The sequence below is a fragment of the Melozone crissalis genome, unplaced genomic scaffold, assembly GCF_028551555.1.
Source record: "Melozone crissalis strain CALT ecotype California unplaced genomic scaffold, PUWL_Pcris_2 ptg000016l_1, whole genome shotgun sequence".
Lineage (NCBI taxonomy): Eukaryota > Metazoa > Chordata > Aves > Passeriformes > Passerellidae > Melozone > Melozone crissalis.
Genome location: NW_026535794.1, coordinates 33,616 through 155,282, shown reverse-complemented (window position 1 = coordinate 155,282; position 121,667 = coordinate 33,616). Strand labels below are relative to the sequence as shown.

Sequence of the window (121,667 nt, the reverse complement as noted above, 5' to 3'; positions counted from 1 at the left end):
TATCAGTTACATTCCATTTTAGCATGCCAAATGTAATTCAGCTAACCAGCATTCACCACAATGTGAGCACGTAATGGTTATATAACTTGTTTTTCTATCTCCAATTCAGATGAGTCACTTTCCCATAGTCCTCTTCTACTTAGCCAAAGTAGTAGGCCTGAGCCATGATTTTACAAGGTTATCAAGGCCCTTATTTTATAAAGCTTTACCTATATGCAACATGTAAGCACACATTCACAGAATGAGGACAAGGGCAATTTTCTGGGAAACCTTTTATTAATATAAGGGTTGTTCTGGATGAGGAGGTCCTGATCCATTATTATCCAAGTAGGAAAGGGACTTGGGCTCTGTAGGGTGCTATTTAAAATATAATGTGTTAGAGCAAACACGAAAGAATAGTGTACATTATCTCACATGCTGTAGATGTGGGAATCCCCAAGTGGGCCTCTGATCCACACCCAGCATGCCCTGCAGACCCCACCTGCAGAGCTGGTTCTCTCTTTTTTGCAATTAGAGCCATTACAAGAGTGCAAGAAAACAACTCCTCCTCATTCCTGCTGTCACACAGAAAGGATGTATGAATGAGAATTTCTTGCCTCACTGTTAGACAAAAGCCAGGCCATGTGAGTGGCAGAATGGCTGGGGAAGACCAAGAGCTGCCCACGGGCGTTTCTGTATGATGAGCTGGCTGAGACTGTCTTGTGGGCAAGGGGTTTGTGCAGCAAAGCCAGGTCTGACTGTTGCCCTGTGAGCAGCACGGGCCTGTGTGTGCTCAGGTTAATGTTCTCCATGGGATGCAACGACTGCCAGGTGGGATCATGTGCCACGGCACAGATGGACAGAGTGGAAACTCCAGTGCTGCTCACCTTGGGGATGGTGTGCTCATCTTGAATGCAAAAGAGATTCTGGTGCATGAAAAATAACTTCCCAGTGTCACAAGGATACAGAGCTTGTAATTGCAGGTTTCAGTGCAGTGTAATATTCAAGAATTCCTTGGATCATTGTTCTACATAACACATCTGGAAGCACTGGCAGAGGACACGGTGCTGTAAGAAACTAAGCAAGCAGCAGATCTTCTGCACCAGGATGCAGCTGGTGCCATGTCACCAAGCTGAGCACTAACCTGGGAGAGATGCAGGAACTGGCTGTCAGGAATTGCTGACTGAGAGCTGTAGGGGATGTCTGGGATGTAAAACAAGCTGCTAAAGGAAAGGATTTAAAATGACATGGGGCAAGCAAGAATCGTTAGTGAGTCCTCATTAGAGAAGAAACAGAATCATGGAAAACAGGATAGTGAGATTTGATGGATGTAACCCAAAAGCCAGGAATGTTGTTGCCAACTTGTTGGCAAGTCCCTACCTGTGTTCAGGGTATATCAGATGATGGTGCAATGCTACACAGAACTTAAAATTCTTAAGAGCATCTTGTATCTTGGGAGAAAGCTGAGGGAAGCTGGAAGCTGATTTTTCTATTTTTTACAGTCCAGCTCTGTGGGAAAGGAAAGAAAGGAAATACTGCCAGAAAACTGCCCAATCTATAAGCTGGGGATTCTGGTTTTTATCTGCGGGACAGTTCTCCAGCCAGTTGTTTGACACTTAATTGATTATTTGGAAACAAATGTACGATCTCTACAAATAAAATCAGCAGATATGTAAAAATATGCAAAGAAGTAATGAAGAGAGGATAACAGTGAAAAGAGTGTCTAGCAGAGTAAGGCCCTTCATATTGACTTTTATCTTAGAACAGTCAAATGCAAACTTATGCGTTTGGGGAAGATGGTGTATCACTCTTCCAGAGAGACTCCATGTTAAAAAAAGGTAAGTCTGTAAAGAAATTGACTGTATTAAAGTGTATATTAAGTGTATATTATTTTTCTTGGACCCTCTGTTTCAGACACTAATACCCAGGCTCTGTCCCAGCCCTATAAAGTGTAGATTTAAGACCTAACAGGTCTTTACAGGTAGACAATCTGGGGGAAACAGATGCTGTTGATGTGAGACAGCAAGAAGGGCCCTGGTGGCATAGTACACAGCCTATTTTTAGGGCTTCTAGGGAACAAAGAAGAATGTTTGAGGTTCACAAAACATACTTCAAGATTGTAAGAAGTATTTTACAATGTGAGATGCAGAACTCTTTAAAGACAAGGGGTAATGACTTTAAACTAGGTTTAATTTTAAAATTTTAAATTAATTTTAAAATAAAAGAGGGTGGATGCAGACTAGATAAGAGACCATTTTTAAAATGAGGCTGGAAAGCGCTGGCGTAGATTGCCCAAAGAACCTCATCCATGGAGGTCTCCGAGGCTGGGTTGGACAGGACTTGGAGTGACCTTATTATGAGTTGGAAATGTCCCTGTCCATGGCCGGGTCCCTAGAGGGCCCTTGAAAGTCCTTCCCAACCCAAAGCTTCCTATGAGTCTGTGGACTCTTAGAAGGTTTGTGAGTGATCTGATCAGGGTGTGTGAGTACGTGTACAAAGAGAAAACACTGAATACTAAAGCAGTTTTTAGTTGTCCAGGGATAAGGCATGACTGCAGCAGATTGAATTCCAAAGGAAAACAGGCACATGCTTCCAGTGCTGAAAGTGAGTAGCTAGTGGAATTACAGTGGTAACTTTTCCCATGTGCTGCAGTTTACTTGGTCTGTGTCACAGAGATCACTGGAGGCTAGTGTGAAATTACTTGTCAAATATAAGTGGGTAGAGTAAGTCCTTCATGGCCGTAAATTTCATGACTGTCACTATACAGTGGATGAAATTTGCAAAAGAGAAATCTATCAAAGGCTGTTAAAACCCAAAGCCAAAGCCTCTGGCACAGCAGGTCTCTGAATTACAAATCTGTAAGCATTAGGGGAGCTGCCAGGAAGGGAGCACTTCGTCTACCCTATTTTAGTGAATTTTTTCCAAGCAGACAGTGTCAGGGAGAGGGCAAATCAGTCAGGTGTGCTTATGATTTGACTCTGTGCCACCATTTTTTCTCTTGTGCTACAAAAGACTAGATTTTTTTAAAGGATGCACTTTATTTCAGCCAGAAATTATGCCCTATGTGGGGATCATGATACTGAGACTGTGTACTGCAGTGGGGTCGTGTACTGGCCAGGAAGATAAATTACCATGATGGTCAGGTTTGATTCTGCAGCCCTGAAGAAATGCGCACCCTTATGTGATGTCTGCTTTCCCCAACATGCACTGCGTGTATTTACTTTTGTGTATACTTCATTTTCTTTGGGGTCCACAGCAATGGATATTTTTCTTCCTTGTCTTCAGTTGTGAAGATAATTTCATCCACTGCATGTTTTAGACTGGCTGACATATCCTGTTGGAATAATGTGTTGATCCTACAGAAGGATGTGTAGTATATGTAACGAACAAAGACGCTTCGGTCCCAGCTGCATTTTTAACCTCAAGAAACAGGTAAAAATAGATTCTCCACCTTTTCATCTGTGACAGAGCTGCTACTCTATCCCAAATTAATATGTTAAAAAAAAAACCAAAAAAAAAAACCCACAAACCAAAATGAAACAAACAAAAAAACCCAAAAACAAACACCCAAACCCAGATGCTGTGAACTCTGATATTGTATCTAATCAGAGTGTTCATCAGTCTTCTCCAAGACCAGAATATAAATGCTGTGCCTCTGCCATGTGACCTGGACAAGCAGTCCGTCTCCCTCGGGGGCTGTGCCCAGGGTGGCCTCCCCTCTGCTCACACCTGAGCAGCAGGTCAGGTCTGTGTGGGCAGGTCCTCCACTCAGGCACAGCTCACAAGCTGCTTCACCCTAAAGTGCTGCAGAGACAATTCCCAGCACACTGGAGAGCGCAACCCAGGTCTTGCAGATGGTCTAAAGTGCTTCACAGAAGTTCTGGAATTGCTGTTGGTCAGATGAGCAGCGAGAGGACAAGATGCTCTCATTAACACGTTTCCCCAGCTACAGTAAGGTATTCTTGCCCATACTCCTCCATTCTCCAGCACAAAGAGTTCCTTTCATAGGAGCTCGCTGTCTTCTGTTTGGCTCGGAGCATTGCCTTGTCACACATGCCTTGTGAAATATTCTGTACAGCACAGCAGAGCATGTGCAGGTGCCAGCTGCCAGCTTCGTCTCAAGCCAGGGGTCGTGGCCTGAACCCCACGATCCCAGATGCTTTCATGCCCCCCTGTCCCCTGCATGTACTTGGCACTTACCTTATCTCCCCAGCATGCATGCTGAACCATTGCTCATGGAGTCTCAAAGGGGGCAATTTTCTGGTGACAGGTACTACAGAAGCTCATTTTGCATTTGCAACAGTGTTTTGCTGGTACATATAACCATAGGAAAAAGCTTGAAAATATGACACAGAAAATGTAGTGGAAAAGCCAAATGCATGTGTACAGTCCCTCCTTAAAAACACCCACTAAGACTTAATTCCACCTTGTGATCTTTAAAATATTTTACTTCATCTTTTAGACTTGCACTGTTTTTGAGCATGTGAAGCTGTCAGGTTTGCTTGGCTCCTTGCAGGTGGAGCTCAGCCCTTTCACCGCTTCCTCACAGCTCCTTGGAGCATTACTCCAAAGCATTCGTTGTCAGTGCTCATTCTGTCCGAACTTCCCTCATCCCCATGGGCTGCAGGGCTTTGGCAAGTTACACTGAAGATTCCTTCTAATCGCTCTGTCAAAGTGCACGTCGCTTTGGTTTTGGTCGCTGGGGGTTTAAGAAGCAATTTTCCTTTTCCTGTTAAAATTGACACCGTACCTCAGACCCGTAGCCCGCCAGGCCCAGGACGCTCATCTCCACCTTCCCGGGAGCCACCAGCTCCTGACTGCAAGGGAAAGCGTGCGGATGGCGGACCGCAGCTCTGGGCCGGTTCTGAGTTTGAAGGACTGGACGTGCCTCGGAGCTCCCCTGGCCTGTTTGCTTTCTCATCCTGCTGCTCCCGTCCCCATCGCCACTGGAATTTTCATTGCCTCCCGGTGAACCCCGGCCCGGTCGCTGTGGGCGCGAGCCCCGCTCGGAAGCGGTCGGAAGCGCTCCGGGCCGTGCTGGGCCAGGCCGTGCTGGGCCGGGCGGGGCGGGGGCGCTGCGTCGGGCCCCGCGGCCCGGGGTGATGCGGAGCGCGGCCGGCAGGCGGCGCTGGGGAGCGCGCGGAGGCTGCGGCGGCGGCCGGAGCGCTGCGAGAGCGCCGGGGCTGCGGCGGCGGGGGCGGCAGGGGGCGGCGGTGAGTGCGGGGCGCGGGGCGCGGGGCTGGGGGCGCCCACGGTCAGGGGGCTCCGGCGCTGCTGGGCAGAGAAGGGGGTGCCTGTGGCGGCGGAAGCAGGGGCGGCGGGGCTGGGCACCCTGCCGGCGGCGGCGGCGCACCTAAAGCGGCTCCGTCCCTCTCTCGAGCTCTGTCGAGGCGGCAGAGTCGGAGCGGCCCGCGGGGCTGGGAGGGCGTGGGCGCCGCACCCACCTGTCCCCGGGAGGAGCTCCGTGCCGCGCCGCCCCCGCGGGGCTGGGAGCGGGGCAGGGGCCGCGGCTGCGCCGCCCTCCCGCCGCAGCGGCGCGGCCGGCGCCGGGCTCCCGGTGCAGGACCCTCAGCCCCGGCGCGGCGGGCGAGATGCACTTTACCGACGGTCCCTGGCCGCTCTCCGCAGCGCCGCGCAGGCGCTCCGCACGCGGACGGCCGCGGCGGGAGCGGAGCATGGACGGGACGGTGAGCGCCCCTCGGGCCCCTGCCCCCTGCAGCCGCGGGGCGCCCCCGCCTCCGGTGCCCCAGGGCCGGGCACGGCCCCCGGGCAGCGCCGCTGCTGCTCCCGCCCGGGCTCTGCCCGCAGGGCTCGCCCGCTCGGAGCCTGGTGAGTCCGGGCGGACCCTGCGCCGCCGGTGCCGCCCTCCGGTGCCGCCTTCCTCCGCCGCCGCTCGCTCGTGGAGCCGCGGCCGGAGCAGCCTGGCCCTGCCGCGCTCTCTGACCTCGCCCGCGGACTCGGCTTTGGGCGGTGCGGCCCCGCCGGCCCCTGCCGAGCCCCGGGTTCGCTGCCTGGCAGGAGCTCGGCTCGCTCGGAGGGCAGGCAGGAAGGGGGAGCCCGGTGCTCGTTCACCGCTCCCGAACGTGGGCTGCAGGTCCCCTCGGGAGGGTCTCCTTTAGCAGGGACTGACTTTACCGAGGGAGACACCATCACTCTTCTGGATTTGTCCATCCTGCCCTGACATGGTCCATCCATCCTCTGGAGAGAAGGGTCCTCTTCTTAACACCCTGTCCCTGGTGACAGCCCAGCGCTGCCCTGCATCTAACTGACTGCTGTCTCTGGTGCTCCAGCAACAACCAGCCTTCACACAGGAGATGGCAGCTTTTGAGAGAGAGTATTTGATTTGCTGCCTCTAAGATGCCTCTCAGTTCTTTCTTCAGAGGGAGATACATGGTCCAAGATACTCGCTCAGGACTAACACATTTGTGTCTGTGGGAGACTGATGCTCTGCGTGGCCTTCTGGAATATCTCCTGACTTCCCACACATGCAAACCATCTCACTTTGGCATTAAGAGTTTGCTGCTGGAGATTGCTGCTCCTTCCCTCCCTCCTGTTCCCTGAAGCCTGAACTCTTCTCTGTTCCCTCCAACACCATGGCCTGTGGAAGATCCCTGTGTGCAAGTTGCTGCAGGGAGAAACTGAGGTAGAATTTAAATGGGGGACTGAGGAGCAAGCAACGTCATTCGCCAGTTAGCATGATCTGGGAGAGTGTGCACTAACTGTCCTTGCCTGGTGCCGTCAGCACTGCCCTTCTTGGAGACTTCACCCTACCACCCATCCAAGGAAGTCCTGCAGCTTCTGAAGATAACCAGTTCCTTGGTGTTGTCTCAGAAGCAATGAACAATCTGCTGTTTTCCACGGGGACACCACCAACCAAACGAGCTGAGCTCTCTGTGAGGAGGAACTTGCAGCTTGGCCTTGCCCCTAAGGCAGGGTGAGGACACTCAGCCTTCGCTCTTCTCCTTCTCCTCAGCGCTGCTGTAACGTTCCTCTCTGTACCTCCTGCACTCTCCCCTCTACTTGCACTGCAGTGTTTGCCTCAGCCCCTGCCTGCCTCGGCTCTGTCCTTCCTTGACTACAGCTCTGTTTCAGCAGAATTCACCATTATCTTCTTTTTGCCCTTTGTTCTTCCCTTTTCTTGACCCCGGTAGATCCAGAGCCCTGGTCCTGTCCCTGGTGGAGTTCTCCACTCTGCTCATGCTGCCTGGCACTGCCCAGGCTGGCACTGCAATGCCCATACTTCCCTTTCTTGCCTACCCCTTCTTTGAGCAGTGGTTTCTATTTGCATGTCTAGGTGTGAGCTTATGCTTGAGAATGCTTTGTGCGCTGGTGCTCAGACCTGTTCTGCTGCTAATGCTGCTTTTCTTCATCAGCTACAGTACAGACCTGCCAGGAGCTGCTGTGCAGGGCTTTGTATGTGCAGGTGCAGCTGCCTCAGCTCTTCCCATGGAACAGGTCCCTGTTCCTTCTTAGCCTGGTTTGTCTTCTTTGGGAGCTATCATAGCATGCAGACACTGAAGCTGCCTGACTATGCCCTAAATCTGTAGGATCATTAATTATTCCAGTCTGCCACACTCTTCTTAACCTACTCGGGCAGCTAATGGTGCCTGATAAAATGCTGGAGTGTTCTGGTAGGAGTGGATTTTTAGTTCTTTAGGGAATTGTTTTTTTTTAAGGATGAAAGCAAACTGACTTGGTTAATATTCTTAGACTGGCCTGCTTTCCCAAGGTTGAGAACCTCTGTGTGGGACAATACCCTTGCTTCTTGGGACAGGCAAATTCCAGGGGTCCACTCCAATCCTACCCACCCCGTGGTTCTTACCAGAGCCTGCTCAATAGGTTGACGGGTTATAGGCAAGCTGTAACCTTTCTGTTCTTTCCAGACTCCACAAATACAAGGTGAGTCCTGTGGGGAAACTGAAGAGCCTACGTGGATGGGCCAGTGCCTGGGCAGAACTGTTGTCCTGGCAGCCTGGCCATGCGCCTATGTGCACAGTCTCCAGACAAGTCCCAAACTGCTATGTCAGTCTCATCCTCTCCTTCTTGCTCTTCTCCCCCCTCTCTTTTTCCGCAAGTTCTGCTGCTTATGAAGTGTCACATGGGTTTATGCTGTTCTAGGGAATGTTATTTTTATTGTATGTTATTTCCCTCTCACACAGTATGTACTTTCTCTTTTCAGAGCTGGATCCAAATGCATCCTCAGCCTGCTGTCTTAGAGCTGTTCCTGCTTAAGGTCAATGAGAACATCTCCTGCTAATTCATCATGACATAATATCTGGTCTCCTGCTTCATCCACAGGATAAGTTTCTTGATTCCTCTTGGTGTACACAGATGTGACTCCAGGTGTTGAGCTGCCCTGTCCGACACAGGTAGGTTTTAGCTCTTTGAAAAGTGGCCTGTTTTAGTCAGGAAGGACATGTCTGTGCTTTGGACTGGGGATGGAAAATGTTTGCCTTTGGGCATATGGGAAATAGTGTGTTGTGAAATAAATGCTAAGACGCCAGCTTGCTGCTGCTGCCATAAACTGGTCATTTGAATAGCGAATTACTCGTGTGATAGTTTGTGCTGGTGTTGGCAGGAAGATGCTGGTCTGGCAGAGTGGACTGGCTCAGAGGAAGTGACATTGGAGGATGCAGTTGCTATGAGTCCGAGGGGGAGGAGTAGCAGGAATTCTTTGTGGTAATTCATTACTCCATTTGCCACAAGTAAACATGATTAGTTCTTGTCAGGTGGTTATTGATCTGTGGGGTTCCCATGCTTCTCAGTGCAGGTTTAAATTAGCTCTTCCCAGCTAGGAGGACTTCTTCAGTACCTGCTGTTGCTGGATGGGCACTGGTCATCTCCATGATAAGGTGCCCAAATCTGCCACTCACATCCTCATTTTCTACCATTAATTACATTCTTCTTGTTGCTCCCACTGTGAATATCCACCTGTAGCTACCTGTCTGTTTTCCCAGCCAGTGCACAGCAAGGCTGCAGGAGACTTTTGTTTTTGCCACTCCTGCATTGGTGACTTCTCACCTTTCACAGCCTACACAGGTCACCTCACTGGTAGTGGAAATGGTGTGGTAGAAGAAATGCATACTATTTTGCTTTGGAAATAAACAGCCTAGGGTATAACAATTCTCACTGGAATTGGAAGGGCTTATGTATGAAAACTCCTTCCGTTTTTTGATTAAGATGTTAATGTTAACATTCTGTTCTCTTTATCACCCAGCACCATCTCCTTGCCCAGTGCAGTGCTGCCACTGTGGTTTCCAAGCAGAGTGCTTGGGCTAACACCTAGAATTTGGTGGTCTCTCCTTGGATTGAACAGCATTCCAAAAGTTTATGTTTTCTGGAAAGATGCAGCTGGAGGAATTGAATGGTTCTTAATTTAAACTGTAAAGGAATAGGAGTTCGGGTGTTATACCAGGGGAGTTATCCAGGCTTTGCATTTATATAGAAATGTCCTGGATACATGGAACCAAGCAGGTATCTACAATTTATGTGCCTTTACATCTAGCTCACAAGGTTGCACTGTGCACACTCTCCACAGTGTTTTCATAATGCAAACACTGGCTAACATTCTGGAATGTTCCTTGAGGTTGTCAAGTGAGGTGTGAATTGACAGCCTGAGATGCCCTTGTCAGTTGTTTCCAATATTCACTGAGTAGATGTGGAAGTGACAATGACACTGTCATTTCTGTACTGGCAATTTTGTGGACAAGAACCTCATGAATTTTATAGAAAGCTGTTTTAGTCTTCCTTTAATTTTTTAAAAAAGCTCTGCATTCACAGGTTTCAGAGTTTGAGAGACAAACTTCCTATCCTTTCCCTTCTGGCCTCTTAGAGTCCTGCAGCCTTCTCTGTTTTCTGTACTGGTTGGAACAATGCCCAAAGCAAGGGATAAAAGCATTTCTCCCTGAACAGAACTAGCCTTAGCTAGCTTGAAGGCCTTAGCTAGACTGAAGAATTTGCCTGCTCCAAGAATGTCAATGTAAGATTCTATTCAACATAGTATTTTTTACCTTTTTTACCCCCAAATTTGGCACACTTACTCTCTGCCTGTGAATAAATTTCTTAAAATTACTTGTTTAAAGGTAGTTCAGCTCCTTTCAAGATCCTAAATGCAGAGAAGAAAACACAATTTACCAGTTATATATTTTTATATTTACAGGTGCAATATGCACAGCTATTGCATTGAAGTGGGAAATCATGTAAACTTACCTTTTCAGCATGTGGCCTTTGATTTGCAAGTATGCTTTTGATGAGCTGCTCCCCTCTGGAGACAGGCTCCCTTTCTCCCCTGTGGAGAAAGCTGGGGCTGTTCAGTCTGGAGAAGGAAGGTTGTGTGGAAGGGTCTGCAGGGGCTGCAGGGGAGCTGGAGAGGGATCTTTGTCAGTGACTGCAGTAACAGGAAAAGGAGTAATGGGGACAGACTGAAAGAGGGGAAATTCAGGTTAGATATTGGGAGGAAATGTTTCCTGTGAAGGCGGTTGGACACTGGGGGCTGTGGGTGCCCCTGGCAGGGCTCAGAGCCAGCTGGGTCAGACCAGGGGAGCTGTCCCTGCCCAGGGCACAGGGCTTGGGACTGGATCATCTGCTAGCCCACTCCAACCCCTTAATGTTCTATGAGTCTATGATGTGAAAGAAATTTGACTTCGCTTGGTGAAATTGCAAGGCTCAACAAAGTATGACATTGAAAATTTATAAATGTATTAATTTTAAAGAATTAAACAAGTCATTTTCCCCTGGCAAATACTATGATTCATGGCAATGGCAGAATTTCCAGTTAAAAGGTGGTGTCTACATGGAACAGAAGAGCTGTGTTTGCAGCTGTGAGACCAGTGAGGAATGATTTTAAAATGTTAATTGCAGATTTTTAAGCTTTCCATTTTCATGATAGAGAGAGGACACAGTGGAAGGTTACTTGAGAGGTTTTATTCTTGTTTGTTCCTTGAGATCATAGGGGTAACCACACAGTAACTGAATGGGCTGGCAGTTTGATCACTCAATGTGGACAGGAGCCAATCTTAGCAGTTGCAGGAGAAAGTGCAAAGCTCATTCACTGTGGGATAGAATGGTATGGGTTGGAAGGGACCTGCACAGATCACCTAGCTGTGTTCCAGCATTTACCTCCCTCATTGTAAAAGATGTCTTCCTTAGGTCTAATCTAAAATTGCCCTCTTTAAAACAGCAGTTTTAAAGTGTTGTCCCTTGTCCTGTCTTACAGGCCTTGGTAAAAGGTAAAAGGTCTCTCTCTGTCTTTCTACAAGCCTCCTTTAAGTACTGGAAGGCCGCAAGAAAATCTCCCTGGAGCCTTTTCTTCTCTCTTGTCTCTCTCAGCCCATCTCCAGAGCAGAGGGGCTTCAGCCCTCAGAGCATCCCTGTGGCCTCCTCTGGGCTTGCTGCAACAGGTCCATGTTTGTCTTGTACTGTGGGCCGCAGGTGAGGTCTGACAAGTGCAAACAGGAATAATGCCCCCATGCCTGCTGTCTGTGCCCCTCTGCTCGTTCTCTTAATACTTTACATTCTTGTATGAACCAAAGTCTCTAGTCCAACGGTATCTGTATGTGGTTTGTAAGTAATTCTTGTGCCACTTTCATGCTTGGTAGTCCAGACCTATCTTAGTAAGGAAGTGAACCAGTGTGGGCTGCTAAGAGCAGCACAGATCTAGATCTATGCCTAGATCTGCCTGGGATGTGCACAGACCAGCCAGGGCACCTGAGAAGAATCTGCTGTCATAGCTTTGCTCTGGACTGTCTGGTGCTTTCAGTCTCCACCATCCTCTGCAGTAAATGGTGGCGTGTGTCTTATGGACATTTGGCACATACAGGCTTTGCCAAGTGGTTTACAAACTTGAGAAAACTGGATGCTTCTTATCTACTTACTGCTTTTTGCATCTTCAGTGTCTCTTGGCAAGTCCTACGTCAGTTAGTGCCCCAGGCTGCCTATCTTACATGAAAAACATTTAATTCATTTTGAACTTAGTCCTCCATTTTTGTTGGTGATCCTCAAGTTCTTTTGTTACAAGATAATGTGTTCCTTTCATCACAGTGACAATTTTTATTCTTTATATTTTCCCCCTCCTCTGCAATATAAACAGGCACTCTGCCTCAGCTCCTCTCCATAAGAGGATTACTTTGTATGGAGTCTTTCTATATCTGCATGGTTATAATTCTGCTGGATGCTTTTAGAGATGTGGCCAGCACTGGCTGCAGTGTGATCAAAAGCCAGTACTGACTGATACTGTGTTCTGTAATGTCTTCTGTCCAGCTCTTCATAACTCCGTCAAATTTTATTTTCTGACTGAATGCTTCTGTCAAGTGCTGCAGCCATCCTCACCTGTTAATATCTGTAACAATGTAAATTGCACACAAAGTTATAATTAGTGGAGTCCTGTTTTTTGTTTGAAGACTTGATGTGTAAGTGTGGCACTGCCACACCGTGTGTTCTGTAGAGACAAACACATGTGCCCCATGGGTCTGTTATGTTCTTATTCTGTTCTCCATTGTGTCCCTGTTTTATTAGGATTAGAATTCTTTTATAGGTCATGTGAATAAAAGTGGGCTGGTCAGCATATTGCATTTCAGTGTTTTGAAAATGGCTCCCAGCCAGGTTTCCAAAGAATATAAAAGCTAACAAGGGAAATAGATAGTCAATAAAGAAAACTCCTTGCAAGCAGTAAGAAAAAGCAGTGACTCATACAATGGTTGAGGTTGGAAGGGCTCTCTGGAGGTCATCAAGCAGAACTGGTTGCCCAGGACCGTGTCCAGACAGCCTTTCAATATCTCCAAGCTGGGAGACTCTGCAACCTGTCTGGGCAACCTGTCAGCCCCACCGTAAAACACTATTTGTTGGTGTGCCAAGGGAACCTCTCGTGCTTCAGTTTGTGCCTGTGGCATCAGATCCTGTCACTGGGCACACTGAAAGGAGCCTGGATCCATCCCCTTTGCACGGTTCCATCAGGAATTTATATCCATTAACGAGCCTTCTCCAGACTGAGCAGTACCAGCACTCGTGGCCTTTCCTCACAGTCCCTTTGTCAGGTTCAGGGCTGCTCTGTGGCCTCCCCAGTGTGTCCGTGTCTCTGTGGCTGGGCACAGCACTCGGCTGTGGTGCTGCAGTGAGGGGCAGGATCCCCTCCTGGCGCTGTGGCCAGGGCAGCCCAGGTGCCCTGCGCGTTCCACCGGGGTCTTTGTCTGACAAACTGCTCTGGGCACGTCCTGCTGCCTGGGGCTGTCCTTCCCCAGGGCAGCCACCCACGCTTCTGCTGGGTTTTGCCAGGAATGTAAGGGTGCTGCAAGGTGAGGGTTGGGTGAGGGATAACTCACCCAACCATTTGTCCTCAAAAAAGGACACAAATGAGCCCCAACACCTCTTCCTCTTTAAGTTCAGGCAGTCAAGGAGGTTCTCCATTCAAAGGGGATAATAAGTAAATGGGAAAGTGCTACGGAAAAAGAGAGACCCTGTTAGGCTGTTAGTCGAGGGATAATGGCGACAAAGCCCAAGAGCAGAGTTGCACTGACTGATGAGCCTTTAGGAAACTGCAGGCATGGCTTCCAAGAGATCTCAGATGGATGAGAGCAATCCCTGGGACACCAGGAGCTGCTGATGGTAGTGGCTGAAGAAGGATGAATAAATGTTGTGTTTCTGTGCTTTTTTGGTTCCCCATTGGTGCTCAGTGTATGATGAATGATTTCCAAAGTCTAAGTAATGAAGCAACAAAATTAGATGATAATGCAACATTATTTGGTGCAGCAAAACCTAAATCTGTCTCTTAAGATTAGGGAAGAGCGTTTCAAATTGGATGATTATATGGCAGAATAAATTTAAATGTAAAGTGCATAAAGAAAATAAACCTGCTAATGTAGCCACATCATTGCTAAAATGATCTCTTTCAGCTCAGGAAAGAAATCTTAGCATCTTTATAGAGAGTTCTCTGTAAACCCGAGCTTAACAGTAGTGATTAAAATGGAAACTTTGATGTTAGATATTACAGGAAATGAATTAACAAAGCTGAAGTTACTGTTGTAATATTGTATAAATCTGTGGCTCTCCTGTGTTGTGAAGAGAGAATGGAGTTTCGCATCCCTTAAGATGCAGTGACTAGTAGAACAAGAGGAATTCTAGAAAAAGTGATTAGGATCACCAATCACTGAGAGGTGGAGAGATTTCCATCAGAGGAGGCATGTGAGAATTCTTTAGAGAAGTGAAATATGAAGGTACAAGTGCTATAGATCATCAGCCACAACTGAGGGAAGGTAAAGCACAAATGGACTTAGAATTTATAGAAGATACAGGCATGTGATGAAATTATGAAGCAACAGGCGTAAAACTAGCACAAAGTATTCTGGGTGTTGGGGTTTTTTTCAGTTGAAGGCAAGCCCGGATGGCCCCAGGTGGGCAGGAGCCAATGGCACCTGGCTTGTACCTGCACGGTGTGGGCACAGCCCCAGGGCAGGGCTGCTGCCTGTGCTGGCCCTGCTGAGCCCCCTCCAGCGCTGGGGACAGCTCTGGGCCCGCGAGACAAGGACATGGAGGGGCTGGAGCGTGGCCAGGGAGCGGGGCTGGGATGGGAATGGAGCCCCAGGAGGGCTGAGGGAGCTGGGATGGGGCTCAGCCTGGAGAATGGGTTCAAGTTGTTAGGAAATACTTATTTAATGAAAGGGTTCTGAAGCCCAACACAGGCTTCTCAAGGAAGTATCGGGGTTGCCGTTCCTGGAGGGAAGATAAAAGACATGTAGACATGACACTTGTGGACATGGCTTAGTGGTGGACTTGGCAGTGCTGGAGTGTGTTGTATTTGATGATCTTGAAGGTCTTTTCCAACCTAAATGGTTCTGTACTTGTACTGTGTGATTAGTGAGTGGAGCATGTTCCCCTTTGCTCTCGGGGCACTGTAGTGCATTCAGTCAGTAAACTGAGGCATAGGGGTGGAGAAGGGGTCCCTCTGCTGCCAGGAACGCCAAGCCACCGGACTTCCCCATTATGAGGGAAGCTGACCACTGATCCTTGAGCTCAGACCCCAGCAGGGTCTCCTTCCCCACATCAGGGAGCAGGAGGCCCCTGTTTCGGCTGACACTCCTCCTCAAGTCGCAAATCTTAACTATCAGTGCAGTCTTTTCAGAAGGATGGGGAAAAGGCTTGGGTGAGGGAGGAGAGAGAATGTGAAACGGGATTGGGTGGCACCAGCAGCGCATCCTGCAGCCCAGGGAACTGCCTTGCTCCTCCTGCATGGCTGCAATGCAGTGCCACCTCCACGCAGGTCCCGTGCTGCAGGAGCTCCCCCCGGTGAGCTGGCCAAGGCGGCCGCAGCGGGGCAGTGCGGACCTGCCAGGACCGTGTCCGAGCTGAGCCGGGCTGAGCCGGGCTGAGCCGGGCTGTACGGACCTGCCAGGACCGTGTCCGTGCTGAGCCTGGCTCCAGGGCAGTGCAGACCTGCCAGGACCGTGGCCGAGCTGAGCCGAGCTGAGCCGGGCTGAGCCGAGCTGTACGGACCTGCCAGGACCGTGTCCGAGCTGAGCCGGGCTGAGCCGGGCAGTGCGGACCTGCCAGGACCGTGTCCGAGCTGAGCCGGGCTGAGCCGGGCAGTGCGGACCTGCCAGGACCGTGTCCGAGCTGAGCCTGCGGCGGGCGCTGCTCCCGCCCCGGCTGGCAGCCTCTGCCCTGTGCTGCCGCTGCTGCTGCCGCTGCTGCTGCCGCTGCTGCTGCCGCTGCTGCTGCTGGTGCTGCTGCTGGTGCTGCTGCTGCTGCTGGTGCTGCTGCTGCTGCCGCTGCTGCTGCTGGTGCCGCTGCTGGTGCCGCCGCTGCTGGTGCCGCCGCTGCTGGTGCCGCTGCTGCTGGTGCCGCTGCTGGTGCCGCTGCTGCTGGTGCTGCTGGTGCTGGTGCTGCTCTGCCGCTGCTGCCGGGGGTCCCCGGCGCACAGAGCCGGCTGATTTTACAGACGTGTGCTGGCTAAAACTGGTGGCAAAGACAGAGCAGAGATGCACACTGCCATTGGCCAGGCAGCTTTCCTGGAAGTGCAGTTCTAGACCACAGGAAGCCTATGGAGAGGAAGGGATCCGTTTTATTGCACATTAGATCAGTGAGAGTGAATTGAAAGAGCAGCAGGACAGCAGGAGAAAAGACAGGCATGCAGAGGTGTGTAGGTTGACAATGTCATTTCAAGTGTTGATATCAAAACCAGATATTAGGGATAATCTGACATATTATAGCAAAACGCTTAAAACATATTCTGAAAACAGGAATGGAAGAATGATTGATGTGCTTAACTGGGGGAGGTGATTATGACTGTGTAAAACTCTTTATGATCTTAAAGATGCTGGAATGCTTTGGGCACAGTCTCCAAGAGCAGTGGCTGTCTCCTTGGCAACAGGAAGGCATCCATCTGTTGCCATGGCAACGGACGGAGGGGTGCTCGGGAGGGCTGTGCAGAGTCCTCAGCGCAGGCGCCCAGCTCGTGTTGCTCCTCCCTGGAGCAGAGGCTGTGGGCACATTCAGGTGCTCTGATCTTGCAGCTGACCGGGAGGAGTGAACTGGAAGCGTTCCTGCTCCCTGTGTAAAACTGATGAATTGCGCAGTGCTGTTTCATCTGGGGAGTTCCTTGCTAATTGCCAGCATTAAAGAGCTCTTTGCAGCTCCCCATAAGGAAAGTAGGATTTTTGCTATCTAGAGAGGCATCAGAGAGTGTTTGATGTCGATTCTTTCAAAGCCGTGGACAGACAGATCTGAAAAAACAGAAAACAACGTATATGCAAAGAGTCTGCATCTCAGCAGCCCTTTCTGGTGTCTGAAAGTAGAATTGTGCAGAGACACTGACAGGCCTATCTGCACTGGATCCACCACATAAGAACTGCTAATAAAGTAAGCAAATTATGTATAACAGGCACCACTTCTTCTAAACCCACTGCAATTCTTTTCTAAGGGAGCCAACTCATATTTGGCACCAGAAGTAGGATTGAAGCATGGTTTGATGTTTTCATCTTTTTTAAATATGAGGCATAGAAGCACTAATGGAACAGTGATAATTTCAAAGTGACCAACTGAGAAAACTATTTTAGAAGCAGCATTTTGAATGCATTTCTATGTGTTGTGTGTAGGTATTACTAAGCAGTGTTTAGTTTTTTTCATCAACAGCCTGCTTTTCATTCCAGTAGCTTCCTTCTAGTCCTGCATTAAAGGACAGCAAAACAGAAATGCATTACTTACCTTCATTAGCGTACTGTTTTGCTCCCTAATACGTACCTTTTAAGGCAAAAGCCACTTTCAATCGCTGCTGCTGGACTAGCATATATGCTTGCAGGTAAAGGCACTCCAGGTGTTTTGTCCTTGCCTTGTTTCAGCTCCAGTCTCCAGGCTGTGGTTCCTCGTACAAATTCACCACATGTTGATTGGCCAAGTTGATTGAGTTGCTTGTCATGCTTAAGTCTTTCCTGAGTAGAATCATAAAATCACAGAATGGTTGAAGTTTAAAAGGACCTCTTGAGATTGTGTGCTCCAACCTCCCATCTCAGAGCTGGGTCAGCTTGAGCAATTTGCTGACTACCAAGTTCAGTGATCTTCTGAATATCTACAGTGATGGAGCGAACTTGGCTCTTTGGGCAATCTTTTCTAAGTAAAAACCTGTTCACCTGTTGTGTATGTCCACCTGGTTCAAACATTCCCTAATCTTGTCTTCCTTCATTGACATCAAGTCTTCCTTGCTCCTGGTCTTAGGAGCCTGGAATTCCTGACAGCCAATCTTGCCAATAAAGAAAGATGCAAAGAGGGCATTCAGTACTTCAACTTATTCTGTGTTCATTCTCAGCAAATCCCCTCCCACGAAAGGCTACATTCTCACATATCTGTCTTTGACTGCTGAAATATTTGTAAAAACCTTTCTGTCCTCCCTTCATGTTCCTCCCTAGATTCAACTCCAGGTGGGCTTTTGTTATCTTGATGGCATCCCTTCGTGCTTGGACACTGTCTCTGTATTCCTCCTGGGTCACCTGTCCCTGCCTCTGCCTCTTGCAATGCTTCAGCTCAGTCAGGAGCTCCTTGTTCATGCATGCAGGCTTCCTGCTGATTTTGATTCATTTCCTGCCTGTGGGATGAACCAGTCTTGAATTTTGAGGATCTTTGAAAATCAACCCCATCTCCTGGAACTCTCTTCTTTCCAATTCATTGATTTCTTTCTACCCTGGTCCATCCTCTCATGTTCCTGAAATACCATCTCATGGTCTAGCCAAGGCTGCTCTGACCTTCACATTCCCGACCAGTTCTTCCATGCCTAGCAGAAGACCTCTCTGTTTCTGCTCCTCACTTGCCCATGTTAGGAGTTTACGGCCAGTGTGACCCAGAAGCCTCATGGGTTGATTGTGCCATGCTCTGCTATGCCCTCAGCAGACACTGGGGTGGTTGAAGCCTTCCATGAAGACCAGAGGCTGTGGACATGGGGATTTTTCCTGCTGTCTGTGGTCTCACTATTTCTCCCTCAGTAGGTGGTGTGCAGCAGACACCTACCATGGCACCACATGCTGGTCCCCCTGAGAACTCTGATCCTAACTCTGGTCTGCAGGCTCTCAGCTCGTGCTCTGTCCATCCCCAGAGGGAGCTCTGTGTGCTCCAGCCACACTCTGAGGGGCTGAAGGGCTGAAGGGCAGCTCTTCCTCCTCACCCCCAGCCTGCCCTTGCTGAAGGGCCCGAAAGGCTGCAGCCATCACAGCACTCCCGTCCTGTTTGGTGTCAGCTACCCTGAATCCAGTGCATGGTCAGGGGGAAAAGGGACCAGAGAGAGCATCTCCAACACGCGGGTGTTCAGAAGCTTTCTGGAGGAGGCAGAGGAGGCTGTCAGCCTGGGAGCAGATACGGCACCATTGCTGCAGGAATCAGGAGAATGTGTCACAGCTTCATCAGTCTGAAGACAGGGACTGAGGGCCCTGTGCCCTCCAGCCACAGGCAAATGGCAGAGAAAGCATTTCACATGTTCCTGCTCCCTCAGATGCTTTGCTACGGGGAGACTGCAACAGGATCAGGAACTGAAATATTAGTTATTGGAGTTGTATGTCGTCCATTCTTCACCAGCTGCTCGACAGAACAGTAATTTTCTGGGGGTGTTCTTCAGGGCTTTGTCTGGTTTGAAATGTCAGAGACCTTTTGTTTCTGCAGGCAGGCAAGAGGTTTTTTTCTTTTTGATAGACAAATGGAGTTGAAGTGTAAGTGAAGATCATAAGCCTTACAATAAAACCATAACAGGAGAGAGATGCATGTCTGGAACTGATTTTGATTAAATAATTTCTTACAAGGAGCTGTTGACTCCTTGCAGCACTGTGGAAGAGAAAAGGCATCCTGGGGTTGCATGGCAAAGTGGATGCAGGGCAGGGTAAAATCAGCAAATGCATAAGGCTGATGGGATGCAGAGGGGTGCAGAATTGGGCCCTGATCTATATGCAGTATCTCTACTGCATATAGACAATTTCAGAGCAAATTTTTGCCTGTGGCATTCCAAGAGGATTTAATCAGAGTGAAAAAAAATATTTGCAAAGTTCAGAAGAGACAGAATTGCAGTTTTGTGATGTGCAACAGCAGGAGCTTGCTGGGGAGAGGAAGGTTTGACTCGAATAGAAGGAGGTGGAGAAACAGAAGATAAGAAAAAATTAGTAACTGTTAAAATAAAATCAGCCAAGTAGAAGAGTTGCTAAAGATCAAATGTAGCAGAAAAGGAGTAAGTTATGTGATAGACAGAAAAAAGAGTAGCAGAAAAGGAGTAAGTTATGTGATAGACAGACTTTTCTGAAGAACAGAAATACAAGCTTTTTTGTGTTGGAATATTTCTCAGCTCCCTGTAATTCTTATTATTGCAATATTAGTGATTAACTTTCCATTACATAAACTTTTCACTAATTTTTTAGGTTTGTTTCGTTCTTGTTTAGATTAGGTGAATACCCTACTGGAGATTAATGTCCAAGATCTGAACTAAAAGTATTTAAAGAAATACTGTTTTAATTTTCATGGTATCTCAGACTTACAATAACAATTTAGAAAGCCTTTCTCTCTATAACCTTAGCAGATATTTATGTATTATTATTTGGCATACTATGTATAGCTAGCATTTGGTGTTGCTGTATCACATGTATATATACCAGCCGGGCTGTGTATTCTGATCTATGTATCAGAACACTGGGGAATCTTTTTGAAGAAGGAAGCATAGTTGCTGCCCAAGAGACAATAAGGTAGTCGAAATCTCCCCCAAATGTGTTATTTTTATGGTTTCAAGTTGCAGTCAGAGTATAAATTGATCTGAAAGCAGGTGTTGAGGATGGGTGCAGAGGGTAGGAATTCGGTGGCTGTTCCAAACAAGGGTAGCCAGACAGCTGGCATGCCTGTCGGGATGACTGGTGTTCTCCATTCCACTGTGCTCCTTCTATTTCCATCTGCTGGCTTCATCTGCAGACTGTCAAGGTCAGAGACGACATTGTTCTTAACTGAACCTCCTTGCACTCTCAGGCACCAGAAACTAGGGAGCCCAAGAATGGGAAGGACTGTGGCGTGTGACAGAGAATGTGACACAAAGTACAACACTCAGCTCTTCTCCCTCTGACAGTTCATGGCCCTGCACAAACACATCCCTCTCCTGGAAGTTCTCCAAAGTAAACTCTGTTTTGAAAAGCACTGAATGCCAGAATGATTCAACTTAGCCTCTTGTGCACGTTTTGAAGCTGATTTAACAAGTAGCTTGTGGCAGCACTCGTGTGCCTGGTGGCTCAGAGGTGCTTTCTGCGGGGACGGCTGCGATGCGCTGGGTGACCATGGCCAAAGGCAGCTTGTGCCTCTGAGCTGGAATTTGGGAGCTGCCAGCCTGCCGTGCCCAAAGGCAGCTTGGAGCTGGGAGCTGGGAGCTGCCAGCCTGCCGTGCCCAAAGGCAGCTTGGAGCTGGGAGCTGGGAGCTGGGAGCTGCCAGCCTGCTGTGCCCAAAGGCAGCCTGTGCCTTGGAGCTGGGAGCTGCCAGCCTGCTGCACCCGTGCTCTGCTGGCAGACAGGAGCACACAAACCACTGAGCTGTGCTGCAGCCAGGCTGTTTCCACTCCTGCAATGCTCAGTTGCTCAGATGAGCCTTAGCCAAAGCCCATTGTCCAGCTGGAGCCCAAGGGCTGTAATTGTGTCACTGTGCCACGAGCTGCTGTGCTCAGGGTCTTGTGATTCCATACACGGATTTATGTTCTGGGTGAGTCGGCGCTGAAAGGATTAGCAAACCATCCTACCTGCCCTAAACACACAGCACAGTTCTTCCACCTCAGGATTTATCTTCCACCAGCTTGATCTTTTCCAGCTTAAATCTCCTGTCTAACATTTTAAGCCGAGTTGAGGTTTTTATCCTTTCTCCTGATTGGCTGTGAAACTTTTCCAAAATCTTCTTGTGTGAGGATTTAATCTACAAATATTTTGCTTCTCTCTTTTAGATCTTTGAAGGAGGTAAAAAAATCTGTGTGTAAAACCCACCTTGGAGTCCATGGTAGTAATTTTCCTTCCACTTGTTTTTATTACTTGTTTTTAACTTTTCAGTTATGTTACATACAAATTACATACAAATTATGTTTCTATTAAGAATTTCAGGCATATAATGTTTTACTGCATTGCCTCTAAGTCACATTTGCCATTTCCCGCTGGCTGCCATGTTTTTTTTTCCCAAGCCATTGTTTGCTGTAATGATGTACTGTTTGAGATTAACTCTGACTTTTTGGAGTAATCTGTAACTGCTGTAATTATTCTGCCAAATAAAATAATTTTAAAAGACATTTTGCCGTGTCTGGCAATGCAGTTTTTGTTATGATCACCACTATTGCTTGCTCTCAGTTCCATCATGTTCTAAGGCTGACATGATTGTATTCCCCTGTTAATTGTCCTTCCAGTTCAGCTGAAGGGGGACCTGGATTTATGAGACAGTCCATGCCAAGACTACTCTGTTTTCCTTCTTTGGTTCTGTCCTTTCTCCAGCCTCCTAGTGCTCAATTCTTAAGCAGCTTTGCCTATGAATACAGCCTTCAGTCCTTATTTACTTACTATTGATTTGCTTAAACTATAGACACTTTTCAAATGACTTTCAGTGAGAATAGGGCATAATTCTTAGCATTGCTAGTATTAATCAAAATGAACTCTAATAGACTCCTGACAAACAAATAGGAAATCCTGTAGGTTTTCTGACAGTGCAGAAAGGCGAGAGTACTCTAGGCAGATGCATTACCTTCATCCTAAGTCCATGCAAGGCTCAAGAATTATTTTTGAAAGATAAAATAACTGAGCATGAGAAGGGTATGTGTGGTACGAAAAAGCAGCCTAAGTTTACTAGCCTACTCTTTCTCAGATAAGTAGATTGATTCCTCACAAAGGAATCAGTGTCCAGACTTGAGTGAAGCCTTTGATACAGTGTGATCTGAACATTTGGCTGGAACTCAGAAGACAGGTAAAAGCAGAACTGCAGAGTAGGGAAGGAGCTCAGTAAAGAAGACACAAAAGACATTGCAGTTTCTTCAGGATTTCTCTAGGGACTAGTGCCATTTAATATTTTCACTAATGTTCATGGCACAAAAATAGGCAATGTAATAATGAAATTTGCCTCTGATGCAATTGGGTATTGTTGAAGCAGAAAAGAACAGGTTATGTGGGAAGAACTGCTTGACTGTGAACTACACAAACAGAACCAGCTGGTATCTGGTGACAATTCAGTGCACAGCCATGCACCTGAGGCCTTGTCACTTTGTAGGCACTTTGTGCCAGAAGTGATCCAATGACAGTGCTTAAGGAGAAACACCCTGGTACTTCAGAGAACATGGAGAGAACATGGAGCTGTCACTTTCAGGATGTTGTGGAAGGCAGCCATGAGCCTGGCGAGGTTTGACAGATTTCTGCTTGTGAGAAAAGTCTTGATGGCACACGAGCATGTGGCCTGGGCACTGGAGGTACAGTTCTGTCTGCCCTCGTTCCAGCCAGGTTAACTGGGACTGACAGGTCTATGGGGATACAGTATGGGTTAATAAAGGTGGTGTAGAATGTAATCTTATCCCCTAAAAGAGTTGCAGCTGCACCAGTTACTAAAGGTTAGGAGCAGGCTGGGTGATAACAGGCCACACCTGTGGCAAATAAGAACAGTGTTGTAAAAGAGTGGATTGGGGGCAGGCACAGCTTCTCTGGACAGCCTGTGCCAGGGCCTCACCACCTTCATTGGGAAGAACCAGTGGTTCCCTCAGCTCTGTTCTGTCAGTGAGTGACAGCAGATGGATATTCTAGATGCTCTTACCAAACACACCCGAAAGCCATCATTCTGACCACCAAATATCATGAAGATACACTTTCTGAACTAGGGGGCAGTTGGTTTGAGGGTAGTTGTTGATAGGTCTTTTTCTCTGCTCCCTCAGGATTACCCACCAAGAATTCCTCTATTTCATTCACTTCTGAAAAATTCAAATCTATTCCCAACTCTTCTCCTTTGAGGACCAAAGTATTACTACTAACCTCTCACACTCTGCAGTTCTGCTCTGGCCCTGGGTTAGAGGATGAGGATTGTGGCTGCTGCTTGCAGTGCTTTGGTTATTTGCTCAGATGCTTGATGTTTGTGCACAGCTATTGCTGCACACAGCGTAGAGAGGGATGGTGATGATGGAAAAGTGGAGATAAAGGCGTGGTAGAACTAGACAGCTTACCATGAGGTTAAACAGAATTGACTAAAATATTAGTATGGTTGATGATAATTCTGATGACTCATTATTTTGTATCCTATAATATTACATATATATTTGATACATTTCTCTGTCTTTTAGCATCCCTGCTGTTGCCTTTGATTACTTTTAAAATAATAATGAAATAAGATTCTCTCTCTACCTCTTCACAATGATGTTTGGAACTTTCAGAGGCAAACACTTCTCTTTGTCTTATTTCCTTCCTGCCTGCCTCCCTGACAGATTTTAGAAACAAGTACTGGGAAGGCCTAACAGAGAAAGGAACCTCTGTGTTATTTCAGTTTTTGTATGGAAATAAGGCAAAAGGAATCTCTGGCAATCAGCTGGTGCTGTGTCCTGTCTGCAGTCAGAATCCACACCAAGTCACAATCCACACCACCTACATCACTCTGGATAGATGCTTCTCTAGCACCTGTTCTTGAAAGACCTTTGGCCATGAGGAGTCCCATCCTTGCTGGACAAGCTCTCTCAGAACATCTGCTGTCACTGCTGTGCTTCTCCTTAATATCGAACATAATCCTCCTGGGAGAAATTCAAGCTGTTATTTCCTGTACTCTGTGTATGAGGAGCAGCTCTTCCCTGTATTTGCAGCAGCCTTTTGGACACCTGATGACTGTTGTTTTTCTCTTTATCTTATTTGGACCCCACAGTTCTTGTCACACTTTCTGACCTTCCTTAACCTTCCTGGTTTCCTGGTTTCTCCCACATTTCCTCTGATGCACAGAGCCCCTGACAGCAAAGGTTGGTCTGGATGAGACACTGACAGTTCATACCACGACAGAATTGCTTTGGAAGAGTTCCTCGGCAATTCTGGCAACATTTAATTTTTCAACCTTAAGGAAATGTTGAGCTGGAATAGCTTGTGGTCTGGAGAGCTGAGGGGATGGGGAGAAGGAGGAGAGATGGAATGAGGAAAAATGAAGAATCTAGAGTACTGTTGTCAGTGCCTGTGCTGCCACCAAGGGGATGAGAGCAGTGGGGCAGCATTCCTGCAGTCTCCTGATCTCCTGGGATTTATCTGTTTATTTTGTGACAGGGTAGTGCTGTTAACTCACATTCAGCTCACGATCTATCATATCCCCAGATGTTTTTTCTGAAAAAAAAAAGTCTCTTCAGCCAGTTCTCCATCTCCTGTTTAGATAATTGCTGATTTACATCCTTATGTGGAACCCTGCACTGTTTCTGATTGAATTGTGGTTTGAAAAAAACAGGACATATCTCCAGGTCCTCAGGACTTTAAATCTGATAATCTCTTGTAGCAAACTTGTAACCTCTCCAAACTGTATGTTTCTAGGAAATTGAATAAGCTTGTTCTCTAAGTACATTATCCATATTGTTAATGAGACTACTGAATAATTCTGGACTCAGGAACAAGTGGGCATTTCTTTAGATTACCAGAGCCTCTGTCTTGGGGTATTTTTCGGTTCCAGCATGTCTTCTACGCCACATTGCATCAATTCCAAAACTGTTGCAAATATTGAAAGTTTAATTGAAAACAGTGATGCTGACTTAAGTGAAACTTGGGTGAGGGAAAGCACACCTGCTTAAGGCAATCAGCACCTTCATTACTTCTATGATTACCATCAGACCAAAAAATGGCAAGTGGCAGCAAACACATCTCCCTAAAACAACTTGGTTCATCTCTTTTCTAATCGGACCATCTTAGTTTAACAGCCTGAAAAGCCCTGAATAGCAGAAGTTAAACCAAAACCACACACACCAAGTGGGCTCCCAGTGCCCCAGGAAATACCAGGCAAGGAGATCAGCCTTTCTCTGAAATGAAGTGGTCTGGGAATAGGACATGAAGCGAGCTGAAAGTGAGTATGAATGAGGCCCCAGCGTGTGCTCAGCCTTCAAGAATGAGTGGAGGAACACGAGCCTTGCCCAGAGCCCCGCGGCACAGAGATGTTCCAGGTCAGAGATGGCTGGAAGCTGCCAGGATACCTGCAGCAGTTGGGGATCACTTGGGTTAAATCGGTCACTTTTTAAAAGAACATTGACAACTATTTTCTACACTTTTATGGGGAAAAAAAAAGTTGGAAAAATAGAAAACTAAACAATTTAAAATAAAGTTATATGCTGTTTCTCTTAATATGGGAAATTACATTCTGGCATGGTAACCTTCACCCTTTTGTGCAAATGCCTCACACAGTAGTTTTCCTGGACACTATTGTGAAGGGTTGAAGAATCACAGGAAATGGGTTTCATTCTCAGCTAGGTAATGTTGGGCAAGTCACTTCCATTAATTTGTACCTATTTTCCATTTGCAGAACATAAAAGCTGCATGTACTGATTTTTCTAAAGTGCTTGGAGAACTACCATCATGCTAAGAGCTGAGTTTTTATTATTACAAGATTTTTAAATATTTTTTTTTACATTTACTCAATCAACGGCTGAAGCGAGGCTGCCATTCCTTAATTTTCAAGTGGCTGGCCTTGGAATTTGATGTTCAAGGAAACCTGGTTTTGGATGCCTGTTAAGAACATCCAGATAGATTACAATATATATGGTATGGTTTTCAGCTTAAATTACTAGCACTTCATAGCAAATGTCCTCCTGCTCCAGAAGGGACTCGGTGGCTTTGGATGGAGCGCGGGGCGGCTGCGGTTCCATGCCGTATCTGCAGCTAAGGGGAAAAACAGGAAACCCCTGGCCTGCGCAGCGGAGCGCATGCTCCGGCCGGGGGACAAAGGGCCGGTGCCGCTCGGTGCCGCTCGTCGGGCCGCGGGCGGTGCCGGTGCGGGCGCGGCACGGCGCGGGAGGGGTTAAAGCGCCCCCGCCCGCGCGTCCCCGCCGGCCCGCGCTGACCTTCACGGGGCCGCGCCGGGCATGCGCGCGCCGCGCCCGGGGCCGCGCTGCGCCCGAGCTGCGCCCGCCGCGGTTCTGCCCGACCGGCTCGGCCCGGCCCGGCCCCGGGCAGGCGGATTGGCCCGGGCCGGTCCTCGCCCGCCCGTGGCGGGGCCGGGACCGTGGCAGGCGCACGCCCTGCCCGTGCCGGGCGCGCCGTTGCCATTCGGTGCCGATGGTGCTGGCGACGGAGCGCGGGGGGACGCGAGGGGGGACCGCGCGCCGCGCCGCAGCCTGGAGCCGCCGCCGCCCCTGCCCGCGCCGGGCCCGTAAGGGCGGCTGCTGGAGGAACCCTGCCGCCCGGCCTTGGTGCCGTTTCACGCGGCGGGGGCTCGCATGGCTCCCCGCCGGGGGGCAAACAGCCGCACGGGCCGGGGCCGGTGCCCTCCACGGTCGGGACTGCTGAGACCGCCGGCCAGTGCGGCACCCACAGCTAGTGCAGACTGTGAGGGAAGTGCACGGTGACTGCCGGCAGCAGGGAAGGGGCTCACATGATGGGAGCCAGCATTCCTGTGTGAGTCTGAGGTCTAAAACATGGCAGATACCAGCTGCGTGCTGCCTTGCCAGACAAACTGGCATGTAGAATTTAGAGTCGTTTAGGTTGGAAAAGGCCCTCCAGATCAAGTTAACCTGACGTGACCATGTCCACCAGACATGGAGCAGATGGTTCCAGATTATATGTGCCTTTAGTTCAGCTAGAACTTAAGGAATTTTTCCAGCGCAAAACAAGGCAAGGCTGTGTTGATTTGTTTGGCATATTCCTTCTGAGGGGCTGAGAGGGGGAGCTGATAATCACACTCACCCTCCTTGAGTTTCGGTGATTCCTCCGGCTGTTGCCACATGCTAGCACTTAAGATTGGGGTGACCCTAAAAATCAGTGGAGGTCACTGTCGTCACCCTCATGTTCAGAAGGCCATGTGACCTTCATGGCTTGCCCTTCGCTGCTAGTCAATGTAGTGTCTTTTCTGTGCTTGTTTTTATTGTTGGATGAGGGCAGAATAATTTTGTTTCTGATCTGATCCTGTTGTTTGCAGTCCTGCCAGAAAATTCACAGCCCCTAGACAAGAATTTCAAGCAGAGGAATAGAATAAACCCCTCTTGTAACCTGGCAACATCTCGCCTATTGCTGTGTTGAGGGAGAGCAGGGAAGATGGGCCCTGTGAGCTGCGGGAAGCAGATCGCTGCCCCGGGCCCTCGCTGCGGGCTCGGCCATCATGGAGCAGCCGCCTCTGCTCGTGGAATGGCCGCCGTGCTGCCAGCGTCGCCAGAGGCTGGGCTGCTGCTCTCTTCTCCCTTCCCCCTTGGGCTTCGCGTTCCCAGCAGTGTCCTGGGATGTTACACGCTGTCGTGCAGGGCTTTTTGTGACAAGCAGTGAACTGCTGATGTCTTACAGCAGCTGCGGTGTTAATAATTTGTCTGCGTCTGTCAGTCAGCCTGGGGTCTCTGGAGCATCCCGAGCGTGGTCACTGGGGAGAGGTGGCGGGAGTGGGGGTTGGAAACAAGCCGTGGGAGCTGCGCCGCCATGCCGCCCCCCACCCCCTTCTGCTGATCTCACACGCTTGCTTTCCCCTCGCTTCCACATGTTGTCCCTCCCTGTTCCCAGCTCCGGCCTCCCGCTGCTTCTCTCTTGTCCAGAGGGGTTAGCTCTCGTCTCTCATGCTGGAAATGCTGCCAGCGAATGTTTCTGTGTGCTGCCTGCCAGGTCCCTGGGGAAAGGGCCTGGAAATGCAGTGCAGGAGGAGCAGTGGGAGCAAGGGAAAACCACTGCTCGCCTGATGCATTTTCTAATGGGAAAACAGCTCTGCGAGGTGCTGAGCTCTGTGTCGCTGCTGAAGTTGCCCCCTCCCCCTTTCCCCTTGCCCCAGAATTTCCCATCCCTGATGCAGAGGAGGAGAGGCTGCAGCACTACCAGGGAAAACTGAGACGTGTTTTTCAATTTGCCTCCTGCTTATCTCTGCTGTTTGGACAGAGAGGTTTAAAAAGCTGGATTTTCTGTCCCTGCAGAGTAAACAGACAGAGCCCGGCAGCACAAACTATTTCTGGCTTATCACTGGAGGAATGCAGCAGCTGAGGCTGAGCGCGAGTGGGCCGTCAGGAAGGCCCTGAAGGGGCCCCCTCCCCACTCCGTGCTATTAGAAGTGTGAGAGCCCAGCAGGACTCAGAGGGGAGAGTTGGAGAAAAAGGCAGAAAAGGGAAAGAAAGAGGAAGAGAGAGAGTGAGAGAGGCTGAGCAGACCCTGATGGCTACAGATGAAGTTACAGGAGGGGCTCGCAAAGCTACGAAAAGCAAACTTTTTGAGTTTCTGGTCCATGGGGTGGTGAGTCGGGAAAGTTAGTGAGCTGGCTGGCTCTGAATAGAGGGATGAGTGGAAACTGGAGGTTCTGTGCTGGGCTGGATCAGCTCCTGCAGTGTGCTCCTGGGGCGCTGGTAGCTGCCTCACCAGGAGAACACTGGGGTCTGTAGAACCCCCAGCCTCTGCACTGATTCATTGTTAATACAGGCTTGTGTCTGGGGGGATGTGTGCTGTGCTTTTTGCTGTGATTCTCCATGAATGGTGAATAGCATGCTTTTCAGCCTGATCATGGTGCAGAATCTGCACTGGATCTAACCCATATGGGCTTGTAGGACACTTTGTTCTGTAATCAAACTTGTGTTTTGGAAAACAATTCTGATGAGAGCCTGATGAAGCCTTGGGGTGCTGCCTCTGGTTCTTGTCTCCAGTCTTGGCTCGTTTGTATCCTCTGGCTACTTAACAGGTGACTTTCAGGGGCTTGAAGAGATTAGCTCTGCACGTCTGTAACAGTCAATGGAAACTCACCCACGAGAGAATTTCAGGGTGCCATGCTTAATTAAAGCAATCCTTCAGGTCTTTAAAAATGTTCCAGCTTTTGTTTAAGAATCAGGTCTTCGATCTCCATTTAAGGGGAAATGCTCACCCTGTTTTGCTGCCATTGGAAACGTTCTTTAAATGACTCTAGTGTCTGAGAGCAGTCACCATTTATAACATTTGGATTTCTAGCATTGATACACATTGAACAGAAATAAGGCTGTTAAAGAGCCCAAAGGAATGTAATATTATTTGGATGCTGATATTCCCGAGTCCTTCTTTCTTGAGGATCCTGGCATCTCCTGTGACACCTTTTTTAAGACATCAGGTGGGGGCTCTTGTACAGAGGTCATAGAAACCTGTGGGGCTCCAGGCAGGCTATTGAGTTGTCTCCTCGATTCAGGCTTACTCCAGATGTGTAGGCTCTTGTGTGTGTCCCTTGGATCCTGGATGTGGTGGGTGTGGCAGGGCCGGGGACTCTGAGGTGGCCTTGTGCGGTGGTGGGAGCTGTGCAGAGGTGCTGTGGTGCCGTGCCAGTGAGCAGGAGCAGGCTGGGCGGGATCGGCAGCTGCTCTGCTTGGGGTGGCGGAGAGCAGCTGCGCAGGTGGTAGCAGCGGTTTAGTTGTGGGTTTGTCAAGGTGGTCTGGATTGTGATGGCTGGATCTGAGCAGAACCAGGAGCAAGTTGGGAGGGTGGCAGATGGGATGATTTTGCCTTTTCTAAAGTTTCCCTTGGCATTTGCACACCAGTGCTCCTCCTTAGTATCGAGAAGAGTGGCAAAAATAGTTATGGGAATTTGCTCATTCCACATCTAGCTGGCCTTCGTGTGAAAGCGGCATGCAGGGCTCTTAAGCCTGGGAAAATTTTAATTTATACTGGAATGAATATAGCAGAACTCATTTCCATTACTTATTTGGATGCCAGGAACGTCTGTCTTTTCTGCCCTGGGAGTTTTGTTGCTAGTGGCATCTTACTTGAATGTATGCATTAGCCTGGATATCTGTATATCTCTTCCTGCTTCTTGTTGCTGAGGCTGGGGCTTCTTGGCTGTTGTCCTGGTGCCTGCGCCCCTCTTGTATCACCCTCTCCTTTCCTTCATTATTATCTCCTTTAGTTCTGCTTTGATGCCTGGTTTGTTCTTTCCTTTAGTTTTTTCCTCATCTCACATTCAGTTGGGGTAGTCACTCTTCCATTACTTTAAAAAGATGAAAAAAGCTATTTCATTTTATCTCTCCAGGCCCTGTATCCTGCCAAATAAGAGAATGTGCCATGCCAGCCATTACCTTGAGTTTGCCTAGCGCTGGCTCCTCTGTTTTATTACTACCCAAAGTGTGTCAACACCTGAATTAATTCATTGAAAAATCAAGTTGCATAGCAGACTTTAGTGGAATTTCTTGGAGTCAGAATCTGCTCTAATTTCAGGGACCAATCTCTTCTCCAAATGCCTCATTTTTTTATTCTATGATAACATTATTTAATTTGGTTATTGAAAATTATTTTCTCTCCCCCCTCAAAAAATGAGGAGAAGCAAACAGAGGTAGAATGTTGTGAGAAATCTTTTTTTCTTTGTTGACACTTAAATTAACAGAATAATTCTGCAGTATTTCTTATGGGCACTTTGCTGTTGGATTCACTTGATCTTTCTGGAAACATATGTTCCTTGGCTAAGGTCACTTTGCCCTTTGCTCTTGTGCACCTGATTCTGCTTTTGTGCTTTTCCATATTGCCAGCTGAGATGATGACTTCTTCCTCATTTGTGCCAGGCAGAAGGGATCCCCCTGAAAGGTGAATGAATCAAAGGTTAAAAGTCTCAAGTGGGATGCTTCATTCTCTCCTTTGTGAGACTTTGATAGTTTGTTACACCTCTGGCTAGCAGTTGGGCTTTTAGAAAGGTTAAATCTCTTTCAGTTATTTATTTTTAGTATGCTTTTACTCCTGGTCAGGTTCATCAGCGTCTTGCACATCATTTTTGTGGGAAGAATTCCCCCCCCTAAAGGCTTCATGCTGTACTTAGTGCTTTTTTGTTGTTCCTCTGTTTTTCTAGCATTTGTATGGACAAATATGGCTTTAGTTACCACGTTTATGTTTATTATCTTTTTATCAATGCATTCTCTGCTCTCCAGTAATACATTTCAGGCAGTCTTTTTGACATTTCTCTAGCTGTCCAGCTGTTGCCTTACATTTTGTTGAACGAGTTACTAGTCTTGCTGCAGGTCATTACTTTCCTCAGTTTCCTCTATCCTTTAGTCCCTACCGCAGGCCTCATTGCTGGCTGGATCCCTTAAATGGTTCCTGCCTGTGTCTCCCTCCCCTGCTTTTTTATTTGTTTCTTTCTGTTTTGTCTTTTTCTTACTCAAACAGGTATCTGCCTGTTTAGTCTTGAGAAGGTCCGTCGTGCTGGTCTTGTCAAACCTCTTGTCCAGACATCTGTCCTCTTGTGACTGGATTGCAGGAGCCTTTGCTTGGTGCCTTGTGCTGGTGACCTTGGCTGTGTCATCTGCACACAGGAACCTGCTGAGAGGTTCATTTTCTTCTCCCGTTGTTCTGACCTTTTTCATCTGCTGCTGTGTCCTTTTCCTGTTCCCACTTTATCTTCCTTCCAAAGCCAATCTTCTTGCCTTTTATCCACCAGATACCCCTATAAAGGTCTATGTGCCTTTCTTAACTCTGGAGTCATAGCTGTATTTACAATGTACTTGCTGTCAGTTCAAATCACCTTCTTTTTCCCATAGTGATTTTGGTCTTTGTCCTCTCTGCTGTGCTTAGGAAGCTCTCTGTGGCAATAGAAGTCCTTATCCATATTAATTTTCTGTAATAGGTGTTATTTCATAGTTCCTGCTAATCTCTACAGTTTAATATTAGTTCCACTCCGAGATTGCTAATTCATACAAACTTGTATATCGCTGATGTGACTGCTTTCCTTATCCTCAGTCCTCTTTTTGTTTGGCTATCTACTTCTCAAATTTGGTCTTAGGATTTTATGGTGAATACATAAACTCTCTCATATGAAATGGCATTTACAGCTGTGAAAGAAGAGTGTCAGAGCATGCCATCATGTAAACAAATATTTAATATATATGATAACTCGTCAGTGTTAGAGCAGACTAAACAACAGGTCTGATGGCTATGGAGGATCTATAACAGATTTATCAGTGATTGGAGAAAAGGGGTAAACAATGAGTTTCATATATGAGTTTTGCATCTCCTGATACATCTCCTAGGGTGGATTTAAATGAAATGTCACTCTTCAGGAGAAAGGCTTGGATGTCCTGTGAGCTGCCTAGTGTCTAACTAATAAGAAATCACATCAACTGTTAGCCTGATTGGAAGGTGGGGCAGGAAATAATGCAGAAGCAATTGTAAATCCGTGGCATATACTTACAATAATGTTTTTCTGGTTTTGCAATCTGTATGACTAAAAAGCCAAAATACTGGAAACTCAGAGGGCAGTAGTAGTGGGACACCTCTGAAGGCTTCAGTGAGGGAATAGGGGTATTTTTGGTTTTATTTATAATCTCTAAGTATAGAGACTGATAATTTAAATTGTAAGAATCTTTGTCATTGGAGGCTTTTGGGTACTGGTTAAAGAAGTAAACGTCTATTAAAGATGATGGAGATACTCATAGTACTTCTTAGAGAGGAGGAAGAACTGCATGACCTCAAGGACTCATATTTCTGTATATTATAAAAATTATGGGATTTTATTAGGATGGGAAAAACTAAAGATATTTTCCCAAAACTGAAAGGTGTTTTTAGTTTGTGTGTTTAGTTTTCTGTTTTAGTTTTAAAACAGAAACTGTTCCTCCCACTCAGTCACAGGGTTGTAGAGATCACTACTGGCAATACTGAGGTGCAGAGAGTATGGCCAGCTAACACTGGCATGTCTAGAAAAGAGCCTCATGAACTGTTTGTTTTGGACAGCTTGTTCCACTTTCTACCACAGAGCTCCCTGCGTGCTTCTCTCTGCAAGGGCATCCTCAGGGAACGGGGTCTGGAATGGAGACACTGCTTTGCTGAGTGCATGTTCCCCGCTGTGGCCAACAAGGAGGTACTTGGGGCGAGTAGGGCAGTCTGAAGAAATCAAGGAGTTTGATTGGGAAGGTAATTGCAGGGGACAGCTAGAGTGAAAACCTTGTACAATGCTCAACTATGTGAGCAAGCTGCTGGTAGAGATTGAAGGTTTGTCCTTTTCTAGCCATGGACTGATTTCAGACTTTCAAGTAGAAAAATGTTGATGCATAACAAAGAGAATAAAATCATTAATGCTAGTCAAGGCTTTAATTGAGATCAATGTGATTTTGTGCAATATGGGCTTGTTAAACAATGTAGGTGTGTGGATACAGTGGATCTGTGAGATGTTTGAATTGCTCTTCTCTTTCTAAAAAAAATAAAATACTGTAGGACTGTGAAAATAGCCAGATGATCGTTTAGTTCAGTGTTGCGTGTAGAACGGGGGCAGTGAAAGGCAGCATGGAAGTGCAGGAACAAGGCAAAACCTTGGTGATCCTTCATATGAATACTCTGATTTGGAGCTTGGGAGCTTTTTGACCCAGAGCTGCCCTCTGTGTAGTGCCTCTATGTGGATTTTATTTATGGATGTTAGTCTAGTGCCATCTTCCTGAACCCTACTAAGCTTCTAGCAGTCAGTGTTTTGTGTCAGAATTTTTTTCAGCTTATCTTGCATAAGGAATTATCTGATCCTGCCAACTGTTGTTTGATAATTGTAAGGGAAGAGACAACAAGCTCTTGACCAGCTTCTTCTTTCTACAAGCCAGTCATGATGCTGCAGATGTCTGTTGTTCCTCTCCCTCCCAAAGCTGTACTTTTCAAGAGGCACATTCTGGTAGCTCTTCACACAAAATCCCTTCTATACATTAGATCACAGCAGTGGTATGATGAGATGAGTGGTGGAACTCAAAGCTGGTTTGTAAGGTTTATTTGTTTCAATTCCAAAGATTTTCTTGGGTTTTTTCTTTTGGTTGCATCCAAGTGCACCACTTGAACTTGGTGGCAGATTATTCTGAACTGTGAACAGACATGCATGAAATAGAACTGAACTTAATCTCATGTTCCAATTCACAGTTCTGTAAATGGAATGTTTTCCTGGTTAAAGACTTCTGGATTGTTGTGAATATTATATTAAAGTGTGTGGTACCTGGAACACTTGGACTTACAGACCAAGAGCTTTTGGGAAATGGAGGAAGGTGAATATGGTAGGAAGCAAGAACTGCGATACTGATGTTTCAGCTTACTAAACCTCTAAAAGATTCATAGACATTAAAAAGGGGAACTCATGAAGTAACATCTATATTTTTAGGGAGGAGAGAAGCTTTATACCAGTTTTATTTGTTGCACTTCTAAGAGCCCATTTTGAAACAACACATCCAGTTGGGAAACCATTGTGCAGTCAGAAACTTGTTGCCATCACACAGTATCAATCTAGTCTAAATTTCTTAAGGGTTCCATGTACTTCTAGTTACTCATTCTTAGTTCCAGACAGCATCAGATATCTCCTCTTGCTTATGTTTATGCCCTATAGAAGTCATAGAATTATTTGGATTAGAAGGGACCTTAAAGATCTTCTTGTCCCACCCCTCTGCCGTTGGCAGGGACACCTTCTGCTAGACCAGATTGCTCCAAGCTCCATCCAGCCTGGCTTTGAACACTTCCAGGGATGGGGCAGCCACAGCCTGGGCCTCATGACCCTCATAAGTAAAGAATTTTCTTCTAATCTAAACCTACTGTCTGTCAGTATGAAGCCCTTCTCTCTTGTTCTGTCATTCTGGGCCCTTTTAAACAATCTCTCTCCATTTTCCTTGGAGGGTCTTTTTAGTTAAGAAATGTGCTTTTTGTGTACTTGGTGGTGGTGGTTATTCTCAGAAGCTGTCAGTGTCTCTGTTAACAGAGCTGGTGACTGTAAGAGCCACCTGTGTGGTGCTGAGGTGGATGGAGTCTGTCAGGACAGGAGGTTGCTGTAGGTGCAGCTCAGCATTCAGCTGCAATGCAGCAACTCCTGGCTCTCTGCTCAGTCTTTCTGAGGCCTCTTGTGGGTGTTCTTGCTTTACTTTTCTTGACACTTTCTTTTTCTTTCATCTGTCAGTTCTCCAGGTTATTTTCCTCTTACTGGTATGTCCAGACAGGACTCCTTTTTTCTCCTGTGTTTTGACTGCTGTGATGCACATCCCCTGAGAAACAACTCCGCAGTAGAAGAACATAGAAAAACACTGCTCTCGTGTTGTCTCATTACTGCTGTCAGACAGAAGTTCACTTAAGGATGCCAAAGAGGACAGAGACAGGGCTCTGATGTGACAGGAAGTTCAGGCAAGGAGGACAGCAGGCAAGCCAAACACGGCTTAGGAAGCTGTCCGTGGACAGCAGTGAAGGGCTGTGGCAGCAGGTGTCAGGGTGGTGTTCTGCTGCACTGACAGCACTCTCAGGTTTGAACAGCTGTAGCCAGAGCACATGTATACAGGCAATCGGCAGAACTCTTGGAGACCAGTATACCTGCATGAAATGTGTGCCTTTGTGTCTTTGCCTTGATGTTGTGTTGCTCTGTTTTCTGCTTCACCTTCTCAGAGCTGTGAGAGTCATCTTTTCAGCTGGGGACAGGCTGTGGTCTTCCTCATTTCCTATGGCCAGCAGTGGCTTTGCCCTCTGTCCAGTGAGGTGGTTGTGCAGAATAATACATGCAAATATAATCAATGGAGGTAAAAAGGAGATAGGACCGTGGGTACAAACAGAGATGGGTGAGGGATGGGGCTCTCAGGTAGGTGATTTTCCAGGAAGGAGGATGTATCAGTGCTGTTTTGCACTGCAGTGTTTCCTATGGATGCTTCTTGTTTATGATAGATTCTGTCCTGCTGAGGAAGAGGGGGAGAGACAGATCCTAACCTGTAGATAGATGCACCTTCAAGATCTTTCAAAAGCATAAGGGTATTGGAATACTCTTTAGTATGAAGAGTTTTCTTTTTTAATGTCACTATTGTAAAAAATTTGAAGTATTTAAATCACTCTCTTGTATCACACGTGTTTGAGAGCAAAATAAGCTTTTAGGTATGGTGAGATACTGCTTGTATGTTCTTCATTTATCAAAGTTTAAATAGATAAAGCATTTCTGTATCTTGGGAGTCTGGTGGGCTTGCAGCAGGAAGACAGTTGCATAGTGAGTAATACTTTATCTATGAGTGATTTCGGAGGTAGGAACATGAGAACAGGTGAAGGAATGAGGTGGTCAAGGGATGAGATCGAATGTTCTTTTTCTAGAGCTGCCTCTCTTCTCTCGTATTTGTGCTTTCTCTGTTTCTCTATTTTAGTGCTTAACGAAGGAAACTGAAGGCAGTTCAAAAACATAAGACCAAGACTGGGAGTAGATTTGGCTTGCTCACCTTGTTCTTCAAGCCCTAAGTTGTCCTTTGGAGCACCACCAAAGTGGGCCTTCAGTTTTATCCATGTAGCCAGTCAGTCTCCATGAGAGGGGCTGTGCTCAGGGTCTGGGCTCTTCTGAGTGACTGTCAGCTGTCCCCAGCTGACTGACAGGCAGCAGCTGGCCCTGTGCTCTGCCCTTTGCTGGAAGGAGGCCACAGTGTGTGGCCTGGCAGATGACAGATCCTGAATGCAGGCTCAAGAGAGAAGCATTTTCTGGGCTGTTTCTGTCCGCTGACTCTGCCTGGGTCAGAGGGTTGGGGCTCATACACGGGAACAGAGAGCACTGTTCTCTTCCAGCTGTTCTTGGGGCTCCAGGCTCATGGCAGAAGGCATTTGGAGCTTTGCACAAAGCTGCCGTTTGGTCTGTCTGCTGCCTGCTGCTCTCTCACACCTGCCATTGCTTTCTTACATGGACGCTTGCTGAATTCACCTGCTTGGGTTCCTGTGCTGGTGACTCTCCTCCCTCCTGCCTTGCTTCTCTGTCCGTACCAGTTATAGCCCATATTGGTTCTTTGCTGATCATCCATTCCTCTCCTTTCTCCAGTCTCCTTTATAGGTACAAGCATCAGGAATATCTCAGACTTGTGGTGATCAGGGACGACCCTGAGCTGGGGCTCTGGGAGCTGTAGTGGCTTTGGATGGTTAATTTGGAGATGCGGGTCCAAATTATTTTTAGAACTATGTTTTATTGTAATACATATATAAATATTTAGAAATCATAGAAATTATGCTATAAAGATGATATAAACTTTTAAAAATAATGATATATGTTGACTGTACACTAAATATTTTCTTCTCAGTGGACTGGTTTGCATGCCCTCAGGGGTGCACAGATCTCATTTTGGAGTCCAGTGGTGTATTTCTCCCAAGTACTTCGCAGTGTTCAGCTATTGAGCCAAGTGTGTCTTCTGTGTTCTTAGCACCCTTTTGGAAGAGGGTTCCACAGGCTGATACCCACAGTGTGACAAACTCACCCCTCCAGTGGTCTGTGAGCCTGACCCCTCTGCTGATGGCCAGGGTTTGCTGTTTTGGCAGGGGCCGTGATCACTCAATACCTGACTGTCCTCCCCAGGCCACACACGATTCTGCAGAGCTCTGGCAAATGCCCCTTTAGATCACCTTGGATCACCTCTTTCCAGATGAAAAGTCACAATGTATTTATTTACCTTTACTTCCCTGGATGTAGTTCCATATGCCAAGAATTTCTGTGCCATTCACTGTCCTTGTTTCAGCTCTGCTCTGCTATCACTGAGCTGCAGGAGCCAGGGCTGCATACAGACCTTCATTTGTGGACACAGCATGGCCATGGCACACTGATATCCCCTGTTCCCTCCGCTCTTATTTCTTTTCTTTGTGATTTTTTCGACCTCTAGTAACCAGTGAACCAATATTTTCTGGAAGTGTCTGTTTAAACAAGGTTCTGCTGGACAGCAGCTTAGGGCCCATTGCTTTTTCTGTGATTCTTGGATTGTTTTTTCCCCTTTTGTAATTCAGTTCAATATGCCTTGAACTACATTTGCATCTTCCTTTTAAGCATTCATTCTGTCTCATAAAGTCCTTCTGCAGTTCTTGAAGCTGGCCTTCGTCCTTGTCAACATGAATAACTTAGCATTACCAACAAACTTCTTTGATTCATTGGTTTTTCCTGGCTTTTTTGGTTCTTGTTTTCCACAGGTTGTTTTAAATATGCTGAAAAGGAGATGTCCCAGTAGAAGTTTACATGTGCCTTTCTTTTGTTTTCAGAACCAATCACTTTTGCCTCATTTCTGTCCTTTAATCAATTGTTTATCCATAATGGATGCCAGTGCCTCTTGGTTTCCTTAAAAGACTTTGTAGAGAGACTTGGCTTTCAGAGGACTTTTGCTGTATAATTATTCTTATTTTCATCCTGGTTCAAATGCCTAGAGAGTATGTGTGTCTATATTTTTGTGTATATGTGGACATATATATATTGATAATTCTCAGATGAGACTAAACTCATCTCTCTGTTTTGAATTGCATTTTACAGGCAGTCATTATTTTACTGGTGGTTTTCTTTGATGGCTATAAGCTTTTAGAATGCAGAATTGGATTTACTGGGTGTCTTGTGCAGCATTAAGCTTGTGATTTGACCCAGTGTCTCTCAAGAGCATGCAGAAGACAACATAAATGCCAGGGCTTTAGAATGCCTACAGGGGCTGTTGACAAACTACCACATCCATTTCTTTTTTTCTTTTTTTCTTTTAAAGGCTTGATCAGAGACATGACCTTTTTTTATAAAGGATTCGTGTTGCATTATGAGCTTACACTGCTCTCTGGTGTGGGCGAAGTAGAAGGCTCTCAATGGGAAATGTTTATCCTGGTGCTTTGCCTGTGCTGGTTTCTGTCTGCCGCTGCTCAGATCCGCCTGCTCGGCGGTGCAGCATATGCAGCAGGAACATGCTCGCAGCAGCAGTGAGCTGCACCACTGTGGTGCTGCTCGGCAGTGCAGCGCATGCAGCAGAGTGTGCTCGCAGCAGCAGTGAGCTGCACCACTGTGATGCTGCTCGGCAGTGCAGCGCATGCAGCGGGAGCATGTTCGCAGCAGCACGTGAGCTGCTCCACTGTGGTGCTGCTCGGCAGTGCAGCGCATGCCGCGGAGTGTGCTCGCAGCAGCAGTGAGCTGCTCCAGTGCAGACTGCGTGGCGCTGCCATGGGCTGTTCCCATCCGGGCTGAAAGTAGAGCTTTCAGCTGTAACCTGGTCTGGATATGCTATTGACCACTGAGTGTTTTCCCAGCCTAGTATTTTGCCTCCCTGTTTCCTGTCTACTTTATCCCTGAATACCTCTTCATGATATCCAAGATACACCAGTCACAGAGCTCGCGTGCCTTGTATTGCTGCTTGGTGCTCGTCGGGGTGGTCAGACGGGGAATCTGCTGGGGCCTGTGTCGCATCATGTACAAATGTCTTGGCAGCTGCAGAAAGGGGAACCAAGCTGGCTTTTCTTTGTGTTTCGCTTTTCCTCCAGCGTCCTGGGATGCCATCAGGAGCTCGAATGCCCCATCAGGGGGCTCCCATGGGTCCTCCAGGCCCCCCGTACGTCGGAAGCCCCTCGGTGCGACCTGGGATGCCCCAGACTGTGATGGAAACAACAAGAAAACGCACTGCACCACAGCAGGTCCAGCAGCAGCAGGTGCAGCAGCAAGTGCAGCAGCAGCAGCAAGCTACTCAGAACCGGGCTAGGAGGTGAGTGTTCTGGAAAGAAAACACAGCAGGACAATTTGAGGAGACAAAGATGGTACCTGTTTAGCAGTAGATATGACTTTTAAGAACAAATAAGACAGAAGATCTATGTACTGACAGTTTTTTAAGCAGGGAAAACATTAGTAAATTTTACCTTTTTTTTTGTTTGTGAATGGTCTTCAACAAACCAACCTTTAATAATATCTGGTTTTGTAGTTATTCTCCTTTTACTTTGCAGGTTTGTCAGGCCATGAATTTGTTGAGTATGTTTAGCCTTTAGAATTAATGAACAGTTCTCTTCTAATATAGTACAATTACTGTATTATTTGTTGCCTGTTCTGTATAGTTGCTCTGATTTCTGACTGGCTAACCTAATAGTTTGTATATGACACAGGTAGAAAAAACTTTGGTTTGTCATGTGAATGCTTGTACTATGGTCACTCAGAAGAGAGGTCACAAAACTTGCAGTTATCCCAAATGTTTTTACATACAAAGTAAATAAATATGCACTGGAAGTATTTCATAAAATTAGAGGGATTTCTGTGTGGAACTTTCTTTTTGAAATATGCCCACCTTGCACATTGTTGAATACATTCTCTCTTAAATAGGTTAACTAATTTCTTTTTGCAGCACATTAGACCTCATCAGTCTTGAGTGTTGAGTGGGGTCCACATGCACATAGCGTGCAGTCATCTGTGTGGGCTACCTTTTGCAGAATCATTATAGATGTATATACAGCTTCAGGCAGTGTTCTGGTGGTGTCAGGGAATCCAGCTGTAGGTAAAACATGACTCCCTGAGCTGAGTTCCTCAGGAGCCCTGCTCTGTCCAGGTTATATACCTTGGATCAGCAAGCCAGATTTGGGAATGCTTGTGTCTGGGATGCATCTGGAAAGGACGCTGATCTTGAGACTATTAATACATTACAATTGAAAAAGGTTGAACACAGAAGGAATGTGTGTGAGTGCAGCACATGAGCACAAGCAGTGCATGTACTTCTTGGAGACCTTTCCCAGCACCAGCCAAAATGCACATTCTGTGGCACCTCCCAGGAGGGTCTCCAAGAAACTGCATGAAATAATGCCACAAAATAATGCCCATGCTTCAGGTCCTAGGGTGGATATAACCTGACAAATTGCCCCTGCTGGATAATTAAGGTAAACTTTAGTCACTAACTAGTTGCCAGGGAGCATTAGAGGACCGTATTTGATAAAAGTTGGTGGCTTGACTCACAGAAGAAAGTTCCCCTCCCCTGTTCTTAACTTCAGTGTTTCTAGTTTGAGAGCCAGCAGTGATCTCCACTGCCTTGAGTCCAGTTCACACCAGTGCTGCCTGGGTATTCAGAGAGTTTCTCTGTTTCTTCTGCCGTGCCTTCCCTTCAACTAATGTGTTGATTGTTTTCCCTTTTTTCATTTCCACCTCCCTGTGGTTTTCCATTATGTGTTTTTCAGGCACACTTTTCTGGCACCTTGGGTCCAATTCTGGGGGGAAAATCAGTTCCATGTTTTCTAGCATGGGCCAAGAAAGTTGCCCTTGTCCTTTCTTGGCAGGTTCGGTGGAGACAAAAATCTCATTTCTGTAAGAAATTATTGAAGAACTGGTTGAGATCCAAATTCTTGGGGGATGTTGCTTTGTTTTTTTCTTGCTTTTTATTTGCAAGCCTATGGGGTTGTTGCAGGTTCATGCATATCCCAATCCCTTTGGGAGGCTGGGGCTTGCTCAGCCTTTGCTTCCAGATTCAGTGAAGTGTTTCAGTGCAGATTTCATTCTGTGAGCGGTGGAAGGTGTTGCAGTTTCACACCATGTGACATTCCATTCCCATTATTCCTACACTTTTAAAAGGGACATTGTACACCTATTGGGTGTAACTGAACTTTCTGTCCACTGTACCTCCAGGCACAAAGAGTTCCCCAGCCTTGGCTTATGTGGGCATGGGGAAGAGTCTCAAGAATCTGGCATTTCAGCCCTGGCTCATTATTAACAAATGTAGGAAGAGACCATGCCACATCAATGTGTGGAAACTGCTGTTATGTGGACACGGCTGATGACAGACTTGCAGTGTGAAAAGGAGGGGGGTCCTTGTGACATGGCAGGGTGGCAGCAGCTGGTTTGCTTTCTCTCATTTGTCCCTCACAGACAGAGTGATTAATCTCCTGCTTAAGATAAAGGCCTTACAAGTTAAAGAGATGGGACCTGAATTCCCTCTTGGCCCCTGTTAGAGGAAGCTGGGTGACAGGTTTGGTGGGCGTGATCAGTTCTTAGAATCTGAAGACAATCTTCCTGACAGCAGCATTTCTCAGGCACACACAAATTTGTTTTTATGGACACGAGTACAAGTATATTTTTAAAAGCATAGCTATAGAAATGTGCCTATGTATGGGTATGGACACAGTATGTATACACACTGGAGGCACACATACATCTTCCCACATCTGTGTTCATAAAGATGAAGAAATGTGGCAATGTAAGGTCTTCCCCCTTTATCCATCGCTCATGCAAATATGATAAGTAAAACAAGTGTGTATGTACATATGAAGGAAGGATGTGAATATGTGTGTGTTTTCATACATCATATGAAATACACACACATGTATGTGTTTCTTCAGCACTTAATTTTGGGCATGATGGAATAAATGCGTGTTGTCTGTTTGAACAGGTTGATGTGCCATTTGCAGGCTCTCAGCCACTGAGATGTGCACACCGTAGGTGTGTCTGTGCACGCCACATGTGAGACTGTGCTCTGCACGCTCATCTGTGCCCAGGAGCAGTGTGTGCACATGCACTTGCATGTATTGCCGCCCTGCACCACACAAGATGCTGTGATCAAAGAACTTACAGACTTCTTTCCAGGATGCATAACAGACAGCCCTGATTTGTTCTTACCTAACTGCCTCCCCAGGCTGCTGAGAGAAGGGGTACAAGGTCCTGGGCATGGGTGAGACCCTTTTGCTGATGCATGCACAGCTGTGCACCAGCATGTGGAGATGTCAGGATAATTTAGCAGGTGGCCTCGTTACTCCTAGATCTGTCACCATGGTAACGTGTTTTTTTCTTTAAAAAATGTACAGTGCCAAGAGGAGGAAGATGGCTGACAAAATTCTCCCTCAGAGGGTGAGTCGCTTTCATTTCCTATTCCCTTCACAATCAGTTCAGCATCTTAGTGTAATTAGAGGAATTTTAGAAAATTCTTTCACTTTTTGTTTAAAAATCTAATTAAAAAGTAAGTAGGCAGTGGGTGCAAGTGGAGAGCAGGCTGGGCTGGGGGCTGGGAGCGGAGCAGCCCGGCCTGCGCGGCCTCGCGCCTGGGTTAGCCGAGCCAGCACTGCCGCTTGCTGGAGGCTCCGCGGCGCTGGGCTGCCAGCGCGGCCCTTGGGGCTCCGCACGGCTCCTGCTCCTTGCTGAGCCTGCCCAAAGCCCGCTCCAAGAGTGGCTGTACCTCTGGGGCTGGCCCAGTGCAGCTGCCGGGTTATGATTTTTATGGTTGTGTCACCATAGGGCTGAAGTGAACCTGTGTAAACAACAGAGTCCGAGGGGTCGGTATTGTCTGGAGTTACTAATTCTCTTATCCCTGGGGATATGTCTGGCTTTTGGTGTCTGCCTATGTTTGATCCTCAGTGCTTACATCTTCTACTTCCTTTCTAAACATTGGGATTTCTCTCTGCTCTCCTCTCTCATTATTCCCATACTTTTCTTTTTCTTTATCCTCTTGAGTACAGTTCACAGGAAACTGCTTGGTCCCTAAAGGCTTCAAAATACATAGCCTTGTCACATCCTAATCTAAGTAGCTTTGACTTCTGGTGCTTTTTCTGGGCTCAGAATCCCTTGGACAGGTGTGTCCTTTTCCTCCATATCCTTTTCAAGTTTTCAAGCTCCACTGCTAAAGTGAGCCTGCTTGCTGGCACGCTCCAAAGTCACTTCTGTGACATTTCACAGGTGCCTACGACCAGCCATCCAAAGAGGTGAGCCCACTTTGGTACTCCTGATGTTATGCTATCACTTCTTGTCTTGTTACTCCTGCCACTTTCTGAAAGCAGAGCCTTTCATATGTAAGCCTTTAGATCTCTTATGTTGCTGTCTTGAAGGGACTAAGCTACCCTTAAACCCAGACCTTTTGAGCCACTTGCAGCCTCCCTGCTAATTATGTTGAAGCCTCATTCCTGCTCTGCTGATGGTCTGTACCTTTTTTTATAATGAAAGCTAAGTTTCTTGTACTGTCAGTTTTGTCTGTCCCACACAAACTGTTTTCACAGACAATGAGGCTGTTGCTGGAAATATATGTCCATTTCAAGATGCTTTTAGTTTTGTTTTGGGTTGGTTGGTTGTGGGAGTGTTTATATTTTTGGTTTTTATTTTGCATGTTGCCTTTATAAGATTAAAAAGTGTAAGAGGCAATCACACTTTTTTGCCAGCAGAAGATCACTGACTGTTTACCAAGTCCATGATAATTCTTTAATAGGTAGAGCCTTACATAGGTGTGTCAGAAATCTCTACAGTTGCTTTCAGAACCATGCTGTCACTAAATATTCTTGCTTTTCAGTATCTTTGTTGCTGCCAGCCAATAGCTTTAACTGATGGAGTAATAAGGCATTTGCTAGAAGTCTCTTCTGCAGTAGGGTTTTTATGAGTGCAGCTGCAGTAGTGGTATCAATGATGTGACCTCTGTCTGGGTTAAGGTACTCTGTTAGGCTGCAGTTAGTGTGTCAGAAATCCCTTACACCATCTGTGGGATGAAGAAATGCCATGCACATCATTGTCCTGTCAAGTGGAAGGTGGGCACTGGTGGCTGTGGAATGCATGTGAAACGCGGGTAAAACTTCCAGCTTTCTGGAACTACCTCTGGAATGTTTTCCAGCCAGTCAGCATCTGTTACCCACAGATTTTTTGCAGAGTCTTGCTTATGTTTTCTGGGAAATTTGAAGAGAAGAGGGGAAGATATTAAATACATTTGACTCTTGAAAATGATCTTATGTAGTAGTGGAAAGGAGGTGGGTTCCCACTGTTCCTTGCTACGACAATGACTCAGCAGTTGGCACAGGTAACCTCTTGTTAGATTTCCAGGCTCTCTGGTCAAGCCTGTGCCGCAGTCCTGGAGCATTGTGCTGGTTGGGTAGGATGCCTGAGCCACTCCAGGTCAACTATTTGAGAAGGATTTAATTTTGCAGGAATATAATTGTATGAAAAATTCAACCCAGCAAACTGTGCATGTAGGAAGATTGGATTAGGCAACAGCATGGGACATCCTGGCACTTCCAGTCTAGTTCCCTCTGTCTTGGAAGCCATGACACAACTGCCACTTCAAAACTAGTTAGGTTCCTTACCTGAAACATACTTTTGACCTGGCAGCTTGGGGGTTTTTTTGTTTTGCTAGGCTCGGCAAGGGAAGTACTTTTAGTTTGCCAAGTTAGAGAGGCTCCCCTCTTGAAATCCTCTTAGTCATTTGTTTTCTCTGATCCTGGTTAAATCAATGTTTTTCAAACTTTTTTAAATCTACCTCTCAAAAAACCAGAACTATACATAGTATTACAGATTGCCAGTATTCACCATGCTTGGATGCAGTTCCTGCATTTTTAGCTCTGTTGGAAATAGCACTACAAATTAGAATTGCTGTGCTTTTTTGGGTTTTTTGGGTGTTTGGGGTTTTTTGTTTTGTTTTGTTTTTTTTCTTTGTTTGTTTGGGTCTTTTGTTTGTTTTTTTTATTGGCCTTTCCACATTGATACAGCCTCTGGTCATTCTGTGATTGGCTAATACAAGTATTTCTGCTTTCTGTCATATGCAACTGATGAATTCCCATATTAGAGCAGGATTTAGACTCTGAGGCATAATCCTGTGTGTTGTAATGCTATACATGATCCCATCTCCATTATACGGTTCTGAGCTTCCTTACATTCTCTGTACTATCCTCTTCCTTGCAATGACAGTGACACCCAAATTTATCATTACTAAGTTTTCTTAGCGTACTTCTCCTTTTTTGTACAAGAACACTTTTTTCCTACACCAGGTCTTGCTCCAACCCCCATTTTTCAGTCTTTAGGAGTGGTTCCCTTTATGACTGTATGTCAAATACTTTACTTAAATGCAGGTTGATTGTATTGACAGCATATATTTTGTCTAAAATGCAGTTTTAACACAAGGGCTTTGGTTACGCTCACACTGACATACTGTAACATAACAAGGCTTAGTATTTTTATAGTGTATTTAACATTGACTCGAAGTCTGTTCAGCAGGCTCTTTCCTGCCCTGTTTTCCTCACTTCTGGATCTTTCCCTTGTTCACACTTGGCTCTCGCTGAAACCCTCATTCAGTTTTGGAGAAGTTCACAGGCATCTTCATTCATGGCTGGGTTCCTAAATCTCTGGAGCTGATGTTACCTTTGTGACCCGGGTTTCCCAGCTGTGCCTCAGTTTCAACCTCAGACCACAAACTGTCTGTAGGGACACATGACTGCACCTCAGATTGTACCTCTTTCTCCAGGCCTTGCCTCCTCATTACTTCTGGTCAGTCTTATTTTCTCTTAGTATTCAGTCATTACATTTTTTCCCAGGCAGATGTGAATGTGATCCACCATTCTGATTTTTTGTCTTCCTTGCCTACCCATTCTGATGCAGGAATCTCGGCTGAAAATCATTCTGGCTCCATATAGCTGTGCCCATCTCTGCTTTTCCTTGTTTAACTTGCAGAATGGAGTTCAACTTTGAAACAGCAAACTGCCTCTCCTTCTGTGGCGTGCTTGTCTGTTAGTATTGGCTGCTGTTCTTCTCACTCAGCCCCAGATTCCTGAGGACTTTTTGTCCAGCTGTGCTGACAAGGTTTTTTACACCTGTCCTCTCCTTTTCATCTTCTCTACTTCATTTTCCTTTACACAAATATTTAGTCAATTTTTGCTGCTGCTGTTCACTGACCACCATATGGAATTCTCTGCACAGATCCCATGCCATAATAGCTGTCCTGCTGTGGGTTGGTCACTGCATGGCTGTTGTCCACCTCTTTCTTCATCTGAGCCAGCCAGAGGTGAGGAACACCTGGATCTGCCATTCTTTCATGTAAGAAAGAGGTTAGGGGTGTGGTGGTCAGTGGTAGCCTTGGATATAGCAACTGTGAAATAGAGAAATTAAAGATCTTGCCAGGGATGAGGAAGGAGAGTAGTCAAGTACAAACCCTGGACTTTGGACAAGCAGAGTTTGCCTTATTCGGGGGACTGTTAGGTGTGATTCCTTGAGAAGCAGCTTTGAGGGGCAAAATGTCTCAAGGAATCTGGGAGGTCTTTAAGGACCTTTAAGAGCAGCCTGCTTTAAATGCAGGAAAATGAGCAGATTTATGAGGAGCCCAGAATTAGGTAATCACAGTGCTGGTCCCAACTTCAAAAGGCAATGTACAAGAAGTGAAGCAGGGACAAGGTTACAAAGGAGGAGTTTAGAACAATTGCCTGGGCATTGCAAGGAATGGTATCAGCAAAGTCAAAGCTCAGCTGTAGTTGAGATCTTCAAGGGACATCAAGGAGAAGAAAAGCTTCTTCTATTGCACTAGTAATAAAGGCTGACCAAGGAGAATGTGTGCTCCATGCTGAGCGGGCTGGGTGATCCAGTGATGACAGAGACAATAAGTCTGAAGCACTCAAAGCCTTCTTTGTTCAGTCTGCACTAATGATGCCTCCCGTGCCCTGTGATCAGTGAACACATCCAAGAGGAACAGGCCACAGTGGACAGGGATAGGGCCAGGGATTCGTTGAGGAAACTTGACCCGTACAACTCCATGATAACCAACAGGCTACGTCTGAGGGAGCTGAGAGAACTGGCCAATGTCCTTTCAAGGCAACTCTCTCATATGTAAGAGTTTTGTGTTCAGGTTGGGACATTTTGGTCTGAATGGGCTGACAGCCATGTGGGTGCATGATGAGGCTGAGAAGGTGGCTAATGGTTGCTCAGAGTGCTGCAGGGATGTGTCATAGCAGCTGATCAGTCCAGCATCCTTGCCACTGGAGGAGGCAGTGCCATGCTGGCTTATGAAATCTACAGGTGGACCAATCTCTGTGTGGGGAAACCAGTTGATATGCTTGTGGACGTGCTGGAGGAATGAACCAACAAGAATTTTCTGGAAGTCAACGAAGTCAAATGTTCTTCCTTGAGAAAGAGGAGGGCTGCCTGGCTGAGAAGCAGCACTGCTGGAAAGGCCCTGGAGGCACTGGTGGACAGTGAGCTGAGTGTGAGCAGGAGGTATGTCTTGTCAGCAGAGATGACTAACAGTGTCCAGAGCTCTGTGTCCGGGAGCACAGCCAAGAGATTGAGGCACTTGATTACCCTTCTTTGCTCCATACTCGATAGCTCAGTGCTAGAGCACTGTGTCTAGTTTTAGGATCCTGAATTCAAGAAAAACATTGGCAAACTGGACTAAGGTCAGTGGATGATTGTCAGGTCAATTGAATGACTGGATCAGCACATGAGGAAAGACTGACCCAACTGGCCTTGTTCAGCCTGAAGGATGCCTCTGAGGGGACCTAGCAATATCAATGGCTTGCCATGTCCTAGGAGAGGAGGACCAAGAACATGGGTTGCTTTTGCCATTTTACTGGACTGTGTTACCAGCCCTGTAGTAGTCAGTCAGAAATCCTCCTCAAACCACTCTCTCTTAGGGGTTGTAGGGTGGCACAGTTATGATTTATAAGGAATGTCAGCCCTTAGCTGTCTTTCTTGGACCATAGAAGCCTCAGTGGTAGAGATACTTGTGTCAATAAGCTATAGTCTAAAGATTCTCAGCAGGGAAACTGTCCAGTAGCTGCCAAGTCAGACTTCAGTCACTGCCACTTAAGATAAAAATTCTGGTTCTCAGCCAATACATGTGAAATGCATGGGTTATGTCCATCTGCCATAGGTAGTAAAAAAGGCCAAGGATCAAATTGAACTTGTCAAACTTGGGGGAGGAAGAGGTTTTGGATTTTGTTATCTGTCTCAAAGACAGAAATTCTTGGGTAGCCTAATTCTCAAGATGCTGCCAAATCTCTATTTATTAGTGATTTTTTTTTTAAATCAAGATTACTGAAACTGTTTTGTTTGTCCTGCTTAAGCAGTGAAGATTGCAGCTCCAGTTGTTCCTGCCTGCAATAGATCCAGTTTTATTTACTGAGCTTTTTCTGGGATCCTGGAGGTGCACAACAATAGGACCTGTGAAAGATTTGCTGGCCAGCTGTTGTATAAAACAGGTTCAAATTACATCATCTTGCTCAGGACCTTGTCCAGATGGGTTCTGAATACCTCCAGCCAAGGATGGACACTCCAGAGCATTTCTTGGCAGCCTGTTCCAGGGTTTTAATACCATAATGTGTTTTGTTTGTTCTGTCACAGGTTTTTTTTTCCAAACCAATTCTTTATAGGGAGTGAATTGCCCATGCTGCAGTGAGTTTCTGCTGCCTCTCACCCTAATCCCATGCACCTCCAGGGGGAGGCTGGCCCTGTCTGTGCTTCACCGGTCCCCATGGCCATCGCACTCTCCCGGGCAACCTCCTTTTCCCTTTTCTTCTCCAGGCTGGGGAAGCTCTTGCAGCTTCTCCTGGCAGGTCTGTGCTCCAGCCCCCAACGTGCTCTGCAGGCCTGGCTCCAAGATGTCACATCTTTGTGGTCCTGTGCCCACCAGTCCAGATCCAGTTCCACCAGCGTGGAGTAGGAAGGAAGAGCCTCTTTCCTGGGCTTGATGGCAAAACCTGTGCTAATGCAGCCCCTTTTGCAGCTGACCTTTGCTATGGCTGCCTGGCCCCTCAGAGTCCTTCTGCCCTTGCTGTGTGTCCCTCAGGGCCCCCAGGTCCTCTCCTGCCAGTGTGTTTTGTACCGCAGCAATGCCCCCCTGTGCCCCTGCCCGGTGTGACTCCGTGCCAGGAGCAGAGCTTTCCCTGTGCCCACCTTCACCGTGCTGAGGGGCCGTCCTGTCTGTGCGGCCTGTCAGGGTCCCTGTGCACAGCCCTGCCGCCCCCCTGACCTGGGCTCGGGGCTCTGGGGGCCTGAGGGCCGCGCTCAGCCCAGAGCAATGGAGCCAGAGACAGCGTGGAGCCTTCTCTGTGGCTTTGGACGTGAGCAGCAGAACCAGACCCGCTCCTGGCTTTTTCTTTAGCCTTCCTTCTGCTCCTCATCTTCTTGCAGAAGGCTTCCTTATTGCTTTCCCCAGCCTCCTGACTGTTGTCGTTGCCTTCCAAGCTGTCGTTCTGTGACAGCCATAGAAGCTATCCAAAGATGTTTGTATCCCAGAATTTGTAGTGTTGCAGCTGTTCCTTGGTCTCTGATTCTGTCTCACCAGCCTTGCACATCTGTTTACAGGCAGGTGTGGTTGGGCCCCCACACTGTCTGCCATCATGTCGTTCCTTCCACACTGTCCTCATTGCCCCCACCTGCAAGTTGGCCATTTTTTTTGTCATCACTGATAAAAAATCTTGTGAAAATCATAGATAAAAATGCATAATTTAATGACAATTGCTTTTTAGTAATTTATAAAAGTTTGAAATGTTTGAATTTTCATAATAGAAAGATAACTGCAGCCTCAAGAAGGACACTGTCTTACTAATGTTTATAGTAATCTCTTCCAGTTATTCATGGAATTCTAAGATAAAGTATAACTACATATGTTCAAAACCTTGGCTGACAAGATGCTGGTTCTGCTAGGTGCTTTCTGGAGTTTTGTCAACTAGATCAAGGCCAGAATGGAGAATTGAAGTATTGAAACACTCTTTTTGCATTTATAGTTAAAACTTTAGTAGACGAGTGTAGACCTGCATGGAGCTATGAACTTTTCTGTTAGGGCAAACCATGCGAGGGAAGGAATTAGGCAGGCTGCACAGATCCTTGTCCCATAGGCATTGTTATGCCTCCAAAAGATTATTCCAGTAGTAGGGTGAGAAAGCAAAAGACTAAGAGCTCACAAAACTGGCCTGAGTAAGCCTTTGATCTTGCCCAAATCCCATCTTTGCTGTGACCATAACACATCCCTAGAGAGGAATACATACACAGCAAGTACAATTCTTCTCTCAAACGCTCTCCCAACCTGTGGCCATTTGCAGTTCAAGGAATTAGATGCACTTTTGTCTTTGGCTGATTTTAAAGTGTTTGTGCTTTTTAGCATCTTGTAGTATTTAGCATCCAGTTTGGTTAAAGGAATGGAATAGGAGATAACCGTTTCACTTTCATGTGATAAAAGATGTAAAAGCATGGAATAAAAATATTTATTGAAGGTTTCTGCTGTTTCTACAAACTTCCTAGAAATTTGGATCCTGGTCTAGTACCTGTTGAACCAGCCAGAAAGGCTGTATCACCTGTGCTGCATAGGCTCTATCCTAAGGACTCTGTAGGCCACGCTTCAGCCTGTGCCCAGGGCATTCACGGACTGACTCTGATGGCACTTGGCATGAAAGGTCTGAAACTACTCTCTCAGTCCAGAATTTTTAATTGACTGTAGCACACCATCATTAATTTCTTCAGGCAAGGAACTGAGAAATCTTTTCATGTGTGCAGAACAGGAAAAAAACACTGGGGAGTTTTGTTGTGTCAGAAGATCTGCACTCAGTGCCTCGCTGCCCTTGCTCTGCAAGCTGTCTGTCAATTCCTTGATGTTTCCAGGGTAGTGCTTGCTCTTCATGCTCATGTTTCTTTTATCATGCAGCTGATACTAACATTTTGAGAAAGCATATAAGCAGTTTAAACTATAATGGTTTGTCTAAAGCTGAACAGAGTTTTTACTCTGGTTTCTACTTTTCCAAAGTATCTGTGGTTTCTGCTTTTCCGAAGTTTTAGTCTTGCTGTAAGTAGAGCAGGTATTCTACCATCTCAAAACAAAAAGAGTCAGTTGAAAGAGACATTTATTTAATAACCTTAGTCTGTCTAAATACAGCAAGGAGAAATTGTTTGTCGTCAGGCTGGAAAAGAAAATCATTAAGATAGGGATGGAAAAAACCTGTAAAACATATAGCACAGGTGCCTAGGGAATGTCTTCCCACTGCTGCTCCAGCAGTGGAGGGAAATGCCATCAAATGAAACTCACTCGTGGCAGGTTCCAAAGGAGCAAAAGGAGGTTCTTCCTCCTGCATTGCCTGGTGAGGTTCTGGACCACTCTGCCTTGGATTGTTGCGGATATGAAAGGCAGCAACTGTGAACCCTTGTCAGAGACACAATACTAGGAGAGCCAGCTGTTGCCATGACCTCTGCAATTGTTCTCATGTCCTTGTTCCACAGGGAACATGTGCATGCCTGGTGTCTCTCACATAGGTGTTTGTGCCTTACACCAGATATAAACTGTAAATTTAACTGCAACTAATTCTGTTTCTAAAGCAAAACATGAATACCAACTCACTTTTAATTCCTATGGAAATATAGGAGTGAATATTGAGTGAATGTTGTAGAAATAGAAAAGCTAGAGTGAATATTGTAGAAATAGAAAAGGTTGTCTAGTAGATCTATTTTAGTTACTTACAGTACCTTTTTATTATTTTCCTGCATGAGTTATTCCAAATTAAGAAGCAACATTTTAATTTAAGGGTATACTTACCCATTTCTAAGCTCAGTTCATTAGGTCATACTCGAGCCTACTTCATATCCCCTCCTCTGCTAACTGCCCTGTAAAAGAGAATATAAAAAGGGGGTTTGTCAATAGAACTAATGTAGTTAACTAATGTATTAAAATAGCAATAAAAGTTGTTAGGATCGTAAGTTGACACCTGATGGCTGGTCATGTTGAGACTTTGACATGGAGGTCAATTTCACCAGCGCAGGAAGATGTGCTGACAAAGGCAGGCATCCTACCTGGCATTTTTACTTACAATGGGTGACATTTGTTTTTGAAACACCGACATGAACACACCCCACCCCCCTCCCCCTTTAGTTTGGGGGATGCAGCACTTTTCTAGCTTTTTAGAATTCTAGGACAAATTCACTGCAGTTTGGACTGCCAAAGGTAGTCTCCCTGGCTGCTGGTAGCTAAGCCTCTCTGGAAGAATGCAGCCATGGTTCAGGCTCTGTCGATTCAGGCGGGGGCTTCCAGAGTGCATTGGCCTCAGTTCTGTGCTCCTGCTCTTCAGTCTGTGCTTGTCCCATGCCTCTGAGAGCTGCTGTCGCAGGGAGAGCCCCTCTGGGCACTCCTGTCCAAGGGCTGGGAACGCGTCAGTGGCTGTTCTGCAGCATGGCAGATTTGTGCTCCCGGTGTTGAGGAATCCCGTGCTTCCTTCTCAGATCCGGGAGCTGGTTCCTGAGTCGCAGGCCTACATGGATCTCTTGGCCTTTGAGCGCAAGCTGGACCAGACCATCATGCGGAAGCGCGTGGACATTCAGGAGGCACTGAAGAGACCAATGAAGGTATGTTGTGGAAAACTTGGAGATTGTATCAGGGGAGGCAAATAATTCTTGTGGTAAATGGTGGAAATACCTTTCAAGCTAAAGTCTCATTAGCAGAAATGCTTTGGAATGGGTTAGACAAAGCTCCTGAGAGTAAACAGCTGGGAAGCAGCATGCATGGGAAAGTGGTAGAGAAAATTCAGTGGCTGTTACCAGCTCTAGCTTCTGAAAGTCTTTAATAAGGGGAATAATAGCCTAGGGATAAATAAAGGATCGATAAGCATTGGTTTGGGAACTTGGTATTAAAATGATAAAAAATGAGAAAATAAGAGATTAGAGGGATGTGCTGAAGGTATGTATTATGTTTTCAATTCAAATTTGGTCAAAAGTGGAACTTGTGGAATAACAGAGCATACAATGGGAAGAATTACTTACAGAAATTATTAGTTGTGTAAAAAAAGAATGGGTGACATTTTCTGCAGTTTCTATTAGATAAAGTCCAGCACTTTGCTCTTCCTAATATCCCACTGAAAAGGTTTTTTCTAAGTTTTCTGAGTCTATTCTTTGGAATCATGGAAGAGTTTAGATCGGAGGAAACTGGAAGTTATTTAGTTCAACCTTCTGCTAAAAACAGGGTTGTCAAGGCCTTGTTGAGTTTGAAAATCTGTAAGGATGGAGGTTTCACAGCCTTGTTAGGCAGTCTGTTACATTTTTTGCCCATTCTCATTGCGAAGAATTTCTTTTCGTGTCTCATTTAAGTTCTTGTAACTGTATTGGGTAGCTCATACTCTATTCCTCAAATAATTCCCTTAGAATGAAGGGTTTTGTAGCCATATGTCTGCTGTGACATAAAGCTATCATTCTTGTCTGTACCACTGTGATGGGGGTCAGCCCAACAAAGATAAATGTTCTGTTGCTTTTGTCACTGTACAGGCACCTGATAAAATATGGAAGGCTTTTACCTCTTGGTGTTTTTCCAGTTGATATATGTGAAACGAACAAAGCAACAACAAAAAACAAACAAAAAACCCCCATAAAACGCAAACAAAAAACCAACCAACCAAAAAAAAAAACCCAAAAAAACCACCAAAAACCAAACAAAAACAAACCAAAAAAGAAACAATTAAGTTATTAAGTTCCATTAACACCTCCTAGACAGAAAGGAAACTCAATTGTGGATGGTCTAAATCATGAGTTCATTCTTAAAAAGTGTTGCGCATAATATATTTTACTCTCAGAAGAAATAATTCGTCTTACCTTCTTGATATGGGTAGAACACCATTCTCTTAAACTAGTTAGGAATCTGGCCATATTTAAAGGTGATTGAAGACTTTGACTTAAATTCATAAATCAGCAGGAAGTTAGTTATTCTGTGGCAAAGTCTTTAATAAGGGAATCAACAAGTGCACAAGGTCCTAGCTGTAAGCTGTGCTATGGAGATATTCAGTGTCTGGGATAGAGAAGAGTGTAGGAGGCACAACACTCTACAGAAACTGTAGACAGAAAATTCTGTTTCTATCTAGGGCTCAGCAAACACGTTTTAAATATCACTTACTCACTTAACATCTAGAGAATGATCAAATAGATGTTTTCCAAATTCATGTGTAGGTAGTCCTAGCATATAGGTATCAGAACTGTCAAAATAGGGCTAAACCTAGATAAACTTGGGTTTTTCTTAATGTTAAGTATTTCCATTTTATTATAGTTGCAGAATTGGTAACAGCAGTAGAAGTTATTTCTGCATTTCCATCTCTTATCAAAGCTCTTGTAATTTTGAAATACTTGTCTTAGAACGGTGATTCTCAAACTGGGATTGTAATCCTATGCGAAATATGAATTTGTCTAAAGTATGTGAAATTATGTGGGTAATAAGCAGGATTTCTCAGAGTTACCAGCTGTAGCTGCAGTTACAGTGTTTGTCGTGGTGATTGAGCTGCAGCTAGAAACAGCTAGAATCTGTGGTTGTAGGGAGCCACAGATTTAAGGTCTAGTGTTGCTCAGGTTGGGGTTTTTTTCTGTCTGAAGACTAACTATTCTGCGGAAATTTTAGGCATAAGTGGTTAAAGCTTTTTTTTTTTTTTTTTTTTTTTTTTTTTTTTTTTTTTTTGTGAGGACAGTGCATAAAATATGTTTGGCTTGTTGATCCTCCTTGGATCTCCTGAGAGCAGGTGCACTCTTGAAGCAGATGACAGCTGTGGTATTGCTGAAGAAGTGAGGAGACCTGGGGTTTGGGCGGCTGTTGAAGGGGAAAATGTCCTTCCCCACGTGTCAGCTCCTTTGACTGCTGTCAGCAGCCCTCTTCAGCTGCCTTGGCAGTTTCTGCTGGTTGGGCACTGCTGTGTACTCTTCTTCAGCCAGTCCTGCATTCCTGGATTGCATCTGTCATGAGAGTCTCAGAATTCATTGTCTGCAGAGCAGCATTAGCAAGAGTCCTTGTACAGACTTCACGGAAGACCCACATGGTCAGAATTCCAGAAAGAACTTCTAGGAGGTAGTCAGGCAGACAGGGCTGCTTGACAGATATAGCAAGGTCCATGACCTGAAGGAAACAGAAACTATACACTCAACAGATCAGTAGATGTCATTAAAGAATTAATTACTGAAAATCTATGCAGTTCTAAGGCCATGGTGGACTTTGGGAGTGGGATTTATTTTTCTAAGTATAGATATAGCCATTTCATTCATTTATATCTGAGCTAGTCACTCTCAGCTCCCTTCATAGTTGAGAGATTAGGTTGGTGTAGACAGTGGTGTTCAGAGCACAATTCTTCTCATACAGAAGTGGATGTTTAAAATAATATAGATAGATAACACCCTAAAAATGCTTATTTGTCTCCACTGTGTAACCCTGAGATAGACAGTTGTCGCCATAAACATAATTTTAAGACTGAGATGATTTTCATCCCAAAGCCTGAACCAGGGTCTTCTGACTGAAAGTGGGATGTGACTGTGACATGGGCAGGGCTCCTACTCCAAGTCCTGGCACCACAGACAGTGCTTTCATCTCACCCAAAGCACAGACTGTCATCCAGAGACTGTCCCTCTTTTGCAGTGAACTGGTGTGAGACATTCCATTTACCAGATATGTGTATAGTTGCAGTTCCCAAACTAAACGATCTGCTTCCAGGTTCTCCATTTTTAGGTGAAAAACAAGTAGTAGCATCAGAACACCATCATAGTGTCTCTCTCCCTAGTTTCGTGAATTGAGATACTTTTTTTCCCCACTTTCAGGTTTTAAGATGACTGAGGAATTGATAGTGGATTGTTGCCAGAAAGCAATTATGGTTTTTTCTGAAACACTTGTCTTGTGGCATAATTCTGTGTTCTGCTTTTTGCGTTATGAGATAAGGAAAATGCAAACACCTCATCTCCTTTAATCAGTTAGTGTTTTAAAGATGTCTTTCAGGTTCTTTAATGTTCTCTTTTCTTGGGTAAAAAATTCATTCCTCCCAATCCCTGTAGAAAAATAATTTTTCAGTGCATCTGACTTCTTATTACCTGTCACTATACAACTTCTCATTCTCTCCTGAGAAAGTAGAATATGCAACTATGAAATAAGCTGCTACAGCTGATTTTGTAGACTACTGTGCATACTAATTTCCATTTTATTCCTCTGTAGCATTTGCTTCACCTTTTTCTGAGTTTTGTTTTTGTTGTTTACGCTTTTATAGAACTATTTATAAGTGTTTTTCATGTGTCAGTGCAATTTTGAACTCAGTAAATGCTGTCTCATTTCTTTTATTATTCATTATACTTGTGTAGTCTACCAAGTCATTGGTTTTTCTGCTTTGTGTTGGCCATTTTTAAGTTCATGTCCATTTTCTTTTCAGGAGTTACCTAACTAATTTTGTTTCCTCTACACATTTTGACATATCTTGCTGCTGCTCTGAGCAAGATGCCTCTATATTCCGGCTCTGATATGGACATTCTTCATTTAATTTGGGTATTTTATAATGATCAGACAGTGGTCATTGTTTTTTCTGTTTCCTGATTTTTGGTTTCCATGCTACCACTGTTCATTTTGCTTTCTAAAAAGCTTTATTTTCTGTGAGACCGGAAAACAGTTACTGTATATGCAATAGCAAAAACACAGATTTTAATCTTTTCTGTGCTTTGTGCTTGAGGTTTTTATGCTATATTGAGGTTCGTAGAAATTCACCCTTAAGATATACTTAGAGAGCTTTTAACACAATACTACTTACAAGACTTGCAGTCAGATTTTCTTGAGTCAGTCAGCAGTAGACTGTCTGCTAATAACTTTGTTTGTTTGTTTGTTTGTTTGAAATCCCAAGCACAACTTCCCTGGAAGGGCCTGGGGGGTTTTAGGTCCAGCCTGAGAGTTCATTGAAGGAAACTAACTTCAGCAGTTGATGGAGATTAATCTGGGGGATAACACACAGATCCTGGGATCATCAGATACTTGCTTTCTGATTTGATTTGTTAGGGATTCAATACTAATGGAAACTGAAAAAAAAAAAAAAAAAAGTAACACTATAAACCAGGGAAGGTTTTCTGGAGGATTTGACAGATCTCCAGCATTTCACCCATTTAAAGCTGTATTCATTACTTAAAGCCGTATTCATTTGTGTAAAGATGACATCAGAGAACTTGGAGAAAGAGCAAGCTTTAAGTGTGCTGCTCCACTGTTCCTGTCAGTCTCCCATTCAGATCTGCTTGATTTCATGTGAGCTCACCCAGCAGCTGTGCTGAGACCTTTGCAGGAGTCCATTGCTGACATTACCACTCATCTCTTACCTATGATTACTTCTTTCCTTTTAGTTTTCTCAAAGAGAAATTGTAAGTGAAATACAATGGGTTTAGGGGTAGACTTTTCATTTTAATATGACTGCTCTTTAAAGTTCCTTTTGCTGAAGCTGAGTCAAAGATCAGTGTCTTACTGTAAGAGAACAAGGAGCTGAAGCGTTTACTGATTTTTGGACAAGAGATTATTTGAATCACAAAGTTGATCAAGTCTCTGTGAAGTTCCTCCTGCTTAGCCTGGCCTTTTTGGGTAGTGAAGTTCTGGTGTGACTGAAGAGATGAAACGTGATGCTTACTTTTTGCCCTAGAGCTCTAAGTCTTCTCTTTAGTTTTTGCTCCCAGCTACTGAGAGTCCTTCGGTTGCTTGCTCTTCTGTTCTCTGAGAATCCACTGTACAGAGAGGAGAACAGATTCTAGGTCTGTGTGATGAAGCACGTGGCTGAGAAATTTACAGAATTTATTGAAGGGCTGTCGCTTCTTGCCACCACTTTAATAAGGCTGCAAAGCAATCAAGTTGCTCATAAATGTTATCATTTCCTCCCTGGATGAGATGGAGTTGCTCAACTGGAGACGGAAGAAGGTGTTCCTTCTCTCATTCTGAGAGCCTTCTGGATATGAACTTGACATTCTTGTGGAACATAGGGATACTGCGAGTGAACCAAATGCAGTGATTTTTGGTGTGAATCAGCAACTGAAGAGACTTCATGGCCTGTACTTTAAAACCCTACCCAGCACCATGTTGGTGTCTTTCTTTCTTGAGCTCAGTTTTAACTATATCTCATCTCTGAGCTGGCATCTTCCAAGATTGGACATCCTTATGATAGCAGTATGGCTGTGCATGCTGGAGTTCTTACTAGATAGATCCCTTCAGGTAGGATTCATACTGTACTCTTGGGTCCCTGCTAAGGGTCTTATTGCTCACTGGTAGTTTGAATCAGCTGCCAGGAGAATAGTCACGGTAGGAGAGAAAGAGCTTAAGGGTCCAAAGTAACTGTTCCTGGCTCTAGAGCCACAGTTCTGAAATCTTGCTAGGGATTTCTAAATTTATTTTCTTTAAATTCTACTGCATTAAGTATGTATTACCACTGTTGGTAATAAGGGCTTGTAGGGGAAGTTCAAAAGCCATTGTCTAGTTCCTGGACCTGGAAGTGGAGACAGCCTGCCAAAATGTCTGGGAGCAGAACCATTCCCAGGTAGCTCTTACAAGGAGCCAGTGGTGCTGCTGACACTAGATGTCTATTAAGTAAAAGCCTGCTTGTGTATGTAGGTACAGTTCTGCAAGTAATCCAGGTGGGGATAAAATTTAGGAATGGCACATAAAATGTCCAGGGTAATTTGAAGAGTTTTGAGTTTAGAAAGGTGAAATCCTTCACAAATCCACCACACTAAATAGAGATTTGGGGTCATTAAAATAATTATATTATGAAATAGCACTTTGGCAACAGGAATCCTGTGGGAAAAGATGGAAAAAATCATGGATTCACAAGAATATTTTTCTGCTAATCTGCTGTTTTTACCTGTGTAAATCTGTCATTTTCTGCACTGATGGCACTTCGGAAAATCCTGTTCCCTGTCAGAGCATACTGTAGACACTGCATTTCTATCAAACCTCTCTGTTACTGTCTTCTCCAGGTTTGGCAGAATGTAGTAATTTTCCTGTTCCTCTTCAGCCATACATCTCTGCCTTCCCCATTCCTCTGTGCCAGATTATGCTGTATAATCTGCTGCATGTAGCTTCGTTCTCTCCTATGTGTGTATAAGCTTTACAAGATCGAGCCTTTCTTACGTTGTTTTGTTGGCATGAACTTGACAACTGTAGCCTTTTTGGCATTGTCATCTACATAGGTATTGGAGATTAGAGTCCCAAAGTAATTTTTGGTAACAATCTTTTCTGGAATCCATGCATCAGACTTAATAGCTGGGTTTTCCACGTGATGCATGGAAGGAAGGGCACTGAGAGATGACACAGCCATAAGCCACGACAGTGATTGGGAAGCTTCAGGTGGTCTGTAAAAATGACAATGTATTAGCATGATTGTATCTCTGGCAGACTTCAGCACCTGGGTTAGGGATGAGGCAGGGTGCCTTCCTTCACACAAGTCTCCCAGCAAGCTGGAGCTGCAGCATGTTTGCTCAGGGTGAAGGCAGCTGGGGTGAAGAGGAGAGTGAGGCAGTGGTGTGTGTGTTGGTGTGTTCAGGTGTGTCTGCAGGAGGATGGCACGATGCAGATGGGCAGGGTGTGCCCAGCAGGTAGTTCGCAGCATGAGCTGTATTTGTGACTGCCATATGCAAATCTGAGCTATGCAACGATGAAAGACATTTGTGTTGCAATAGTGTTGCAGCTGAATTTTATCAATCTAGCTAGGTCGAAGCCAGAAAGGACATAATATCATGCTTTACCCACAGTGATTTCTCAGATATCTAATCTAGAAGTATAGGATGTATCACTTCTTAGGCATGGCAACCTCCTGTCTTTCTCCATTTACAGTGAATTTCAGCATGTTTGTATAGCCAGGAGTTTTTGAAAGGAATTTTTAGTTTCAGCTCTTCAATGTATTTTTGTACACGTAAAGAATCTTAAATTCTAATACAACTGGTGCAGCTGTACAAAACATGGAGATTCCCTATTATATGTGTCATTGTCACCTTTCCTGCAGCTTCCTCAGATCCTGAACTTAAACTGGATATGTACTTTTCCCTTGTCTATGTGCATAACAGCAAAAGCGGAAACTGAGACTTTACATCTCCAACACATTTAATCCTGCAAAATCAGATGCTGATGACTCTGACGGCAGCATTGCTTCGTGGGAGCTGCGTGTGGAGGGGAAGCTCCTGGATGATGTATGACTTATCTCTGCTTCACTGGGGCTGGCAGGGTCTAAAGATTGTCCTTTGGAGTGGTAGGTTGTACTGGGAACATCAGCTGAGACAAGCCATGTCTGAATGGCAGTGTTGGCTTGTTGCTGCTGGGAAGGCATTGTGCCCAGCCCAAGTGAGGGATAGGGCCCTAATGGGAATGTTAGAGAGTGCAGCAGAAAATGAGGCAGACATAAGGATGGGATAGGTGGGAGGAAGTGGAGAGAAGAGGGCTGAGACTAATCCTTTTAAAGAGATGGCAGGGTTCAGGTTACAGCAGATGTGGTAATTCTGGCCTACAGTGGGCATTGCATCTTGTGAAGAGCAGGATAACAAGGAGAAGGCAGTACTTCATATTCTTAGGGGGTACCACACAATGTATGAATAGTTAGAGCAAGGATGGAAGAAACATTTTACCATTATGAAGTCCTCAGAAACCTCAGTGGTGGATTTAGCTGTCTTGGGGAAGGCTGGACTTTGCTAATAAAGGCGTCCATCTATTTGAAATTACTTCACAAGTAAGTGTTTATAGGCTAAACAGACTGAGAACATGCATGCATGGAGACGGCAAGGCTTTCAGTCTGTCTGGAGGTACCTGTACATGAATCAGAGTCTTGCTGGAGGAAGAAGTGGTGACAAAGTGCAGCATCTGGGAATTGAAGTTAGTTTCAGTTTAGAAATTAGAGCATAAATGTCAATAAAGAAAGAGATTCTTTATTGGAAGAACATAGCTTTTCAATTACCAGCATTTTTTAATAAAATGTTATCTGCATTAAACACAAAGAAATAAATTGGAATCCCGTGGTCTGTATTCTGTGGAGAGTCTGGTAATCACAGACCTTCTAATTTTTAATATAGACAACATGAGCTGTGCACTAAACAACAAATACTGATAATTAAATGAAAATAAAAAACTTAAAAGGAAATAGTTTTGCTTAGTGTATGACAGTCTGCAAAATTTACTGTAATCTGATAAATCAGACCAAGAAATTAGCATTCATCAAAAAAATCCCAGGCTGTTAAAAAGAAAGGTATACAGAGGACTTGGGATCATAGAAGGGTTTGGGTTGGAAGGGATCTTCAGGACCATCTGATTCCATCCCACTGCCCTGGACAGGGACCCCTTCCACTGGTCCCTGTTGCTGAAAGCTCCTTCCAGCCTGGCCTGGAACACTTTCAGGGATAGGGCAGCCACAGCTTCTGTGGGCAACCTGTGCCTCACCACCCTCTGAGTAAAAAACGCCCTTCTTAAGACCAGTCCAACCCTGTAATTACAGATCTTGGTAAAAAGTTGCCCTTGATCTTTCTTACAAGCCTCCTTTAAATATTCCCTGCAACCTATGTTTCTCTGGGCTGAACAGCCCCGACTCTCTCAGCCTGTTCTCACAGGAGCGGTGCTCCAGTCCTGAGATAATTTTCATGGCCATTTTCTGGACCTTTCTCATGGATGCCATGTTCACCTTACAAGCCAGTGCTTTTCAATAACATTAAGAGTCAAGGAAATATTCCCTAAAATGTACACTGTTCCACTACTGTTGAGATTTTTTCATCTTACCCTGTTTTTGTCAAAGGGAGAACTCAATTAGATTGATCACATTTGTGGTTTACATGGGATTTAATGTTCAAGCCAGACTGAGAAGTCTAGAACACAAGCTAATAAATGCAGCCTTACACACCTCTGGTTCTTCTGCTTGTACAGCTCAGCAAACAGAAACGGAAGTTTTCATCTTTTTTTAAGAGTTTGGTTATTGAACTGGACAAAGATCTTTATGGACCTGACAATCATCTTGTGGAGGTGAGAAAGCTGTGCACCCTTTGTGTAGAAACTAGTTACTGGCACACATAAACACCTGGCGCCTGTTGCTTCCCTTGTTTAGGGGCCTTTGCATTCATTATCTCATTTAAAGTATTTTCAAAGTTTTCAAAATTCCATTATTCTTAAGAATGTTTGCTAGAGGAATCTACTATAAAAACATAGATGTTTTAGTGCTGCAGTGCTCATCTTAGAACAGAATGTATGAAAAGATGAAAATATTGTACACATTTCTCCTAACAAGTAAAGTATGCTAACAGCAGAGCAGATTCGGCACTAAAGCTGAATTGAAATGACTGGGGGGTGGACGTGGGGGGCTGTTGTGGATTGGTTTTGTTGTTATCTTTTTTAGATTATTTTTTAGATTGCCAGATTTTCAGAAAGCACGCACTTGTCTAATTCTGGTATGGTATGCTGTGCAAGATGCACCTCCATGGACATCAGTGAAAAAAGACCAACAATTTTGTTTTTCCCTTTGTTAGTGGCACAGAACTCCCACAACCCAGGAGACAGATGGCTTCCAGGTGAAGAGGCCTGGGGATGTCAGTGTGCGGTGCACATTACTCCTCATGTTGGATTACCAGGTCAGTGCACTGCTTTAGCCTGCAACACACAGCCACTGGGACCTAGTGCAACAGAGCAAATCCATCTTGTCACACAGCTCTAAACCCAATATACTTGTACTTGCAGTGTCACATGGTCCATTGAAGTGAGAATGATACCAAACAGAAGGATTATTTAAAATTTAAAGGGGACAAATCAAGTGAATTTCTAATATAGTCTAGCAAAATATTGGTCTTGGCGTTATGATAATTAGTATTTTTATTGCCCAGTTGCAGAAAAAATATGTATTTCCTCCTCTAGCTTCTTAGAGAATAGTCAGAGAAGTTGCAGGCATGTTACGCATGTGGTTCTTTAAAAAAAATACAGAGGAGAAGCTTTTGCTAGTGATACCTGAACTAGCTGGGTAGCTGTGGCAGTCTTACCTTGGCACAAACAATGGACACAGCAGTTGGGGAGCTCACCAATCTGACTGAAACTGTCCCTGGAAGAAACATTGCTGTCTTAAGGGAACTGTTAACTGTTAAACTCGCTCTGCTGTGAGTGGATGGGATCCCCCTTTCCAATGACAGCTCAGGCTCAGATGCATTTTGAGGGTGTACCTTTAAGAACTTGTTCTCTGCCACTTTCTTTTGCCTCCAGGCAAATAGCATCTATTCAGGATATAGGCACTCCATTTTATGTTAGCAGAGAGAAAATTGTATTAATTTTAGGGAGCATATGGGCTAACTGAAATACTGATATAGGCAGTGAGCATTTTTGCTATTAAGACAATATAATGATGTTTGTTATGCTCACCGTTATTATAAATTTATGCTTTAAAATAGATGTTCTTTTGTTCTTAGGTCCAGATTTGTTATAAAGCTAGCTTGGGGTGACCTGCCACCCATCAGAGTAATCCTTGCTTATTAATGTGGTGAATACTAAACCTGAGTATGAGTACACACTTGAAGAAGCATCCAATTCCAGATTATCCAAGGAGTTTTTGTTACAAGAGATGGAGAACAAGGAAGTTGAATTATATCACTGAGATCAGGAAAAGAAATAAAATCTATTGACTGGTTGTAGTTGGGTAAATTTTTTGGTGTGCACCAGAACGGTTCATGCCTGAACAGAGTTCCAAGACAGTGTGTTGGCGTGAGACAGCAGTTATTAGCAGCTGTGGAAGCATCATCCTGCCTTCCTTCTCTCTCTCTGTGGTTAACTTACAGTAGTTCAGAGGAAGAGCTGTTCTTTTTCTTCTCTCATTCTCAGAAGTCAAATTTTGCATCAGTGTTGAAAGGGAAAATTCTTCCTGAGTCTTTGTACAAGTTTTTATTATTTGAAGCATGTGGTATGGGTAGTCTGTGTGCATGGCACAGGTACAAGGTCCTTCTTCCTAAGCACCAATGGTGAGACACAAAAATACAAACTTGTGTTTTTGCAATCTCTGCCGCTGAATGGGATACTTCTCCCAAAGAACAGAGTCCCCCCAAGAATTAAAACTGACGCTTCCTACTTGTGTATCTGTCTGCTTTCTTCTGTGCTGCCACCTCCTCGGCTCTCTGTTGCAGCCCCCCCAGTTCAAGCTGGACCCGCGGCTGGCCCGCCTCCTGGGCATCCACACGCAGACACGCTCGGCCATCATCCAGGCCCTCTGGCAGTACATCAAAACAAACAAGCTGCAGGACTCCCACGACAAGGAATACATTAACTGCGACAAGTACTTCCAGCAGGTAACTCTTGTTTGGACACAGTAGCTCTTCAGAAGCAAACTCTTAACATCCAGACACAAATTTGGGATGAATGAAAATTAATGATTTTTATTTTCCCTTGATGATTTGCAGTATCCTCAGCACTGAATGGCTTTCAGCAGCCACTACAACTAATATCATTAACACCCTCTCCATGTGCCAGTGTTGTCAAAACCAAGGCCACATAAAAGCATCTCCACCCTTTATGTAAATATGATTATGGGGTTTTTTTGAAAGGTAATGTTAACTGAGCTCTCACTGGCTTACCTAGCTTTGCTTTTCAGGCTCACTTGACTTACTTTGAAAGTAATTGAAAGTGGGGTTTGTGATATACTTCTGTGTAAGGAAAATACTGGCAGTTAAAATGAATGAATAATGTTTTAGCAACCAACAAAAGTAAATGTTGTGATGAAACTTGTGTCCTGGTTTTCTTTTTAATTTTTTATTTTCTGTTATTAATTTGCCCTACAATAGTGTTTTTCTGTCTGAAAAAAATTCAGTCATCTTCTTTACAATATGCTGCTGTAAACCCTTAGTAAGAGAGGGAGTATTTGCTTCTCTCCCATCATGGATACAGCTGATGCTCATGTCCCGGTGAAGGGTCCTGTTCCCTCCAGCAGCTAAACCAAAAGTGAGACACCTGAAATTGTCATGGCCTGATGGGTATGTCTGGAAGCCCAGATGAAAGTGGAGGGACAGAAGTGACCAAAAATTTAATCAGGAACCTGAATTACAGCTTTCAAAACCACTTTCTGTATTTGCCTCAGTTCATTATGAGCTGCAGATTCCTTACTTTCTCATTTAACTGCAAGATAGCCTTTGGACAAACCAAATTTGTTGTTTATTGTGTTCCAGATCTTTGACTGTCCACGGTTAAAGTTTTCTGAGATTCCCCAGAGACTCACTAACCTGCTGCTGCCGCCAGACCCAATAGTGATAAACCACATCATCAGGTAAGTTTGGTCAGCTCAGCACTGTCCTGTGCCAGACACTCACTAGGTAAAGTACAGCTGCAGTAGCTGTAGGGACCAAAATCCAAGTTTTATAACTTTGGCATGAACACCTTGGACTTCGTTGTGTGTTTGTTCTATGTGTCATTCTAGTTTGTTTAATTCTGAATTATTTTCACTAGCACAGCATCAATTTTCTAGGAGTATGAAAAGCAGCTTTTATATTTACTAGAATGCCATTGGTTGGGCTTTTTCCTAAGGAGAAAGGAATGAAAGTTTGAACCCACAAAAAGAGATAAAAAAGAAATTGAAATGAGGTATTGTCCATCATGAGCAATCATTCCAATCACTGATATATTATGTAAAATGTACAACAGCATTACGATTTCAAGTGCAGGGCCAGTCCATGCATGCTTTGTTGGGAGTGGGTCAGCTCCTTGACTGTTAGTCTTATCCTGAGAATGCCAAGAAGTCAAGAGATCTCCAGAGATTAACAACAAAGAGTATCTGGATTCAGAGGAGGTCATTGTGACCAAGATGCTGAGCTCTCGTATCCTTGTCAGAACAGATGTCTTCCTGGCATAGCAGATGAAACACAACTTTCAGCTCTCTCGGGCTCTTCCAGCATGTGCCTTTTTAAGTGACAGCTGTGTACATGGAGGAGGGGGATAAAGAGACTTCTGGGGATTGCAACTTTGCTGTTCAGATATTTCAATCCTTTCCAAGTTTCTTTGTCAGGGTCAAAACTCTGATTCCGTATGTTTAAAAGTTATTATTACTTAGGTTACTGATTTGATTTCCTACAGAATATATACAATATATTTTTAAGCAAATGTTTCTGAATTTGCTTAAAATTGGGCTCTTTATTTTAAATTTGTAACATACGTGATAAGAAGAATAATATGTTAAATGTACATAGGCTATGAAAATAAAGTTTGCTTTTTGATTCATTTGAATGTATCAAACAGAGTAATGAAAAAGCAGCTTGGTGGCCATCCAGACTGAGAGCTGTGTATGTATTGTCATTGGGCACAGCTCAGTGCCCTGTCTGATGGACCACAAAAAAGCTGAGGTCCTCAGAGAGAGATAGTCATTGCTTAGATAAAAATGACAAGGGACTGATGATTATGTTTCTGGGGCAGAGAGATGACAAAAAGGTACTGGAGGGAGTGGTTCTTGTCAGATACCAGCAAAAGAACAGGTGTGTGTCACAAAGCTACGGCTTTGTGTCTGCCAGCGTTCTCTGATACGCTGTGTGCACCACACAGCTCCTGACAGCCTTAAATGGTGCTGACATAATGGTATGGACAAAGGAAGAACTCATTTCCTGGGAACAGGTAGTACTTTTGCAGGGAAGTCTTTACTTACTTACAGTGTTGGGCTAAGCTAAAGTAAATCTGGAAGTCTGACACTGAATTTAAAGAAAGTAAGTAATTTTTAGACTCATACAGTCACAGAATAGTTTACAGTCGAAGGGATTACTGGTGGTCATTGAGAGCTCCTCCATCCAAACTCAAATCAGGTTCAAAGTCTATCCAGGATATTTAAGGGCCTGGTCCAGCCAACCTTAAAACAGAGTCTCACAAATGCTCTGCCCTGTCGCCCTGCATTCAGTTTTTTAGAGTGAGTGTAATCAGCCACTGAAACAGTATGCCAGCTGCCTGTCCTGGTTTAATCCAATCTTCAGCGTGTCCTGCTTTAATCCAATCTTAATCCATACACTTCTTCTCTCTCCAGAAGGGCAGGGGGGAAAGATTGAAAAGGTAAAAGTGAGACAAAGACATTGCGATGATGATGATGGTGATGATGATTATGATGATGGTGATGAACAAATCTAACACTACAAGTGATACAGATGAAAATATTGCTTACCACCAACTGACTGATGCCCAGGAAGACCCTGAGCAGTGAACACTTGCCCCAGTTTACTGCTCAGTGTGGTGCCACGTGGTTTGGAATATCCCTTTGGTCAGTTGGGGTGAGCTGTCCCAGCTCCTTGTGCACCCCAGCCTCCTCACTTGTGGGAAGTGTGAGGAGCTGAAAGGTCTCAAGAGGCTGCAAGCAATGATCAGCAATAAATATCTCTCGAAAATATCTCTCTGTTACCAGCCATTTCCAGCACAAATTCACAAAACAGCTATGATGGAGAAAATTAACTCTATCCCAGCCAAAACCAGCACATTACTTCAGGGAATTTCTCACTGCTAGTGATTGTAAATGGATGGACTTGTAATTCAGATAAATCCTCAGGCCTGCCTTTTACAGGAAGATTACGTATATCACAATTATTCATTCCAGTTTTAGAGGATATGCACAGGAACAAAAATGTGGAATATTCTAAATTCATTCTAGAAATTATAATAGTATTGTAGAATCACTCTCTGGGTACCAACAACCTTCCTTTTTGAAGACAAAGAAGAAATAATGCAATGGGGTTGAAGTGAACATAAAGTAGAGATTGTCATAGAAGTCAAATCTTACCTGAGCTCAAGCTAGAAGTGGAGATTTTCTTGAGTTGCACCCCTAATTGCAGCTGACACACCTGGAATCAGAGGTAAAAAGAATAACCTCTGTGGGATTACCATTTCTGCAAAGAAGCGAGACATCTTCCACACTTCCACGCACATTAAAGAACGCAAGCAGACTGCAAAGCATAGCTCTCCAATATTCTTCTAGTACAAACAGATTATCTCTGGCACCCCCCTTTTTGACTACCATCGTGATTTTCTAGAAACCAATTCTTTATAGGGAGTGAATTGCCCATGCTGCAGTGAGTTTCTGCTGCCTCTCACCCTAATCCCATGCACCTCCAGGGGGAGGCTGGCCCTGTCTGTGCTTCACCGGTCCCCATGGCCATCGCACTCTCCCGGGCAACCTCCTTTTCCCTTTTCTTCTCCAGGCTGGGGAAGCTCTTGCAGCTTCTCCTGGCAGGTCTGTGCTCCAGCCCCCAACGTGCTCTGCAGGCCTGGCTCCAAGATGTCACATCTTTGTGGTCCTGTGCCCACCAGTCCAGATCCAGTTCCACCAGCGTGGAGTAGGAAGGAAGAGCCTCTTTCCTGGGCTTGATGGCAAAACCTGTGCTAATGCAGCCCCTTTTGCAGCTGACCTTTGCTATGGCTGCCTGGCCCCTCAGAGTCCTTCTGCCCTTGCTGTGTGTCCCTCAGGGCCCCCAGGTCCTCTCCTGCCAGTGTGTTTTGTACCGCAGCAATGCCCCCCTGTGCCCCTGCCCGGTGTGACTCCGTGCCAGGAGCAGAGCTTTCCCTGTGCCCACCTTCACCGTGCTGAGGGGCCGTCCTGTCTGTGCGGCCTGTCAGGGTCCCTGTGCACAGCCCTGCCGCCCCCCTGACCTGGGCTCGGGGCTCTGGGGGCCTGAGGGCCGCGCTCAGCCCAGAGCAATGGAGCCAGAGACAGCGTGGAGCCTTCTCTGTGGCTTTGGACGTGAGCAGCAGAACCAGACCCGCTCCTGGCTTTTTCTTTAGCCTTCCTTCTGCTCCTCATCTTCTTGCTGGCAACCACAGCATCACAGATTCTCAGAATGTTTGTGGCTGGAAGGGACTTCTGGAAATCATCTGGTCAAATGCCCTTCTCTGCTCAAGCACAGTCACCTGTAGCAGTTTGGCCACAGCCATATCCAGATGGCTTTGGAGTGTTTCCAACATGGGAGGCTCTGGGCTGTGGGAAAGGCAGATGGGCTTTGAGGGTCTTACTGCAATTTGTGCTATTGCTTGGTCACCCTTCTAGTAAAAACATGTTTCCTGGTGTTCAGAAGGAGCTTCCTGTGTCTCAGTTTGCACCAACTGCCTCTTGTCCTGTCACTGGGTACCACTGAAAAGATCCTGGCTCTATCTTCTTTAAACTCTTCCTTCAAGTTTTGGTAATTTCCCTTCCCACCAGCCTTCTGTTTTCTAGGCTGAATAGTCCCAGACCTCTCAGCCTTTCCTCGGCTGTGAGGTGCTTTGATGCCTTAATCATCTTCACGGACCTTTTGAGAATTCTCTACAGGAGCTCCCTGGATGTCTTGCACTGGGGAGCGCAGCACTAAGCACAGCACTAGAGGTGTGTCCTTGTCGGTCTTGAGAATAGAGAAGGATCATTTTCCTCTACCTGCTCACAACACTCCTAATGCAATTCCATCCCTGGAAGTTCTTCTGCTCCCCCAAGTCTGTCAAGCACAATTAGATCCTGAGCAATTTTGTTTTGCTACCTACTGCAGATGCACACAACCCACACATTTGATAGGTGGAGTTGAGAAGCCAGAATCTTTATATTGCAAGTGACAGTGACTGAAGTCTGATTTACCAACTGCTGCGCTGAAGACCGTTTTCTTGTTAAGAAACTTTAGTCTAACAATAAAGTAAGTGTTAAGTCTAAAAGTTGGCAAACTGAAGATAAATTTAGGACAGGGCAAGCCAAAGAAGGATACTGATATTTAGTGTAACAGGTCTCAGGAGGATGTTAGAAATTAAATTTGATGGTCTGGGCAAAAGCTCCAGCTCAAAAGTCTTTGAAATCTAACTGACAAAAGATGAGAGAATATACTGGAATAGGAAAATATATAAAGATACCCTGTTCTTATACTTTTTTTACAGCATCTGCAACAGGCTTTATTGAAGAGTGAATTCTGGGCTGGCTGGAAATTAATTCTGATTCATTATGGCAGTTCTCATGATCTTGTGTTATACTCTCCATAGTGTTGACCCCAACGATCAGAAGAAGACGGCTTGTTATGACATAGATGTAGAAGTTGAAGACCCATTAAAGGGCCAGATGAGTAGTTTTCTTCTCTCAACAGCTAACCAACAGGAGATAACAGCATTGGATAACAAGGTATTAGCCCAAGAGTAAAGTATCCCGTGGTACACGTACTCATTGTGTAGCTTCACGTGTGTTTGGTGTCATGTGTCAAACAGTAATGTTGTGAGATGGGAACTTGTTAAGGGCATGTGCTTTCAAGGGATGAATAAGCCAGATGCAGTGGGAATACATCAGGGTGAATGGCATTCCCACTTAGGATTTGATCCAAGGCCTAACATGGTTGTGGAGGTGATAGAGTTTCACAGGTAGTGTACCAAGTCCCCTGATGCTTGAGAATCAGCTGAACTGTATGATTAACTTTTTATTGAGAGGTCATGATATCTTATTAAATTGCTAAGGCAAAGCTAGGAGAATCTCATACTGAGGTGTGAGTTCATAACTGCAGAATGGCTTTCTGCATTAGGTGGAAATATGGAACATGCGTGGCAGGAAAATCACTTGGAACCACTTTGGGAGTTCTGAGTGTCAGTGGAAAAGGATCATGTGCACTTCAAATAATAATATCCACTTTAAGGCAGTGGTGGGTTTTGCAGACTGTTTTAGGGATTCGTGTCCATGGGGCTGTCATCCAGTTCTGGCATTTGTCAGTGGCCCATTTGGATTGGTAAGGGATAAACAAAAATGCCTTCTCAGAGCAAGGCCCAGGTTCTCTTTGTTTACTGCTAATACAACCAAATATGCTAAACTCTGGTTTTCATGCAGTTTGAAAGGGGGTCTGGGCAGCAGCAATGCAATGGATTCTGGTAACTGTTGCAGTGTCTTTGCTGTCATGCCTCTTGAGGATGGTCCTTTTCAGCTGCTCAGTCAATTGGTCCCCAGCCCATATACGCTTGCCAGCAGCATGCGCAGGGTTATTCTGTTTCCAGTCGTGCTCCCCTTTTCCTCTGTCTGTGTCGCCTCTTTTTTGAATATTTGCTACAGCACAGGCAAGCTGTGATCAGTGAAGTTGCTGAAGTCCCTGCTGGGTGAATGGGCACGGGCTGCTCCTGTGTCCCTCTGTGCACAGCATTGCTGTGCTGCCATGGAGTCTCCTCCTGGGAATTCGGCACATGCCAGTGGAGTTCACTCCACACAACTGCAGCATTTTTCCAAAGAAGGAATGATTTTAAGTTAGCAGCAGCTCTCTTCTCTTAACATACCATGTAGTAGCTACACTAGTGGCCTTGATGGCATAACCAGATCAGGGGATGATTATTTTCTCCCATGTGCTCGGTCGCCTTAGCTGTTTTGGCAAAAGTGATGAATGCATGAAACTAAATGAGATAAGTTTACTATTTCAAACTAGAATGTTAGAGGAACAGGGCAGCAGAAGTTGGCTTTTGTGTGTGTCTGTGTGCAAATGGTTCATGAGATGTCCTCCCCTTCATACTTGATGATTAGCCATTATAGGACCTCGACTCTTCTTCAGTCTTCATTCTTCCCCACTAGTTAATATTTCTGCCATAATATCTCTAAAGATATTATTTTTCTATAAACCTTCCATACTCGTGATTTGTCATTGTTCACGCTTTTCTTTTTGCAGCCATGACTTTTACAGGCTTTCTCTTAAGAGAAATCTAGAAGTCGTGGCTATTCATTTGACATGGACTTGATCAAGAAACTGCTAGAGTTTTTAAGGATATTGAAGATGTGATCATGATGGTAACCAGGGGAATAACTGCTTTCTTGCACTGGGCACTGCTTAACTGCATATTTATTTAACACCTTTCCTCAAAGATCCCAGTCTTGGCAGGCAGAGTGATTCTACACAGGAAATTATTACATTGTGCAGTGACATGGCTTAGTTCTGCATGCCATGCAGGAGTTCAGTGCAGGAAGTGAAGGAGAATCCTGTACATATTTGTATTGCAGAAGTGCAAGTGAAACCAGAATGTAGTGGCAGGATTGCAGTTAAGTTGCTGCTTTTTGAACTGAAAAAGCCCTAGGAAGGGCTGCACAAGTCTGTGGTGTAGAATTGTCACCTTTGTACATTACCAGGAGTACAAAGACAGTAACAGAGCTGACCTGATGGTCACTGGAGCATGGGAGAAATTAAAGAATATCTGCTTTGGTTTTTTTTCTATCAGATTCATGAGACAATTGAATCCATAAATCAGCTAAAAATACAACGTGATTTCATGCTGAGTTTCTCCAAGGATCCCAAAGGATACATCCAAGACCTTCTCCGGTCCCAAAGCAGGGATCTTAAGGTGAGATAAGATTTGAAAAAGAATGAATAGTGTAACCAGAATGGAAGAATTTTATCTAAATGTGCATAGAGCGTATAGCCGAACAGCTAGGATGGATGATTGGTGGAAGATAGACAATGAGTGGAGTGCTGCAATCCCAGAGTAGATAGGAAAGATCGTTTAGGTTGGAGGAAAGATAGTTTAGGTTGTGTTCCAGTTCCAGTGGAACAGTGGTGTTTCATGGGAGTGTTTCATAGGTCAATTTGTGGCCAGACAGTAAGTTTGAAATGCAGGGCTTTGATGATATATTCTGTAAATTCAAAGCTGTGCAAAACTCAGCAGGAGCATCGTATAGTACAAGAACACAATTTGGGTGTTGGTTCATAATTTAATCTTATCGGCTGTCCTTGAGCTTATCTTTGAGATGTACAAGAAATCAAAATGTAAAGAAGTTCAGTTGTTTGCCAGCAAAAATTAATAATTTGTTCCTCATAGTGTCACATTTTCTGTCTTTAACTGACATGCCTCAAAATCAGTTGTATTATTGAATCCATGAAATTATTTTAATAAAATCATTGTGTCTTTCTTATATAAATGCCTATTGTTAACTGAATAGTCTTCCCAAAATCTACTCTTAAGATTATGGTTATTCCTATTTATATTGTATTCAAAGGGGACAGGAATCTGATAGCATGTTTAAACAAACCTGACCTCTACTTGAGGGACTTACAAACAGAGGTGTTGTGGAGCTTCTCTACCTAGATACATGGAATAGTTGTTCAGTTTTCCCTGACTGAGAACTAGTCCCATAAGAGCCTTTTCTATTAAGATTCTGCCCTGCTGGCATCAGAGTTGTGATTCCACAACATTGCTTTGCAAAATATACCAATGACTATATTTACCTGTGATTCTGTGATGCTGGAGACAAAGTCATCAAATTCTATTTTTTTGTAGAATGTTTCCAACCCTCTGCTGCCCTATCCCTGGAGGCAGATTGGACAGGGCTTGGAGCACCTGGTCTAGTGGAAGGTGTCCCTGCCCATAGCAGTGGGGGTGGAATGAGATGAGCCTAAAGGTCCCTTCTAACACAAACCATTTGAGCATTCTGTGACCCTATTTTAGCAGTAAGCATTGTCCATTTGCTTTGGGCTTTGAGAACAGTTCTGACCATTTTTATGTGTAATGTAGATAAATTTTCACTCTGGGTAAATCTGAAAGTTTCTCTATGTGGTGGAAGAGCTATGGTGAAAAATGGCTTTATTTTTGTCACAGGTGATGACTGATGTGGTTGGAAACCCGGAGGAAGAGCGCAGAGCTGAATTTTATCACGAGCCATGGTCCCAAGAAGCTGTGAGCAGATATTTCTACTGCAAGGTATGAATGAATATATCCACACTGCTGACTTACAGATGCATCTCTTGCCACTGAGCAATTTAATCTGCTAAACTGTACAGTGTGTCTTTTTCTTGCAGATCCAGCAGCGCCGACAGGAATTGGAGCAATCTTTGGGAGTGCGTAACACATAAGTACTGCTCACAAGATTCCATTGGCATCGCGACCACCAAACCAGTGGACTTCTCAGTGTTACTTAGCTCACTGTTACACATGGACCTGCTTCCTGACTGGATGAGAACGTGCCGTCAGCACACCAGTCAGAACACCAGCTTTAGAGTGACCCTTGGAAATCTTGCCCAGGACAGGTGTCTCAAACCATTCCAAGCCAGAGACAGCACCATACAAGTGTCAGTGTGAAAGAAGACTAAAGGTTCACTCATCAACGCACATTGTTCAGTTTTAGTGGAAAGTTAGACACTACACAGCAAATCCTTATGGGCTATGCTTAGAATCATGGGTGGCACCGATGGTGGAGGTTGAGATAGGTGTTCTAGGAGACTACAGATTTAGAGAAATAAATGCAGCTCTTACCCTATGGTACCCAAGAGTCTCAAACAGTAACTTATCTGGAATTAGACAAGATAGTCTTTCTTATAGCTGTGGGATGCTTTATATTCCTGAATAGAGTTTTTATTTCAGCCAGACCAATGCAAGAAGCTTTCTCACCCTCTGAAAGAACAAACTAGGAGCATTTGCATCCTGGAGTGCAGACCCCGTCTGGAAGAAAGACGTATAGTCAGGCCATCTCTTCTGCAGGTGCAAATAATTTCTCTTCCCCCTGTCCCGGCAGTGAAAGGCGGATTGAATCACATATCACTAGATGGGTATGATCTGTACACTGTACTGAGAGAAAGAGAATATTTCCTGGGATAAGAGCTTCTTATGCATCCTTAATATCAGTGGTATTAGCAACAAATGAGGCGTTCTGAGAAAACTAAAATAATGTAATGGTGCTTTGCTGATGCCTACCTTTAACACAGCAGATATTAACAACAAGTATATATGTAAAATACCAGATTATTTAAATGTGTCTCTGTGTGCCTGTAGGGTTCATCACTGAAAATAACTTCCTGATTCTTGGTGTAGAATCCAAGAAGCTTAACTTAATGTCACATGGTAGTTTTTTCTTCAAGATGTTAACAGAGTCCCTAGATTGGTCTCACATTTTGGTCATAGGTGAACTGCCTCTTACTATGAATTATTTGGCTCTCCCATACATAATACATGCTGGTTATTTTGGATGCTGTTGAGTTGTAAAGCATATCAGCCTTAAATAGCACAGAGTACACATCCCTTGGAAATCATCTTCTTTGTAAATGCATGACAATTTCAGATAATGGGAATTTATAGAACAATTACTTGGAAGCAGGGACATCTTCCTTAAATCCTTCCCCTCCTCATTTTTTGTAGTGCACAGACAAGCTATAATCAAGGCCCAATATAATTTCTAGTCCAAAAAGCAGCTGCCAAAGTATAACTGTGCATTTGATGTGGCACTCAAAATCCTCTTCTAGGTTCCTCCTTTTCACCTCCATTCTTACACTTCATTGGAAAGAGAATCAAATTCACATGAGATATGGAAGGAAGGCAGCTCTTCTGAATAAATGCATTTTTTCTCTAGTATTGTGTTTTCTGCTGTCTTTGCCAGTTTCTCTCTTAGTTTAACTTAAAAGTTTCTTCTCTTCAGTCACAGAAGAGATAGTCTTCTCTTTATCCCTTTATTTAATATCTTTGTTTTCACATTAATAGTCCCATAGCTTTTAGTCCATCCGTTGTGTTCAGAGATGTCTTGGAAACTTTACTTTTGAGTGAATTTATGTGATGCAGTACTCTCCCACAAAACCTGTTGGTGTGAGAAAAAGTACCTCATTGTCTGAGGCCTTTTACTGGGAATGGCTTGATTTGGCATTTTTCCCTTTTGTGCTAATGCCTCTTTTCACAGTAAAATGTGAAATCCTGCAGTCTTAAACTGGTTATACTGAGGGACTGTGAGGCTGCCACAGTGATGGACTTGAAACGTGACTTAATTTAGGACTCCACTAATTGGACTACAAGCAAGCATTACGAGGAGAAAACAGTGGGGATCATCTGCTGCTGTGCTTCCATATTTGTTATGCTGCTGTGTCCGTTGTGTGCATGCTGCCCAGTGTACAAAACTCCTGTCTGTGCGTGGCAAACAGAGCAGCTACAATCAGGGGTATGCTCAGTCTGCAGGAATAAGAAATGCAAAGGAAAATGCACAAGGATATAAGAAGGGCACGGGACTGAGAGAGATGCCTGCAGAATGTCTGCCAGGGAATTCTGGGGTTTGAGAGCCTTCCTGCTGAAGGTGAAGGTATTTGAGAGCAATACCAGCCATTTGCCACAGCTGACAACACATTGGGGTCCAGCCTGGGTTTAGAGCCTCTGTAGAATTAATTGAATGGATCTGGTTTCAAGTCTCTTTCAGAGTAAATTAACAAAACCAATGTGGTGTTGGTGCCAATGTTCACAACTGCATCACGGGAAGCTGAAGCTCTGTCAAGCAGCTGCATTATACTGAAATGGGTGTGTGCATGCATCAGCCACTGATGATGGCACTGGAGATTGCAGTCTAAATTCTTACATTTCACTGTCTATAAAAAAAGACTGGTCACTACCAGTGAGTCTTAGGACTAGCTGTCACGTGTCTTTCCTTTGGTTAAACCGAGGTTTGAGATTGTGATGCCTTTTTCCTTTGTTCAGGTGCTGTTCAGATCTTTTACTGAATCAGAGAGAGAAAAATTTTGTCCTTTGTTCTGTAGGCAAAATGAAGAGCTTGCTTGTTTGTGAAACAAAGAAAAACTATTTGAAGATAAATAATGGTGCAATACTGGAAGCAACTAGACTAAGTGTTGCTTGAGCATTGAAAATGAAAGGTAGTGGCACTGAAGAGGCAGGTAATTATGGCAGACTGTGAATGAGGAATTTATTTTAAGTTCAGGATGACTGTCCTTTTGTGTGTATAAAAGGTGACAGGAAGACGTATTGCGGTCTTCAGTTGCCACCGTACAATATAAATCTATGCATACTGCAAAAAACCATTCTGTGCATAGAAGTAGTTCATCTATAGATGATAATCTAGATTGTTAGAAAATATAGCATCAAACTAGGAAAGGGTTCAATGGAATTCTGGAGTACCAGTAGGAGGGAAATGTATCTTGGAGCAGAATTGTTGACGTGGCAGATTAGAAACAGTTTTTTTTAGTCTTCTGGGTTGTTGGCCATGAGGCAGGAATCAGATCAAATGCTTCTTCGAGATGGAAGGGGAAGCAAATGTTCAGTTGTGGAATAAAGAGAAGAATACAACAGTGGGAAAGGAAATAAAAAACGGAGCAGGGTAGCACTGAAGCACCAGAAAGACACAGCACAAGATAATGTGCAAAGTGCTCCTGGAAATAGTACAGCCCGTGTGAGTCTGTGTTCTGTGCATGTGGGTACACAGAACTCGTGGGAGAGACAGTCAGTCGGTGTGCAGCCTGGGAACTGGGGGGCACGCACACAACCAAAAGTTTTGCAAATAACATTGAGACAAGCTGTCAAAGCGTTTTCCCTGTTACCAGCACGGATTCAGTTGTTCCACATAGCAGGGTTGGTAGCTGTAGTGCAGACATCGTCTCGGCTGGCAGGGTTTTACACCACATTGTTTAGAACCTACCCTGTGGAAGCCAGGTGAAAATATTAGTATATAAATCAATATTGGTGTATATCCTAGGGCTGCTAATTTTGCCAAAATGCAAATCAGGTATTTGGGGGTTGTTGGTCTGGTTTCGTCTGGAGAACTCTTCTAAGGCAATGCAAAGAGATAAGGAGGGAAAGAAGGCTCTTTTTCCTAAAGAAAGCAGTCTCCTTTCTGTAACTGCTCTGTTATTTAATAGGATGTATCTGTTCTGCCAGATCCTGTGTTATAAACAATTTTTCCAACTCACTGAAGAGAGGAACTCCATTTTAAAAATACAACAGTGGGTTTGTGAGAGTGAGCAAATGTGTGTGTAAAGATAGGGGGAAGGGGGAGAGAGACTCCCTCTACTCTGTAGCCACCGTATCCATTGTATGATGCCGAGTGATTCAGTGATTCGTAGAAGAGCTTTTAAGAATAAATACTTTGTTTCTTTGTATCTCATGCACTAACCTTATGTGTTGTAATGAAGTCCAGTACCTGGTTTCTTTCTGCTCCTGCTAATGATCTCTGGTGTTTGGATTTCTCTTCACTTGTGAGTGCACATAGACATGCAAACATGGTGAATTCCTTTTTTCACTAGATTCCACCTTCAGCCATTTCCATACTCAGTAAGTGAGAAATCCTTTCCATTGGAGGGATCTGGCTCCTCTCCTGGACAGCCTAGAGCTAAAGCTTGGATGGTGAGAGGTGGTGTAGGAATTACAGAGTAATTCCACTGCGGTAGCAAACAGGTGGATACCACTTCTACAACACTTCTCCCTAGGTTCTGCTTAAATTAAAAAAATCCAATGGAGTTTCTTCTACTATGTGTAATACATCATTGTAGTTCCAGATCAGGCCAGGAGCTTCTGAAGAGGAGACCCCTGCCCCCTGTCCATTGTCAGTTTGGCAGGGAATATTGTTTTGTTCCAGAGTGGCTGGATGGAGCACAGGGGATAGTTGTGGTTGTCAGCTTTGGAGTTTGATTGCAAAAGTCACCAAAAAAAAGAATGACAATGAGATTTGTTAAACTGGTGCTTTCAGACCTCACTTGACATCTCTGCTTTGTGTTGGAGGTTGTTGTGTATTTGCATTACAGGGAATGAATGTCCCCTTCCAAATTCAGCCCAGAAGGTCCCAAGGGCTCTTACTGGGAATATTTTTTCTTTACTTTCTTTCATTTGTGATAACATAATCTCCAAGCTGCCAGGAGAAATTCCTTAATTTCAGAGCTTTGGGGCTGGGGTCCAAAAGGAAGGAACCTGAAACTGCTTCTTCTGATAAATCCCTAAGTATGGGAGGCCGTATGAAGCTCACTGCCGTAAGCAGCCAGTAACTTCCACAGATATTTTAACTGTTAAAAATGGTGACTTGTATTTCCTCTGGGCACAAATGACTTGGCTGTCCCATGTAGAATCCCCTGAGGCTGTGAATTGCAATCCAGAGCATCTTCAGGCTTCTGGTGCTCAGGGTTGTGGCGTTTGTTGTGCAGAAAACATCCCAGGCCGTCTGTCCCGTCTGGATGTGCATTTCCACAGCTCCTCAGAGTGAGGAAAGGCCAAGAAGCTGCTGGGAAGGGCTTCCTCCCAGGCCTGGGCATCCTCAAGACACCTCAAGTTTTGTTTTTAAATGTTTGTTGTCTTTTGTTTCCCAGCCCAGGGCTAAGCTGGAGAAAAGGTGGAGAGAGTAGCAAGTGAGACCTCCCATGTTTCGATCCATCCTTGGATTCCAGGTTCTCCTGGTGGGTCTGTGCTGCCTAAGGGAAGGAAACGTTGGGAGTACCTGTTTGTTCACCTGTGCAGCTTGGAGGAGAGACTGAGCATGGAATTGCAGGGGAGCTGTGCTTGTGTAGTGGCTGGAGGAGAAGCATCTTGCCCCACGTGTCTCTGTATGCCTCTGTCCTTACCGTGTGTTTGGCACTCTGTCCTTTTCTGTGTTCTTCTCCATGCCTCACTCGTGTTCCTTTTTATTCTCTGAGGTGCTGCCCGTGCCATTGTTCCTCAGAGGATCCTTGTGTCCCATTCCCTGTTCCTGTTCTTTTTTAAAGCCTCTCTGCCATGCTGCCCTTCCCAATTTGGGTTTTTTTTGGTTTTTTGGAATTTTTTGTTTGTTTGTTGTTGAGTTTTTTTGGTTTTTTGGGGTGTTTTTCAATTTCGTCCTGCACCCAATTCTTCCTTTTCTTTCTGTGTCCTCTCTGCTTCCACTCCCTCTCGCTGCCCCTGGCCCGGGACAGCGAGGCTGGGGAGGAACCTCAACCCTTCTGGGGGCCGCCCTCCTTTCTTGTTGCAGCAGAATCCCTTTCTGCGGGGATGGACGTGTGGAAAGGGCTTGGAGGAAGCGCTGCGCTGCTGTCCGGGGCAGTCGGACTCGCTCTGTGCCTTCTTTGGGGCTCAGGGAAAGGGGGTGAAGACTTGGGGCTCTGATGCCATTGGGGGCACCCCGCGGTCCCCAGGAGCGGGAGCCCCACTGCGGTGCAGGAGCAGGCCAGAGGGACCCAAAGCTGCCACCAAATTCACAGGGAGGGGTGGGTGTAGGGTGCTAAAACCTGTCAAGGTATTCGTTTTTATAGGTCTTGGTAAAGAGTAGAAATTTGTATCTAAATTCATTTGGGGAGAAACCCTCTCTATCCACTCATTTGTTTACAGGAAGGTAGGAAACTCCGACTGGAGATGGGTAGGCGTTTTGAAGGGATTGACCTAGCGTTTTAATCTAGGAATGGACCGAGCTGTGCCCTGAAACCATCAGAACAGCTGCAGGGGCTGGAGGCAATAGAAAGGGCCCTCTGGCCCCTTTGCCTCCATTCTCTGCCAGTCCCCAAATTGTGTCGCAGTCCCGGAACAGGCGCTTGTCATCCAGAGAGCCAAACAAAGACCTGTGAATTCCCAGCTCTGCCTTGTGTTTCACGTGTTTTTTTTACTTCATATTACATTTTTTTTATTTCATATTACAGAGAGCAAGGAAAGAAGAAATGTGACTGGTTCCCACTATTGTTGTGTGAATGCCTATTTTAAAGGCTGGTGTATTTATATTCTCTTTTTCCACTCCAAGCTTGACTTGTCCCCTCGTTTTTCGAGGTCTGCTCCATTGGGTGTCCCAAGGAGGGCTGGATTCCTCAACAGGGGTCTTAGGAGTTGGCGCTGATTCTGCTTTTTCTGAAGGTGTATCAAAGTGTGCTAGCAGAATGACAGTTTTCAGCACTGGAAAGCTTTCCCTCAATGCCATCAGTGCACGTACGTGTTTGAGTTGTGGAACCAGACGGACTAAGGAAAGCCAACACCCGTAGCGGATTTCTGTTTGCTCTGTGTCTGTGAGAAGCGGGCTGTGTGCTGGACAGGGAGAGGTGCTGTTGGAGAGTGGCATCGGCGCCAGGTGTGAGTGTGAGGATGATGGGGGCTCGGAGCAGCCCAGGTGTGAGCTGTGAGGATGATGAGGGTTTGGAGCAGCCCAGGTGTGAGCGTGAGGATGATGAGGGCTCGGAGCAGCCCAGGTGTGAGCTGTGAGGATGATGGGGGCTCGGAGCAGCCCAGGTGTGAGCGTGAGGATGATGAGGGCTCGGAGCAGCCCAGGTGTGAGTGTGAGGATGATGGGGGCTCGGAGCAGCCCAGGTGTGAGTGTGAGGATGATGAGGGTCCGGCTCCTGCCGGGGCAAGGCTGTTTTAGGGGGAGGCTTTGCCTCAGCTCCCTTTTGCATGGAGCTGCTGAGTGGAGGGGTTTATGGGGCGCTCCCGGCGCTGTCTCATGGAAGGACTGCGAGAGCTTCTCACAGGGTCGGAGGGAACACCTGGATCCGCGCTTGGATACGTGAAGCATCGCTTAAAGGAGGCGCCGAGGTACGAATCTTTGTGCCGTGGAGCAGCAGCCGAACAGGTGAGCCCGTGTGGGTGTGGAGCTTATGAGGACAAAAGGGATTAAGGAGAAGGAAGCAGCTACTCTTCTCTTATTGTCTGTATTTGAACTGAGGGGATCCCTCTTCACTTGTGGTTTTAAGGGTGTCCGGTAGGGGCTCTGTCGGGGTCTTTTCGCTGGGACCTGGGCACGAGAGAGGGCCGGAGAAGGGGACGGGGGTTTCGCGAGTGGCACCGCCGCCGCCTGCGAGCCCTTCGGGCAGCCCGAGCTCCGCCCCGCGCTCCCACGGGCCGCAGCCTGACGGCTCCCAAGCCTGCCAATCACGGCCCGCCTTTCTCCGTCCGCCCTGTCCAATCACAGCCGCCCTTTCAATCCGGAAGCAGTCCCACCAATCTCAGCCCGCTCAGCCGCGGCTCGACCCCTCAGACTGGCCCCGCTCGCCCGTACGTCTGAGGCGCCGCTCCTGCCACCGCCGCTTTGGGAGCCGGCAGAGCAGCGTCCCCGCTGCCGCTGCCTCGGCAGGCGCTGTTGCGGACGGGAAGGGCGGCCGGGAGCTTCCAGTTCAGGTCCTGGTCGGGATCAGGTTCTGGTCCAGGGAAACGGGCAGGCGGCGGGGAGCGGGCGGACGCGGCCACTGCAATGGCAGCGGCGGGAGCAGCGCTTGAGGGGACCGCGGGGAGTTGCGGGGCCGAGCGCGGCGGGAATGGGCGGGCTGGGATTGGTGGAGCCGGCAGGCGCCGCCTCGGGTTGTGATTGGCTGGCTGTCCGCCCGTGGGGCATAAATAGCGTGCGTTGGGGCGGCAATGGCGTCAGTTCGGCGGTGAAGCGGGGAGCGACGGGAGCTGCGGATGCGCGATCCGAGGAGCGGCGCTGCGCCAGGACGGGACCCCCGCGGCAGCTGATTCGAGGAGCGCCGGTGAGCACGGACGCGACGCCTGCGGCGGTATCTGGGGGCCGGCCGTGTCCAGTTCTTTCTGCCGCGCCCTGCGTGGCTTGGGTAGCCGGCGACTGGTGTGGGCCCTGGAGTGGCGCGGGGGAGGGGGGGGGACGGACAGCCTGCTGTCACTGGGGGCTGGGAAGTAGCCGCTTCGCGGTTTCTGGATTTAAAGAAATGTTCAAAATACGAGGAATAAAGCTTGCTTTTTGTATTTTTATTACTTTATTTTGGTTTTACTTGTAATGTTTTTTTTTCTTAATTGTGTTATTTTATTATTGCCCGTTTTGTTTTGCGGAGAAAAGAAGAAACTTCACAACTTTGTAAAAGTTGTAAAGCCCGGTAGGCTTTTATTCCGATGCGCCGGACGCAAGTCCTCCAAAAACGCATGCGTGCCTCTGAAGACCTCCGGTCGTCTTTTATCTCCCTTCCAAATGCATATGCATACAGTTTCACAATAAGTTCATACATATTCATTCTGCGTGACATTTAGCACCAGTTCTTCTTTATCAAAGGAATTTCTAAGTCGGGGGCAAATCGACTTTGTGGTCTTTCTGTTTTTCTTTCTCTGTCTCTTTGCTGTCTCTTTGCTGTCTGGCATGCGAGGTTTTCCTTCAGCTTTGGCCTCACAGACTTTTCACCTTTCTTAGGCACTTCACCTAATTCAGAATGGATCTTTACTCTGTCTCAGTTTTAATACATCTTTTTGGTTTGATTTGTTTTCTTTACTAGATATCTCATGTTAATTCGGTAAGGGTTGTGGGACTGGGGCTGAAACACCAGTTGTGAGAGCAGTGGGGACATAAAACCCCAGGGTGTGGAATAATGATTATGGCATGGGTCGGGCCCAAAACAATGTGGAGTGGTGGAAATGCTGAGGCTAGATAAATGCATGGAGCTGCAGCACAGGGCCTGCAGGTTATGCCTGGGGGTTCCCAGCCCCTGCGCGGTGGTACCAACGAGGGGCTGAGGGTGTGGGGGCTCAGAGGGTTCTAGGGCCCAAGAACCAGCCCAAGAGTGCGTTTTGGGATGGGGGGTAGGAGTCCAGTGGCTATTCCCAGCCCCTGGAGCTGCCTGAGGGGAGGTGAGGGGGCCCTTGTGCAGGTGCTGGACTGAGAGCCAGGGTGAGGGGGAAGGTGGATGTTGAGCTTCAGGCCTCCAGTGTCCCCAGAGTTGGGATGCCACTTAGGGGTGGGTGGGTGGATGGGACAGCTTCTAGAGATGTTGAAATTGCAATGATGGCAGTAACTGATTTGTGGCCTTATCAACAGCCCCAAGGTGCAGTGAGAAGCAGGAGCAGCTTTTAGCTGCAGCCAGTAGGAAGCTGAGGAGCTGGAGCTGAGGCAGCAGAGCTGGAGGAGACAGAAATATGGTAGGGAGACAGAAGTATGGTAGGGTAAAACCCCTGTGGGGCTGGGATAGGGATTGTGGAGCGGGGAGGAGAACTGCATGGTTGGAATTGAAATTGCTGTAAGGGCTGTGATCTGAGTTCAAGAACTAGAGCTAAAACAAAGATCCTGTCCTGAGAAGCAGAAGTAGTATTGTATGGCACTGCTGTGAAGATGTTGAGCAGGAAGTGCAAGAGAAGAGCTGGCAGTTAAATAAAGCTTGTGGGACTGGAGCTGAAATCACTGGGGATGGGGTGGGGACTGCAGTGCTGCAGAAACAGTCACTGCTACAAGGGATACTCACTGTGGATCTGAGGACTAATCACAGAATGGGACACAGAGCTGGAAGAAGAGAGCTGGCAGTGAAATAAAGCTTGTGGGTCAAGAGCTGAAAGAGCTGAAATCACTGGGCCTGGACTTGTCATCATTGTGGGACTGGAGCTGCGGCTTAACACACCACAGCAGCCTTAGGGCTGGTAAAGGGACTGGAGTGTTCTTGCGCCGAGATCACTGTTGGCCTGTGACATGGATGCGGGGGCTGGGTATTGCGACTAACAGTAGACCAGGATGTGAGGAGTGGGAAAAGGGGGCTGCAAGCTTGCGCCTGAAAACCCCATTGATGGTAGAATATTGCCTGCGCCTGTGATGGCACCTCTTGGGGCGCATTGTGGGGCTGGGAAGTGGACTGCGGGGCTGGCAATTTGAATGAAAATGGCAAAGGCACTAGACCTGTGAACGGGGCTGTGGGCATCCAGGAGGACTTATGCAGGGGTTGGCAAAGTGATTGGGGACTGTTTGGTGGGAGCTAAAATCACTGCAGGGCTAGCATATGGATGGTGGGGTGGGCTTCCAGAGGCTCATGCGGGAGCTGAATTGTTGCCGAGCTGGAGCCAAGAGCAAGATGCTGCCATTTGAAGCTGGAGAAACACAGAGCTGGAGCTGGAAGAAGAGAGCTGGATGTAAAATAAAGCTTGTGCATCAAGATCTGAAAGAGCTGGGCCTGGAGCTGTCATTGCATGCCATCAGAGCTAAGTAAGGCATGGGAACCATAGGGCTGGCACATAGACTATAGTGTTCTTTCCCCACAATCACTGTAGGCCTGTGACATGGATGTAGGTGTTAGCGTTCAAAAACACATAATCACGGGGGATTATATGCGGTGCTTTTTATTAAGAGCTCTGGGAATCGGGGTATATTCAACCCAAATCTGACTCCGACCATGCATCCGAAATGATCATGTTTTATACTCTAGCGTTACATAACTTTCATGTTAATTATTAAACTTATATTGTTCTATTGTATACATAAATTTAGCCCCTCTCTGAATTTCCAACATAGTTTCTCACTATTCTTCTTATGGTTATATACTAATTACATTTAATTACTAAACAATCATCACATCTAACAATTGTATAATTTATCATACTGCTTACGCAGGTGCAGTTGATCTGGGAAAGCACAAAGCCTAACATTTTAGATTCTATCTTTAACTTTTTCCAGGGTTCCACTATTATAGGGGCTGGGTATTGTGACTGAAAGTAGAACAGGATGTGTGGAGGTTGCACCTCAAAACCCCAGTTATGACAGGATATTGTCTGGGCATGTGATGGCAATTCTACGGATGGAGCTAAAAAATCAATGCAGGGCAGGGATATCTGTGGTGGGGTGGGCTTAGGGAGTCTCAGGCGACCTCTGAATTGCGTTAGTGCTGGATCCAAAACCAGGATGCTGCCATTTAAATGGCAGCAGAAACTGCTCTGAAGCAGAGCTGTAGAAATGTGCAGCTGGAGCTGGAAGAACAGAGCTGGCAGTGAAATTAAGCTTGTCAGTTAAGATCTAAAATCATTGGGGTTCAGAAAGGGGACTTGTAGGGCTGGGGCCATAAGCACTGCAGGGCTGTGATCTGGGCTGCACACATACTTCAATGTGGCCATGATGGCAGTTGAGTATTCCAGATCTGCAGATATGCATTGCTAACACCATGTTTTAGATACATATTATAATATTGGCTTTTCACAAATCTTAAAATACATTTTATATGTGTGATAGTAAGGTAACTTTGTTATAAAGATATAGCTTGCATTTCTACTGTTAATTAAGCTTAGACATAGTAGTGAAATAGCTATGCTTGTGTTCAAATGCCTGCTGGGATGGGATAACATCCAATTAACACAGGATGAGGACACCCGCTACAGATATGCCAACTGTCTGCACTCTCCATCTGAATAAAATACAGACCAAGGCCTGTGAAATACAAAGCTGTATTTTGTGTCAGGTACAAACAGGCAACGTGTGTATTTGTGAGTGCGAAATGTGTGGGCCCCGACAATGGGAGAGCTGTGAATTCTAATCATAACTGAGGAAAATAAAGCATGGAAAAAGGCCTTTGAACCTATCTTGTGTTTGCAATTAACCCTGGTTGATTTAGGAGCATTGGAATTAAAGTGTTAAGGATGTTGCTTTTTGCTTGCATTTAATCCATAAAGAGCTCTGCAATAATACCCTTTTGAAGTATAATTTTAGAATATTACTTATATCCTTGAAAATGTAGCTTTGGGATATATATAAAGGAAATATGCTTATCTCACACCTTATTGAAGCAGAGAAAAACAGCTTGAGAAAGGAAGATGAACATCACCTTAAGGATTTATGGTTTTGACCAAAGGGAAGCTGGACATCACTGTTATGAGATTTATAGTCTCTGCAATTAAAAGGTGGACCCACCTCTGGGGAGCTGGACTCCACCAGATGAGATTTGTCCTTCTTCTTTCGGAAACTGGACCGTCACCATCTGGGGACACTCCTTTGAGATACATCCCGAGAAACTAAAATCACAATAGTGTATAGAATTGTGATGTAATAATTTGGAACAAACATTGCTGATGAGTAAAAATTGGAAATAGAAACTGCTGAAAAAGCTGATGAGTACCCCTATAAATACCTATAACCACCAATTATCAGTGTGCGGTTGGAGGGACAACTTCCCCCACTGTACCCAGCGCTGTATTGCTCATACTTTACCATATTAAATAATAAATTGATTGCTGCTTGAATATTGGCCTAGTCAAGCTTCTTATTCATAACAGGCCCAAACTGGAAGCAATAAAGAGAAGGAGCCAAAACCACAGCCAAGAAAAACACATGCTCTAAAAAGCAGGCTCAAGGAGGGGCCATGTAAAATAGTTTCTGGAAAATGTAAACTACATTATGGATATGCATAAGGGTCTATGAATATGCAACAGGCAAAAGGGGAAAAGGTATTTAAGGGGTATGCCCAAAGGTAACAGTGTGGTCTTGGCTCAGTGCCACGATGCAGCCAGCCCTAATAACGTTTGCTTTATGGTCCTTGTCTCCTATTGTCCCTTAATAAACTTTTTCAATTTTCACAGGAGAGTGAACATGTTTTTCACAGTGATACCCTTTGAAATGTAAACCAGGATTCCAGGATTTATTCCATTGAATCATGACTGCGTGCTGTGTCCAAGTCCTTTGTACAAATAGTGTACAGGGAAAAACCAGAACTGCACATCACTTGTGATATGTATTGAATTATTGAGGTTTAAATAAAATGAGATGAAAGTGAGGTAATTGCTTCTACATGTAAATATTCTTGTCCTAAAGGAGCTATCAGCTCCGTCCCAAGACTTGAGTTAAAATTATACCCCTCCCAAATTGTCCTATAGATCAGGTGACCCCTCAGCACTCAGCCATGGCTGCCAGTAAAACCTCAAATTTTACTCACACAGAGACAAGGCCTGCAGTCAGTTGTAACCCAGACTCACTTTTTTCTGCAGTGGGGGCCTCCTCTCCTTATCTCTCTTCAGCTTGGACGCCTGCATTCCTTTCTAAGTAGCCTTGAACTTCCTTTGTTCTCTCTGCAGGCCTTTTTGCAAGCACACCAATTAACAGACTACACAAGTTTGACCAGCAGACTTCAGCTAAATCCAAAATTTGTTTCTACCCCAAGTAAAAATTCCACCCCCCTGTCTCACCTGTGATGTTTGGAATTTTAGGAGGTGGCAGCCCTCGCGAGACCAAAGGTCCTGGGCAGGGTGCAGGCCCACGGACGCAAATGCCATCCCTTTTCCATGGGAAACAAAACTCACCACCCCAGTTTCCTTACATCTGTTTGCCTGGCGCTCCCAGGCCACTCAGAGTTCTCGTTGGCTGCAGACTTGGTCTTGGAGTTATGGAGTTATGCTTCCTCCTAACACCTCCTCACCTCAGCCCCCTACTGCTGCGTCTCCTTCTACGCCCCTAACCCTACTCTATTTTCCAGCCCGCCCTTGCTCCATCCCTCACTCTGCCCTTAACCCGTCCCACCACACTTCCGCTCCATCCATTACTTCACCCACCGCCCACCTGTGAGTCCCCTCCAGCAGCACGCAGGAGCCTGAACCCTTGGAGGAGAGCGCAGCTCTCGCAGCAGGACAACACCCAAGTAAGACAGGCAGGGACAACGTCTGTGGGCTGCAGGGTGTCACAAGGGGCTGCGGGCTGAGGGGAGGGGGCTGCAGGGTGACACAGAGCATGGGGGGAGCTGAGAGGCAGAAGGGGGCTTTAGAAGCAACTGGGGAGCTCCAGGGTGGCACAGAGATGCTGAGAGCGGGGAACTTGAGGGTGACAAGAAGAGGGTGAGGGGGAGCAGATGCCTTGAGGGGCAAAGTGGGGGCTGCTTGAGGGTGACAGGTGAACCAGCCCTCACACCACCCCTAACCTTAGCCTAAAAACCACCCCTAACCAGGTGGAGAGTGCACGGTGGAGGCCAGGGGACCAAGGGACAATATCAGAGGTCTCGGGGTCACACACAGACATTGCGGGCTGAGGGGCAAGGAGGGGAGGCTTGACAGATGGAGAGCTCACACTGAGGGTTAGGGGTACAAAGGACACAGGGTACCAGGTCGGGTTAGGGTACAGGTGCAGCAGCCCTCAACCCAACCACAAGGTCACCCTAAACAGCACCCCTAGGACCCCAGTTTTCCCCAACAGCAGCACAAGGCAGTAACCCCAAGATGGGCAACAACAAAATACCCACAAAAACCGAGGAAAAAAACTTCAAGATGGGCAAGAAAAATTCAAGAAAAAACCCAGAACAATCCCAGGGAAAAAAACTCAAGAGGGGCAAGAGCAAACCCAGGAAAAAAAGCTAAAAAACCCCAAGATGGGCAAGAAAAACCCAAAAAAACCCAAGAAAAAAACCCCAACATGGGCAAGAAAACCCAGGGGAAAAAAAAAACCAAGATGGGCAAGAAAAAGACCCAGAAAAAAAAAACAAGATGGGCAAGGAAAAGATCAACAAAAAACCCAGAAAAATCACAGAAAAAACCCCCAAGATGGGCAAGAAAAAACCCAGAAAACACCCACTGAAAACCAAGAAAAAAAACCCCAAGATGGGCAAGAAGAATCCCAGAAAAAAACCCCAAGATGGACCAGAAAAAACCCAGAAAAAACCAAGAAAAAAAAAAACACACACAGGAAAAAAGCCGGAAAAACCCCCCAAGATGGGCAAGAAAAAATCCAGGAAAAAAACCAGGAAAAACACTCAAGATGGGCAAGAAAAACCAGTCGTATAACTGGCCGTAAAGCACGACTGTCGTAAAACCGGCTGTAAATCGTGACTGTTGTAAAAGGTGCCGTAAAGCGCGACTGTTGTAAAAGCTGCCGTAAAGCGCGACTGTTGTAAAAGGTTCTAGGCATGGTTCTAGGTATGTCCTAGATACAGTTACAGATAATGTTCTAGATAACGTTCTAGATAACGTTCTAGATCATGGTCTAGGTACGTTCGAGGTACGTTCAGGGCAAGTTCTAGGTACATTCTAGATCACGTTCTAGAGCATGTTCTAGGAAAGTTCTAGGTGCCGTAAAGCGCGACTGTCGTAAAAGGTGCCGTAAAGCGCGACTGTCGTAAAACCAGCCGTAAAGCGTGGCTGTCGTAGACGGTGCCGTAAAGCGCGACTGTTGTAAAACCAGCCGTAAAGCGCGACTGTCGTAAAGCCAGCCGTAAAGCGCGACTGTCGTAAAGGGTGCCGTAAAGCGCAACTGTCGTAAAGCCAGCCATAAAGCGCGACTGTTGTAAAACCTACCATAAAGCGTGACTGTCGCAAAAGGTGCCGTAAACCGCGACTGTCGTAAAAGGTGCCGTAAAGCGAGACTGTCGTAAAACCTGCCATAAAGCGCGACTGTCGTAAAAGGTGCCGTAAAGCGCGACTGTCGTAAAACCAGCCGTAAAGCGAGACTGTCGTAAAAGGTGCCGTAAAGCGCGGCTGTCGTAAAAACCAGCCGTAAAGCGCGACTGTCGTAAAGCCAGCCGTAAAGCGCGACTGTCGTGAAAGCTGCCGTAAAGCGCGACTGTCGCAAAAGGTGCCGTAAAGCGCGACTGTCGCAAAAGGTGTCGTAAAACGCGACTGTCGTAAAACCAGCCGTAAAGCGCGGCTGTCGTGAAAGATGCCGTAAAGCGCGACTGTCGCAAAACCAGCCGTAAAGCGCGACTGTCGTAAAACCTGCCGTAAAGCGTGACTCTCGCCAAAAGTGTCGTAAAACGCGACTGTCGTAAAACCCGCCGTAAAGCGCGACTGTCGCAAAAGGTGTCGTAAAACGCGACTGTCGTAAAACCAGCCGTAAAGCGCGACTGTCGCAAAAGGTGTCGTAAAACGCGGCTGTCGTAAAACCAGCCGTAAAGCGCGACTGTCGTGAAAGATGCCGTAAAGCGCGACTGTCGCAAAAGGTGCCGTAAAGCGCGACTGTCGTGTAAGCTGCCGTAAAGCGCGACTGTCGTAAAGCCAGCCGTAAAGCGCGACTGTCGCGAAAGGTGCCGTAAAGCGCGACTGTCGCAAAAGGTGTCGTAAAACGCGACTGTCGTGAAACCACCCGTAAAGCGCGACTGTCGTGAAAGATGCCGTAAAGCGCGACTGTCGTAAAACCAGCCGTAAAGCGTGACTGTCGCAAAAGGTGTCGTAAAACGCGACTGTCGTAAAACCAGCCGTAAAGCGCGACTGTCGTGAAAGCTGCCGTAAAGCGCGACTGTCGTAAAAGGTGCCGTAAAGCGAGACTGTCGTAAAACCTGCCGTAAAGCGTGACTCTCGCCAAAAGTGTCGTAAAACGCGACTGTCGTGTAAGCTGCCGTAAAGCGAGACTGTCGTAAAACCTGCCGTAAAGCGCGACTGTCGCAAAAGGTGCCGTAAAGCGCGACTGTCGCAAAAGGTGTCGTAAAACGCGACTGTCGTAAAACCAGCCGTAAAGCGCGACTGTCGTGAAAGATGCCGTAAAGCGAGACTGTCGTAAAAGGTGCCGTAAAGCGAGACTGTCGTAAAACCTGCCGTAAAGCGCGACTGTCGCAAAAGGTGTCGTAAAACGCGGCTGTCGTAAAACCAGCCGTAAAGCGCGACTGTCGTGAAAGATGCCGTAAAGCGAGACTGTCGCAAAAGGTGCCGTAAAGCGCGACTGTCGTGTAAGCTGCCGTAAAGCGCGACTGTCGTAAAGCCAGCCGTAAAGCGCGACTGTCGTGAAAGCTGCCGTAAAGCGCGACTGTCGCAAAAGGTGCCGTAAAGCGCGACTGTCGCAAAAGGTGTCGTAAAACGCGACTGTCGTAAAACCAGCCGTAAAGCGTGACTGTCGCAAAAGGTGTCGTAAAACGCGACTGTCGTAAAACCAGCCGTAAAGCGCGACTGTCGTGAAAGGTGCCGTAAAGCGCGACTGTCGCAAAAGGTGTCGTAAAACGCGGCTGTCGTGAAACCAGCCGTAAAGCGCGACTGTCGTGAAAGATGCCGTAAAGCGAGACTGTCGCAAAAGGTGCCGTAAAGCGCGACTGTCGTGAAAGCTGCCGTAAAGCGCGACTGTCGTAAAAGGTGCCGTAAAGCGCGACTGTCGCAAAAGGTGTCGTAAAACGCGACTGTCGTAAAACCAGCCGTAAAGCGTGACTGTCGCAAAAGGTGTCGTAAAACGCGACTGTCGTAAAACCAGCCGTAAAGCGCGACGGTCGTGAAAGGTGCCGTAAAGCGCGACTGTCGCAAAAGGTGTCGTAAAACGCGACTGTCGTGAAAGCTGCCGTAAAGCGCGACTGTCGTGAAAGATGCCGTAAAGTGCGACTGTCGTAAAACCAGCCGTAAAGCGTGACTGTCGCAAAAGGTGTCGTAAAACGCGACTGTCGTAAAACCAGCCGTAAAGCGCGACTGTCGTGAAAGCTGCCGTAAAGCGCGACTGTCGTAAAAGGTGCCGTAAAGCGAGACTGTCGTAAAACCTGCCGTAAAGCGTGACTCTCGCCAAAAGTGTCGTAAAACGCGACTGTCGTAAAACCTGCCGTAAAGCGCGACTGTCGTAAAGGGTGCCGTAAAACACGACTGTCGTAAAACCAACCATAAAGCGCGACTGTCGTGAAAGCTGCCGTAAAGCGCGACTGTCGCAAAAGGTGCCGTAAAGCGCGACTGTCGTAAAACCTGCCATAAAGCGCGACTGTCGCAAAAGGTGTCGTAAAACGCGACTGTCGTAAAGCCAGCCGTAAAGCGTGACTGTCGCAAAAGGTGTCGTAAAACGCGACTGTCGTAAAACCAGCCGTAAAGCGCGACTGTCGTGAAAGCTGCCGTAAAGCGCGACTGTCGTAAAAGGTGTCGTAAAGCGAGACTGTCGTAAAAGGTGCCGTAAACCACGACTGTCGTAAAGGGTGCCGTAAAGCGAGACTGTCGTAAAACCTGCCATAAAGCGTGACTGTCGCAAAAGGTGTCGTAAAACGCGACTGTCGTAAAACCAGCCGTAAAGCGCGACTGTTGTAAAAGGTGCCGTAAAGCACGACTATTGTAGAAGGTTCTAGGAGTGGTTCTGGATACAGTTCTAGGTACGTTCTAGGTACAGGTCTAGGTACGGTCTGATAACGTTCTAGGTATGTTCTAGATACAGTTCTAGGTATTTTCCAGAATGTTCTAGATATGTTCCAGATATAGTTCTAGGTATGTTCTGTATATGTTCTAGATATGTGTTAAGTATGGTTCTAGATACAGTTCTAGGTATGGTTCTATGTTATATAGAATTACGTATAATGTATATTCATAATATATAATGCATACAATATATAATTCTATATAGTATATATAATACTATATATAAAGTATATATTCTATTAACAAATATTAATGGGTTTCACTCCAAGGATGAATTGAATTTGGCTGCTCAGTCATGCAACAAGCCAGTCCTTCAACTGAATGGATGTGCTTGCTTGAATGCTGGCCAGTGCCTGATGGCTGGAAGGCAAATGAAACTTTCCCTCATAAAACTGTGCAGTGGTATCATGGGTTGACTGGGAAAAAATAATGTATTTTCCTATGCCCGTTTGAGTTACTGATGATTATTTTCAGATTCAGAATAGAAGCATAAATTGTCAAAGCAAAATACCAGGTGAGAATTCTCTGAGGAAGAAGGAAAAGCCAGGTGTTTTTATAATCCCTAAAAGTTTGTGTTTTGAAGAATCCAAACATAAACTTAACTCTTGAGCATTTATGTTTATACAATTCATTGTACTCACAGGAAACAACATTAGGAATTGATTACTGCTGGTATCACCCCCTTCTTAGCTGTGTGGACTAAGTTGATTCCAGTCATGTACAGAACTTGTGGCATTTTACTTCTACAATTTTAATTGTTATCCCAATCTCAATTTGAACCTGAAATGTCACCAGACTATCCTTTTTAGGTTAAAATAGAAAATAAAATATTGCAGCCTTTTGACTTCAGTAGTCTAACTCTGCTGAGTTTTCAGGATCCATCTGTAAATTAGTTTGGCTTTCAGCTTCCACTGTCCATAACATGTTCACTGTTCATGATTTTAACTTCAGACAGGGAACTGATGTTCAAGCAAAAATGGATGGTTTAACACATAGCTCTAGATATAGCTCTAGATATAGCTGTAGATATAGCTCTAGATATATAGAATTAGATATAATACATATTAATAATGTATAATATATAAAATATATAATTATATATATTAATAGATATAATATTACATATAAAGTATATATTTTATATAACATATATTTCTATGTGTACTACATATTTCTATACATATTTTCAACTGCTTCTCAGATGAGAATGATTCAAGAACACTCCTCTTTCCAGACCAGTGACAAAATTGGATTTTCAGCAGAACAAAACACATGTGAGCTCTCAGGTGGGGAGCTCCTGAGTCCTGAGCCCCCAGCTGATTCCAGTGCTGCCTTCTGTCTAATCCCAGCCTGTGTTGGCAACCTGCCCTCCCATTTCAGCAGAAATTCAGAGAGGTGAGCTGGAATCACTGGGCACAGCACAGTGGCTGGAGCTCATCAGCCTGTTCCATACAGAAACCAGCTCTAGCAGAGTTATTCTGCTCCTGTGGTGTGCTCAGCTGGGCTGAGGTGAATCAGTCTGTTTGAATGGATTGCCTGGGAGCATCATGCAGTAATAGTCTCAAAGTGCATTGTCACCATATCCTTACCCGCTCAAGGAAAATTCCCTGGAGCTTTGAGTGCTAAGAACATGGAGTGCATGGAGGAATGGTTTCCTTCAGGCTCTCTGGTTTCCCAATATGTTTTTGGTGGCGACTGGTTCATGGAGAGGATGAGAAACAAGTATGATGTTCTGTAGAAGAAGGTTTATTAGTTCTGTTGGTCTCTGACTATATTTCTGTTATTAATCTGTTTTAGTTAGTAATTGGACAGGTCACCTGTGCATAGGACTGGGAGTTGTTATAACTCCTCTAGGTGAGGCTGTAGCATGTTTCTTCAATCCTTGGCATAGAGAGGAATCAATACCATGTTATTTAATGGAGGCTGAAGAGTGTTTGTGCTCCTAAAATATTTGAGACAAGGAAGATCCTATCCATAGTGATTTGATAAAGGACAGGGATCCTGCCCTTTCTGTCTGTCAGTGCTGACTCACATGTGTTGGTTATTTGCACCATACCACTGCCTGTGTAGCTCTTAAGACCCGCTTAGGCATCCAGACACAGTCTGTATCTCAAACAGCCTAAAAATTCAATGATGGGATGAATTCTTTTGGAGAATATTTTTCTCTTATTAGGTTCCTGTCTCAAGTGAACAAACTGCTTGATTTACAGCACTGTTGTTTGAGAGGTTCCCTTTTGTAGCTGAAGATTCGTGTAATTGCTACTTTGCAGCAAATAAAAAAAATTTCTCTGGTTCAAACTGCAATTTGACAATTTCTGCTGTGTAGAGCCCATTATCAGAGCCTTGATGAGGCACAGAACAGATTTGGATGAAAATGATGAGATTTGGATGAAATGGCCCTCCATCAGGGCAGGCTACAAAGATCCTCCTCTTTGAGGTATTGGCCCTTTTGATGCATAAAATACAGGAAAATTTTCTTGAAAAGTGCAAGTTGATGAGTAAAAGAGAATTCACAGTAATTGTAGTGAAATGAAAAAAGAAAACAAGGCAAAAGCATTGGAAAGAATATGTTTAATTGCATGTAATTACTTGATGTGGGTTTCAGTCAGGGAAAAAAGGAGAAAGGAACATGCTAAATAGCGCTGGTGTGGCAATTACTCTTTGATGATTTTCTCAAATGACTGAACTTTGTGTATTATTAAAAAAAATAGTTTCTAAATAGAGGAGAAGGGGGTGAAGACGCGGGGCTCTGATGCCATTGGGGCACCCCAAAGTCCCCAGGAGAGGGAGCCCCACTGCATTGCAGGAGCAGGTGTGTTCTCATGTAATATTGAACAAATTATAAATATAAATATGACAATTATAAACATGAAAATATTTTTAAAATACTTAAATAAAGCAGGTTTTCTTTATTGGTCAATAGGCAGGGTTTTGATTGTAAAAATTATAAATACAAATAATATAAAGGTAGAAATCTAAGTTTAGAAATATATAATAAATACATACAGATAAATATAAAAATTAAAAATATAAGAAAAAATTAGTTGTAGCAGTAGATATTATACATAACTTAAATAATAATTTAAATCTATTTTAAAATTTTATATATATATCATTATTAATGTAATACATCCAAAGAAACGATAAATTAAAATATGAATGTATAATTATACAAAGTATAAATAAAAAATATTTCAATATCCTTTAAAAGAAGGGGGTTTTTTTAATTTATTTGGTTAGAGACGGGGTTTTTATTTGGAATAATGGAAGTATTATAGAAGTATAAAACTAAATATAGAAATATACAGTCAATATAGAAAGATATTTGTAAAAACACGAGGGAACGACGCCTCCTTCGGCCGAATGGAACGAGCTCAGCCGAACCAAGGCGAGACCGGCGGAACCTGACGGCCTCGAGCGAACCGAGGCCAGGCTTGCGAGGCTGCCTGAACGGAGCCGAGCTCAGCCGAACCGAGCCCGCTGCTCTCGTGCGCGCTAATTAACGCGAGTGCGGTCACAGCCCAATGAGCTCCAGTGCCACCCCGCGCTCCCGATCGTGTCCGTGCGATGGCCGGGCCGCCCGCGGGACGCGGCAGCGGGAGAGCCCCGAGCCGGGCGAGTTTAACGTGAGGCGGCGCCGCTTGCCCGCCCTCGGGGAGGCGAGCCGAGCCGAGCTCTGCCGAACGCGCAGAGAGCGGCTCCGAGTTCGGCCGAAGCGAGCCGAGCCGCGCCGAGCGCGCGGAGCGGCTCCGAGTTCGGCCGAAGCGAGCCGAGCCGCGCCGAGCGCACAGAGCGGCTCCGAGTTCGGCCGAATGAAGCCGAGCCGCGCCGAGCGTACAGAGCGGCTCCGAGTTCGGCCGAATGAAGCCGAGCTGCGCCGAGCGCACAGAGCGGCTCCGAGTTCGGCCGAATGAAGCCGAGCCGCGCCGAGCGTACAGAGCGGCTCCGAGTTCGGCCGAATGAAGCCGAGCCGCGCCGAGCGCACAGAGCGGCTCCGAGTTCGGCCGAATGAAGCCGAGCCGCGCCGAGCGCACAGAGCGGCTCCGAGTTCGGCCGAATGAAGCCGAGCCGCGCCGAGCGTACAGAGCGGCTCCGAGTTCGGCCGAATGAAGCCGAGCCGCGCCGAGCGCACAGAGCGGCTCCGAGTTCGGCCGAATGAAGCCGAGCCGCGCCGAGCGTACAGAGCGGCTCCGAGTTCGGCCGAAGCGAGCCGAGCCGCGCCGAACGCACAGAGCGGCTCCGAGTTCGGCCAAAGCGAGCCGAGCCGTGCCGAAGAGGCGAGTCCAGCTGAATTCAGCCGACAATAGCCGAGTTTAGCCGTTTACAGCCGAATTTAGCCGAGCAGCTGTGAGCCTTGCACGCTTGAGGTGAGCCTGCATCGTTGCCGGCTTGGGATTGAGTGAAATGCACTAAGGAATCCAGCTTTGGGGAGGGAGGCAGGGAAATCCTCTCTTAACGTTTACCAATTCTTCCGTCAAACTCATCACGGCAGGACAGCGTGAAGACTGAAAGTGTAAGATGATGTGGAGGGAAACAGAGAATCTGACAGGAGCATCGAACGCACAAGTGCACGAATTTTGCTTTTTGCTTGGATGTAAACTCAGAAGTTGTAAGGAATTTGGGAATGAGAAGGGACATTTCAGAAGGAGAAGAAGGAGAAGAAGTTGTTGTTGCAGTCCTGGCAAAAGCTTTTATTCTCGCTAATAAAAGAAGTTAGTTTAAATTAAAAAAAAAAAAAAAAAAAAAAAAGTGGTTTCTTTTTCCTTCACTATTATATTCATTGGTGGTATATGGTGTGTTGTTTTATTTCTTGGTGTTATTAGCTCTGTGTAAATTGTTTTTTGAGTCAAGCTAACTTTGCATGGGTTGTTTTGTATTTGAGGTAGGATCAATTTCAATAGGTTTCTTTCATAGACTTCTGATAGGTATTACTGGGATTTTGGTTTTGTTTACTGTATGCATAAACATAGAGATTTGGTAGGGCCAGCTGGGCTGCTGGAGTTTTGGGTGTGAATTTATTAGATGGCTTTTGTTAAACACAGAATAATTATGTAAGGTAACAGCAAATTACCCAATTACCCAATTGATCTAGCTATGTAACCTTACCACAAAGTTTTATATCTTGCCAGTTTTCTGTTCTTCTGCTCCAAGTAGTTGTTGCAAAAAAGAAAGCACTGTTATTTTTCTGAAGAATTTTCTTCTATAACAAGCCCTTTACTGCCCTTGAATGTGAGTCAGAGGAGCCAAACAGCTGCAGCTGCCCTGAGGGCTTGGTGGGATTCGCCCCCTCCCTTTTCCCGGGAGCCATGGGAACGAGGGGCGGGCACCATCAGGGGTATATTAACCCCAGCCGTGGCTGAGGGGCTTCATTCCCTCACTGGGATGTGCTGGGGTGAGAGCTCTCCTCTCATTTCAGTGAAGAGGCTCTTTCAGCTCATCACAGCTTCTTTTCAGCAGGTGTTTTTGGGCATCTAAAGCAACAGAGGCTTTGAAGATTCTGTGAAGAAAACAGCATAGAACACAGGAAGTATTTAGGTTTGTGATTTCGGGTTTTGTGTTTAGGGCAGGTAAGGTGCTTTTGTAATTTTTGGTTTTGCTCTGGATTTTTTTTTTGGTTGGATTTTTTTTGGTGGAATTTTTGGGTTTTCTTGTTTTCTTTTTGGTTGGTTTTTGTTGGTTTTTTGGGTTTTTTGGTTTTTGGAGGTTTGGTTTTTGGGGGGGGTTTGTAGGTTTTTTTTTTGTTTTTGTTGGGTTTTTGGGGTTTTTGGTTTTTTTTTTTTGCTTTTGTGGGTTTTCAGGTTTCAGTTTTTTTGTTTTTGGTGTTGTATTTCTTTGTTGTTTTTTGGTTTTTGTTTTTTTGGGGGGGAGGGGGGGTTTGTATATGAGGAGTGCAACTCCCTGAAATTGCAAACTCTGTCAAGCACAAAAATTTTTCAGCAGATTCATCATGTCACAAGAGGCATCTGCCCAGTGTCAAGGATGATGTTTGAGATTGAGGCTTCAGGTGAGTTGAGGGTTGTGATTAGGAGAGGGAGGGTGAGCAGGTATCCAGGTAGGAGTTATTGTGGGCAGGGGGAGGTTTGCAGGCAGCAGGGTGAGAAAGGATGTTTATTTGTTTATTTGAGGACCCGCCCCCAAGGCTGTTCAGAAGCCTAGCAGAGGCATTGCCATGTCTTAGAGCACACAAGGTCATCCACTGCACTCACAGGAATGCCATTTAACTTTGCCTTTCTCTTACCCAGGTGCCACTCCTAATGAAGGCCACAGCCACGGAATCAGGATGAAGCTGGAGCCTGAAGCAGCCAGGCACACTCAGGAAAGGGCAAGTAGCTGCCTTGGTGGGATTTGGCCCACATAACTCTGGACTCATACTTTGGTTTTGGTTTTCTTCATTGTAGCTGACCGAGAGGCTCACAGGCCATCACGGGGCCCTCCGAGGCAGACTCATTTCAGGTGCAACGTGGATTCCTATCACTGATCATCCAAAAGATAAGTTGGGGGCCACGGCCTGGAGATGGGAGAGTAGTGGGTTGGGAGTTCTTGGGGCAGATTTAAAAATTAGCAGAGGGAAAAGCAATCTTCTCCAAGGGCTTTTTAGGACAGCTAAAGGCAGGGGCTCTACTTTTGATGGCAGCTTTCAGGCGGGTAGTGCAGAACAGCTCTGGTCTGTCTGGTGTACCGTGTTCCCTGGTGTGTCTTTGGGGTCCCTTTTGCCTTCTCCCCTCGAGGCCCTCACCTCAAGCATGACGTGTTATGTTTCATGTCCCCCTGTTTGTCACGTTCTGTGTCACGGGTGTCTGCACACATTTGTGCCGGAGCTGTTCTGCCCTGCCGCATGGCCTGCTGCAATGGGACAAGCCTGGGGAGTTGGAGTTTGTAATGTGGGCTGTACTTGGGCTCTAGATGCTATTCCTAGATTGACATAAGGTGCTTGCAGCTTGTGAGTTATCCTGGTGGTGTTTGACATATGTTCTAACTTTCTTTCAGGTGCAGATGCATTGCATGTGTGGCAGAGGGTCAGGGTTTGGAGGTGCCGGGCCTTCTTAGGAGCACAGTGAGTAGCAGAGTGGTGGGGTTTTGGCTGATGCGGTGCCAAGCTCAGGCACTGATGTTTGGTTTTCTTTAATACAGCTGTCTGAGAGACACCAGCGCGGTGCCAGCAGGACCTTCCCAGCTGACGAGGTGGCCTTTCTTTGCACCTGACACAGACTGGCATCCCCAGATGTCTGAGAGATAAGTAGAGGGCTGCGACCCACAGAGGGGGTGGGAGCAGGGTGCTGGTTTGGGAATTACTGGGAGGGGTTTTTGAGTCCAATTTGGAGGTGGGGGGTGTTCATGTAGTGGCCCCTTAGGCCCCATAAAAGCCAAGTCTCACTTTTGATCATAGTGCTGATGTGTGCAGGGCAGAGCAGTCCCGGTGTGTCTCATGTCTCTTGTCTGTTGTGCATTATGTGTTGTTTGTGTATCTCATATCTTTTACCTTAGGGGGCCCTGTCAGAAACCTTGGCATCATTGTTAGCATCTGTGATCTCTGCATTCCTTGGCCTGGCACCCAGGCCACAGAACTTTTGACTCGGGAGCTCAGACAGGCATCAGACTCTCTTCTCTCTTTGGAAGCATCCAGTCAGGTGTCTTGTCAGGTCTTGTTCTGAGCTGTATGGACAGCTCTGCCCCACCTGGATCCATTGTGGTGGACTAGGACTTGAACGCATGTCATGACAGGTAGAGGATTCTGACCATAGGATTCCTAGGCATCCATCTTTGCTGTTCTTGGAATAAATCATTCAGTTTAGCATCTTCTTCCTCCAGGGTTCTCTGAGCCTCATCAGCTCACCATCGGTCTCAGCTTGGTCATCTTCTTTTGCAATCTCTCAGTCCTTGCAGCCGTTTTCCTTGCCTAGTGATTCCTGTCTGTGTTGTGTCCATTGTTTGTCCTGTCCTGTCTGTCCTGTGTCATGGGTGTCTGCACACATTTGTGCCGGAGCTGCTCTGCCCTGCCGCACGGCCTGGTACAATAGGAGAGGGCCCGGGGACTTGGAATGTGTAATGTGGGGTGTAGTTGGACTCTAGATGGGATTTGTAGATGGACACGGGATATCTGGAGCTCTTCAGTTATCATGCAACAGTCTGACTTTTGTCCCAACTTTTTTTTCAGATTCAGATGGATTAAATCGGTGCCAGAGGGCCCCATCCTTAGTGAGGGGATTGCCCCGAGCAGGTGAGGCCCCATTTGTCTCTGCAGCAGAAGTGTATATGGTGACTGTGTTACAGCTCTGTTCTTTGTCTTTCTTTTTAGGAAGTCAATCTGGATACCAGCAGCCATGGTGAGCAGTGGAGGGAAGTGGTAGTTATTGCTCAGCTCTCAAGCACAACAATATTTCAGCAGATGCATCATGTCACAAGAGGCATCTGCCCAGTGTGAAGGATGATGTTTGAGATTGAGGCTTCAGGTGAGTTGAGGGTTGTGATTAGGAGAGGGAGGGTGAGCAGGTATCCAGGTAGGAGTTCTGGGAGGGGGTTTGCAGGCAGCAGGGTGAGAAAGGGTGTTTATTTGTTTATTTGAGGGCCCCCCTACACAAGGCTTCTCAGAAGCCTGGCATAGGTTTTCACATGTCTTACAACACACAAGGTCATCCACTGCAGTCATAGGAGTGCCGTTTAACTGTGCCTTTCTCTAACCCAGGTGCCACTCCTAATGAAGGCCACAGCCTTGGAATCAGGATGAAGCTGGAGCCTGAGGGAGCCAGGCACGCTCAGGAGAGGGCAAGTAGCTGCCTTGGTGGGATTTGGCCCACATAACTCTGGACTCATACTTTGGTTTTGGTTTTCTTCATTGTAGCTGACCGAGAGGCTGACAGGCAATCATGGGGCCCTCCGAGGCAGACTCATTTCAGGTGCAACGTGGATTCCCATCACTGATCTTCCAAAAAGATAAGTCGGGGGCCATGGCCTGGAGATGGGATGATGGGAGAGTAGTGGGTTGGGAGTTCTTGGGGCAGATTTAAACATTAGCAGAGGGAAAAGCAATCTCCTCCAAGGGTCTCTTAGGACAGCTAAAGGCAGAGGCTCTTCTTTTGATGGCAGCTTTCAGGCGGGCAGTGCAGAACAGCTCTGGTCTGCGTCTTGTTGTCTGGTGTGCCGTGTTCCCTGGTGTGTCTTTGGGGTCCCTTTTGCCTTCTCCCCTCGAGGCCCTCACCTCAAGCATGACGTGTCGTGGTTCATGTCCCCCTGTTTGTCACGCTCTGTGTCACGGGTGTCTGCACACAATTGTGCCGGAGCTGTTCTGCCCTGCCGCATGGCCTGCTGCAATGGGGACAGGCCCGGGGAGTTGAAATTTGTAATGTGGGGTGTACATGGGCTCTAGATGCTATTCCTAGATTGACATAACCTGTTTGCAGCTTTCGAGTTATCCTGGTGGTGTTTGACATATGTTCTAACTTTCTTTCAGGTGCAGATGCATTGCATGTGTGGCAGAGGGTCAGGGTTTGGAGGTGCCGGGCCTTCTTAGGAGCGCGGTGAGTAGCAGACTTGTGGGGTTTTGGCCGATGTGGTGCCAAGATCAGGCACTGATGTTTGGTTTTCTTTAATATAGCTGTCTGAGAGACACCAGCCCGGTGCCAGCAGGACCTTCCCAGCTGACGAGGTGGCCTATCTTTGCACCTGAGACCAGCATCCCCTGATGTCTGAGAGATAAGTGGAGGGCTACGGCCCACAGAGGGGAGGGAAGCAGGGTGGTGGGTCAGGACTCGCTGGGGTGGGTGGGGGGTTTGAGTTGGCTCTGGAGATGAAGGTAGCCAAGACATGGCCCCTTAGGCCCCATAAAAGCAAAGTCTCACTTTTGATCACGGTGCTGAGGTGTGCAGCAGGGCAGAGCAGTCTCGGTGTGTATTGTGTCACTTGTCTGTTGTGCATTATGTCTTGTTTGTCTATCTCATGTCTTTTACCTTAGCCTTTGAGGAGTCTGTCAGAAACCTTGGCATCATTGTTAGCATCTGTGATCTCTGCATTCCTTGGCCTGGCACCCAGGCCATAGATGCGATTCTGATAGCTGTCTGAGCTCCCCAGTCAAAAGTTCTCTCTTTAGAAGCATCCAGTCAGATGTCTTGTCCGGTCTTGTTCTGAGCTATATGGACAGCTATGCCCCACCTGGATCCATTATGGTGGAGTAGGACTTGAAAGAATGTGAGGGCAGGGAGAGGATTCTGACCACAGGATTCCTAGGCATCCATCTTTGCTGTTCTTGGAATAAATCATTCAGTTAGCATCTTCTTTCTCAAGGATTCTTTGAGCCTCTTCAGCTCACCATCGGTCGCAGCTTGGTCATCTCCTTTTGCATTCTCTCAGTCCCTGCAGCCATTTTCCTTGCCAAGAGGTTTCTGTTCCTGTTGTGTCCCCGTTGTCTGTCCTGTCCTGTGTCACGGGTGTCAGCACACATTTGTGCTGCGGCTGCTCTGCCCTGCCGCATAGCCTGGTGCAATAGGAGCGGGCCCGGGGACTTGTAATTTGTAATGTGGGGTGTAGTTGGACTCTAGATGGGATTTGTAGGTGGACACAGGATATCTGGAGCTCATCAGTTATCCTGCAACAGTTTGACTCTTGTCCTAACTTTTTTTCAGATTCAGATGGATTAAATCTGGGCCAGAGGGCCCCATCCCAGGTGAGGGGATTGCCCCGAGCAGGTGAGGCCCCATTTGTCTCTGCAGCAGAAGTGTATATGGGGACTCTCTTACAGCTCTGTTTTTGTCTTTCTTTTTAGGAAGTCGATCTGGATACCAGCAGCCAAGGTGAGCAGTGGAGAGAAGTGGTTGTTATTGCTCAGCTCTCAAGCACAACAATATTTCAGCAGATGCATCATGTCACAAGAGGCATCTGCCCAGTGTGAAGGATGATGTTTGAGGTTGAGGCTTCAGGTGAGTTGAGGATTGTGAGTGGGAGAGGGAGGGTGAGCAGGTATCCAGTTAGGAGTTATTGTGGGCAGGGGGAGGTTTGCAGGCAGCAGGGTGAGAAAGGGTGTTTATTTGAGGGTCCCCCCACACAAGGCTTCTCAGAAGCCTAGCAGAGGCATTGCCATGTTTTAGAGCACACAAGGTCATCCACTGCACTCACAGGAATGCCATTTAACTTTGCCTTTCTCTTACCCAGGTGCCACTCCTAATAAAGGCCACAGCCTTGGAATCAGGATGAAGGGGGAGCCTGAGGGAGCCAGGCACACTCAGGAGAGGGCAAGTAGCTGCCTTGGTGGGATTTGGCCCACATAACTCTGGACTCACACTTTGGTTTTGGTTTTCTTCATTGTAGCTGACCGAGAGGCTCACAGGCCATCACGAGGCCCTCCGAGGCAGACTCATTTCAGGTGCAACGTGGATTCCCATCACCGATCATCCAAAAGATAAGTTGGGGGCCACGGCCCTGACATGGGGGAGTAGCAGATTGGTAGTTCTTGGGGCAGATTTAAACATTAGCAGAGGGAAAAGCATTCTTCTCCAAGGGCCTCTTAGGACAGCTAAAGGCAGAGGCTCTACTTTTGATGGCAGCTTTCAGGCGGGCAGTGCAGAACAGCTCTGGTCTGTGTCATGTTGTCTGGTGTGCCGTGTTCCCTGGTGTGTCTTTGGGGTCCCTTTTGCCTTCTTCCCTCGAGGCCCTCACCGCAAGCATGATGTGTCGTGTTTCATGTCCCCCTGTTTGTCACGCTCTGTGTCACGGGTGTCTGCACACATTTGTGCCGGAGCTGTTCTGCCCAGCTGTATGGCCTGCTGCAATGGGACAAACAATGGGGAGTTGGAATTTGTAATGTGGGCTGTACTTGGGCTCTAGATGCTATTCCTAGATTGACATAAGGTGCTTGCAGCTTGTGAGTTATCCTGGTGGTGTTTGACATAAGCTCTAACTTTCTTTCAGGTGCAGATACATTGCATGTGTGGCAGAGGGTCAGGGTTAGGAGGTGCTGGGCCTTCTTAGGAGCGCGGTGAGTAGGAGACTTGTGGGGTTTTGGCTGATGCGGTGCCAAGCTCAGGCACTGATGTTTGGTTTTCTTTAATACAGCTGTCTGAGAGACACCAGCGCGGTGCCAGCAGGACCTTCCCAGGTGACGAGGTGGCCTTTCTTTGCACCTGACACAGACTGGCAGCCCCAGATATCTGAGAGATAAGTAGAGGGCTGTGACCCACAGAGGGGGTGGGAGCAGGGTGCTGGTTTGGGAATTACTGGGAGGGGTTTTTGAGTCCAATTTGGAGGTGGGGGGTGTTCATGAAATGACCCCTTAGGCCCCATAAAAGCCAAGTCTCACTTTTGATCACAGTGCTGAGGTGCGCAGGGCAGGGCAGTCCCGGTGTGTCTCGTTTCACTTGTCTGTTGTGCATTATGTGTTGTTTGTGTATCCCATGTCTTTTACCTTAGGGGCGCCTGTCATTAACCTTGGCATCATTGTTAGCATCTGTGATCTCTGCATTCTTTGGCCTGGCACCCAGGCCATAGATGCGTATCTGATACCTGTCTGAGCTCCCCAGTCAAAAATTCTCTCTTTGGAAGCATCCAGTCAGATGTCTTGTCAGGTCTTGTTCTGAGCTGTATGGACAGCTATGCCCCAGCTGGATCCATTATGGTGGAGTAGGACTTGAAAGAATGTGAGAGAAGGTAGAGGATTCTGACCATAGGATTCCTAGGCATCCATCTTTGCTGTTCTTGGAATAAATCATTCAGTTTAGCATCTTCTTCCCCCAGGGTTCTCTGAGCCTCATCAGCTCACCGTCAGTTTGAACTCAGTCATCTCCTTTTGCAATCAGTCAGTGCTTGCAGCCATTTTCCTTGCCAAGAGGTTTCTGATCCTGTTGTGTACATGTTGTCTGTCCTGTCCTGTCCTGTCTGTCCTGTGTCACGGGTGTCAGCATGCATTTGTGCCGGAGCTGCTCTGCCCTGCTGCATGGCCTGGTGCAATAGGAGAGGGCCCGGGGACTTGGAATGTGTAATGTGGGGTGTAGTTGGACTCTAGATGGGATTTGTAGATGGACACAGGATATCTGGAGCTCATCAGTTTTCCTGCAACAGTTTGACTCTTGTCCTGACTTTTTTTTCAGATTCAGATGGATTAAATCGGTGCCAGAGGGCCCCATCCTTAGTGAGGGGATTCTCCTGAGCAGGTGAGGCCCCATTTGTCTCTGCAGCAGAAGTGTATATGGTGGCTCTGTTACAGCTCTGTTCTTTGTCTTTCTTTTAGGAAGTCAATCTGGATACCAGCAGTCAAGGTGAGCAGCGGAGAGTAGTAGTTATTGCTCAGCTCTCAAGCACAACAATTTTTCAGCAGATTGATCATGTCACAAGAGGCATCTGCCCAGTGTGAAGGATGATGTTTGAGATTGAGGCTTCAGGTGAGTTGAGGATTGTGACTGGGAGAGGGAAGGTGATCAGGTATCCAGGTAGGAGTTCTGGGAGGGGGTTTGCAGGCAGCAGGGTGAGAAAGGGTGTTTATTTGTTTATTTGAGGGCCCCCCCACACAAGGCTGTTCAGAAGCCTCCCAGAGGCGTTGCCATGTCTTAGAGCACAGAAGGTCATCCACTGCACTCACAGGAATGCCATTTAACTTTGCCTTTCTCTAACCCAGGTGCCAGTTCTAATAAAGGCCAGAGCCTTGGAATCAGGATGAAGCTGGAGGCTGAAGGAGCCAGGCACACTCAGGAGAGGGCAAGTAGCCGCCTTGCTGGGATTTGGCCCACATAACTCTGGACTCACACTTTGGTTTTGGTTTTCTTCATTGTAGCTGACCGAGAGGCTCACAGGCCATCACGGGGCCCTCCGAGGCAGACTCATTTCAGGTGCAACGTGGATCCACATCACCTATCATCCAAAAGATAAGTTGGGGGTCAAGGCCTGGAGTAGCAGGTGGTAGTGGATGGTGGAGTAGCAGATTGGTAGTACTTGGGGCAGATTTAAACATTAGCAAAGGGAAAAGCAATCTTCTCCAAGGGCCTCTTAGGACAGCTAAAGGCAGAGGCTCTACTTTTGATGGCAGCTTTCAGGCGGGCAGTGCAGAACAGCTCTGGTCTGTGTCGTGTTGTCTGGTGTGCTGTGTTCCCTGGTGTGTCTTTGGGGTCCCTTTTGCCTTCTCCCCTCAAGGCCCTCACCACAAGCATGATGTGTCGTGTTTCATGTCCCCCCTGTTTGTCACGTTCTGTGTCACGGGTGTCTGCACACGTTTGTGCCGGAGCTGTTCTGCCTTGCTGCATGGCCTGCTGCAGTAGGACAAACCATGAGGAATTGAAATTTGTAAAGTGGGCTGTGCTTGGGCACTAGATGCAGTTCCTAGATTGACATAAGGTGTTTGCAGCTTGTGAATTACCCTGGTGGTGTTTGACATATGTTCTAACTTTCTTTCAGGTGCAGATGCATTGCATGTGTGGCAGAGGGTCAGGGTTAGGAGGTGCTGGGCCTTCTTAGGAGTGCGGTGAGTAGCAGACTGGTGGGGTTTTGGCCGATGTGGTGCCAAGCTCAGGCACTGATGTTTGGTTCTCTTTAATACAGCTGTCTGAGAGACGTCAGCCCGGTGCCAGCAGGACCTTCCCAGCTGATGAGGTGGCCTTTCTTTGCACGTGACACAGACTGGCATCCCCAGATGTCTGAGAGATAAGTAGAGGGCTGTGACCCACAGAGGGGATAAAAGCGGGGTGCTGGTTTGGGGATTACTGGGAGGGGTTTTTGAGTCCAATTTGGAGGTGGGGGTGTTCATGAAGTGGCCCCTTAGGCCCCATAAAAACCAAGTCTCACTTTTGATTATGGTGCTGTGTTGCGCAGGGCAGAGCAGTCCCGGTGTGTCTCGTGTCACTTGTCTGTTGTGCATTATGTGTTGTTTGTGTATCCCATGTCTTTTACCTTAGGGGCGCCTGTCATTAACCTTGGCATCATTGTTAGCATCTGTGATCTCTGCATTCTTTGGCCTGGCACCCAGGCCACAGAACTTTTGACTCGGGAGCTCAGACAGGCATCAGACTCTCTTCTCTCTTTGGAAGCATCCAGTCAGATGTCTTGTCCGGTCTTGTTCTGAGCTGTATGGACAGCTATGCCCCAGCTGGATCCATTATGGTGGAGTAGGACTTGAAAGAATGTGAGGTTAGGTAGAGGATTCTGACCATAGGATTCCTAGGCATCCATCTTTGCTGTTCTTGGAATAAATCATTCAGTTTAGCATCTTCTTCCCGCAGGGTTCTCTGCGCCTCATCAGCTCACCGTCAGTTTGAACTCAGTCATCTCCTTTTGCATTCTCTCAGTGCTTGCAGCCATTTTCCTTGCGTAGAGATTTCTGTCTGTGTTGTGTCCCCGTTGTCTGTCCTGTCCTGTCCTGTCTGTCCTGTGTCACGGGTGTCTGCACACATTTGTGCCGGAGCTGCTCTGCCCTGCTGCATAGCCTGGTGCAATAGGAGAGAGCCCGGGGATTTGGAATGTGTAATGTGGGGTGTAATTGGACTCTAGATGGGATTTTTAGATGGACACAGGATATCTGGAGCTCTTCAGTTATCATGCAACAGTCTGACTTTTGTCCCAACTTTTTTTTCAGATGCACCTCCTCATATGACTGCAGTAGTTCTTTGGGTTCCTTCTTCTCAAAGGGAATAGGGCTCAAGAATTCATCTTCCAGAGAATTTTTGCAAGTCCTGGCTTGTATTGTGTCTGCCTATGGTGGCTTATGTTGTATGTACCTATACATCTGTCTTCTTTTGGATTTTGGGTAGAAAATTTATCTGTCCAGAGTGGGGACGAATCCTAGCTGTCAGATAGCCACTCGTTGACCCTTCCTGTCGTCTCACGGGTCCCCGAGGCTGCTGATTTCCCCAGGATCTGCCCTTTACCTCAAGGAGCGGCAGCCAGAAGATGTGTCACAGCATGTTCTTTAGCGTCTCGAGTAAGGGCCGCAGTGAGCGTGTAAGTGGAAAGAGTGTGTGACCGTGTGTGAGAGCACGTGGCTGTGTCTGTGTCTGCCCGCCTCTGCGTGTGTCAGCGCATGCTGACTGGATTTAACCTTGTGTGTGTGACTTTTGCTTTCCAGGTTTTGCGACGCCTTGTTAAATTTAGAATAAAAAATCCCCAGCCGGGTTGTATTGCATGAACTGATATGGTATGTACCTATGTTGGGCTTAAAACCCAGAAAAACAGACAAAGATGAGCAGGAAAAAACCAGAAAAAAACCCCATGATGGACAAGAAAAAACCCAGAAAAAGCCCAGGATGGGCAAGAAAGAAACGAGAAAAAAACCCCAGAAAATAATCTCAGATGGGCAAGAAAAAAACCTAGAAAAAACCCCAGAAAATAACCCAAGATGGGCAAGAAAAAAACCTAGAAAAAACCCCAAGAAAAAAACCCTGAGATGGGCAAGAAAAAACCCAGAAAAAAGTCTGAAGATGGGCAAGAAAAAACCCGGGAAAAAACCCCAAGATGGACAATAAATAACCCAGAAAAAAATTGCACGAAGGGCAAGAAAAGACCCAGAAAACACCCAGAAAAAAATCGCAACCAAAGTATAAATATAGAAATGTTTTTCAAGTATATGCAGATATATAAGGAATTGTTAAATAATTTAAAGTATAAAATAACATAAATATAAGATATATAGAGTATTACTTGTATTATGGATTGTATTGATTTATGTTTATTTCCTATAATACACTACAATATTTATATCAATTTTACATCTATCATACCTATCGTTTGTTATATGTTACACCATATTGATATACTCTAGGTTTTTTAAAGTAGTTTAAAATAAAGGGGAGTTTTGTTTTTTATTTGGCAAAAGCAGGTGTTTTTAGTATAAAAATTATGAATACAAATAATATAAAGGTAGAAATCTAAAAATAGAAATAGATCATAAATAGCTAAAGGTTAATATAAAAATTAAAAATATAAGAAAAAATAAGTTGTAGCAGTAGATATGGTACATAATTAAAAAAATAATTTATCTCTATTATTTGAATAGGATACATATTATATATAATGATTAATATAATACCTAAATATAAACTATAAATATAAATGTGAATATAGTCATGCAAGCTATAAATATAAAAATATTTCAATATAGTTTAAAAGAATAGAGCTTTATTGTATTTATTTAGTTAGGATGGGATTTTTATTTTAAATAATGAAAGCATGATAGAAATGTAATTTTAAACATAGAAATATACAATCAATGTAGAAAGATATTTATAAAAGCACAAAATATAAGTAAATATAAATAATAGAAATAGACAGAATATATTATATAAATTACATGCTACATCAATGTCCACTATAGATATGCATGTGAATATAAATACGAAAAATAGAAATAAAAAAATTATTTAAACATGGCTTTAAATCAAGGGGGCTTGTTTGGTTCTGGTGGGGTAAGAGGCAGGTTTTTGGCATTTATTTCAGAGCAGTTTTTGGCGGGGGTCGGCCCTGTTCTTTTTTGCCACCTTCCCTGCCCGCAGCCCCGAGGCGCGCTGCGCCCCCGGTTGGGGCGGGCTGCAGTGCCTTGTGGGCAGAGCGCGGTACTGCAGCTCTGTCGCTACCAGCAGCCGCGAGGCCGCCATCTTGGGAGTAGCGAGTCGCGGATGTCGCAGACTTTTCCTTGACCTTCTCAACATGGCAGCGAGAAGGGCGGGGAAGTCGAGGGCCCACCTCTGTCTAATCGGCTGCCTGCATGAAACGCCGACGCCATGGAGGCCCCGATGGTTTTTTATGTGGCATTTTAAGTGTATAAGACACGGACTATGTGGTCAGCGGCGCCGTGGGCGGGCATATTTAGGCGGGTTGCTGAGAGGCATCTGCGTAAACCTCTATTTCTTCCGAGGGTCCTCTTTTGGTCGCCACCTTGGGGAGGGCGCGGCGCGAATGTCGCGGACTTTCTTTGACCTTCTCAAAATGGCGGCGAAATGGGCGTGGGAATCGCACACCCCGATAAATCTCCTCCCCCTGTGGCCACAGAGCGGGACCGCACCCCACCGAGCCAGCGCGCCGCCCCTCGCCGCTCAGTGCCGAGGCCGGGGCAAGGACGCGGCTGCCGAGCGAGGGAAGGGCGAGGGGCGGGAGCCAGCGGCAGTCGGCCCAGGGTCTGTAAATGGCGGGGACGGGCAAAGGACATTCGGTCATGCAAAGGGATGCGATGGCTGAGAAGAACGGCCGCGGCGGGGGCGGCCTGGCGGGGCCGGTTTCGGCGGGCGGCGGAGGTGCGGTCGCAGCGCTCCGCGGGCCGGGGCAGCGGGCGGGGGCGGGCGAGCGGCGTCGGAACAGGGCGGCAGCCCCCGCGCTCGCCCCGCTCCAGGCGCTGGGAGCGACTGGGGGCCGGACAGTCCCGGCGGGGCGGCCCCGGGGCGGCGGGCAGGCGGCGGAGCGGGGCCGTGGCGCTCCCCGCCCTCGCTGCTGCCAGCTTTGGAAGGTCGGGCCGGGCGCCCGCCCCATCCCGCCGCCTCCCGATCTCTATAAACTCCTCTCTGGCTTCACAGGTCCATGCTGGAGAGTAGGACAAAGGGCCCTGCTGGTTGCCGTGTCCTTGGGGGGCAGAGAGTTCTGACCTTGGCCGCATGGGCTGCTGAGTGTTGGAACAATGGGGATGCGTTTTTATGTATTTAGTGACATTTAGAGATTTATTCCCCTGCTTCATGTGAGCGTGCATCATTGCTGGCTTGGGATTGAGTGAAATGCGCTGAGGAAACCAGCTTTGGGGAGGGAGGCAGGGAAATCCTCTCTACCTTTACCAATTCTTCTGACAAACTCATCACGGCAGGACAGCGTGAAGACTGAAAGTGCAAGAAGATGTGGAGGGAAACAGAGAATCTGACAGGAGCATCGAACGCACAAGTGCACGAATTTTGCTTTTTGCTTGGATGTAAACTCAGAAGTTGTGAGGAATTTGGGAGTGAGAAGGGACATTTCAGAAGGAGAAGAAGAAAAAGAAGTTGTTGTTACAGTCTTGGCAAAAGCTTTTGTTCTAGCTAATAAAAGAAGTTAGTTTAAATAAAAAAAAGAAAAAAATGTGGAGTATTTTTTTTCCTTCACTGTTATATTCATTGGTGGTATATGGTGTGTTGTTTTATTTCTTGGTGTTATTAACTCTTTGTAAGTTGTTTTTTGAGTGAAGCTGACTTTCTGGATGGGTTGGTTTGTATTTGAGGTAGGATTAATTTCAAGAGGTTTCTTTCATAGACTTCTGATAGGTATTACTGGCATTTTGGTTTTGTTTACTCTATGTATAGACATACAGATTTGGTAGGGCCAGCTGGGCTGCTGGAGTTTTGAGTGTGAATTTATTAGATGGCTTTTGTTAAATGCAGTTTTTAATTTTTGAAATGTTTTTCAATGTAGTGGTTTTAAGGTTGTTGTTAAGAATTCATTGTATTATGTTGTTTGGAGTTGGTGTATGATAAGAGATGTGGTGTGAGTTCTTGAACGTTATGGTTTTAGTGTTCCCAAGTTCTGATTTCTTTCTGGTTCATTAGGTGTTTTTAGTTTTATTGTTGGGGAGAGGGGCATTCATATGGTGGGTTTTTATAGGCATTATTTTTTAAATTTAGTTAGTGATATTTTTTAGTATATTAATAGTTTAGATTTTTTATTTTCATGCTTTTCCTTAATTTGTAAAATTTTTTCAAATAACTTTTCCAGATTATTGGTTATTATTTGTGCAGAAACGTAGAGCTTTTTTTTGTTAGTATTGTTTTGGGTCAGTTGTACAGTTTTGAGTCTAGTGAGTTGGTTTGATTTAATTTTTAATGGGTGTTTGTTTTTATTAGTAGTTGTGTCATTTTCAAGGTGTATTTGAGTTTTTTGGGTGTTTGAGATATTGGTTTAGGAGGAAGTTTATGATGAGAATGTGTGGAGGCTTTGGGCTGCTTATAGTGGGATTTAAAATTTATTTACAGTTAGGTTTATTTGAGTTTTTATTAGGGTTCAATGACGTTGTGGGATGTTTGTTCCCTTAGTAATAGCAATAGGTTTTGTTTTGATGTGCTGCGATGGGATGAGCGTGGGCTGCGTAAAGGTGCTGACAAAGGTACAGTATTGTTGTGGTTCTGATGTGTCGAGTTAATGAACTTATATGGTCTAACATATACATGGAAATAGAAATAAATATAAATTTCAAAATAAATATGAAATTAGAGCAGTAGACAAATATAGATAACAGATACATACATAAAAGTATAATATATGGTATATAATTGTAACATTATATATAGAGTATAATTTATATATGTTAAGAAAGATATATAAATATAGAATGGAAATTATTTTCATTTTTTTTAGGTTATAGGCTGTTTTTTTAATAACTAATATAAATAGAAATAATATAAAAGTAGAAATCCAGATATACAAATATATAATTTATATACCGATATCTATAAATATTTAATATGAATAAATGAATACATATTATAAAAAAATACATCTATTATTATAATAAAAGGTATTCTCTCTAATATATATCTATAAATATAATAAATAAAAATTATTAATGTAGATGTGAATAGAATTTTAACTATTGTTTAAATCAAGGGGTGTCATCAGTTTTTATTTGGTTAGAGGCAGGAGGTTTATTTTAAATACTATAAGTATTATAAAAATGTGAATATTAAGATAGAAATATATAATAATTATACAAAGAGAAATTGCTAAACTATGAATATAAATTTAAATATAAACATAGGTAAGTAAAATGCAGATTTGTAATGTAGAATATAAATAACGTTATATGGCACTATAAATTATAAATAGGAATATAAATACAAAAATATGTAAATATATTTCAAAGGAAAGGGAATTTTTTGGCTTTTATTTAAGTAGAGGCAGATGTTATTTAAAATAAAACCTAATTGTTACAGAAGTAAAAATCTTGACAGGGGAATATATAATCAATATATAAAAATATGAATAAAATAGATAAATAAGTGCTTGGAGTAGATATAATATAGAATATGAATTTATTTATAAATTGACATTGATAAAGATAAATGTATAGGTAAGCAATCTACATTTATATTTATAATGTATATTAACGTGAATGTAAATATGAAAACATAAGGATATATATATTTAAATTTTTTTTAGAAGAAAGGGTTGGGGTTTTTTTTGGTTCTTACTGGGTTAGAGGATGCCTCCCAGACCCAAGCTGCCACCTCAGCCGAGTCGAGCAATGTGCAACAAGGAATCTGGGGGGCTGAGTTTTGCTTACCTGGGGAAACAGTCAGCACGAGTGTTCAGGAGCCTCTGGCCAAGAGGGGCCGGCCGTCTGCCTGCTGAAATTCTGCATTGCGCAGGATGCCTCCCAGACCCAAGCTGCCACCTCCGCAGAGTCAGGCTGGTTTGAGGGTGCCAAATGGCCCCAGCAATCTTCCATCAAGAACCTGAGCTGGTGAGTTACACTTCCCTGTGTAAAGGGCAGCATTTCTGTTCAGAGCCCAGGGGCCCTTTGTGGCCGGCTGCCTGCTGAAATTCTCCATTGTGCAGGATGCCTCCTGGATCCAAGCTGCCAGCACCGCAGAGTCAGGCTGTTTTGAGGGCCCCCAAATATGTCCAGCAATCTCCCATCAGGAACCTGGGCTGCTGAGTTTTCTTCTTCTGGGAAAGGGCAGCATTGGTGTTCAGGACATAGGGGCCCTTCGTGGCAGGCTGTCTGGTGAAATTCCGCAGGATGCCTCCCAGACCCCAGCTGCCACCTCAGCCGAGTTGAGCTTGTTTGAGACTCCCAAGCGCCTCACGCAATATGCCACCAGGAACTTGGGCGGCTGAGTTTTGCTTGCCTGGGAAAAGGGACAGCACTAGTGTTCAGGAGCCTCTGGCCAGGAGGGGCCGGCTGTCTGCCTGCTGAAATTCTGCATTGCGCAGGATGCCTCCCAGACCCACGCTGCCACCACCGCAGAGTCTGGCTGCTTTGAGGGTCCCCAAATGTGTCCAGCAATCTGCCATCAGGAACCTGAGCTGGTGAGTTACACTTACCTGTGTAAAGGGCAGCATTGGTGTCAAGGACTCAGGGGCCCTTAGTGAGTGGCTGTCTGCTGAAATTCTGCATTGCGCAGGATGCCTCCCGGACCCAAGCTGCCACCTCAGCTGAGTCAAACTTGTTTGAGAGTCCCAAGCACCACCAGCAATGTGCAACAAGGAACCCGGGGGGCTGAGTTTTGCTTAATGGGGAAAGGGTCAGCACTAGTGTTCAGGAGCCTGTGGCCCCGAGTGGCCAGCCTTCTGCCTGCTGAAACTCTGCATTGCGCAGGATGCCTCGCGGACCCAAGCTCCTACCACCGCTGAGTCAGGACGCTTTGAGGGTCCTAAAGGGCTCCAGCAATCTTCCATCAGGAACCTGGGTTCCTGTGTTTTCTTCTTCTGGGAAAGGGCTGGCATTGGTGTTCAGGAGGCCTCGCCTGGAGTGGCTGGCTGCCTGCTGAAATTCTGTATTGCGCAGGATGCCTCCCAGACCCCAGCTGCCACCACCGCAGAGTCTGGCTGCTTTGAGGGTCCCCAAATGTGTCCAGCAATCTGCCATCAGGAACCTGAGCTGGTGAGTTACACTTACCTGTGTAAAGGGCAGCATTGGTGTCAAGGACTCAGTGAGCGGTTGTCTGCTGAAATTCTGCATTGTGCAGGATGCCTCCCGGGCCCAAGCTGGCACCAGTTCCAACTCCCACTGCTTTGTCCTCGGGCCGTGTCTCCTGCTTGCTACCTGCCATCAGGAACCTGGGCAGCTGAGTTACACTTACCCTTTTAAAGGACTAGCACTGGTGTTCAGGAGGCCTCGCCTGGAGTGGCTGGCTGCCTGCTGATATTTCTGCAGTGCGAAATGTGCCTCCCAGACCCAAGCTGCCACCACCGCAGAGTCTGTCTGGTTTCAGAGTCCCAAATGGCCTCAGCAATCTTCCATCAAGAACCTGAGCTGGTGAGTTACACTTACCTGTGTAAAGGGCCGCACTTCTGTTCAGAGGTCAGGGGCCCTTAGTGGCCGGCAGTCTGCTGAAATTCTCCTTTGCGCAGGATGCCTCCTGGACCCAAGCTGGTGCCTGTGCCGAGGCTAGCTCGTTTGTGATTCCAAGCACCTCCAGCAATCTGCAACAAGGAATCTGGGGGGCTGAGTTTTGCTTACCTGGGGAAAGCGTCAGCACTAGTGTTCAGGAGCCTCTGGCCAGGAGGGGCCGGCTGTCTGCCTGCTGAAATTCTGCATTGCGCAGGATGCCTCCCAGACCCCAGCTGCCACCAGCGCAGAGTCTGGCTGCTTTGAGGGTCCCCAAATGTGTCCAGCAATCTGCCATCAGGAACCTGAGCTGGTGAGTTACACTTACCTGTGTAAAGGGCAGCATTGGTGTCAAGGACTCAGGGGCCCTTAGTGAGCGGCTGCCAGCTGAAATTCTGCATTGCGCAGGATGCCTCCCGGACCCAAGCTGCCACCTCAGCTGAGTCAAGCTTGTTTAAGAGTCCCAAGCACCACCAGCAATGTGCAACAAGGAACCCGGGGGGGTGAGTTTTGCTTACCTGGGGAAAGGGTCAGCGCTAGTGTTCAGGAGCCTGTGGCCCCGAGTGGCCAGCCGTCCGCCTGCTGAAACTCTGCATTGCGCAGGATGCCTCGCGGACCCAAGCTCCTACCACCGCTGAGTCAGGACGCTTTGAGGGTCCCAAAGGGCTCCAGCAATCTTCCATCAGGAACCTGGGCTCCTGAGTTTTCTTCTTCTGGGAAATGGCTGGCATTGGTGTTCAGGAGGCCTCGCCTGGAGTGGCTGGCTGCCTGCTGAAATTCTGTATTGCGCAGGATGCCTCCCGGGCCCAAGCTGGCACCAGTTCCAACTCCCACTGCTTTGTCCTCAGGCTGTGTCTCCTGCTACCTGCCATCAGGAACCTGGGCAGCTGATTACACTTACCTTTTTAAAGGACTAGCATTGGTGTTCAGGAGGCCTCGCCTGGAGTGGCTGGCTGCCTGCTGATATTTCTGCAGTGCGAAATGTGCCTCCCAGACCCAAGCTGGCACCAGTTGGAACTGCAGCTGCTTTTGCCTTGGCACTTGTCTCCTGCCATCTGCCATCAGGAGCCTGGGTGGCTGAGTTACACTTACCTGTGTAATGGGCGGCATTTGTGTCCACGGCGCAGGGGCCCGTAATGGCCGGCTGTGCCTGCTGAAATTCTGCATTGCGCAGGCTGCCTCCCGGACCCAAGCTGCCACCTCAGCAGAGTCGAGCAATCTGCAACAAGGAATCTGGGGGGCTGTGTTTTGCTTACCTGGGGAAAGCATCAGCACTAGTGTTCAGGAACCTCTGGCCAAGAGGGGCCGGCCGTCTGCCTGCTGAAATTCTGCATTGCGCAGGATGCCTCCCAGACCCAAGCTGCCACCACCGCAGAGTCTGGCTGGTTTGAGGGTCCCAAATGTCCCCAGCAATCTGCCATCAAGAACCTGAGCTGATGAGTTACACTTACCTGGGGTAATGGGCGGCATTTGTGTCCAGGGCGCAGGGGCCCTTAGTGGACGGCTGCCTGCTCAAGTTCTGCATTGCCAAATATGCCTCCCAGACCCAAGCTGCCACCTCAGCCAAGTCAAGCAATCTGCAACAAGGAATCTGGGGGGCTGAGTTTTGCTTACCTGGGGAAAGCGTCAGCACTAGTGTTCAGGAGCCTCTGGCCAGGAGGGGCCGGCTGTCTGCCTGCTGAAATTCTGCATTGCGCAGGATGCCTCCCAGACCCAAGCTGCCACCACCGCAAAGTCAGGCTGGTTTGAAGGTCCCAAATGTCCCCAGCAATCTGCCGTCAGGAACCTGAGCGGCTGAGTTACACTGACCTGGGGTAATGGGCGGCATTTGTGTCCAGGGCGCAGGGGCCCTTAGTGGACGGCTGCCTGCTCAAGTTCTGCATTGCCAAATATGCCTCCCAGACCCAAGCTGCCACCTCAGCCAAGTCAAGATATCTGCAACAAGGAATCTGGGGGGCTGAGTTTTGCTTACCTGGGGAAAGCGTCAGCACTAGTGTTCAGGAGCCTCTGACCCGGAGTGGCCAGCTGTCTGCCTGCTGAAATTCTGCATTGCGCAGGATGCCTCCCAGACCCCAGCTGCCACCAGCGCAGAGTCTGGCTGCTTTGAGGGTCCCCAAATGTGTCCAGCAATCTGCCATCAGGAACCTGAGCTGGTGAGTTACACTTACCTGTGTAAAGGGCAGCATTGGTGTCAAGGACTCAGTGAGCGGTTGTCTGCTGAAATTCTGTATTGCGCAGGATGCCTCCCGGGCCCAAGCTGGCACCAGTTCCATCTCCCACTGCTTTGTCCTCGGGCCGTGTCTCCTGCTACCTGCCATCAGGAACCTGGGCAGCTGAGTTACACTTACCTTTTTAAAGGATTAGCATTGGTGTTCAGGAGGCCTCGCCTGGAGGGGCTGGCTGCCTGCTGATATTTCTGCAGTGCGAAATGTGCCTCCCAGACCCAAGCTGGCACCAGTTCCAACTCCCACTGCTTTGTCCTCGGGCCGTGTCTCCTGCTACCTGCCATCAGGAACCTGGGTAGCTGAGTTACACTTACCTTTTTAAAGGACTAGCATTGGTGTTCAGGAGGCCTCGCCTGGAGTGGCTGGCTGCCTGCTGATATTTCTGCAGTGCGAAATGTGCCTCCCAGACCCAAGCTGGCACCAGTTCCAACTCCCACTGCTTTGTCCTCGGGCCGTGTCTCCTGCTACCTGCCATCAGGAACCTGGGCAGCTGAGTTACACTTACCTTTTTAAAGGACTAGCATTGGTGTTCAGGAGGCCTCGCCTGGAGTGGCTGGCTGCCTGCTGATATTTCTGCAGTGCGAAATGTGCCTCCCAGACCCAAGCTGGCACCAGTTGGAACTGCAGCTGCTTTTGCCTTGGCACGTGTCTCCTGCCATCTGCCATCAGGAGCCTGGGTGGCTGAGTTACACTTCCCTGCGTAATGGGCGGCATTTGTGTCCAGGGCCTAGGGGCCCGTAATGGCCGGCTGTGCCTGCTGAAATTCTGCATTGCGCAGGATGCCTCCCGGACCCAAGCTGCCACCACCGCAAAGTCAGGGTGGTTTGAAGGTCCCAATTGGCCCTGTGAATCTGCCATCAGGAACCTGAGCTGGTGAGTTACACTTACCTGTGTAAAGGGCGGCATTGTTGTCCAGGGTCCAGGGGCCCTTTGTGGACGGCTGGCTCATGAAATTCTGCACTGTGCAGGATGCCTCCCAGACCCAAGCTGGTGCTTGCACTGAGTCGAGCTCGTTTGACAGTCCCAAGCCCCTCAAGCAATATGCCACCAGGAACCTGGGCGGCTGAGTTTTGATTAACTGGGGAAAGGGTCAGCACTAGTGTTCAGGAGCCTGTGGCCCTGAGTGGCCAGCCATCTGCCTGCTGAAATTAGGCATTGCGCAGGATGCCTCCCGGACCCAACTCCCACCACCGCAGAGTCTGGCTGCTTTGAGGGTCCCAAATCTGTCCAGTAATCTGCCATCCGAAACCTGAGCTTGTGAGTTACACTTACCTGGGGTAATGGGCGCCATTTGTGTCCAGGGCACAGGGGCCCTTAGTGGACGGCTGCCTGCTCAAGTTCTGCATTGCCAAATATGCCTCCCAGACCCAAGCTGCCACCTCAGCCAAGTCAAGCAATCTGCAACAAGGAATCTGGGGGGCTGAGTTTTGCTTACCTGGGGAAAGCGTCAGCAGTAGTGTTCAGAAGCCTCTGGCCAAGAGGGGCCCGCTGTCTGCCTGCGAAATTCTGCATTGTTCCGGATGCCTCCCAGACCCCAGCTGACACCACCGCAGAGTCGGGCTGCTTTGAGGGTCTCCAAATGTGTCCAGCAATCTGCCATCAGGAACCTGAGCTAGTGAGTTACACTTACCTGTGTAAAGGGCAGCATTGGTTTCAAGGACTCAGGGGCCCTTAGTGAGCGGCTGCCAGCTGAAATTCTGCATTGCGCAGGATGCCTCCCGGACCCAAGCTGCCACCACCGCAGAGTCTGGCCTGTTTGAGGGTCACAAATGTCCCCAGCAATCTGCCATCTGGAACCTGAGCTGATGAGTTACACTTACCTGGGGTAATGGGAGGCATTTGTGTCCAGGGCGCAGGGGCCCTTAGTGGACGGCTGCCTGCTCAAGTTCTGCATTGCCAAATATGCCTCCCAGACCCAAGCTGCCACCTCAGCCAAGTCAAGCAATCTGCAACAAGGAATCTGGGGGGCTGAGTTTTGCTTACCTGGGGAAAGCGTCAGCACTAGTGTTCAGGAGCCTCTGGCCAGGAGGGGCCGGCTGTCTGCCTGCTGAAATTCTGCATTGCACAGGATGCCTCCCAGACCCAAGCTGCCACCTCAGCAGAGTCGAGCAATTTGCCACAAGGAACCTATGGGGCTGAGTTTTTCTTACCTGGGAAAGGGGTCAGCACTAGTGTTCAGGAGCCTCTGGCCAAGAGGGGCCAGCTGTCTGCCTGCTGAAATTCTGCATTGGGCAGGATGCCTCCCAGACCGAAGCTGCCACCTCAGCCAAGTTGAGCTCATTTTAGAGTCCCAAGCACCTCCAGCAATCTGCAACCAGGAACCTGGGTGGCTTAGTTTTGCTTACCTGAGAAAAAGGACAGCACTAGTGTTCAGGAGCCTGTGGCCCGGAGTGGCCAGCTGTCTGCCTGCTGAAATTCTGCATTGCGCAGGATGCCTCCCAGACCCCAACTGCCACCACCGCAGAGTCTGGCTGCTTTGAGGGTCCCCAAATGTGTCCAGCAATCTGCCATCAGGAAGCTGAGCTGGTGAGTTACACTTCCCTGTGTAAAGGGCAGCATTGGTGTCAAGGACTCAGGGGCCCTTAGAGAGCGGCTGTCTGCTGAAATTCTGCATTGCGCAGGATGCCTCCCGGACCCAAGCTCCTACCACCGCTGAGTCAGGATGCTTTGAGGGTCCCAAAGGGCTCCAGCAATCTTCCATCAGGAACCTGGGCTCCTGAGTTTTCTTCTTCTGGGAAATGGCTGGCATTGGTGTTCAGGAGGCCTCGCCTGGAGTGGCTGGCTGCCTGCTGAAATTCTGTATTGCGCAGGATGCCTCCCGGGCCCAAGCTGGCACCAGTTCCAACTCCCACTGCTTTGTCCTCAGGCCGTGTCTCCTGCTACCTGCCATCAGGAACCTGGGTAGCTGAGTTACACTTACCTTTTTAAAGGACTAGCATTGGTGTTCAGGAGGCCTCGCCTGGAGTGGCTGGCTGCCTGCTGATATTTCTGCAGTGCGAAATGTGCCTCCCAGACCCAAGCTGGCACCAGTTGGAACTGCAGCTGCTGTTGCCTTGGCACGTGTCTCCTGCCATCTGCCATCAGGAGCCTGGGTGGCTGAGTTACACTTCCCTGCGTAATGGGCGGCATTTGTGTCCAGGGCGCAGGGGCCCTTAGTGGACGGCTGCCTGCTGAAATTCTGCATTGCGCAGGCTGCCTCCCGGACCCAAGCTGCCACCTCAGCAGAGTCGAGCAATCTGCAACAAGGAATCTGGGGGGCTGAGTTTTGCTTACCTGGGGAAAGCATCAGCACTAGTGTTCAGGAACCTCTGGCCAGGAGGGTCCGGCTGTCTGCCTGCTGAAATTCTGCATTGCGCAGGATGCCTCCCAGACCCAAGCTGCCACCACCGCAAAGTCAGGCTGGTTTGAAGGTCCCAAATGTCCCCAGGAATCTGC

At 46.5% G+C, this 121,667-nt stretch overlaps 1 protein-coding gene across 4 annotated transcripts; it reads left to right on the top strand.

The window, feature by feature from the left end:
• Window positions 1-5,131: 5,131 nt before the first annotated feature.
• SMARCD3 (SWI/SNF related, matrix associated, actin dependent regulator of chromatin, subfamily d, member 3) lies at window positions 5,132-75,230 on the top strand. 4 transcript variants are annotated; one of them, XM_054274327.1, is made up of 14 exons: window positions 5,132-5,192; window positions 8,159-8,348; window positions 39,763-39,980; window positions 43,045-43,087; window positions 53,174-53,296; window positions 60,755-60,877; window positions 62,592-62,687; window positions 63,188-63,289; window positions 64,820-64,981; window positions 65,855-65,952; window positions 70,641-70,776; window positions 72,831-72,953; window positions 74,205-74,306; window positions 74,405-75,230. In XM_054274327.1, exons 3-14 carry the CDS (start codon window positions 39,772-39,774, stop codon window positions 74,456-74,458), a joined length of 1,371 nt encoding a protein of 456 aa, XP_054130302.1. In that variant the 5' UTR covers window positions 5,132-5,192; window positions 8,159-8,348; window positions 39,763-39,771; the 3' UTR covers window positions 74,459-75,230. The 4 variants fall into 4 exon arrangements, with proteins under 4 accessions (XP_054130302.1, XP_054130303.1, XP_054130301.1 ...); XM_054274328.1 differs by lacking the exon at window positions 5,132-5,192 and adding an exon at window positions 5,791-5,808; XM_054274326.1 differs by lacking the exon at window positions 5,132-5,192 and adding an exon at window positions 6,004-6,913.
• The last annotated feature ends 46,437 nt before the right edge of the window (window positions 75,231-121,667 follow it).

Bases quoted from the DNA above. Each gene is read 5' to 3' on its own strand.
- SMARCD3 (XM_054274325.1), top strand. From the start codon at position 28,762: ATGGCTACAGATGAAGTTACAGGAGGGGCTCGCAAAGCTACGAAAAGC. The intron at 53,297-60,754 runs GTATGTTGTGGA...TGTGCATAACAG, and splicing joins CACTGAAGAGACCAATGAAG to CAAAAGCGGAAACTGAGACT. The intron at 65,953-70,640 runs GTAAGTTTGGTC...TACTCTCCATAG, and splicing joins GTGATAAACCACATCATCAG to TGTTGACCCCAACGATCAGA.